The sequence below is a fragment of the Amphiura filiformis genome, chromosome 3 (assembly GCF_039555335.1).
Source record: "Amphiura filiformis chromosome 3, Afil_fr2py, whole genome shotgun sequence".
In the NCBI taxonomy this organism is placed as follows: Eukaryota; Metazoa; Echinodermata; class Ophiuroidea; order Amphilepidida; family Amphiuridae; genus Amphiura; species Amphiura filiformis.
This window is the reverse complement of record NC_092630.1, coordinates 60,864,926-60,968,045: the sequence shown is the minus strand read 5'-3', so window position 1 is coordinate 60,968,045 and position 103,120 is coordinate 60,864,926. Positions and strand designations below refer to the sequence as shown.

At 37.2% G+C, this 103,120-nt stretch overlaps 3 protein-coding genes and 1 pseudogene across 4 annotated transcripts; 3 read left to right on the top strand and 1 right to left on the bottom strand.

The window, feature by feature from the left end:
* Window positions 1-3,572: 3,572 nt before the first annotated feature.
* Window positions 3,573-48,523, top strand: LOC140148873 (ras-related protein Rab-13-like). 2 transcript variants are annotated; one of them, XM_072170966.1, is made up of 6 exons: window positions 3,573-3,839; window positions 40,509-40,960; window positions 43,637-43,836; window positions 44,240-44,329; window positions 44,874-44,984; window positions 45,819-48,523. In XM_072170966.1, the coding sequence occupies exons 2-6, from the start codon at window positions 40,828-40,830 to the stop codon at window positions 45,915-45,917; spliced, it is 633 nt and encodes a 210-aa protein (XP_072027067.1). In that variant the 5' UTR covers window positions 3,573-3,839; window positions 40,509-40,827; the 3' UTR covers window positions 45,918-48,523. The 2 variants fall into 2 exon arrangements, with proteins under 2 accessions (XP_072027067.1, XP_072027069.1); XM_072170968.1 differs by lacking the exon at window positions 3,573-3,839 and adding an exon at window positions 39,814-39,926.
* A 5,846-nt stretch (window positions 48,524-54,369) lies between these two features.
* On the bottom strand, window positions 54,370-81,995 carry LOC140148952 (regucalcin-like; annotated as a pseudogene).
* Window positions 62,523-72,269, top strand: LOC140148875 (proline-rich transmembrane protein 1-like). The gene is made up of 4 exons (XM_072170969.1): window positions 62,523-62,825; window positions 70,730-70,815; window positions 71,076-71,207; window positions 71,989-72,269. The coding sequence occupies exons 1-4, from the start codon at window positions 62,816-62,818 to the stop codon at window positions 72,160-72,162; spliced, it is 402 nt and encodes a 133-aa protein (XP_072027070.1). The 5' UTR covers window positions 62,523-62,815; the 3' UTR covers window positions 72,163-72,269.
* A 1,502-nt stretch (window positions 81,996-83,497) lies between the features above and the next one.
* Window positions 83,498-95,714, top strand: LOC140148872 (ATP synthase subunit gamma, mitochondrial-like). The gene is made up of 8 exons (XM_072170965.1): window positions 83,498-83,587; window positions 89,389-89,426; window positions 90,060-90,191; window positions 90,531-90,738; window positions 91,427-91,570; window positions 92,222-92,286; window positions 92,869-93,024; window positions 93,953-95,714. Exons 2-8 carry the CDS (start codon window positions 89,408-89,410, stop codon window positions 94,051-94,053), a joined length of 825 nt encoding a protein of 274 aa, XP_072027066.1. The 5' UTR covers window positions 83,498-83,587; window positions 89,389-89,407; the 3' UTR covers window positions 94,054-95,714.
* The last annotated feature ends 7,406 nt before the right edge of the window (window positions 95,715-103,120 follow it).

Below are 103,120 nucleotides of genomic sequence, written 5' to 3'. Positions count from 1 at the left end.
CAAAACTTTGGCGAGCCTTTTGAAATTTACCCCCCGGCTCATAATTATTGCACAGCCCCTTTGTGAATGTATCACAATTGCAAAATTAAGATACATATTTGGATTATGTACCTCGCGCCAATCGATCCGTGTTCAACGTATAAGTGACGTAAATTTTATTGCTTAAGCATAGAAATGGGTAACCCTGAAAATAGGGACCCAACATTCATGGTTTTTCTTATAACTTTAAAACTATTAGGTGTGTGACCCCAGGTTTTTTTTAAATTTTATTTTATTGTAGGGGCCTATTTCTTATTTTTTCTCATTCATTTAACACCCCATAGGGATCAAACTACGACCCACATTGACCCACCATACCATGACACACTGGCCTTGACCAGCCATATTTTATAACACCTCTTGACCCACCATGACATCCCTTGACCCTCCTGAACCCCCTTATCGTGGGCACTTGAGAACCAAGAACCCAAAATCATAATGACAGATATTGTCTGTTTCCAGGCCGGTTGATATAAATCCCCATTTATATTGGTAAATTTGATCAATAACTGATATTTTCAAATTGGCGTATAAGTGATGAATATATTTTATTGCTTAACATGCTTAAGGGATCTAGAATGAGCGTTTATGGCGTTTCGACAGTATTTTTTGTGGGACATGAGAGCACCTCAGACGTATCGAATTGCATTCTGAATACGAAGCATGTCTTTCTGATATCAAATAATTTTCATTTTTGAAATTCACGATATAATACAAATTTTATGACAAATTATTAAAATTTGATATTTTTCAAATTTTTGATATATAACAGTCCTCGAAATAAATTTTATAAATCTAATGATATATTCTTAAAGTGTATGTAGCTGGCAGGAAAAGCCGACGATCAATTGAAAATTTTGACCTTTTATATTGATGATATGGATTGTTTTCCCAAAAAGACCTATTTTTTGTGTGTGTGTGTTTTGGGAAAAAAATCCATATCTTCAATACGAAAGGTCAAAATTTTCAATTGATCGTCGGCTTTTTCATCCCACCTACATACACTTTAAGTATAAATCATCAGATTTATAAAGTTTACTTCAAGTACTGTTAAATATCAAAATATCAATTTGTAATTATTTGCCATAAAATGTGTATTACATTGCGAATTTAAAAAAAAAATCAAAATTATTTGATATCAGAAGGACATTCTTCGTATTTAGAATGCAATTCGATATGTCTGATGTGCTCTAATGTCCCACAATAAATACTGTCCAAACGTTCATACCCCTTCCCTTAAGCATTTGAGAAATGGGTAACCCTGAAACCCCCGGATTTTTTTCAAAATTATTATTATTGTATAGGCCTACCTTATTATTTTTTCTCATTCATTTGGAACCATCCTGGGGGTCATGCTAGACACCATTGACCCATCATAAAACCCTCATATTTGACCCACCATGACACTCCTTGATGAACCATGATACCCCCCTTGACCAACATTACAACCCTTGACCAACCATATTAGCCCTTGACCCACCATGATAGCACATGACCCCATGACACTCTTTGATGAACCATGATACCCCTTGACCCACCATGACACCCATTGACTCACCGTGACACCACATGATGACCCACCATGACACCCCTTGACCTACCCTGACGCCCCTTATCTCACATGACACCGTTTCTCATGCATGATCCGTATATGCCCCGGGTATATGCCTACCCCATGACCCACCCTGACATCTCATGACACCCCTTGACCCACCCGTCTTCCCCTTGACCCATCACGACACCCTTTGCGTGTCATTGCAAGTAATTATTACGTGTATCTCGGTTTTGAAATAAGTGGACGCCAGGGGCATGGGCTAATTGAACTGACCATGTGTATCAGTTATTGATAAAATTCCCTTAAACATTAAAAGGGAAGGCTTATGCAACAATATGCAATAAAATATACGTCACTACGACAATTTAAAATAGGCCTATGAAAGTTATCGGATCAAATGCCTTTATAAACATGACAAAGGAGACGTGTCTGTCATTTTAATTTTGGATCCATGGTTCTCAAGTGCCACGATAAGGGGGCTGGAGGTCAAGTGGTATACGTAGGTAATGGGGTGTCATGAAGGGGTGTCATGAAGGGGTCAGTGTCATTGAGTTTAAATGGGTCAATATCATGGTGAGTCATGTGGTATCATGGTGGGTCAAGTGGGTCATGGCGAGGAATTATACTGTAAATAGGAGCTAATAGGCCTATACCAGGGTCTAGATTGAATCTCTTATTCTCTTTGCTGGGGGGCAGCAAAGAGATTACCTCTTTGCTGGTACCAGGGTCTAGGTTCACATTTTAGTATAGTGCCATCTATTGAATGCAGTCAAATGCCATTATATTTAGCGTCGTGTGGTGCTTTATCGATTTGAGACTGGTACTTTTTTTCGAGGTTTAAAAAAAATGTTTTCAAATCCGAAAACCGGTTTCTGGAATCGAAAAAATAGGTCATTGATCCCCGGCATTGATCAGTTGGTTCATGAAAACCATGGTCGAGAAACTGGGTTTCCAAATTCGAAAAATCGATTTGAGAATGAGAAACACATTTGAGTATTTGACAAAATACCATCTACAGACTCAAAATGTATCCACCGGATGGCCATGCATGGGGTGACTTCGGTCAATTTTCAGAGTTTTTTTTAAATCACTGCTTCCCAACCAAAAATATACTTCCAATTGTTATTTATGACAATTATTATAAAACGCTTTGTGTGCAATTAAGCCATTATAATTATGCAAGATATGTTGCATTCGATAACTTTCATTGTCACTAGGCCTAATCATCGAATTATATAAAACTCTTTATGACCATTTTACTATTGAACACTTTAATTTTAACATCAGTTTAATAAACATTTATTTATTTATTTATTTATTTATTAGACTTCATCACTGGTAGGCCTACTGGTACATAGGATATAATTATTGCACATCAAAAATTTGACAAATGTAAATATAAAAGCTTTTTTTAAAAAAACATGTTAAAAGACCAGTGAATAGGCTGGGATAAACAGGTGTAACTTCACCTCTAGAACCATCCCACCTAGGAAATACCTAAATAATTTGGAAAAAAGAATGGAATGCCAGAGGCAAGATCGACCTTAAATGGGCCTGCAATTGGGGCACCGGCAAGTAGAAAACCAAGTGCGGGTATCAGAAGGAACAAATTTTGAATAAAATTGAGACTTCAAAAAATCCAGAGCTTGATATTTGAAAGAAATGGAATTGGATAATCTGGTTGAGGCAGCTGGTTCCACTAGCTGGTTCAAACATCAGTATGCTATAATTTTGAGTTCAACGGAATGCATTCATCATGATTAAATAATAATAACATATTTTTAAAATCAAAATTCGACTATGGCATAGTCTAGTTTGAGCCTATACCGTACTGCCGCCGACCGGGACTGCCGAAGCCTCGTGGTTCAGCTATGGTGCGGTAACCGCTCTAGTTTACTAAATGAATGATTTATTAAACGCTGCATGGTGCATGATGTAGTGAACTGTAAAATCCAGCATGCTCAATCGCCCGTGATTTCATTCGGGATTTTAGAGTGTATGCATTCTTGGTTTTATATGTCACATGGGTATTGACCTGTGCCTGCTCCGTGTATTTAAACTCAATTACACTAACAATACGCACATAGAGAGCAAAGCTCGACAGCAAACTCCATACCACTTTCATGACTTTCATTACATAATTTATACCGACTTCTAGTTGTGTTGAGACAGGGGATCTTACATCGAGTCTGGCGTATCACAGGCATGACATGACATGGTAGAGTGTGCGATGACTTCCGAATAGGTAGGTTTCAATATAATAATAGTTGTATACTATAGGCCTACCTACTCTGAGCTGACAAGCTTATAAGCTTATTATACTTCTGTAGATAGTAAGATTCTGTAGTCAAAGAAGGACGCGTTAAGGGGTACTCGGGGGGGGTACTACACCCTGGCCAATTCTGTGCCTATTTTTGCATTTTTCTCACAAATTAGGCCTATAGCACATTGGTGACAAGTAAGATCTGCATATTATAGGGGCAAGGACTACAACTACTGTACTGAAAATTCAGCAACTCAATGCAAGTAGTTATTGATTTATTGATCAAATATTGGTTTTCCTCATTTTTGACTGTAACTCCACAACTGTTGTCTGTGCTGAAATAAAATTTCCAGTGCAGTAGTTGTAGTCCTTGCCCCTATAATATACATATCTTACTTGTCCCCAATGCGCTATAATTTTTTGAGAAAAATGCAAAAATAGGCATTAAAATTGGACAGGGTGTAGTACCCTTAAATTTACTATCAATAGGCCTATCTTTATACTAGTGCCGTACTATTACGCTGACTTTCGTATTCGGCGAGGAGGACGATTTCGACCTCCTGGTTTGTTTACAAACAGAGAGGTAAAAAAAAACCGTTCCGCTTGTCCAAACACTCAAGTATCAGAAGGATGGTCCACAATAGCGTGATTCACGTAACCTGAATAGGGATTAAAAAGCTGTCACGTAGAACCATGTGCTTCTATTGTCCAATTTGCCATCAAGATTTCACATGGAAACAGTTCAGACCCAGTACAAGATCATGTCAGAAATTAATATTTTGTTCTGGGTCTGATTATTCGGACTATCTTTATACTACATGTAGCACGATTTAATCCAGGGTCTGATTTATTCCAAGTCGTTATTGCTTCAAGTATTTATTTGGTAAAATGATGCTCCTTATTTATTCCAAGTCGGTTAATATTTGGTAAAGTGATGGTTGCTCATTACTGAAGTCGTCATTTGGTAAAGTGATGCTTTAGTATTAAATTCTATAAGCCAAAGTGGTACATTTTATTTATTATAAGGGACCGTTCACAAACACTTGTTAGGGGGCCTGATGCAAAAAGGGCCCTTAAAAGTTTTGACCCTCCTAAAAGAGGGGGGAGGAGCTGAAAAAATGACAACAAATTTTGCTGGGAAAATTGAGTTTATGCTTCTCTTTGGGGTTGTCCCGTAATTTTCATGTCAAAAAGGGGAGCCCTGACATTTTTGAGATCTGAAAAGATGGAGCCCCGAAAAATGTTTACAATGATTTTTTTTTGCATCAGTCCCCACCCTAACAAGTGTTTGTGAACGGCCCCTAAGTCGTAAATGTGTAAGGTGATGGTCCTTGCTCATTTCTAAATCGTTATTTGGTAAAGTGATGTTTTTTGCTAATTTCTAAGTAGTTATTTGGTAAAGTGATGGTCCTTGCTCATTTCTAAATCGTTATTTGGTAAAGTGATGGCCCTTGCTCATTTCTAAGTCGTTATTTGGTAAAGTGATGGTCTTTGCTCATTTCGAAGTAGTTATTTGGTAAAGTGATGGGCCTTGCTCATTTCTAAGTCATTATTTTGTAAAATGATGGTCCTTGCTCATTTCAAAGTCGTTATTTGGTAAAGTGATGGTCCTTACTCAATTCTAAGTCATTATTTGGTAAAGTGATGGTCCTTGCTCATTTCTAAGTCGTTACTTGGTGAAATGATGGTGAGATGGTCCTTGCTCATTTCGAAGTAGTTATTTGGTAAAGTGATGGTCCTTGCTCATTTCTAAGTCATTATTTTGTAAAGTGATGGTCCTTGCTCATTTCTAAGTCGTTATTTGGTAAAGTGATGGTCCTTGCTCATTTCTAAGTCGTTACTTGGTAAAGTGATGGTCCTTGCTCATTTCTAAGTCGTTACTTGGTAAAGTGATGGTCCTTGCTCATTTCTAAGTCATTATTTTGTAAAGTGATGGTCCTTGCTCATTTCTAAGTCGTTACCTGGTAAAGTGATGGTCCTTGCTCATTTCTAAGTCGTTATTTTGTAAAGTGATGGTCCTTGCTCATTTCTAAGTCGTTATTTGGTAAAGTGATGGCCCTTGCTCATTTCTAAGTCGTTACTTGGTAAAGTGATGGTCCTTGCTCATTTCTAAGTCGTTACTTGGTAAAGTGATGGTCCTTGCTCATTTCTAAGTCGTTATTTGGTAAAGTGATGGCCCTTGCTCATTTCTAAGTCGTTACTTGGTAAAGTGATGGTCCTTGCTCATTTCTAAGTCGTTACTTGGTAAAGTGATGGTCCTTGCTCATTTCTAAGTCATTATTTTGTAAAGTGATGGTCCTTGCTCATTTCTAAGTCGTTACCTGGTAAAGTGATGGTCCTTGCTCATTTCTAAGTCGTTATTTGGTAAAGTGATGGTCATTGCTCATTTCTAAGTCGTTAGTTGGTAAAGTGATGGCCCTTGCTCATTTCTAAGTAGTTATTTGGCAAAGTGATGGTTCTTGTTCATTTCTAAGTCGTTATTTGGTAAAGTGATGGTCCTTGCTCATTTCTAAATCGTTATTTGGTAAAGTGATGGCCCTTGCTCATTTCTAAGTCGTTATTTGGTAAAGTGATGGTCTTTGCTCATTTCGAAGTAGTTATTTGGTAAAGTGATGGGCCTTGCTCATTTCTAAGTCATTATTTTGTAAAATGATGGTCCTTGCTCATTTCAAAGTCGTTATTTGGTAAAGTGATGGTCCTTACTCAATTCTAAGTCATTATTTGGTAAAGTGATGGTCCTTGCTCATTTCTAAGTCGTTACTTGGTGAAATGATGGTGAGATGGTCCTTGCTCATTTCGAAGTAGTTATTTGGTAAAGTGATGGTCCTTGCTCATTTCTAAGTCATTATTTTGTAAAGTGATGGTCCTTGCTCATTTCTAAGTCGTTATTTGGTAAAGTGATGGTCCTTGCTCATTTCTAAGTCGTTACTTGGTAAAGTGATGGTCCTTGCTCATTTCTAAGTCGTTACTTGGTAAAGTGATGGTCCTTGCTCATTTCTAAGTCATTATTTTGTAAAGTGATGGTCCTTGCTCATTTCTAAGTCGTTACCTGGTAAAGTGATGGTCCTTGCTCATTTCTAAGTCGTTATTTGGTAAAGTGATGGTCATTGCTCATTTCTAAGTCGTTAGTTGGTAAAGTGATGGCCCTTGCTCATTTCTAAGTAGTTATTTGGCAAAGTGATGGTTCTTGTTCATTTCTAAGTCGTTATTTGATAAAGTGATGGTCCTTGCTCATTTCTAAGCTAAGTCGTTATTTGGTAAAGTGATGGTCCTTGCTCATTTCTAAATCGTTATTTGGTAAAGTGATGGTCCTTGCACATTTCTAAGTCGTTATTTTGTAAAGTGATGGTCCGTACTCATTTCCAAGTCGTTATTTGGTAAAGTGATGGTCCTTGCTCATTTCTGAGTCGTTATTAATTTGGTAAAGTGATGGTCCTTGCTCATTTCTAAGCTAAGTCGTTACTTGGTAAAGTGACTGTCCTTGCTCATTTCTAAGTCGTTATTTTGTAAAGTGATGGTCCTTGCTCATTTCCAAGTCGTTATTTGGTAAAGTGATGGTCCTTGCTCATTTGCAAGTCGTTATTTGGTAAAGTGGTGGTCCTTGCTCATTTCTAAGTCGTTACTTGGTAAAGTGATGGTCCTTGTTCATTTCTAAGTCGTTATTTTGTAAAGCGATGGTCCTTGCTCATTTCTAAGTCATTATTTTGTAAAGTGATGGTCCTTGCTCATTTCTAAGTCGTTACTTGGTAAAGTGATGGTCCTTGCTCATTTCTAAGTCGTTATTTGGTAAAGTGATGGTCCTTGCTCATTTCTAAGTCGTTAGTTGGTAAAGTGATGGTCCTTGCTCATTTCTAAGTAGTTATTTGGTAAAGTGATGGTTCTTGCTCATTTCTAAGTCGTTATTTGGTAAAGTGATGGTCCTTGCTCATTTCTAAGTCGTTACTTGGTGAAATGATGGTGAGATGGTCCTTGCTCATTTCGAAGTAGTTATTTGGTAAAGTGATGGTCCTTGCTCATTTCTAAGTCATTATTTTGTAAAGTGATGGTCCTTGCTCATTTCTATGTCGTTATTTGGTAAAGTGATGGTCCTTGCTCATTTCTAAGTCGTTACTTGGTAAAGTGATGGTCCTGGCTCATTTCTAAGTCGTTACTTGGTAAAGTGATGGTCCTTGCTCATTTCTAAGTCATTATTTTGTAAAGTGATGGTCCTTGCTCATTTCTAAGTCGTTACCTGGTAAAGTGATGGTCCTTGCTCATTTCTAAGTCGTTATTTTGTAAAGTGATGGTCCTTGCTCATTTCTAAGTCGTTATTTGGTAAAGTGACGGCCCTTGCTCATTTCTAAGTCGTTACTTGGTAAAGTGATGGTCCTTGCTCATTTCTAAGTCGTTACTTGGTAAAGTGATGGTCCTTGCTCATTTCTAAGTCATTATTTTGTAAAGTGATGGTCCTTGCTCATTTCTAAGTCGTTACCTGGTAAAGTGATGGTCCTTGCTCATTTCTAAGTCGTTATTTGGTAAAGTGATGGTCATTGCTCATTTCTAAGTCGTTAGTTGGTAAAGTGATGGCCCTTGCTCATTTCTAAGTAGTTATTTGGCAAAGTGATGGTTCTTGTTCATTTCTAAGTCGTTATTTGGTAAAGTGATGGTCCTTGCTCATTTCTAAATCGTTATTTGGTAAAGTGATGGCCCTTGCTCATTTCTAAGTCGTTATTTGGTAAAGTGATGGTCTTTGCTCATTTCGAAGTAGTTATTTGGTAAAGTGATGGGCCTTGCTCATTTCTAAGTCATTATTTTGTAAAATGATGGTCCTTGCTCATTTCAAAGTCGTTATTTGGTAAAGTGATGGTCCTTACTCAATTCTAAGTCATTATTTGGTAAAGTGATGGTCCTTGCTCATTTCTAAGTCGTTACTTGGTGAAATGATGGTGAGATGGTCCTTGCTCATTTCGAAGTAGTTATTTGGTAAAGTGATGGTCCTTGCTCATTTCTAAGTCATTATTTTGTAAAGTGATGGTCCTTGCTCATTTCTAAGTCGTTATTTGGTAAAGTGATGGTCCTTGCTCATTTCTAAGTCGTTACTTGGTAAAGTGATGGTCCTTGCTCATTTCTAAGTCGTTACTTGGTAAAGTGATGGTCCTTGCTCATTTCTAAGTCATTATTTTGTAAAGTGATGGTCCTTGCTCATTTCTAAGTCGTTACCTGGTAAAGTGATGGTCCTTGCTCATTTCTAAGTCGTTATTTGGTAAAGTGATGGTCATTGCTCATTTCTAAGTCGTTAGTTGGTAAAGTGATGGCCCTTGCTCATTTCTAAGTAGTTATTTGGCAAAGTGATGGTTCTTGTTCATTTCTAAGTCGTTATTTGATAAAGTGATGGTCCTTGCTCATTTCTAAGCTAAGTCGTTATTTGGTAAAGTGATGGTCCTTGCTCATTTCTAAATCGTTATTTGGTAAAGTGATGGTCCTTGCACATTTCTAAGTCGTTATTTTGTAAAGTGATGGTCCGTACTCATTTCCAAGTCGTTATTTGGTAAAGTGATGGTCCTTGCTCATTTCTGAGTCGTTATTAATTTGGTAAAGTGATGGTCCTTGCTCATTTCTAAGCTAAGTCGTTACTTGGTAAAGTGACTGTCCTTGCTCATTTCTAAGTCGTTATTTTGTAAAGTGATGGTCCTTGCTCATTTCCAAGTCGTTATTTGGTAAAGTGATGGTCCTTGCTCATTTCCAAGTCGTTATTTGGTAAAGTGGTGGTCCTTGCTCATTTCTAAGTCGTTACTTGGTAAAGTGATGGTCCTTGTTCATTTCTAAGTCGTTATTTTGTAAAGCGATGGTCCTTGCTCATTTCTAAGTCGTTATTTTGTAAAGTGATGGTCCTTGCTCATTTCTAAGTCGTTACTTGGTAAAGTGATGGTCCTTGCTCATTTCTAAGTCGTTATTTGGTAAAGTGATGGTCCTTGCTCATTTCTAAGTCGTTAGTTGGTAAAGTGATGGTCCTTGCTCATTTCTAAGTAGTTATTTGGTAAAGTGATGGTTCTTGCTCATTTCTAAGTCGTTATTTGGTAAAGTGATGGTCCTTGCTCATTTCTAAGTCGTTACTTGGTGAAATGATGGTGAGATGGTCCTTGCTCATTTCGAAGTAGTTATTTGGTAAAGTGATGGTCCTTGCTCATTTCTAAGTCATTATTTTGTAAAGTGATGGTCCTTGCTCATTTCTAAGTCGTTATTTGGTAAAGTGGTGGTCCTTGCTCATTTCTAAGTCGTTACTTGGTAAAGTGATGGTCCTTGCTCATTTCTAAGTCGTTACTTGGTAAAGTGATGGTCCTTGCTCATTTCTAAGTCATTATTTTGTAAAGTGATGGTCCTTGCTCATTTCTAAGTCGTTACCTGGTAAAGTGATGGTCCTTGCTCATTTCTAAGTCGTTATTTGGTAAAGTGATGGTCATTGCTCATTTCTAAGTCGTTAGTTGGTAAAGTGATGGCCCTTGCTCATTTCTAAGTAGTTATTTGGCAAAGTGATGGTTCTTGTTCATTTCTAAGTCGTTATTTTATAAAGTGATGGTCCTTGCTCATTTCTAAGCTAAGTCGTTATTTGGTAAAGTGATGGTCCTTGCTCATTTCTAAATCGTTATTTGGTAAAGTGATGGTCCTTGCACATTTCTAAGTCGTTATTTTGTAAAGTGATGGTCCGTGCTCATTTCCAAGTCGTTATTTGGTAAAGTGATGGTCCTTGCTCATTTCTGAGTCGTTATTTGGTAAAGTGACGGTCCTTGCTCATTTCTAAGCTAAGTCGTTACTTGGTAAAGTGACTGTCCTTGCTCATTTCTAAGTCGTTATTTTGTAAAGTGATGGTCCTTGCTCATTTCCAAGTCGTTATTTGGTAAAGTGATGGTCCTTGCTCATTTCAAGTCGTTATTTGGTAAAGTGGTGGTCCTTGCTCATTTCTAAGTCGTTACTTGGTAAAGTGATGGTCCTTGTTCATTTCTAAGTCGTTATTTTGTAAAGCGATGGTCCTTGCTCATTTCTAAGTCATTATTTTGTAAAGTGATGGTCCTTGCTCATTTCTAAGTCGTTACTTGGTAAAGTGATGGTCCTTGCTCATTTCTAAGTCGTTATTTGGTAAAGTGATGGTCCTTGCTCATTTCTAAGTCGTTAGTTGGTAAAGTGATGGTCCTTGCTCATTTCTAAGTAGTTATTTGGTAAAGTGATGGTTCTTGCTCATTTCTAAGTCGTTATTTGGTAAAGTGATGGTCCTTGCTCATTTCTAAGCTAAGTCGTTACTTGGTAAAGTGACTGTCCTTGCTCATTTCTAAGTCGTTATTTTGTAAAGTGATGGTCCTTGCTCATTTCTAAGTCGTTATTTGGTAAAGTGATGGTCCTTGCTCATTTCTAAGTCGTTATTTGGTAAAGTGATGGTCCTTACTCATTTCTAAGTCGTTAGTTGGTAAAGTGATGGCCCTTGCTCATTTCTAAGTAGTTATTTGGCAAAGTGATGGTTTTTGTTCATTTCTAAGTCGTTATTTGATAAAGTGATGGTCCTTGCTCATTTCTAAGCTAAGTCGTTATTTGGTAAAGTGATGGTCCTTGCTCATTTCTAAATCGTTATTTGGTAAAGTGATGGTCCTTGCACATTTCTAAGTCGTTATTTTGTAAAGTGATGGTCCGTGCTCATTTCCAAGTCGTTATTTGGTAAAGTGATGGTCCTTGCTCATTTCTGAGTCGTTATTTGGTAAAGTGATGGTCCTTGCTCATTTCTAAGTCGTTAGTTGGTAAAGTGATGGTCCTTGCTCATTTCTAAGTCGTTAGTTTTGGTAAAGTGATGGTCCTTGCTCATTTCCAAGTCGTTATTTGGTAAAGTGGTGGTCCTTGCTCATTTCTAAGTCGTTACTTGGTAAAGTGATGGTCCTTGTTCATTTCTAAGTCGTTATTTTGTAAAGCGATGGTCCTTGCTCATTTCTAAGTCATTATTTTGTAAAGTGATGGTCCTTGCTCATTTCTAAGTCGTTACTTGGTAAAGTGATGGTCCTTGCTCATTTCTAAGTCGTTATTTGGTAAAGTGATGCTCCTTGCTCATTTCTAAGTCGTTAGTTGGTAAAGTGATGGTCCTTGCTCATTTCTAAGTAGTTATTTGGTAAAGTGATGGTTCTTGCTCATTTCTAAGTCGTTATTTGGTAAAGTGATGGTCCTTGCTCATTTCTAAGCTAAGTCGTTACTTGGTAAAGTGACTGTCCTTGCTCATTTCTAAGTCGTTATTTGGTAAAGTGATGGTCCTTGCTCATTAATTTTCTGAGTCGTTATTTGGTAAAGTGATGGTCCTTGCTCATTTCTAAGTCGTTAGTTGGTAAAGTGATGGTCCTTGCTCATTTCTAAGTCGTTATTTTGTAAAGTGATGGTCCTTGCTCATTTCCAAGTCGTTATTTGGTAAAGTGATGGTCCTTGCTCATTTCCAAGTCGTTATTTGGTAAAGTGGTGGTCCTTGCTCATTTCTAAGTCGTTACTTGGTAAAGTGATGGTCCTTGCTCATTTCTAAGTCGTTATTTGGTAAAGTGATGGTCCTTGCTCATTTCTAAGTCGTTATTTGGTAAAGTGATGGTCCTTACTCATTTCTAAGTCGTTAGTTGGTAAAGTGATGGCCCTTGCTCATTTCTAAGTAGTTATTTGGCAAAGTGATGGTTTTGTTCATTTCTAAGTCGTTATTTGATAAAGTGATGGTCCTTGCTCATTTCTAAGCTAAGTCGTTATTTGGTAAAGTGATGGTCCTTGCTCATTTCTAAATCGTTATTTGGTAAAGTGATGGTCCTTGCACATTTCTAAGTCGTTATTTTGTAAAGTGATGGTCCGTGCTCATTTCCAAGTCGTTATTTGGTAAAGTGATGGTCCTTGCTCATTTCTGAGTCGTTATTTGGTAAAGTGATGGTCCTTGCTCATTTCTAAGTCGTTAGTTGGTAAAGTGATGGTCCTTGCTCATTTCTAAGTCGTTATTTTGTAAAGTGATGGTCCTTGCTCATTTCCAAGTCGTTATTTGGTAAAGTGATGGTCCTTGCTCATTTCCAAGTCGTTATTTGGTAAAGTGGTGGTCCTTGCTCATTTCTAAGTCGTTACTTGGTAAAGTGATGGTCCTTGTTCATTTCTAAGTCGTTATTTTGTAAAGCGATGGTCCTTGCTCATTTCTAAGTCATTATTTTGTAAAGTGATGGTCCTTGCTCATTTCTAAGTCGTTACTTGGTAAAGTGATGGTCCTTGCTCATTTCTAAGTCGTTATTTGGTAAAGTGATGGTCCTTGCTCATTTCTAAGTCGTTAGTTGGTAAAGTGATGGTCCTTGCTCATTTCTAAGTAGTTATTTGGTAAAGTGATGGTTCTTGCTCATTTCTAAGTCGTTATTTGGTAAAGTGATGGTCCTTGCTCATTTCTAAGCTAAGTCGTTACTTGGTAAAGTGACTGTCCTTGCTCATTTCTAAGTCGTTATTTGGTAAAGTGATGGTCCTTGCTCATTAATTTTCTGAGTCGTTATTTGGTAAAGTGATGGTCCTTGCTCATTTCTAAGTCGTTAGTTGGTAAAGTGATGGTCCTTGCTCATTTCTAAGTCGTTATTTTGTAAAGTGATGGTCCTTGCTCATTTCCAAGTCGTTATTTGGTAAAGTGATGGTCCTTGCGCATTTCCAAGTCGTTATTTGGTAAAGTGGTGGTCCTTGCTCATTTCTAAGTCGTTACTTGGTAAAGTGATGGTCCTTGCTCATTTCTAAGTCGTTATTTGGTAAAGTGATGGTCCTTGCTCTTTTCCGAGTCGTTATTTGGTAAAGTGGTGGTCCTTGCTCATTTCTAAGTCGTTACTTGGTAAAGTGATGGTCCTTGTTCATTTCTAAGTCGTTATTTTGTAAAGCGATGGTCCTTGCTCATTTCTAAGTCATTATTTTGTAAAGTGATGGTCCTTGCTCATTTCTAAGTCGTTACTTGGTAAAGTGATGGTCCTTGCTCATTTCTAAGTCGTTATTTGGTAAAGTGATGGTCCTTGCTCATTTCTAAGTCGTTAGTTGGTAAAGTGATGGTCCTTGCTCATTTCTAAGTAGTTATTTGGTAAAGTGATGGTTCTTGCTCATTTCTAAGTCGTTATTTGGTAAAGTGATGGTCCTTGCTCATTTCTAAGCTAAGTCGTTACTTGGTAAAGTGACTGTCCTTGCTCATTTCTAAGTCGTTATTTTGTAAAGTGATGGTCCTTGCTCATTTCCAAGTCGTTATTTGGTAAAGTGATGGTCCTTGCTCATTTCTAAGTCGTTATTTGGTAAAGTGATGGTCCTTGCTCATTTCCAAGTCGTTATTTGGTAAAGTGATGGTCCTTGCACATTTCTAAGTCGTTATTTTGTAAAGTGATGGTCCTTGCTCATTTCTAAGTCGTTACTTGGTAAAGTGATGGTCCTTGCTCATTTCTATGTCGTTATTTTGTAAAGTGATGGTCCTTGCTCATTTCCAAGTCGTTATTTGGTAAAGTGATGGTCCTTGCTCATTTCTAAGTAGTTATTTGGTAAAGTGATGGTTCTTGCTCATTTCTAAGTCGTTATTTGGTAAAGTGATGGTCCTTGCTCATTTCTAAGCTAAGTCGTTACTTGGTAAAGTGACTGTCCTTGCTCATTTCTAAGTCGTTATTTTGTAAAGTGATGGTCCTTGCTCATTTCCAAGTCGTTATTTGGTAAAGTGATGGTCCTTGCTCATTTCTAAGTCGTTATTTGGTAAAGTGATGGTCCTTGCTCATTTCCAAGTCGTTATTTGGTAAATGATGGTCCTTGCACATTTCTAAGTCGTTATTTTGTAAAGTGATGGTCCGTGCTCATTTCCAAGTCGTTATTTGGTAAAGTGATGGTCCTTGCTCATTAATTTTCTGAGTCGTTATTTGGTAAAGTGATGGTCCTTGCTCATTTCTAAGTCGTTAGTTGGTAAAGTGATGGTCCTTGCTCATTTCTAAGTCGTTATTTTGTAAAGTGATGGTCCTTGCTCATTTCCAAGTCGTTATTTGGTAAAGTGATGGTCCTTGCTCATTTCAAGTCGTTATTTGGTAAAGTGGTGGTCCTTGCTCATTTCTAAGTCGTTACTTGGTAAAGTGATGGTCCTTGCTCATTTCTAAGTCGTTATTTGGTAAAGTGATGGTCCTTGCTCATTTCCAAGTCGTTATTTGGTAAAGTGGTGGTCCTTGCTCATTTCTAAGTCGTTACTTGGTAAAGTGATGGTCCTTGTTCATTTCTAAGTCGTTATTTTTTAAAGCGATGGTCCTTGCTCATTTCTAAGTCATTATTTTGTAAAGTGATGGTCCTTGCTCATTTCTAAGTCGTTACTTGGTAAAGTGATGGTCCTTGCTCATTTCTAAGTCGTTATTTGGTAAAGTGATGGTCCTTGCTCATTTCTAAGTCGTTAGTTGGTAAAGTGATGGTCCTTGCTCATTTCTAAGTAGTTATTTGGTAAAGTGATGGTTCTTGCTCATTTCTAAGTCGTTATTTGGTAAAGTGATGGTCCTTGCTCATTTCTAAGCTAAGTCGTTACTTGGTAAAGTGACTGTCCTTGCTCATTTCTAAGTCGTTATTTTGTAAAGTGATGGTCCTTGCTCATTTCCAAGTCGTTATTTGGTAAAGTGATGGTCCTTGCTCATTTCTAAGTCGTTATTTGGTAAAGTGATGGTCCTTGCTCATTTCTAAGTAGTTATTTGGTAAAGTGATGGTTCTTGCTCATTTCTAAGTCGTTATTTGGTAAAGTGATGGTCCTTGCTCATTTCTAAGCTAAGTCGTTACTTGGTAAAGTGACTGTCCTTGCTCATTTCTAAGTCGTTATTTTGTAAAGTGATGGTCCTTGCTCATTTCCAAGTCGTTATTTGGTAAAGTGATGGTCCTTGCTCATTTCTAAGTCGTTATTTGGTAAAGTGATGGTCCTTGCTCATTTCCAAGTCGTTATTTGGTAAATGATGGTCCTTGCACATTTCTAAGTCGTTATTTTGTAAAGTGATGGTCCGTGCTCATTTCCAAGTCGTTATTTGGTAAAGTGATGGTCCTTGCTCATTAATTTTCTGAGTCGTTATTTGGTAAAGTGATGGTCCTTGCTCATTTCTAAGTCGTTAGTTGGTAAAGTGATGGTCCTTGCTCATTTCTAAGTCGTTATTTTGTAAAGTGATGGTCCTTGCTCATTTCCAAGTCGTTATTTGGTAAAGTGATGGTCCTTGCTCATTTCAAGTCGTTATTTGGTAAAGTGGTGGTCCTTGCTCATTTCTAAGTCGTTACTTGGTAAAGTGATGGTCCTTGCTCATTTCCAAGTCGTTATTTGGTAAAGTGATGGTCCTTGCTCATTTCCAAGTCGTTATTTGGTAAAGTGGTGGTCCTTGCTCATTTCTAAGTCGTTACTTGGTAAAGTGATGGTCCTTGTTCATTTCTAAGTCGTTATTTTGTAAAGCGATGGTCCTTGCTCATTTCTAAGTCATTATTTTGTAAAGTGATGGTCCTTGCTCATTTCTAAGTCGTTAGTTGGTAAAGTGATGGTCCTTGCTCATTTCTAAGTAGTTATTTGGTAAAGTGATGGTTCTTGCTCATTTCTAAGTCGTTATTTGGTAAAGTGATGGTCCTTGCTCATTTCTAAGCTAAGTCGTTACTTGGTAAAGTGACTGTCCTTGCTCATTTCTAAGTCGTTATTTTGTAAAGTGATGGTCCTTGCTCATTTCCAAGTCGTTATTTGGTAAAGTGATGGTCCTTGCTCATTTCTAAGTCGTTATTTGGTAAAGTGATGGTCCTTGCTCATTTCTAAGTAGTTATTTGGTAAAGTGATGGTTCTTGCTCATTTCTAAGTCGTTATTTGGTAAAGTGATGGTCCTTGCTCATTTCTAAGCTAAGTCGTTACTTGGTAAAGTGACTGTCCTTGCTCATTTCTAAGTCGTTATTTTGTAAAGTGATGGTCCTTGCTCATTTCCAAGTCGTTATTTGGTAAAGTGATGGTCCTTGCTCATTTCTAAGTCGTTATTTGGTAAAGTGATGGTCCTTGCTCATTTCCAAGTCGTTATTTGGTAAATGATGGTCCTTGCACATTTCTAAGTCGTTATTTTGTAAAGTGATGGTCCGTGCTCATTTCCAAGTCGTTATTTGGTAAAGTGATGGTCCTTGCTCATTAATTTTCTGAGTCGTTATTTGGTAAAGTGATGGTCCTTGCTCATTTCTAAGTCGTTAGTTGGTAAAGTGATGGTCCTTGCTCATTTCTAAGTCGTTATTTTGTAAAGTGATGGTCCTTGCTCATTTCCAAGTCGTTATTTGGTAAAGTGATGGTCCTTGCTCATTTCCAAGTCGTTATTTGGTAAAGTGGTGGTCCTTGCTCATTTCTAAGTCGTTACTTGGTAAAGTGATGGTCCTTGCTCATTTCCAAGTCGTTATTTGGTAAAGTGATGGTCCTTGCTCATTTCCAAGTCGTTATTTGGTAAAGTGGTGGTCCTTGCTCATTTCTAAGTCGTTACTTGGTAAAGTGATGGTCCTTGTTCATTTCTAAGTCGTTATTTTGTAAAGCGATGGTCCTTGCTCATTTCTAAGTCATTATTTTGTAAAGTGATGGTCCTTGCTCATTTCTAAGTCGTTACTTGGTAAAGTGATGGTCCTTGCTCATTTCTAAGTCGTTATTTGGTAAAGTGATGGTCCTTGCTCATTTCTAAGTCGTTAGTTGGTAAAGTGATGGTCCTTGCTCATTTCTAAGTAGTTATTTGGTAAAGTGATGGTTCTTGCTCATTTCTAAGTCGTTATTTGGTAAAGTGATGGTCCTTGCTCATTTCTAAGCTAAGTCGTTACTTGGTAAAGTGACTGTCCTTGCTCATTTCTAAGTCGTTATTTTGTAAAGTGATGGTCCTTGCTCATTTCCAAGTCGTTATTTGGTAAAGTGATGGTCCTTGCTCATTTCTAAGTCGTTATTTGGTAAAGTGATGGTCCTTGCTCATTTCCAAGTCGTTATTTGGTAAAGTGATGGTCCTTGCACATTTCTAAGTCGTTATTTTGTAAAGTGATGGTCCTTGCTCATTTCTAAGTCGTTACTTGGTAAAGTGATGGTCCTTGCTCATTTCTATGTCGTTATTTTGTAAAGTGATGGTCCTTGCTCATTTCTAAGTCGTTATTTGGTAAAGTGATGGTCCTTGCTCATTTCTAAGTAGTTATTTGGTAAAGTGATGGTTCTTGCTCATTTCTAAGTCGTTATTTGGTAAAGTGATGGTCCTTGCTCATTTCTAAGCTAAGTCGTTACTTGGTAAAGTGACTGTCCTTGCTCATTTCTAAGTCGTTAGTTGGTAAAGTGATGGTCCTTGCTCATTTCTAAGTAGTTATTTGGTAAAGTGATGGTTCTTGCTCATTTCTAAGTCGTTATTTGGTAAAGTGATGGTCCTTGCTCATTTCTAAGCTAAGTCGTTACTTGGTAAAGTGACTGTCCTTGCTCATTTCTAAGTCGTTATTTTGTAAAGTGATGGTCCTTGCTCATTTCCAAGTCGTTATTTGGTAAAGTGATGGTCCTTGCTCATTTCCAAGTCGTTAGTTGGTAAAGTGATGGTCCTTGCTCATTTCTAAGTAGTTATTTGGTAAAGTGATGGTTCTTGCTCATTTCTAAGTCGTTATTTGGTAAAGTGATGGTCCTTGCTCATTTCTAAGCTAAGTCGTTACTTGGTAAAGTGACTGTCCTTGCTCATTTCTAAGTCGTTATTTTGTAAAGTGATGGTCCTTGCTCATTTCCAAGTCGTTATTTGGTAAAGTGATGGTCCTTGCTCATTTCTAAGTCGTTATTTGGTAAAGTGATGGTCCTTGCTCATTTCAAGTCGTTATTTGGTAAATGATGGTCCTTGCACATTTCTAAGTCGTTATTTTGTAAAGTGATGGTCCGTGCTCATTTCCAAGTCGTTATTTGGTAAAGTGATGGTCCTTGCTCATTAATTTTCTGAGTCGTTATTTGGTAAAGTGATGGTCCTTGCTCATTTCTAAGTCGTTAGTTGGTAAAGTGATGGTCCTTGCTCATTTCTAAGTCGTTATTTTGTAAAGTGATGGTCCTTGCTCATTTCCAAGTCGTTATTTGGTAAAGTGATGGTCCTTGCTCATTTCTAAGTCGTTATTTGGTAAAGTGGTGGTCCTTGCTCATTTCTAAGTCGTTACTTGGTAAAGTGATGGTCCTTGCTCATTTCTAAGTCGTTATTTGGTAAAGTGATGGTCCTTGCTCATTTCCAAGTCGTTATTTGGTAAAGTGGTGGTCCTTGCTCATTTCTAAGTCGTTACTTGGTAAAGTGATGGTCCTTGTTCATTTCTAAGTCGTTATTTTGTAAAGCGATGGTCCTTGCTCATTTCTAAGTCATTATTTTGTAAAGTGATGGTCCTTGCTCATTTCTAAGTCGTTACTTGGTAAAGTGATGGTCCTTGCTCATTTCTAAGTCGTTATTTGGTAAAGTGATGGTCCTTGCTCATTTCTAAGTCGTTAGTTGGTAAAGTGATGGTCCTTGCTCATTTCTAAGTAGTTATTTGGTAAAGTGATGGTTCTTGCTCATTTCTAAGTCGTTATTTGGTAAAGTGATGGTCCTTGCTCATTTCTAAGCTAAGTCGTTACTTGGTAAAGTGAATGTCCTTGCTCATTTCTAAGTCGTTATTTTGTAAAGTGATGGTCCTTGCTCATTTCCAAGTCGTTATTTGGTAAAGTGATGGTCCTTGCTCATTTCTAAGTCGTTATTTGGTAAAGTGATGGTCCTTGCTCATTTCCAAGTCGTTATTTGGTAAAGTGATGGTCCTTGCACATTTCTAAGTCGTTATTTTGTAAAGTGATGGTCCTTGCTCATTTCTAAGTCGTTACTTGGTAAAGTGATGGTCCTTGCTCATTTCTATGTCGTTATTTTGTAAAGTGATGGTCCTTGCTCATTTCCAAGTCGTTATTTGGTAAAGTGATGGTCCTTGCTCATTTCTAAGTAGTTATTTGGTAAAGTGATGGTTCTTGCTCATTTCTAAGTCGTTATTTGGTAAAGTGATGGTCCTTGCTCATTTCTAAGCTAAGTCGTTACTTGGTAAAGTGACTGTCCTTGCTCATTTCTAAGTCGTTATTTGGTAAAGTGATGGTCCTTGCTCATTTCCAAGTCGTTATTTGGTAAATGATGGTCCTTGCACATTTCTAAGTCGTTATTTTGTAAAGTGATGGTCCGTGCTCATTTCCAAGTCGTTATTTGGTAAAGTGATGGTCCTTGCTCATTAATTTTCTGAGTCGTTATTTGGTAAAGTGATGGTCCTTGCTCATTTCTAAGTCGTTAGTTGGTAAAGTGATGGTCCTTGCTCATTTCTAAGTCGTTATTTTGTAAAGTGATGGTCCTTGCTCATTTCCAAGTCGTTATTTGGTAAAGTGATGGTCCTTGCTCATTTCCAAGTCGTTATTTGGTAAAGTGGTGGTCCTTGCTCATTTCTAAGTCGTTACTTGGTAAAGTGATGGTCCTTGCTCATTTCCAAGTCGTTATTTGGTAAAGTGATGGTCCTTGCTCATTTCAAGTCGTTATTTGGTAAAGTGGTGGTCCTTGCTCATTTCTAAGTCGTTACTTGGTAAAGTGATGGTCCTTGTTCATTTCTAAGTCGTTATTTTGTAAAGCGATGGTCCTTGCTCATTTCTAAGTCATTATTTTGTAAAGTGATGGTCCTTGCTCATTTCTAAGTCGTTACTTGGTAAAGTGATGGTCCTTGCTCATTTCTAAGTCGTTATTTGGTAAAGTGATGGTCCTTGCTCATTTCTAAGTCGTTAGTTGGTAAAGTGATGGTCCTTGCTCATTTCTAAGTAGTTATTTGGTAAAGTGATGGTTCTTGCTCATTTCTAAGTCGTTATTTGGTAAAGTGATGGTCCTTGCTCATTTCTAAGCTAAGTCGTTACTTGGTAAAGTGACTGTCCTTGCTCATTTCTAATTCGTTATTTTGTAAAGTGATGGTCCTTGCTCATTTCCAAGTCGTTATTTGGTAAAGTGATGGTCCTTGCTCATTTCTAAGTCGTTATTTAGTAAAGTGATGGTCCTTGCTCATTTCCAAGTCGTTATTTGGTAAAGTGATGGTCCTTGCACATTTCTAAGTCGTTATTTTGTAAAGTGGTGGTCCTTGCTCATTTCTAAGTCGTTACTTGGTAAAGTGATGGTCCTTGCTCATTTCTAAGTCGTTATTTGGTAAAGTGATGGTCCTTGCTCATTTCCAAGTCGTTATTTGGTAAAGTGGTGGTCCTTGCTCATTTCTAAGTCGTTACTTGGTAAAGTGATGGTCCTTGTTCATTTCTAAGTCGTTATTTTGTAAAGCGATGGTCCTTGCTCATTTCTAAGTCATTATTTTGTAAAGTGATGGTCCTTGCTCATTTCTAAGTCGTTACTTGGTAAAGTGATGGTCCTTGCTCATTTCTAAGTCGTTATTTGGTAAAGTGATGGTCCTTGCTCATTTCTAAGTCGTTAGTTGGTAAAGTGATGGTCCTTGCTCATTTCTAAGTAGTTATTTGGTAAAGTGATGGTTCTTGCTCATTTCTAAGTCGTTATTTGGTAAAGTGATGGTCCTTGCTCATTTCTAAGCTAAGTCGTTACTTGGTAAAGTGACTGTCCTTGCTCATTTCTAAGTCGTTATTTTGTAAAGTGATGGTCCTTGCTCATTTCCAAGTCGTTATTTGGTAAAGTGATGGTCCTTGCTCATTTCTAAGTCGTTATTTAGTAAAGTGATGGTCCTTGCTCATTTCCAAGTCGTTATTTGGTAAAGTGATGGTCCTTGCACATTTCTAAGTCGTTATTTTGTAAAGTGATGGTCCTTGCTCATTTCTAAGTCGTTACTTGGTAAAGTGATGGTCCTTGCTCATTTCTATGTCGTTATTTTGTAAAGTGATGGTCCTTGCTCATTTCCAAGTCGTTATTTGGTAAAGTGATGGTCCTTGCTCATTTCTAAGTCGTTATTTGGTAAAGTGATGGTCCTTGCTCATTTCCAAGTCGTTATTTGGTAAAGTGATGGTCCTTGCACATTTCTAAGTCGTTATTTTGTAAAGTGATGGTCCTTGCTCATTTCTAAGTCGTTACTTGGTAAAGTGATGGTCCTTGCTCATTTCTAAGTCGTTATTTTGTAAAGTGATGGTCCTTGCTCATTTCCAAGTCGTTATTTGGTAAAGTGATGGTCCTTGCTCATTTCTAAGTAGTTATTTGGTAAAGTGATGGTTCTTGCTCATTTCTAAGTCGTTATTTGGTAAAGTGATGGTCCTTGCTCATTTCTAAGCTAAGTCGTTACTTGGTAAAGTGACTGTCCTTGCTCATTTCTAAGTCGTTATTTGGTAAAGTGATGGTCCTTGCTCATTTCCAAGTCGTTATTTGGTAAATGATGGTCCTTGCACATTTCTAAGTCGTTATTTTGTAAAGTGATGGTCCGTGCTCATTTCCAAGTCGTTATTTGGTAAAGTGATGGTCCTTGCTCATTAATTTTCTGAGTCGTTATTTGGTAAAGTGATGGTCCTTGCTCATTTCTAAGTCGTTAGTTGGTAAAGTGATGGTCCTTGCTCATTTCTAAGTCGTTATTTTGTAAAGTGATGGTCCTTGCTCATTTCCAAGTCGTTATTTGGTAAAGTGATGGTCCTTGCTCATTTCCAAGTCGTTATTTGGTAAAGTGGTGGTCCTTGCTCATTTCTAAGTCGTTACTTGGTAAAGTGATGGTCCTTGCTCATTTCCAAGTCGTTATTTGGTAAAGTGATGGTCCTTGCTCATTTCCAAGTCGTTATTTGGTAAAGTGGTGGTCCTTGCTCATTTCTAAGTCGTTACTTGGTAAAGTGATGGTCCTTGTTCATTTCTAAGTCGTTATTTTGTAAAGCGATGGTCCTTGCTCATTTCTAAGTCATTATTTTGTAAAGTGATGGTCCTTGCTCATTTCTAAGTCGTTACTTGGTAAAGTGATGGTCCTTGCTCATTTCTAAGTCGTTATTTGGTAAAGTGATGGTCCTTGCTCATTTCTAAGTCGTTAGTTGGTAAAGTGATGGTCCTTGCTCATTTCTAAGTAGTTATTTGGTAAAGTGATGGTTCTTGCTCATTTCTAAGTCGTTATTTGGTAAAGTGATGGTCCTTGCTCATTTCTAAGCTAAGTCGTTACTTGGTAAAGTGACTGTCCTTGCTCATTTCTAATTCGTTATTTTGTAAAGTGATGGTCCTTGCTCATTTCCAAGTCGTTATTTGGTAAAGTGATGGTCCTTGCTCATTTCTAAGTCGTTATTTAGTAAAGTGATGGTCCTTGCTCATTTCTAAGTCGTTATTTGGTAAAGTGATGGTCCTTGCACATTTCTAAGTCGTTATTTTGTAAAGTGGTGGTCCTTGCTCATTTCTAAGTCGTTACTTGGTAAAGTGATGGTCCTTGCTCATTTCCAAGTCGTTATTTGGTAAAGTGATGGTCCTTGTCCGTTATTTGGTAAAGTGGTGGTCCTTGCTCATTTCTAAGTCGTTACTTGGTAAAGTGATGGTCCTTGTTCATTTCTAAGTCGTTATTTTGTAAAGCGATGGTCCTTGCTCATTTCTAAGTCATTATTTTGTAAAGTGATGGTCCTTGCTCATTTCTAAGTCGTTACTTGGTAAAGTGATGGTCCTTGCTCATTTCTAAGTCGTTATTTGGTAAAGTGATGGTCCTTGCTCATTTCTAAGTCGTTAGTTGGTAAAGTGATGGTCCTTGCTCATTTCTAAGTAGTTATTTGGTAAAGTGATGGTTCTTGCTCATTTCTAAGTCGTTATTTGGTAAAGTGATGGTCCTTGCTCATTTCTAAGCTAAGTCGTTACTTGGTAAAGTGACTGTCCTTGCTCATTTCTAAGTCGTTATTTTGTAAAGTGATGGTCCTTGCTCATTTCCAAGTCGTTATTTGGTAAAGTGATGGTCCTTGCTCATTTCTAAGTCGTTATTTAGTAAAGTGATGGTCCTTGCTCATTTCCAAGTCGTTATTTGGTAAAGTGATGGTCCTTGCACATTTCTAAGTCGTTATTTTGTAAAGTGATGGTCCTTGCTCATTTCTAAGTCGTTACTTGGTAAAGTGATGGTCCTTGCTCATTTCTTGTCGTTATTTTGTAAAGTGATGGTCCTTGCTCATTTCCAAGTCGTTATTTGGTAAAGTGATGGTCCTTGCTCATTTCTAAGTCGTTATTTGGTAAAGTGATGGTCCTTGCTCATTTCTAAGTCGTTATTTTGTAAAGTGATGGTCCTTGCTCATTTCCAAGTCGTTATTTGGTAAAGTGATGGTCCTTGCTCATTTCTAAGTCGTTAGTTGGTAAAGTGATGGTCCTTGCTCATTTCTAAGTCGTTACTTGGTAAAGTGATGGTCCTTGCTCATTTCCAAGTCGTTATTTGGTAAAGTGATGGTCCTTACTCATTTATAAAGTTGTTATTTGGTAAAGTGATGGTCCTTGCTCATTTCTAAATCGGTATTTTGTAAAGTGATGGTCATTATTTGGGAATGTGGTAGTCCTTGCTCATTTAGGGAGTGTTCATAAATACTTTGGTGGGGGGACTGGGCACTGGAAATTTTCAGAGTCGAAACCTTTTAGACCCCCCCCCCTTCATCATGCAAAACATTTTTGACCTCCCCTTCTATAAGGAGTCAAACTTTTATGGTGCCCTCTTTTGAAGACCTAAAACTTTTGACCCCCCCCCATAATGGCCCCCCCCCCCCCAAGTATTTATGAACACTTCCTAAGTCGTTATTTGGTAAAGTGATGGTCCTTGCTCATTTCTAAATCGTTATTTGGTTGGGTAGGGTTAGGATTAGAATTAGGGTTAGGATTAGGGTTATGAATAGGCCTAGGTTTAGGATTAGCATCACGGTTGTTTGATGTATATAGAATTGGCTTCATTATTAACTAAATGCAAACTATAGATGGCGCTATTTATCCGATATCATAATCTTTATTTACAAGGGGTAGGTGATTAATACTGCCATTAAAACAGCTGGAATAGGTGAAACAAGCAACAAGGAAATTTTATAAACATATTTTATCAAACAATAAAAGGGGTTGTTTGTATTAAAGGTAATTTCCAGTAACTAAATAGCGCCACAAATTTTGTCATTAATAGATACATTTTATATCCGATAAAAAGCTATAAAAATGTTATAAAAGTGAACAAAAAGGAAAATTAAAGTTGAGAATGACTCAAAGGTAGCTGTATACATTAGCATGATATCACATTTAGCTGTTCAGGCCTAAAATTTGGTTGTACATGTTTTGCTTGAAAAACTAATAAATGATCCCATCAAACAACAATGACATAAAATCACCCCCGCCCCCACACACACACACACCCACACACAGCCACAAAGATCACCGATGAAGACATCTCCCAAATACTTCACCCACATGTCTAATTTTACTTGAAAACGCAACAACCTCAACTTTAAACACAACTGAAAACTGCAACAAAATTCATTTACACTCCTCCACCTCTTGAATTCTCTACATATTTGATGACTTCTAGTTGGCTCTACTCTCTACTATCTGTCCTCCAGTCCTGATCGCTCCCGTATGCACCACAGGCCCCTCTCACACTCCCCCATAGGATCTGGATACCCCGCCCCACGGCTCCAACCCCAGTCCTCTACACAATGTCAATCTGCTCGCTCTGACACCCTTAGTTTCCCACCAGTAACACCTTGAATACGGACACTGCCTCCTGGCAGCTCAACCAACACCAAGGCCCGCCGGAATGCTCACCACGCACCCAAACAAACTCTCCAGGCTTGACACGAGTACTTGGCTGCATTGGTCGTGCACCGGCATCCACTCCACGTAGGTCATGAAAAGTCCCTGCAACTGCAACTCCCCGTTCCATCAGGTAATTCTGCACAGTATCATACATCCCGACCCAGTGTCTTTGACCAGTCTATAATATCGAATTGATTAATTCGTATTAAACAATTCATTGATGTTAGCACTGGGTAGTAGCCATTACTGCCTGTAGACAGGAAGTCTAGAAAGTTGACCTCAACGCTGTAGGTGGTCTTCCTGTACTTTTGAATGGGACAGCAGTAACCTTGGGCATGTTTTAGACCAAAATTTTGGATTTTTCAGATTTTTTTCTAAGTTTATGAGAGCATAACAAGACTATCCGTCGATGTATTTTTATTTCCGTCGGTGGATATTTTTAAAATTAAGTTTTTCATAACATATTAAAAAGGCAGAGACCCCTGATGTATAATAAATTAGCTAGGTAAGTTTTGAGTAACCTTGATGAAAATTATCAAAAAAGTGCCTATTCAATTGTGTGGGTACGGTCCATCACCTGTCACTTGGTAGTCTTGTAACATGTCTAATGGCGCTGCCCATGGCCACTCGATGAATTGTTTAATTCGAATTAATCAATTCGATATTATAGACTGTTGACCATAACTCGTCCAGCACTTCCTCCTGCAGTTCCTCCGGCAACACAACCACCTCACCGACCTGCCATCATCGCTCTCCTGACCAACACACCTTCCTTCACACTTAATATGTCCCACTGCTTCATATACGCCCGTGTCGCAGAAAAAAATCTCGCCACTACTCCCCACACTGGTTTACTACACTCCATTTTCCATCTTAACACAGGCCCAACGACTCCATCTCGTAATTGCATACGCTCTCCAAAGTAACTCCTCGCACACCTTCTTCTCCAGTACTGCCCCCTCTTTTTCTCTCTGCACATTCCCTTCCATCCTCCCAACTGCCTCCTTCTCCCTCAATCGCCCATCACCTCGTACACCTCCTTTGCTGCTCTGATTCTCTCCAACTACTTCAGTCGTGTCCTCCATGCTCTTCTGTACTCGCTGCCCCTCAATAGGCCCTACTCTGACACTACTATCCCCCTCTACGGCCAAAAGCCGACACACACTTTTGTCTCACATATACTCCTGCTGACACTGACCCCCTTGGTGGTCTATCAGTTGTCTGAGGGGCCCGTGGTCTTTTGGATTCTACCTCCTTTAGAGCAGTATCCCGCATCATCCTCTGAACTGCTTTCAGTGAGTTGTCTATCGTGTCCATTTTCGCTTCCATCGCTGCCACCTTATTATCTGCCACCGCCTCCGCTCCCGCAACATGGCTATAATCCAGTTTACCGCAGCCCCTCGACTTCTCTATTTTCAAGAATGACTCTACTTCCTCAGCTATGCACACGGATCTTCTAACGTATCCGGCCTACCTCGAAACAACTCCGTACGTAGTTCCTGATCACTTACCGCGTTTTGAAAATGGCGCCTCGCAAAATGGCGCCCCTCCAGTTTCGCTGTCAACCTCTTTATCTCATGCCCTAATAGTGAGGGAGAGAGAGCTCTGGGAAGGCTGTCTGCTGGAATTAATTCCTCAATCGACAATTTTTGCACTGGTAGACGTGGCTGCAATTATTCTATCACATATCCAAAATCGACCAAAATCCACCATGGGCAAAAAAATCTACAGGCATTTGAAAATCACTATTTTACAGCAAAAATATACAAATCACGAACGTTTCCGACTTTTGAGCCGCATTTACGCAAACATGGTTAACGCGTCTACGCTTACTGTTTTGTAATTGCGTTCGCGCAACAAGTGAGCGTGTTGGCTTGCATACTGCGCAAACCAGAGCGTCACGAACACATCACACGCACGAAGTCGGTGTCTAATTGATCGCCACCTTGTGCAATAATAATTTGTCGCTCGGATGAAATAGTGGAGTATCACAAAATGGCCATTTTGAGATAGGCCCTAATCGCGTTTGAAGTTCTTGCAACTTTTATCTGTTCGTCATACATGAATTAAGATGTCCCCATTTGTTGAATAGATATGAAAGAATAAATATTTAGGCCCTAGGTAATACATTTGATGTATAAAATACTTTGATGTCGTTCACCAATTAATTAAACCTATGGGCCTAATTGGTACATATAGGCCAGACTATATATCAGACATTGCAAGAAGCCTACAACGGAAATTAATAGTTATCTAGACCTGTACAATAATTATGAGCCCTGGAGGAGGGTGTAATTGGGAGGGGGGGACAAGATCATATAAGGTTTGCATATTGGGATCCCAAAAAGTTGGCATGTGCAAGGGGCCGGGGGCAAAGGTTTGCGGGCCGAGAGGGGAGGCAAGCGATTTTTGACAGGCCGAGAGGGGAGAGTAAGTGATGGGGTTTTTTTTTTTTGGGGGGGCGGGGCACAACTTGTAAATGTACCGACGGAAATATTTTTTTGCCGACGGAAGTTGTTATTTGTTGACCCAAAAATTTTTGCATGGTTTGAAAAAGTGAAGAGCAAAAAAATAAAAAAATAAATAAATAAAAGGATAATAAAATGGATAATAGGCGGTATTCTCCCCTTTTTTCTGGCACTCTGGGTAAAAAATAATCTATTGTTAACCCAGTTTTTTTTACCAACGCCTTCCGTCTACCGACGGCCTTACATCATAAACCGACGGCCATGACGAACGGCGGCAGGGGGGCACACCGCCACAAACCATTTGGTCCGATGGTTTAGGCCTACTAATTAAATGAGTTATAACTGGTTGGTATAAAAGCCTATTATGCAATTATTTTGCTAATGCAGTATAGATTTATCGTGTTTTTATTTTCCTAATATATGTAACTGACGGCCTAATAATATAGGACTATAGGCCTACGTCATTGCATACCTGCTGGCACACGCTTTTACACATGTGATATCGCGGGAGCCTATTAAGCGCTTCACAGACTGCGAGTAGGCCTATTAGACGTACAATATTGTATGCAGCATATCTACGTTATTTAATCTATTGCCATTCTATTTCCAGTAATGTTTAAGTTCTAACGAATGTTTGATGACGAAAAATCGATAATATGTTACATATAACATCTAGTAGAAATATATTATCGATTTTACGTCATCAAACATTCGTTAGAACTTAAACATTACTGGAAATAGAATGGCAATAGATTAAATAACGTAGATATGTTGCATACAATATTTTACGTACAATAAAAAGTCTGAATACTGCTTTAGGCCCTATTATATAGATTTGATTGAAATGTTATCGCTCCATGAAATTGAGTCACTGACAATCGATGGCGGATTATCATTAGAAGGGGGGCACACCACCATTACGCTTCCCAATGAAATACGTGCGAAAAAGCCTCTCGGAAATCTCTTCTAATTATTTCCCTGCAATAGATAGAGCAATGAAACTGGGCATGGTTATGGGATGATCCTTAAGCTTTGATATATTTTCTTTTGCACATAGATCGCCAATGGCAGTTTTTTGCAAATTTGACATTTTGATTTTTTTTCCGACATGGCATAACTGGGCATTAACAGCAGAGACAAATACCGTAAAACCCCGTCTACAAGGATATACCCAAGAAACGCCCTCAATAAAATTGGTTGCTTGTTGTATTTGGAGTTTGAGCAAATATATACTGGCACTGGGTGGCTATGCATTCCATCTAAGTATGTTGTAACACCAATCAATTGTATTGACATAATAACGACTGTTTCGTATATCAGGATCGTATAGCTCAATTGATAGAGCGTCAGACTTTGGAACTGAAGACATGCTGAAGAGAGCATGGTCCGGGCACCGGTTCCGTTTTTTTCATTCTCGTTTAATTTTAACTTTTTGACATGTTCTTTTATCTTTCTTCAAATCTACCTTTCTACTTTTAATTTTAGGTGCGTTTTTTTTTTTTTAATAGTTTTTTAGTAATTTTGTGGTTTTATAGAAACTAGTAAAAGCATTTATTCTAAATAATAGCGAAACCCACGGTTAGACAGATGTGTTGTAACTACTTGTCTGTCCTTGTCTTGCAATAAAACCTATGTTGCACCTTTGTGCCATCCCAATTCTTGAGGTAGGGTGCGTTTTTGGCTTAAGCACGATTTTGTTTCTACTTGAAATGAAATCAAAATAAATATTGTTCTGTTGCCACAATTGCAGTTTTTTCAATAAAAAAAAATAGATGAGGAATTATAATTATTCCATATTTGAATCTATTGTCCCATCAAGAATAGAGTGTCTTCAAAAACTTCAATCAATTCATCTGACAAAGGAAACTATTCTGGTCATTCAATTTTGTTTCGCTTGCACCTGTTATATCACAGGCGTTGGTAGAGAATGCACACTTCTCTTGTCTTCACCGAAGTAGTGATGTAAACACTAACATGATTAATTACCATAGCTAGCAATGGACATACACTATTTTTGTTCCACTTGAACCCATACTATAGGCTATTCGCTGTCGATGTGACGTAATTAATCGGATTAACTACCATAGCAATTGATGAATACAATTTCGAATATATAGCCCTGCACTTCATCGTTCACGTGGCACCTATGCATTAAACCATAGTTGTCAAAGAAATGCTAATCACTCGCCATGTAAGATTAGTATTTATGAAAAGAGTGGTATTCAATCTATGTTTGGTGACATACGCGGGTGATTAGTGCAATCTGCTTGATGGTAGTTATTGCGATTATTACGTCACTTCGACAGCGAATTGTAGTATAGACGAATCCAACAAGCCAAGTGATGGTCAGAATTTATTCGGCCATTATACGCTGGTGAAGTTGCGTAATTAATCGGATTAATTACCATAGCAATAGGTGAAAACAATTTTGAACATATCGCGCTGCGCTACAAGCAGGTTACACTCATCACCTGTACTGTGTATGTCTGCAATCATAGATTGAATACAATACTGGTCTTTTCAAAGATCTTACAGGTGCAGCATGATATGGTTCAATGAAGAGGTACCGCCTGAACGTATCAGCATGGAAGAAAGAGATGAGAAGGAACCACAACGACTTCGATCGGCCAAGTTTTAATCCGCTTATCCATTGCCGCATGAAAAGAAAAGCTATCAATGGTACTTACTTTCATGTATGATCCATTTACCGCGATCGATGCTTGGCGAAATCATTACTGGAAAAAAACTATAACAAACCCATCCAAGAACAAACAAACGCTACCCAGAAGTACGATTATGGAATTTCACTGATGCTCTGAACATGTATAGTAGCTTTGTTTTGGGATCTACAGTCAAACTGTTTTCTTGATCGTGTTGTGTAGAAAATGTCCTTTAACACATCGAAAAGGTCATCAAAATCGGCCGTTTATTTGCTGAGTTTCATCTTTAGCAAATAAGGTAAGATTTTGGTGACTTTTTCGATGAAAAATAGATGCAAAATGTTCTTAAATAATGCACAATGTTCCGGTTGAGTCCGGTACATGAAACCTGTTTAATTTAATAGTTTATATGTGTATAATCGTAACTAGCTAACTCGTTTCAGTGCCAAAGACTGCCAACTCTGAGAAAAAAGTCATCAAAGTTCGGGAAAATTGGGCGAAATGGAAGAAAAAGATGTAGGCCATCAATGACCGATGATCACGTCACCAGAGAAAATCCTATAGAGTGCTTGCACGGAAGGTCATTAGTTCAAATCATCCTTCAGACACGCTCCAGAAGACATGCAAATACATAGAGTACAATACCAATCACCTATTTAACGCGGGGTATTGATCAAAGTAAATCCTCATGAATAACAATGTCAATTAAATGTCGGTAAAGGGAGTGGACAAAGTGAATGTGTTCGTTGTGGTTCCTTCTTATCTCTTTCTTCCATGGTATCAGTGTATAACGCGGTATATTCAAAAATTGTTTTCACCTATTGCTATGGTAGTTAATCCGATTATTACGTAACTTCGCCAGCGTATTGGAATAAAACAGGAGGATGTGAGTTCATAAGGGCAATGTCGGGGATAGGTCACAATCGATGTGGAGAGATGAGAGGTCCGACCAACAGCCATAGCGATTCAACTAATTCCAGCGGACGGTCTGTGGCTAGTAAGGAATCGTCTTTGACCACATGCGCAGATCTGTCTCGTCAGGAAGATATTTAATATCCCGAATTTATAATAGGCCTATGCCTACCAGTTCCATCGTATAACCGATCTGCTAGAGAATATTTGTTACCATGTTTAATAAATTCGTATTTATCGTATAATAAAATGTAGCCAAATGTATATTATGTGTCACACGGTTTTCTGCTGAACCACTAGCAGGCTATGTTACCACATCTATGACAATGACAAAGGTGAATTTTGATGATTTTTACAATCGTCCGGATGAGCAAATCACTGAATGGGTCTTTAGTTCCCTCCTCTCCTTATCCTGCCAATATTATATGAATCAAAGAAAAATAAAGAAAAAATAAAATTAAACAAGAAAAAAAAGACAAATAATAAAAGAAAAACAATAGAATAAATTAAACTAAATATGAAAAAAAAATGATCACGAAAGGAGTCTTTAGAAAATGCAAGAAAATATAAATGAAATGTTTGAACAATATTTTGTTTATAAAAGTTTGTGTGACCGTGATGAGGCTCGAACTCACCATCTTCCGATCTAAAGAACCAAAGTCTTATGCCTTGCCAAGTGAGCTATGCTCGTGAGATGCGAAATAAAGATAAAATAATACATTGTATACCTGCTTGTGTCGGTAAATGATTTGCTCAAATTCCATAATGATATAATATTGTGGAGGGCGCTAGCGTGAAATATGCTATCATCACAGTCGCTTCTATTCCTTATAGACGGGTTTCTACGGTAAATCATTTAGAAGCTGCTGACGAAGATGCACCCAGAAAGCGATTAAGCTCCCTGCTAAAGCTGGCCCTCGATCTAATGACTGGAATTTGGACAGGTAGAGAATTCCATAATTGGGCTGTAGATGGTAGAAATGATCTTTCATGGCTGACAAGGTTTGATCCTGGGACTTCCACTGTTAGGTTATATAACTTTAATAGATTTTTTTTACAAGGTTGAAGTAAAAACGTTTAGATTCTTATGATTGACAAATCCATTTTCTACTCTAGGCCTACTTCTCCTAGACTTTCACCATCTGGGCACTTCATGCTTCACGAGGGAAAATGTGGTCAATCGGGACACACCGTATGTATGGCCTATAGGTATAGGCCTACGCCCGGGGGCCTACGATCAAAGAACCAAACATCATGGAAGGTTTTGTGATCACATATAGGCCTACCTCTCAGAACAACAAAAATAACTAAGCCCTTGTCTTTTTTTCCCAGACATTAGGCCTATAGATTATTATATACGCTAAAACAGCCCTAAGTTTATTTGTATTTGCACCAATTTTGCGATCATTCATAAGAGATAAAAAGCAACTCTTCCTCTTTTTTGTTTTTAAAAACCTGGACTATAGAGCCGAGGACGAGAGACATGGTTTTTGGTGTTGTTGTTTTTTTTTTTTTTTTTTTTTGTTTTTTTTTTGTTTTTTTAATAATAGGCCTAGACCTAGTGGGCTATTATAGCAGGCAGCGTAGGGGCATAATATAATTATTTAGACTTATACTAAATACGACACCTTTGAAGTATCTTGAAAGCAGTTATGCTGAAGATCCCAATTAATAATCCGCATTTCATTGGCAAACAGACATGAACAGTCCGCCGTCAATGAATGGCAAAATATGCAATTAATGATGCGAACCGTGTGTGCGGAAGGATAATTATAATAAAATGTGAGTTAGCGCGGAAAACGGTGTATGCGTAATATACGCAATTTGACGCTCATGTATCAGCGCGTAATGCCGTCGCGATAGCCGATGCGACCACGCTTCGCAAAAGTATTTTCTATTTACCTCTTCGGAATTAAACTTGCTCAAAGTTAGAATAAGTGCAATTTTCTAAGGCTTGTAATTTTTTTTGCCCAAAGTAGATTTTAGTCGATTTTTGTTATACAATACTACAATATATTCTACACCCGCTGGTACAAAAATCGTCGATTGAGGAATTAATTCTACCTAAACTGCTTTCACTCCCTGACTATAAGGCAGCTAAGGTCTTCCCCGGTAACTGTTCCCGTCTGGATAATTTTTGGAACTCTCCCTAGGCCCAAACTCTTTCTGCAATAGAGCCACTAAATATTTATAGGATATCTCTCTCGCATATACATCATTGACACTCAAAACCGCTAGGACATCATCCTTACAACACGTAACCAGTTGGTACTTGGCAGCCTCTTCTGTCCACTGGTTGTATTCCTTACATGCCTCAATGTGGATGATAAAGTCTTTCCATTGGGATCCCCCACCAAATTCCAACGGACTCTTCTCATTCCTCGCCTCGACTCCACGATCGCTAGACTCATCCTCGTCACCGTGGACAGAAGGAGAACATTGGTCCTCCACCAACCTGTTCTCTCCCCAATTTGATCTTCCAATTCTCTCAGTCCCCGCTCCCTTTCCTTCAACTTTGCCTCCCATTTCTTTAAATCTGTCTGCCTCTCTCTGAACACTTGCTCACAGGTTTTCTTCTCAGTCTCAAACTTTGTGCGTCGCCTCTCGGCTTTAGCCGCCTCACTACTTAATTCGACAGCCCTCCCTTCTAGTTCTTTAACCCTCTATCGTATTCTGCCTTCTGACTATTCAAATGCTTTAACTCCCTACTCTTCTTCTCCTCCCACACTTGCACTCCTCCTTCCCACTCCTCTCTCTTACGCTCCCACAAATTCTCAAATTCAGTAATTTCACGCTCCTCCTTTTCTTTTAACTCTTGCACAACTTTCTCCTTTACTTGTGCTTCTGCTTCAGCCTTAACCTGCCTATCATCATGTATCTCTGCTATCCTCTCTCTTAATTTCTCTTTATTCTCTTCCTTTTTAGCTTCTATTTCTTGTTTTTCGGTGCACTTAATTCTATGTCTCAAAAGTAGCTTGTCGCTCCTCCAGCTTAGCTATTTCTAGCTTTCTTTCAATCTCTCATGCCCTCTCTCTTTCTTCTATATCTCAGCTTCCCTATCGGACAAAGCACTAATTCTCCTACCTACAACCCGGGAAATTAATAGTTGGCACACATGCACTAAACAATGGAAATGCGAGCCCTATTAAAATTGGGGAGGCGAGGAAAACATGCATACAATATATGTGTTGTACAGACTCCCCCCTATATCTCATCCTTCCCCACTCCCCATCATTCAATGTTGGAGGGTCTCATGGACCTGTTGACAACATGGCTTGGTCCAACATTGAATTGGGGGGAGCGGGGGCAGAGATATACCAAAAGACAGGCAAACTGTGCCAACCTTTTTTCCTGGGTTGTCCGAGTCAAATCCTAAATATTGCATCTGTTTTCCGTTTTTACTCAATAACTTTGCAACGGAATGTTGAATTATCTTCATATTTCACACAAAAACATATAAGTGATAGGGCTTTAGGATAAATAAAAAAAAATGAAAAAATGTATTTGTTTCTTTAGGGAGTGGTCATTAAAAACATCGCTAATGCGTGATTTTGCGTCTTGGCTTGGGTCTGAATTACGCGAAAACTGACAAAAAAAGAAAGAATGATTTTTAAATGCAGTATTACATCGAATTGCTTCTAATTCAAATGATAAATAAAAAGAACTGAATGAGCAATTTTCAATTAGCTATTATTACATCAAATTAATGTAATTGCACCCGTATCATAGATAGGGCAATTTTATGTATGTTTATATAAAAACATCATCAGTGCGGAAATTACGATGATATTTGTACAGTGCCGTAAAATATAGGTAGACATACAGAAAAAAGACGGACATTGGCTTATGACAAATATAATATGATGAAGAATATTGTAAAATAAAAATGAAAAGAAATCTAAATACATTCAGGGGCTCGAACCCGTGTTCCACTGCGCCTGAGGCAGATGCCGTATCAATTGCGCCACAGGCTGTGTAACCTCAAAGAGCTTAAACTATAATATAATGCTATTCAAGATGCATGTATATAAATATACGCTCTACGTACGGTATACAGTCCAAAAAATTACTTTTTTACGGCATTTGTTTCATTAACTGAATATTTATCATATAGCAGGTGTTGGCTGACATTGTGCTTCACATTTAGTTCAGTTTTGTCCGGGATAAAGACTACAGGACAAAATCGGACAGTATACACGTCTTTAAACAGTAAAGAATTTTAATATAATATTACTTTCTTTTTATTTATACAAACGTGTACATCGTTCGTTTTTTGTCCCCATTTAAAAAAATCATTACAGCCAAAACTGTGGTTCAATGGATACGGCATCTGCCACAGGCGCATTGGAACACGGGTTCGAGCCCTGAATATATTTAGATTTCTTTTTTTCTTTCTTTTGTTATTATTTTACAATATCCTTCATCATATTATATTCATCATTCAATTAATTTTTGCCAATGTCCGTCCTTCTTTTTTTCTGTATTTCTACCTTTATTTTACGGCACTGTACAAATATCACCATAATTGCGGCACCGAGTTGTTTGTCAAAATGGAAACTCGGATGGCTTTCAAAACAGAGCATCACGTGTCCACGGCCATGATGCTTGAACTAAAAAAGTTTGAAATTGCCAATCACAATGCCTAATATGGCCATTATATACCATGAGAGATTTTTCAATTCAGAAAAAAATATTTGAACCGTTTTTTACGAAAAATGTGAATTTTAAGGTGTTACAATCCAAACCGGAAACAAGTTTCGTTCCTTAAGGTTGCATGAGATATGATGTGCATATAAATGGTAAAAAAATTATGCTTTTATAGCACTTAGGAGAAAGTCATATTTTCAAATTACTGCAGATATACAGTTTTGTTGGTTGCGTAGGCCTATACATTTTTAAACATTGAATATTAAAAAAGGATTTATTGATTATCGATAATCGATAATAATTGATTATCGATAATATTTTTGATTAATTTTACTTTTTGCATATTGAAACGAATATGGGGATTAATCCATGAACATTTGGTGGCCATATGCTTAATGCTTTATATTTTATAAGCCAAAATATGAAATTAGATGCATTTTTGGAAGAATTATCATAGCTTTAAACTACGAAAATAATCGGCAATCATATAATATTCTTTTGACTTATTCCTTATTTCACAATATTTTTTATCAATATGAACTTTACATATTGATATGAATGTGAGGATTACTCCCTGAAAATTTGGTGCTCATACCTTTTATGGTTTTAGTTTATAAACCAAAATATGAAGTTAGATGCATATTTTGGACGAGTTATCATAGCTTTAAACTTCGAAAATAATCGGCAATTATATAATATTCGTTTGACTTATACCTTATTTCACAATATTTTTTGTTTATATTAATTTCATATATTGATATGAATGTGAGGATTATTTCCTGAAAATTTGGTGGCCATACCTTTAACGGTTTTTATTTTACAAGCCAAAATATGAAATTAGATGCATATTTTTGGAATTGATTCGGACAACCCAGGAAATTAATAGTTGGCACACATGCACTAAACAATGGAAATGCGAGCCCTATTAAAATTGGGGAGGCGAGGAAAACATGCATACAATATATGTGTTGTACAGACTCCCCTATATCTCATCCTTCCCCACTCCCCATCATTCAATGTTGGAGGGTCTCATGGACCTGTTGACAACATGGCTTGGTCCAACATTGAATTGGGGGAGCGGGGGCAGAGATATACCAAAAGACAGGCAAACTGTGCCAACCTTTTTTTCCTGGGTTGTAGCTCCCATTCCCGTCTATCGCTCTGTATGTTGAGAACGTACATATCTTTCTCCAAGGCCGGTCGTCGCTCTTCCAATTCACTAACTTCATGTTTCCTTTCACTTTCCCATGCCCACTCTCTTTCTTCGAACTCAGCCTTCCGGACAGACAGAGCACGCTCCCTTTTTTCGATCTCGGCCTAGCCTTCTTGTCAGACAGGGCACTCTCCCTCTCACTGGTCTTATTTTGTTCCCATGTCCTCGCTTCTATATCAAAGGTAGCTCGTATCTTCTTCAATTCAGCCACTTCACGTGCCCTCTCAACTGCCCATGTCCTCTCTCTTTCTTCGATCCGGGCCTTCCTTTCAGCCAGGCTCATCTCCCAGGTTTCCGCCTGCGAGTCAAAGACAGCTCGTCGCTCCTCCAATTCACTAACTTCACATTTCCTTTCAACTTCCCATGCCCTCTCTCTCTCTTTCTTCGAACTCAGCCTTCTGATCACCTCTCATCCAACTCTCTCCTCCGTTGCTGGTTATACACCATCTGTTCATAAACCTCCCTTTTCTCCTCTACGTTCCTCTTCTCCCACAATACCACATCCATCCTATGCCCTCTCTTCATCGCATTCAACATCTCTCATTTAATATTGATTTTCTCCTCTGCCTCCCTCACCACATTAGCAAGGTTCTTCTCCATTTGTTTTCTTATCACATCCCTAACATGATAACATCCTCAATCTGCCCCCATTGCACCGAAAACTGGTATTCAACCTCACCACCCATGTCATAAATACACTCACATCCAATCCAAATTCATCAGGGTCAGCTGCACTCACAGCCACCTTAGTACTGCCAGGGCCATCACTGTCAGCGTTTTTCTATTGAACATACGGTAAAATAAAGAATCATTCCGGTTAGAGATTTAAAATCGGAATATTCCTGCTCACCGTGATTTTCAACTGCGTTAAATACCGGGTAAATACCCGATGCCGCTGATGTCATTTGTATATTTGCCGGTTGTCATCCCCCCACATCGTGATTAAACCTGTCAGTTTCAGTACTCCACTGTGACGAACCGGAATACGGAGGATGTGGTTTTCTATTGACGAAAGCCGGCTCTCCACTCCGGAAAAAATCCCAAGTTTTAGAAGGATAAATGCCGGCGAAATAGCGGAGAAAATTTAGCCGGCATTCGCGGCCAAATACCGGAGGACGGCATTTTCTACTGGTTATCTTTAATCCCCAAACCGGATAACCGGCTTTTTACTCTCTGTCTTATTATCACCCTCTATCTCCCCTGTCTCTCCTACTTTACTCAACTTCAAAATGCCCACTCCTATGCCCTCTGAAAGATATATGGCACTATCCTCCCCATCACTGCGTTCCAAATAACACCCAAAGTCATCCTCTAATCCTGGTGGCATCTCTTCACAGAACCCCACCTTTTGAAGCTGCCTTGCAAACAGAAGTGCACCACGTCGTTCTCTCAGTTATCCTCAACAATATTTTATTCACTTAACTCCAGACTATAACATACAGGATTCAGTCACACCCCTATTTAATTACTCTGGCATCCCACTTCTACCTCTGTATAACACTACACAGCTAGCACCCTCCCTCACCTGTAGCCAAGGGCGGGAATGACGTGCGGTCACAAGCCCCCCGGATGTCAACACGGGTTTCCTTCCCTACACACCGCGCATGGGCAGAAGCGGCCAATAGGCAGCCCATTTAATATATGACGTAATGCAGAAATGAAATTTAAAGGGATGCTACGCGATCTGGGTAGGAAAAGTAAAAGGGGATACCTAAAAATGATATTATGTGTTGGCTTGATTTACCAATACCGTGTCACACAGATACCATAGTGGTGGAGTTTGGTGAGAAGAATGTTGTGATGGTATCAAAGGCCTTGGAGAGATTCTGCAGTTACTGTAGTCATTTATTGCGCTGTTGATCCCCGGAACATGTGCCTTTTGTCCTCATTTACTTTACTATTTACAAGTCCCGTTATTCGATCGCGAATGCTAATGTTAAAAGTTGAAAACTATTGTTTGTCCATGTTGTCGATTCCTTTAAGCTCCTTTACTCGGATTTAGTTCACTGTCGTCTATAATAATAACACCATGGTGAAAATAGTTAAACCCTTAACGCCACCATTCCACATTCCGTATATTTTGTTAATAAGCACCCGGAAATGTAAAATAGTGGCGCTTTGGGAAGAACTTAAAACATCAGACATGTTGTCGCATTTCCCGGGAGTCTTTCTCGTTGTGTAGCTGGCAGTGTTTGTCAAGTTGAAGAGTAAAAATTATGGTTGTCTGTTAGGATGTGGTAACATGTGTCAACTTCATACAGCTCCAGTATACGGTGACCAAACTTTTGTTTGTTGATAAAGGTCTAATCATTTTGGCGCATGGCGGAAACACCTCTTACGTTTTGTGTCATTTCAATGACTCCCACGTTAACAGTAGTACAAATGTTATTGCAAATAGTGTTTAGTTCAGGACTTATAGGACATTCTATACAAGGAAAGTAATATTCAGTCATATTTCTGAGCAGAAATGGATGAAAACATTATGTACGTTCCATTATGTAAGTACTCTTTGCACCCGGGTTTGCACCCTCTTTGATTGGACTGGACCGTTCTGCATGTTCTGTGTGGAATTAACGTGCTTGAATCTAACAAGCAAGTTGCTGAATCTGGAAAGCTATTGTGGCTTTTGTTGTGGAGACTGAAGTGAAAGAAACATGATAAATAAAGACCTCAGAAATAAAGATAACTCCGAACATATCAAGTGAATAAAAAACCTTCTACCCAATGAGTCAGAGTTTGGAATGAAATCTTTTTATCAGTGTGGTTATTGGGTTATAAGGGAGAAACTGAGGTATAATAAAGATGAACATACTCTTTACAGGATTGTCCCGGATCTGTTAAACGTAAGGAAATAGCTACAATGCAATTGCATGGGAATGCTGCCTATAGCATAGGAAAATGTCTTCGTTACGCACATGTATGCAGCACACCTCTAGTATTATAAAACGATATAAATATTATCTTATCAGTCCTAGAGTGTAAACATCAAAGTACGACCGCGTCAAGGTAACATTATGTTCAATCTTCCAAACCTGATAGCTTACTCAAATTGTACTCCTTTTCTATGTCTTGTATCTTAGCGATTCAGATTTATGTGGAAAGTAGCTGAACATCTGCAGAGTTACGCGCAATTCAGAAGACACTACAGGCATGGCAGCTCTTCAATGTTGAAACTGAAGCATTCGTTGGTTTATCTGGTCCTGAGTCACACACACCACAATGAGGTCACTTCGTAAACCGGCATAATCTGCACACCGATCTGCACACCGTAGTCTACCTATATGATATACAGCCATTCAGATAGAGAAGATACGAATATATTAATTATTGAGTTCATGTCACACTGAATGTTGAACTACTATACCTGAGAACATTTTATAGTCGAACCTATTACCAGATATGGATGACGAAATTGAAAGATTTGACCAGCCTCTCAAGGTGTTACTTGTCGGAGGCTCCAGTGTTGGTAAGACGTGTATATTGAGGCGGTTCGTTGAAGGAGAGTTTCCCAACAAGTGCAAGGCCACTTTAGGTAAGCTTGCCCATTTTATAAAATAAAAAAGCAGTACCTGCTTTAATTACTATCATGCGGATACTTCATTTTATTTTGGATCAGAGTTGTTCAAAAAGATGCAATCATATCTGTCTCACAAACAAAATGTATAGTATTTCACTGAATGCCAAACTGGAGTCAGGGTGGCTCAAAAAGCAGAGTCCGGCCACTCTCTGCGACTCTATGTCTACAATGACTCCATATTGGGAGTCATCTGATTCCCTTGAAGAGTCATAATTCATTGACTCCGCTAAAGAGTCACTGTTGATGACTCTACACAGGAGTCATTTGACTCCCAATATGGAGTCATTTTGGAGAGTCAGTGCTAGTTTCCTCCACTTTGAGAGTCACTTGACTCCATTCAGGCTATCATTGATTAACTATCAAAGGCTTACTTTATATGTTCTCGTATAGATGCTGTAGGCCCCTACTTAGGAAGCTGGCGACGGGTTAGTCTTCCGGGTCATAGTTAATTGTGCTTCGTTATTTGTTTTCAGAACTGCGTTTTTGGAGAGCTGACCTGATGAGGTCAAACAGAAAAGACATGGAAAAAAAGGGCATCGTCTTCTATACATGTTCATGGTCATGCCTCTTTTGTAAACCCTTTTGGTGTCTCTTTTGAACATGTCGACGCGACACAATTCTTTCGTTCGCCTCAATATCGGTAGTGACGTAGGTGCGTATTTTGCTGGTCGCAACACGTGCGTCAAGTTAATTGCGCAGAGCGTACATGTCAGTGTACAGTGCGGTTTGTCTGCCCAATCGTCAAAAAGCACTGGTGGAACGACACTACCGAAATAGAGGCGAATCAAAGAATATAAAAACAATGTGCGGAGTGCGGACGTTTTAGTCTTTTTTTTCCAGTAGTCCTGGTAGTGTGCCACATTAAACTGCAGGCCTACAATGCAAAATTATCAGGAGCCCTGACAATATTTTTATCTCAGTTGATATTATATAATACGGAAGCATTCGTCATTGGAACCAACCCAGGAGATTATGTACATAATATAGTTCAATTTATCGTCAAATCGCTGGGCGTTAAAGAATTGGCTTGAAAAGAAATCAGCCGTCTGTTTTTTTACAGTTGACGTTTTTCATGAACGTCACTTCGTACGTGGACGCGATAAGTGAACGCGTGTGGTGCCATAGAGGCCTACGTGGTGTCGCCATAAACGTAAACTGTAGTCCATTTGGCTTCCTCGAGAGAGTGACGTCAGTGCATGCGCCGTGTGCGTAGTATTGAATCACGCGAGTTGACTCAAGGAATTGGCGTATTTACACGCGCCATCAAAGGCGGTACATCTGTAAACGTGCGTAGTAACAGCGACTAAGTACTGACGTCACTCTGTCGAGGAAGCCAAATGGACTATAATAATCGTACTCTTAAGTGACATCAAATCGACGTTACGCGTTAATGAATGCGACCGCGCAGAAGAGTTTATCCTTTCAAGTGTGTTCTAAAAACACTCTATAAATGCTACAACGTTTAGGCTACACCATGAAACTATAATACAATTACTGTCTACATCGAGAAACACAGAGAACAACATTAATGTTTTAATGACCTTTGGCTTAAATTGCGTTCACGTTCGCTCACATAGGTCATAATCTGTTACCAACGCACTATTTTCAACAAATTCAAATATTAATAATTGTAAATTATGTAGGTCATCGACGAACTTCTGTTGTCTGAGAGTGAACTGCTGTTGCTAGAAGGTAATAGTAATCTGACCAATGCGGTGGGTCGTTTTATGTGCTTCAGAAGGAACGATGAAACTCATTGGTCAAAAATCAATCAGACTCTGAAGCGACGCGGAGACATAAGTTTACAACAAGCTCGCCACTTCAATTTGGAAGTTATTGAACTGTTTAGCGTCGATTTATCAGTGTACAAACATTTATACTAATATACAAACCAAGATATATTCTAATTAAACATTGCCGTGTTTTTGTGACTATAGGTGATCTTTGATCTCCGCAAATAATCATGACACTTTGTGCATAGTGCCCCGGCCCGAGTCATCCCAAATAATTGATATACAGATCCGTAATTGATGAATTACAAATAAACATTCCAACTAAAACTAGAAAATAAACAAATATAGCTCATTCTGAAGACTGAGGCATCATCATCATCAGTCGGCTGCGGAGCAGGCGACTACTAGCTTTCTCCAACTGTTGCGATCTTGGGCTGCGAAAACATTTTGTTTGGCTGCAGCATCCCTTCAGTCTTGGGCGTGAGCTAGTATAAATGATTGTCCACACAGCAAACACAAAACGTTTTCGACATTATTATTCGTAAAAGGTTAGAAAATGTTGCCAGAAAACGTCCAAAGGGTATATTACAGAAAGGGTATTTAACGTTTTCATAACATTCAAAAACATTTTTATAACTTACTGCAACAATTCTAACATATTGTTATTAAAGTGCTGACAAAATATTTGGCTAAAAATATTTGCAAAAAAATTTTACGATGACATTTTGTCATCTTGAAATATGCTGTTGTTGCGTGTTTTCATGCAAAACATTTATATAACCAGACATTTATTGTTATTAAAACGTTTTTACCAAAACCCAAAATAATATACCTATTTAAACGCCCTAGGACGTTTATACGTCTAAGATGTAAAATTATGATGTGAACTATTTTCCAGGTCTGGACTTCAAAATTAAAAGCATGAAGATCGGGCAGCAAATAGTGAAGATGCAATTATGGGATACATCAGGACAGGAGAGGTTTCGATCCATGACGCAAGCTTATTACCGTGGAGCCAGCGGCATCATGCTGGTATATGATGTCACCGAAGAAAACACACTAACCACATTACCAGACTGGTTAGGGGATATCACAAATGTAAGACACTTGTTATATACTATATCCTGTATGGAAGTTGAGACAAATATCTGAAAATTACAACTCAAATTTGTGAAAATATGATCAAAAGTAGCACACATAATATTTTTTATAAAGTAAAACATTTTTATAGGCCTAGGCCTACTCCCAACTTATTTCCTTTATTAACTGCGTTGTCTTGTCCCCTCCATCTCTTAGTCTCTCGTTTTTTGTTTTGTTTTGTTTTTATTTCTCATGTGCATTCTTTCTTCTTTCAAACTGGCACTGACAGTGCACATTGGTGTTTTTTTTAACTTTAAAAGTTATATTACACATGCGATACAAACGTATACCTTTATGTCAGTGACATAAGATAACAGCTGATAACCTTAAATAAATGCTTCTCACCTTCATACACACACAGTATGCTCCAGAGGATGTGGAAGTCGTATTATTAGCCAATAAATCAGATGTAGGAGAACAACGGGTAGTAAGCAAAGAAGCGGGAGAAGAAGTAAGTAGAAACTCTTCTGAAAAAAATGATAAACATTATCACTATCGACCACAAGATCCTCATCCCAATGGCATAGTCCAATAACCTCAATTACATAATTATAGAGCAAGAGTATGAGTTTTTTGCACCCATCAAATCTTCAAAGGTCATTCAATGAATGTACAAAAGTATTGGAGTTTAAGAACTGTTCCCCTGATAGATGAGCATGTTTTGGATCCTAGTGTAAAGGCGGTATCGATTCAGGCAAATCAGTAAAAATATTATTTTAGGAATGGCTTCACAGTGAAGGATGAGTCCATGAAACAGGTGTTTTTCAAAAACAAAAACCGTTTCATCACCTTTATATAACCCGACATTAAATGTTTTCACCTTTATACGTCAAATTGGACAATGTCACCAAACGTATGAGTGTACTTGGAAACACACCAAAATTACAAAATGCAACGAACGTATCAAAAGTAAATGTGATTTTGAATGAAGAAAAATGGTTTCCCAATCTTTTTATATTAATAAAAATTAACATACTTTGCTTTGTGGTTTTCAGTTTGCTAAAGAACACGGTTTGAAATTCTTCGAAACTAGTGCAGTTGAAAACATTAATATTACAGAAGCATTCACAGCAATGGCAGAATTACTAGCAAAGAAAGCTAAATTAGTAAGTATACACAGAAAACTCTTCATCGTTATTTTACTAGATATATTTACCAATACATAGAAATTATCGAATGTAGTGACCAATATTGTTACTTAAAAAAGGCAAAAAGCTGTTATTTTGAAGAGAAAAAACTCTCTGCAAAGACGAACACAATAGTGCTTTGACTCAATACACATGACCATATTTATACGGAAACGTGCCGCAAACATGGGTCACATATTCGGCAATAGTGCAGGTATATTATAGGTGGGTTTTTTCCCCTTCAAAATATTCACAATTTTCTCGGACAAATAGGCCTAGCCCATTTGCCTCATTGTAGACACAATTTTCGTAATGGCCAAACTTAACAAGCAAAGGTTTTTCAAAATCTTTAAGGGGCATTTCGTGATCCACAGCCTCATTCTCCCACTTTCTATCACAAAAAACGTTGAGATTTTTTACCACTGGAAACTTCTGGCTACAAAATGTTTAGGTACAAAATAAATTGTGCAGATTAATTCGTTTAGCAAAAATATTGTCAAATTTGTATTTCGTTCTGGTGTACCAGAACGAAAAGCAGTGTAATGTTAAGATGATGCAGATCATGCAATCCTGAAAGGATGATCAGGATATGGTAAAACGACATTACTGGCAAAATTGTAAAACCACAAAACCCATCTGGAGCAGCGTAATAGGCCTAACATAATCATGCATAACTCGCATATGACATTGCTGGCAAAATCGTAAAACCACAAATTATTATTATATTATTAAGTCCCTGGTAATTTACCATGAAGGGCTGAAAAGAACACGATTTCATCATATTTATCTTGTTAATGTTTTTTTTCTTTGCAGAAAGAAACGCCAGATAATGTTAACGTAACAGCACCGAACGGCAAAAGTAGTTACGAGGTCTCTCAGCAGGCGGAGAAGAAATCAGGCTGCGGCTGTTGAAACACTTTTATTTTGCCATATGCAATGCAATATTCCAAGAAGATAGGTGCAGGCCTACGTACTAGTATGACGGTATATGTATGCGTATGCATTAAAAAATTGTGTATGAAATGTGTTATTTCAACACTGACAGAAAGCTGAAAATCTTGAAGCAAAGGGACGAGCTTCACTCACCGCCATTAATCATCATAATCGCGGCATCTTTTTAACCCGGATTCAAAAAGTCTATAATGTAACATTGACGTTACAACAGCATGCATTTCTTTACATTTTGAAATGGTTGTTTCTGCAGCTGCGTGTGTAAAATTAACTGCTAAATGCTTCTGCAGATGTAACATTTTTTAACTCAATCGGAAGCCTGTAGAGAGTTATTAAATATGCATCTATCTGAATATTGGATAGCCTACATCATTAGTGTTCATGATATTCATGATATTCGACAGAATATATAAATGACTGACGGATTGTTTAAAATTCGATCAGGCCGGTCCTTGTAGAAACTGTATGACTAAATTTGAAAATGTACGCGAAAATATGGAGTATCCATGAAAATAAACACAACACTCTGAAAATCGAACATTCAAAGAGTGCATGATAGATGTGGGCAAAAGGTATATTTTGTGCCTTGTTAAATTACGCTATAGGATCTATCTATATCTTTGTAAAATTAGGCCCAACTTTAAGGGATCCGATAACAACGTTTGTACAGTATTTTTGTGGGACCCGAGAGCACACCAGGCACATGCATTCTGAATACGAGGAATGTCCTTCTGATATCAAAATGTTAAAGGTGTTTAAGTTTGGGAAAAATGCATATATCTTCAATACGAAAAGTTCAAAATAATGGACGGCTTTTTCTCCCGGCTGCATACACTACAAATCATTAGATTTATAAAGTTTACTTCGAGAAACTATTTTAATGTTTAAAAATATCAAAAATATCAATATTTAAAATTTTGCCAAAAAATTTGTATTATATCGCGAATTTCAAATATTCTAAATTATTTGATATCAGAAGGACATTCCCGGTCCCGCGTATTCAGAATGCAATTTGGACGGTGTGTCTGATGTGCTCCTGGGTCCCACAAATATACTGTGTAAACGTTGGTATCCAAATTCAAAATTTACTTATAATTATTGTGTAAATCTGGTGAAAGATTTACTAAGTTACTGTTTTTCTATATAATTCCTCGATTAATATTTTACACTATAAAGATAGGCAAAAGAAAATTCACACTCGTTTGATGAACATACTCAACAATTTTGGAAGCGTAACCTGTTGTTGTTTTTAAATTTGCAAAATTTTGATTTGCATCCATTTTCAATCAGTCGCTGAAATCTCAACATTTTGAGTTATTTCTCGGGTGAGGTATTTAAACTGCAGAACTGGGCCTCAAACTCGGCGAGGCAACAATTCTCCAAAACTTAGTTTGCGCAAGTCAGAATTCGGACCATGCACATGCACACGGCAAAAACAGTGTTAACATGTTTAGAAACTTAACGTATCAAATTCCTGAAATCAATGTTCAATGGCTAAACAATATCCATCAATACTCTAAACATGACAATTAGTGGGTTTTTAGCGGGTTCGCCGTCGGACAAGTTTACTTCTGACTTCTTCAGGACAAAGTACCTAAGAATGAGACATGTAGACCGCCCCATGCCTACTGATGGCTCTGAAAAGAGCCGTTCACTGAAGACTGCCCCTTGTCAACAGAGAACAAGCAGATCTCGACTATCTGCTAATTTTAAAGGTTTTGGTGGCTCTGAAAAGAGCTGTTCACTGAAGACTGCCTCTTGTCTACAGATAACAAGCAGACCTCGCCTATCTGCTAAATTTAAAGGTTTGGTGGCTCTGAAAAGAGCCGTTCACTGAAGACTGCCCCTTATCAACAGAAAACAAGCAGACCTCGCCTATCTGCTAAAATGTTTAAATGCTAAACACTGTTTTTGGTATGTTATGATGATCACTTAATTCTCGCAAGATAAGTTTGTGATAATCTGTTTTGATTCGCGCAAAGTGCGATGAAATAGAGTCCCTATAGAATCAAAATCAACCAGCCAATCAAGCAAGTGCGTGCATTCTTTTTGTCCCATCTTTAGTGACAGAAAATATATATTTGTTAATTTTATATAACATTTTGTACTTATATAAAATAATAAAGACTTTTCTATGCAATATACACGATATATGCTTAATAATTTTGTATAATTCGGCTCATCTGCATGATGCAAATAATTATTTGACACACAAGTTAAATATACATGTAGCGTTGGGCGATTTCTTTGCGGGCCAACAAAAGTGGCACAGTCACTTTGCCCGAAGGTACAGCTGTTATTGTACTCGGGTTACGGTACACTCGTTATAGTCCGACACGCCGGTAGTCCGAAAATAAAAAAACACTGCGCTAGTCCGAAAAAAAGCATGCGCTAGCGCGACATGAATTTATGTTTAGGTAGACTAGCGACGTGTCGGATAGCGGAGTGCAATTCAGATTCGTACTAGCGGCGCGCCGGACTAGCGGGTGCGCCCCACCATGTCAAATATAAATGTAAGTTGGTAACACCAATGAAACTAACTCGCCGATAAAACTCGCTCAATTATAGTTTTTATTGAAAATTGTAGTTTTGCAGACGACTTGGAAATTTCGAATTTTCTAATCTTAAACAAGTTTTCTTCAAACAGATTTGATTGTGACGTCAGTTAGGCGTAGTGATAAGCCTTTATCCCGGGACCACATTACAACTTGTATATCCGCGTATCATTCGGACGGAGCTCCTTAAGGGTACGTGACGTATCTTGGCAATTTTTGGTCGGACCTTTGCATATCAGGACGATAACAGGGATTCTGTCAACACCGGGATCAATAATCATTATGTGTATAACCCTGGAATGCTTTAATACCCGGATGCAGGAACCCGGTCCAGGAGGCAGAAATTAATCAATAGCCAATAAATTGTTCCGTCCAGCTCGGCTCGGTTGTGCGATATTTTGAAAATTCACTGTTTCACGATCTTAGCGGCCTTTTTAGCGCTCATGCTCCAGTAAAATATCATGACGTATCATTAATAACGCCGTATGATAATGTAAGGATTTGGTACAAATAGGTCCAACTTTCTTGAACATTTTCGAACTATTTGGAAGTTTCGATCACGTCGGCAGTAGCGGATGGGATTCACGTCGTCGTCATATTGTAAGGTATGTAGATCCAGAGAACATGGAGTAAATGCTTGGTAGATACTATACCACTCAGTCCATGCCTATTTTTTACTCGAAAATCCTGCAGACTTTGTCAGTATATGCATGAAGTTATCAGTGAAATTATAAACTCTCGATTTTATTAATTCTTGGCCGACTCAGAGAAAACTCAAATTGATTTGGTTTAATTTGAGAGAGTAGGCTATAGTCATGCTTAATTTCTACTACTGGTACACATTCCTGAAGGAGCTAACACTCGTCGATGAGTCCTATATCATTTATACTTAAAATATTAGTCGTCTTTTGCATTCGTGGAAAACGACGTTGGCATCCAGAATAAGATGAAAAATTAAAATATCTATAGATTTTGCAGGCTATCTTGCATTGAAAACTGAATTTAGTTTGACCTCGCCAATATCAAAGGCTCATTAGTTCGATTATATTGATTGGCGAAATGTTTGCTCAAAAGTATGGAAATGAAAAGTACAATAGTTTTGCATTTTATCTGTATTGATTAATAAAACGTCGGAAGGATTTATTAAGTGGGAAAAAAAAACACGCGGCACGATCAGCTTTTTTTTTTCAGGGGGGGGGTAAAGATGAAAAAGTTTCCCGGTTGCATCAATCATTTTGGCCCCGTATCATCGGTGGGTGTTACTAGAATTATCTGGGTTTTTAAAAGAGAGAAGGTGCATATATAAAGTCTTTGAGCTTCCAAAACATGAAAAAGTGCTTTAATTTAATAACAATAACTTAGGCCTAGGCTATATGCCATGATAAAACGCCCGCACAAATTGTGTATTTTACGCTATTTTGGTCCATGATCTGGGTTAAAGGGCTTTTTGGGACAATGTGCGGGCGAAGCGAGAATTTTTATTGCATTTAACACTATTTTGGCATATGATCGGGATGAATTTTGTTGGAAAACGGGTTTTAATTTTTTGTCGGAGGGGCTTTTTTTCTCTTTCATTTTTTGACGGGGTGATATCTTGTTTTTTGCTCCTAATCATGCAGCGTGCATGATTATCCATGTAGTAACCCCTTGGGGTAATTTGCTGAGAGGTGTCCTATACTATAGCGTCGGTATACCGTCATATGTCATGTATGTAGTTTCCCACTGACCTGCTGATGGGGTCATCGGACCCTCGACAGTCATTGGCCTACGCTACGGTCTACCATCAATTCCAATCAAATGTGTTGGATTGAAAAATAATTAAAATTGTTTCTCCTTTCTCTTTTCTGAAGGAAAAATCTCCTGCCACCTTCGATGCAAAGAAATTGGGAACGTTGGACAGTACTTCTTCAAAGTTGATGGACACAGACGTTGGCTAATGCTATCCATTTTGTCGACTGGATACCGGATAATAATTCATCATGCCGCAACATTTACCATTAGATAGCCTTCTAAAATCAAATTCCCTCTTATCTCCAAAACTTAACGTTTACTTACCGAATGAAAAGGCGAAAACTTCTCAAGAAGAAACTTTATCGACAGCAACAGCAACAACATCAGCAACTGCATCAAGTCACCACCAACTTGAAAATGACAACTCTGTTACCAAGACCATAGACATACCACCTAGACCTATTACTGCCCATCCTTTACCACAGCGGGAGGTGAAGCCCCGTATCCAAGGTGATATTGACGGATTGACGGGGTTACTAGGCGCGGAGAAATATCGCATACATGTTTGACGCGCTCGTTTGCGTGATTACTGCGCCGTTATCGCCGCGTCAAATGCAACATGTTCCATAGACGCGAACATGTCTGCTTGTTTGCGTCCGGGTATGCGTCCTTGTCAAATTCGTTGCTAAGCAGTGTCGGCTTCACTACGCGAGTCAAAGTCATTGGTCTAGGTTCTCGTTTGTCTGGGACCAAGACCACGTATTCCTACCTAGGAACGAATGCGTCGCGAACGACGCGTTTCGCAAAATACGCGTACGGACAGGACAATGCGTCAAATAACGCAAAACTTGCCACCTCGTCGTCCGGCATGTCCGGAGGCAGCCTTGGTGAAATGGATGGACTACCTGGCACTGAAATGAGGAAAAACTCTAAATTTCTATCAACTTATTCAAGGAATCTTGCCGAGACTGAAACGAAACGGGATAATTCGTGGTGGTCAACCAAATGATGTTTATATAATGTTTGTAATAAGACGCTGAATATTTGCAATGATGGATAGCACCATTATTTGAACGCTGAGCAATGAATTGTTACACCGAATTATTTTGAACTCGGGCACTGAACAATCAAATGGCTAGTTTATCAGCTTTTATCTGAAAGTGTGTGTGTGGAGTTTTATGTATTACATTTTCATAGCTTACTCGTAGTGTACAGCTTGCTCTTTCTATATAATATGAAATTCAAACTGCACGAATCGCTGATCTATAAAACTTGCTGTCGCCGTCGTGACATGACGTCAACTATAAAGGGTGGATTCAGGGGGCACACCCGTAATGCTCAGATCACTTACAAAATATAACTAAAATGTACAACAAAAATGCAAAATTTTACATTAAAGTGTTCAACATAAAAGGTTGACCAGGATATGGTAAAACAGCATTACTATATAGTAAAAGTATTAAACATGAAAGGTTGACCAGGATATGGCATTGGTAGCAAAAGTATTAAACATGAAAGGCTGACCAGAATATGGTAAAACGACATTACAAGCAAAAGTATTAAACATGAAAGGCTGACCAGGATATGGTAAAACGGCATTACAAGCAAAAGTATTAAACATGAAAGGTTGACATATGGTGAAACGACATTACTAGCAAAAGTATTAAACATGAAAGGTTGACCAGGATATGGTAAAACGACATTACTAGCAGAAGTATTAAAACGACTTTACTAGCACTAGCAGATTAGTGTTCAACATGAAATATTGACTAGGATATTAAGCAGACATGTTAAACACGAAAGGTCGATCGGTAGGATAATTGTGTGGTAATGCGACATAACTAGCAAAACTATTGTATATCTACAGATCACTGCATAATCAAGCAACTTGGTTTTATCAAATTGTTGAACTTTATATGTTCCAAGAAGAAATAAGATCTTTAAATGACTTTCTTGGTCTTTAATTATCCCACCAGAAGGGTTCAGGCCTTTTGCTAGTCATGTCGTTTTACCATTATTCTGGTCGACCCATTTAATATATGCTATAGTAATGTCGTCTGACCATATCCGAGGCAGCCTTTCGTGTTAAATACTTTTGCTATAGCAAAATAGTTTTACCATATCCTGAGCAGTCTGTTATGTTTAATACTTTGGCTAGCAATGTTGTTTTATCATGCCTTGGTCAATCTCTGCTACTATGTCGTTTTACAACATCCTGGTCAACCTTTTGTTAATTGCATCGTTTTACCATATCCTGGTCAACCGTTCATGTTCAATAATTTTGCCTATAATGACGTTCAACATATCCTGGTCAACCTTTCACCTTCAATACTGTAATTAGTAATGTCGTTTTACCGTATCTTGGTCAACCGTTCATGTTTAATACTTTTGCACCATATCCTGGTCAACCTTTCATGTTTAATATTTTTGCTTGTAATGTCGTTTTACCATATCCTGGTCAACCGTTCATGTTTAATATTTTTGCTGGTAATGTCGTTTTACCATATCTTGGTCAACCGTTCATGTTTAATATTTTTGCTTGTAATGTAGTTTTACCATATCCTGGTCAACCTTTCATGTTTAATACTTTTGCTTGTGATGTTGTTTTACCGTTGTCTTGGTCAACCTTTCATGTTTAATACTTTTTCTTGTAATGTTGTTTTACCATATCCTGCTCAATCGCTCAGGTCAAAATTTTTGCTTGTAATGCCGTTTAACATACACTCTTAATTTCAAGGATTTAAAATAAATCCCAAGAGATTGTGATTAGGGGCCAATCAAGTATTAGATTTAAAATTAATCTTATAGATTTAAAATTAAATCTTTAAAAGTTAAAATTGATATCTATGAGATTAATTTTAAATCTAAAATTGATTGGTCCCTAATTGCGACCTTATTTTTAAATTCTTGGAATTTTAGAGTGTATAATGGTCAACTGTTCACCTTTAATGCTTTTGTTAGTTACGTCGTTTTACCATATCCTGGTCAACCGTTCATGTTAGTTTTGCTAGTAATGCCGTTTAACATATTCCGGTCATGCCGGTCAACATTTCACCTTACTTTTGCTATAGTAATGTCATTTTACCATATCCTGGTCAACCTTTCACGTTTAATACTTTTGTAAATATTGTCGTTTCACCATATCCTGGTCAATCGTTCATGTTTAAAGCTTTTGCTAGTAATGTTGTTTTACCATATCCAGGTCAACCTTTCACCTTTGATACTTATTGCTAGTAATCATGAGCCTCTTCGAAGTATGATGTACACAAAAAGAGGGCAGTCTTCAATGTGGGTAAAACACGGCAAATTCAAACGACTTTACCCACTTCGTGCAGCGCCATCCTATTGTGTCCGCCATATCTCGAAAAGGCTAATGGGAATGTCCTTTCACCATTATGTCATGAACATAACTTGCTTAATTATACTTACGAAGCAGCAAGAAAACGTTATAACTGCAAAGAGTGTCTTCATGTGCAAATAAAATGTACAAAGTTGGTCAATGTTTATGTCAAACTCGTTTATTTATTGAAGTTTTCAAGTATTACAATTTATTTGAAAGTGTTCTATGGTACCAGCTACGTAGCAATCACTCCTTAAATATTCATTAGCAAAATACAATGTGATTATAAAAGAAATAAAACCCAGTTTTGACAACAATTTTTACATTTCCCAAAATCATTTCAAACTTTTATTTACGCGTTTTAAACGTAAGTGGGGAAAAAATCTAAGAAAAAGTCGCATGATGGCACGTTTACCAGACTTTGTAAATAAAATATACAAAAATCCATTTTATCCACAGGTAACTGAATGTAAATCGAAGTGTTTTTAGCCTTCCAAGCAAAAATAAAACCCACTTTTATACCGAGGGCTTAGAGCAAGAACTAGCTATGTCCACAATTACATGTTAGGCCTAGGCCTACTCATTTCGGCATTCTAAATGAAATATATCTCGAGCGTTAAATTTTACTGGGGTAATGAGAAAAATATGAGCTTTCTTCTGATACCAAAATCATATATTGTTTTAATAGCAGGCCTCAATCTAAGATAGAAAACAGAACATAAAAAATCGGACTATGCCTCTTTAAAATACATTAGGTTAATTGGGTTTTATTTTTTCAAACCAGATTTGTATAATTTTATGATGTTTACATAAATGTTCCAACTTACACATCATCCAAATTCATTGTGACTGTAGGAACATAGCGCAATTTTGAATTAATATCTTATTTTAGTAATGTCTTCTATAGGGGCGTATGGATTTCAACTAGAATAGCCCCCAGCAAACACAAAAGCGTGCTGTAAACGCGTTTGGGTTTTGGTCAAAGTATTTTAATAACGTTTAAATGTCGGCTTATAAAGGTCATGAAAATATAAAAAACACTATTATACGCAACATATAGAAATGTTGTCTAACTGTTATTGCAAAATATATTTTGGAGCTTTTTTGCAAACGTTTTCACAAAATATTTTATCAACACTTTATAAAATTATATTTTTCAAGAATGTTTTGTGAATGTTATTAAAACATACCCTTTATACTATGCGACATTTAAACGTTTTGTGTTTGCTGGGCTAGATAATATTGAGTCAGAGCTGGAGCGGAGAGCACTGTGAAGCTGTTCATATCATAAGGTAAGTTTATACAGAACTGTTTTTGTGGGGGTGAAGGAATTTTGCATGCATTACCAAATTGTGAAATTTTATGAGAAATACTACTAAATACACAACTAGCCGCCGTATGTGTTCACCGTGGCACCCCTCACACCTAAGCCTGTTACTTTAAACAGAGAACCCGCCAATGGTTGACATTTCATGTCTTCTTTGCTGATTTCGTAACTCGAACTCGTTACGTATAACTCATCAAGATTAGGACCTCCAAAGCAACACGATGTAATGTTTTTTGGCGGGAAAATGAACCGTCTGCAATTTCTTTCCTGAGAATAAACAAAACAATATGAAATAACGTTATTTAGGGTGCCCACATTTTGCGCTCTGAAAATCAAATTGTTGCCCGGGAAATTGGGATGTCTAATAAAATTATGGTCTATTTCCAAGACCTAGACCGTATAGGCTATGCATGTCGAAAATTTCATGTAAATGAAAATTAGCGATTTTTGCTTTTCCAAAACTGTTTCTTTATCGCATTATAGGCTTTATTAGCTTAGGCCCTATGAGCATGATCTTAACACATCGTTTTTAATTTTAAAAAACAACGAACAAAAAAAACACAATACAAAAACAAACAAACAAAACAAAACAAAAATGTGCATGAGACAATAGTTATATAAAACAGAAGCTTTTTGCATTTAATCAGTGTTACTTTTAGATAAAAATAAGGAAATCATTCAAATCAAATCATAGAAAAGTAATCAAACTGCCCAGTTACCTGTGTTTGGGTTATATCTATTGATACGAGATGCAGAATATATAGCAATCCATACCATGCCCTCTTCATCTATACTCATCCCATCTGCCGCACCTTCTTCCTCGGGAATGTCAATAAGACGACGGCGATTACCTGAAACATACAACACAAATCAATTATAATACCATTGTTCTATTATTAACCTTTAATGTGTATTGATCTACGAAGCATTGTAATCTTTGTCCACTTGTCGGCCTTACCATGCGTTGGTTAACATTTCGTGTTGTTACTTTTGCTAGTAATGTCGTTTTATCACATGCTTGTTAACCTTTCATAAAATCCTTTTGCTAGTAATGTCGTTTTACCATATTCCGGTCAACCTTTCATGTTTAGGGACCGTTCACAAACACTTGTTAGGGGGGCCTGATGCAAAACAAATTTATCGCGAAAATTTTCCGGCCCCCCCCTTTACAGACCTCAAAAATTTCAGGCCCCTCCTTTTTGAAATGAAAATTATGGGTCAACCCCATAGAAAAGCATATAAACTCAATTTTCCCAGGAAAATTTGTGGTCATTTTTTTCAGCCCCCCCCTTAGGAGGGTCATAAAATTTCAGCCCCCCCTTTGCATCAAGCCCCCTAACAAGTGTTTGTGAACGGTCCCTTAATACTTCTTACTTGTAATGCCACTTTACCATAACCTGGTCAACCTTCCTGGTGTACAACTTTTGCTTGTAATGTCGTTTCACCATATCCTGGTCAACCTTTCATGTTACATTTGCTTGTAATGACGTTTTACCATATCCTGGTCAACCTTTTACTATCACTAGTAATGTCGATTTGCCATATCTCGGTTAACTTTTTACTATTACTAGTAAGTTTACTAGTAAGTAAGTAAAACTAACAAGTTTTTAAACTTGTTTTTAAAGTATTAAAATACTTTTGCTAGTAATGTCGTTTTACCATATCTCGGTTAACATTTTTCATGTTTAATACGTTTGGTAGTAATGCCGTTTTACCATATCCCTGTCAATCTTTCATGCTTAATACTTTTAATACTTTTGCTAGTAATGTCGTTTTACCATATCCTGGTCAACCTTTTACTATTACTAGTAATGTCGTTTTGCCCTATCTCGCTTAACTTTTTCCGGTTTAATATGTTTGGTAGTAATCCTTTCAAGTTTAATACTTTTGCTAGTAATGTTGTTTTACCATAATCCTGGTCAATCTTTCATGTTTAATAAATCATGTAAATTGTGCTATCAACTTCATGTTACCATATCTGGTCAACACTTCATGTTTAATACTTTTTCTAGTAATGTCGTTTTACCATATCCTGGTCAACCTTTCATGTTTAATACTTTTGCTAATATTGTCGTTTTACCATATACAACCGCTCAAGTTCAATAAATCACGTAAATTGTGTTACCAAAGTCGCTTTACCATATCCCGACCAACCTTTCATGTTTAAAACTTTTGCTAGCAATGCCGTTTTACCACATCCCGACCAATCTTTCATGTTTAATACTTTTGCTAGTAATGTTGTAATGTTGTTTTAGCATATCCTGGTCAACATTTCACGTTTAATACTGTTGCTATGTCGTTTTACCATATCCCGATCAACCTTTCATGTTTAATATTTTTGCTTGTAATGTCGTTTTACCATATCCCAATCAACCTTTTATTTATTTTTATTCAATAATTTTGCCTGTAATTTCGTTTTACCATATCCTGGTCAATCTTTCATGTTTAATAAACGTAAATTGTGCTATCAATGTCGTGTTACCACATCCCTACCAACTTTTCATGTTTAATACTTTTTCTAACAATGTTGTTTTACATATCCTGGTCAACCTTTTATGTTTAATACTTTTGCTAGTAATGTCGTTTTACCATATCCTGATCAACCTTTCATGTTTAATACTGTTGCTTGTAATGTCGTTTTACCATATCCTGATCAACCTTTCATGTTTAATACTTGTGCTAGTAATGTCGTTTTACCATATCCTGGTCAACCTTTTACTATTACTAGTAATGTCGTTTTGCCCTATCTCGCTTAACTTTTTCCTGTTTAATATGTTTGGTAGTAATCCTTTCAAGTTTAATACTTTTTGTTTTACCATATCCTGGTCAATCTTTCATGTTTAATAAATCAATGTAAATTGTGCTATCAACTTCATGTTACCATATGTGGTCAACACTTCATGTTTAATACTTTTTCTAGTAATGTCGTTTTACCATATCCTGTTCAACCTTTCATGTTTAATACTTTGCTAATATTGTCGTTTTACCATATACAACCGCTCAAGTTCAATAAATCACGTAAATTGTGTTACCAAAGTCGCTTTACCATATCCCGACCAACCTTTCATGTTTAAAATTTTTGCTAGCAATGCCGTTTTACCACATCCCGACCAATCTTTCATGTTTAATACTTTTGCTAGTAATGTTGTTTTAGCATATCCTGGTCAACATTTCACGTTTAATACTGTTGCTATGTCGTTTTACCATATCCCGATCAACCTTTCATGTTTAATATTTTTGCTTGTAATGTCGTTTTACCATATCCCAATCAACCTTTTATTTATTTTTATTCAATAATTTTGCCTGTAATTTCGTTTTACCATATCCTGGTCAATCTTTCATGTTTAATAAACGTAAATTGTGCTATCAATGTCGTGTTACCACATCCCTACCAACTTTTCATGTTTAATACTTTTCTAACAATGTTGTTTTACATATCCTGGTCAACCTTTTATGTTTAATACTTTTGCTAGTAATGTCGTTTTACCATATCCTGATCAACCTTTCATGTTTAATACTGTTGCTTGTAATGTCGTTTTACCATATCCTGATCAACCTTTCATGTTTAATACTTGTGCTAGTAATGTCGTTTTACCATATCCTGATCAACCTTTCATGTTTAATACTGTTGCTTGTAATGTCGTTTTACCATATCCTGGTCAACCTTTCATGTTTAATACTTGTGCTAGTAATGTCGTTTTACCATATCCTGGTCAACCTTTTACTATTACTAGTAATGTCGTTTTGCCCTATCTCGCTTAACTTTTTCCTGTTTAATATGTTTGGTAGTAATCCTTTCAAGTTTAATACTTTTTGTTTTACCATATCCTGGTCAATCTTTCATGTTTAATAAATCAATGTAAATTGTGCTATCAACTTCATGTTACCATATGTGGTCAACACTTCATGTTTAATACTTTTTCTAGTAATGTCGTTTTACCATATCCTGTTCAACCTTTCATGTTTAATACTTTGCTAATATTGTCGTTTTACCATATACAACCGCTCAAGTTCAATAAATCACGTAAATTGTGTTACCAAAGTCGCTTTACCATATCCCGACCAACCTTTCATGTTTAAAATTTTTGCTAGCAATGCCGTTTTACCACATCCCGACCAATCTTTCATGTTTAATACTTTTGCTAGTAATGTTGTTTTAGCATATCCTGGTCAACATTTCACGTTTAATACTGTTGCTATGTCGTTTTACCATATCCCGATCAACCTTTCATGTTTAATATTTTTGCTTGTAATGTCGTTTTACCATATCCCAATCAACCTTTTATTTATTTTTATTCAATAATTTTGCCTGTAATTTCGTTTTACCATATCCTGGTCAATCTTTCATGTTTAATAAACGTAAATTGTGCTATCAATGTCGTGTTACCACATCCCTACCAACTTTTCATGTTTAATACTTTTGCTAACAATGTTGTTTTACATATCCTGGTCAACCTTTTATGTTTAATACTTTGCTAGTAATGTCGTTTTACCATATCCTGGTCAACCTTTCATGTTTAATACTTGTGCTAGTAATGTCGTTTTACCATATCCTGATCAACCTTTCATGTTTAATACTGTTGCTTGTAATGTCGTTTTACCATATCCTGATTAACCTTTCATGTTTAATACTTGTGCTAGTAATATCGTTTTACCATATCCTGATCAACCTTTCATGTTTAATACTGTTGCTTGTAATGTCGTTTTACCATATCCTGGTCAACCTTTCATGTTTAATACTTGTGCTAGTAATGTCGTTTTACCATATCCTGGTCAACCTTTCATGTTTAATACTGTTGCTTGTAATGTGGTTTTACCATATCCTGGTCAACCTTTCATGTTTAATACTTGTGCTAGTAATGTCGTTTTACCATATCCTGGTCAACCTTTCATGTTTAATACTTTTGCTAGTAATGTCGTTTTACCATATCCTGGTCAACCTTTCATGTTTAATACTTTTGCTAGTAATGTCGTTTTACCATATCCTGGTCAACCTTTCATGTTTAATACTGTTGCTAGTAATGTCGTTTTACCATATCCTGGTAAACCTTTCATGTTTAATACTTGTGCTAGTAATGTCGTTTTACCATATCCTGGTCAACCTTTCATGTTTAATACTTGTGCTAGTAATGTCGTTTTACCATATCCTGGTCAACCTTTCATGTTTAATACTTTTGCTAGTAATGTCGTTTTACCATATCCTGGTCAACCTTTCATGTTTAATACTTGTGCTAGTAATGTCGTTTTACCATATCCTGGTCAACCTTTCATGTTTAATACTTGTGCTAGTAATGTCGTTTTACCATATCCTGGTCAACCTTTCATGTTTAATACTTTTGCTAGTAATGTCGTTTTACCATATCCTGATCAACCTTTCATGTTTAATACTGTTGCTTGTAATGTCGTTTTACCATATCCTTATTAACCTTTCATGTTTAATACTTGTGCTAGTAATATCGTTTTACCATATCCTGATCAACCTTTCATGTTTAATACTGTTGCTTGTAATGTCGTTTTACCATATCCTGGTCAACCTTTCATGTTTAATACTTGTGCTAGTAATGTCGTTTTACCATATCCTGGTCAACCTTTCATGTTTAATACTTTTGCTAGTAATGTCGTTTTACCATATCCTGGTCAACCTTTCATGTTTAATACTTTTGCTAGTAATGTCGTTTTACCATATCCTGGTCAACCTTTCATGTTTAATACTGTTGCTAGTAATGTCGTTTTACCATATCCTGGTCAACCTTTCATTTATTTATTTATTTATTTACAACATGTTTACCCAGGGTAGCCCGATTCAGCCGAAGCTGGTCTAACACGGGGCCCTGCAAAATACATAAAAGGAATATAATTATAGAGAATTACAAAGAATATAATTATACAATTTACAACTCAAGCATTATTAAAATGATTTTATTAGACATTTCATGTTTAATACTTGTGCTAGTAATGTCGTTTTACCATATCCTGGTCAACCTTTCATGTTTAATACTTGTGCTAGTAATGTCGTTTTACCATATCCAGGTCAACCTTTCATGTTTAATACTTTTGCTAGTAATGTCGTTTTACCATATCCTGGTCAACCTTTCATGTTTAATACTTTTGCTACTAATGTCGTTTTACCATATGCTGGTCAACCTTTCATGTTTAATACTGTTGCTAGTATAAGTAGTGTCGTTCTACCCTGAGACGAATATACCTATTTGCGGACGTGGACCGATATATTAATTTGAACGAAATGTATATGGACAAAACAACATGGGACCAACTGTATTTGAACAATTTGAACAAAATGTAATATACACCCAATCTCAGAGGCACACGTTAAGTCTGGTAACAAATCTGCCATGTCAGCCCGCACTGTAAAAAGCATTGCATGCTATGGACATAATTAATTCTGAGTATATCCACTATGCATGAACAATTCAATATTTACTATGAGTAAACGTTTACTCCGAAAGTTTAACAAACTGTGTTAAAGTTCAACCTTGCTTTAATTTTGCTCAACGCTCAATTTTTTTCTCCGAGTTGTAACTTTTTGATATCAATACTTAAAACATTATTCAAAGCCTAGTATGCGAGTTGAGGCTCATGCTTTTTAGTAGCCGCTGTCGTATCCCTCACGAACTTAGCGAGCGCGGATCCGTCTGCCCGGATGGATGGCCGAGCGCGAAGCGCGATGTACGCTATAGACCTTTTTCCCTCTTTCCCATCATGCACTATTCCAGGGGGGTATGAGCGTCGCAAAATACATCATCTCCCCGGGGGAGTACAGAGTTATGTTCATTACATTCTGAATACGGACATTTCGACTGGTGCCTTCATCACAAAAAAAGGAATCCCCGATAATGATGATAATGGCGCCACGATCACTAATACCTTTCGGGGCAAAAACAACATTTCTATGCCTTATGGACATGGTGTCCTCACCCAGAAAAGTTTCCTGCTATTGAAACCTAACTTTGTATACATTTTATAGACCTAATGGTGAAAAACTAATGACGGGACACGCAGTGATATTTTGTCGGCGTCCGTTTCACTTTTTTTTCGGAGATGAAAATAAGACGTAAACATAAATCTCTTACACAGATGTTCTGCGTCGCTCCGTAACTGCATCACTCGTGTATTCAATAATTGCATAATTAGTAACATCGATGGCCTTTACGATAATCCGCATATATGGAATCAGTATGCCCATATTAAGACAAAATAATTGCAAAGGCCTGGCAAAGACCATCGGATGCACACGATCTATGAGGTTAATGAGCTACGTCATACCCCCCTGGAATAGTGCATTGTGGGATAGAGGGAAAAAGGTCTATACCTCCATATACCTATTTCCATGCATGCTCCATACTAAAGCATCATAGTCCGAAAGTAGCTCAAACCCATGTAGAGCATAATAATTATGTTATTTTATCAAATTTATGCAACCTACTAATTGTTATATTTGTTATTACTAATAGAAAACACCGGGTGGATCACTTAAAAGTATTATTGTACCTTTCCCTTATGTGTACATGACCATGATGACGTTGGTGTGTATAATATTCTATTATGTTTGACCAGTCGGCGCGGCGTAACTTTTTGCCACCAATGCATAATTGTACCGTTGAACTGTAAGGATTGTACGCTATATTACTTTCAAGTTCATCACGTTTACAGTATTAGTTGCTACTTTGATTTTATTGTTTTCAAACCAATCTCGATAAAATTGATCTTGAAAGTTGAATGATTATTATTTTACATAATCATAATACAGTCTTTCGTGACAAAGCTATGAATTGAGATCGTTATAATCTTGGTCCTGCGCAAATTGGAATTCCTTTCCGGAAAATCGGGGCAGTAAAAGTCAGCAATAACAGTTCTTTTGTTCAGATTGACAACCCACACGAACATCATGGATACAGGTAGGTGCAATGAATAATATACTAAGATAAGGTTTTATATAGGCTACTGAAACGGAGAGCCAAAATGCGATTTCAGATTTTTGGCCTGTTTTTAAGCTTACCTCCTGTGTGTTTGTCCATTGCAGAGATACGAAAATTTAGCTCTTGTCAAATTCATATTTAGAGAAAAGTCACGATGCTCACGTGTTCGTGGTAGTTTTTGATCGTTATTATACATTTTAAAATGATTGCATGGCTCTGCACAAGGTATATTTTTGTAAATATTTGGATTTGTTTACCTGCCGATCGTCAGTTTTTGCCGTGGGTTGAAAATACGGCAGAGAAAATTTGTCATAAAGTGCGTGCGAAATTGGCCTCAAATTTCACTATTTCCGCTAGTATTGTACTGAGATCTTATAATATTGTGTAAATAATTTTGTCAGGAAAACAATAAGGTATTACATACCGTCTACGAGTAAATATTGAGGACAAAATTCAGGTTTTTCATGTGTTGTTTCAAAGAATTTTAAATTTGTCATTTTGAAACTTCCCGGCCATCAATCGTCTGAACGTAAACAAGTTTTTCCTAAAATTGTAAATTTCCTTAAAAACGACTTTTATTGATCAAACTTTGGATTATTTAAGATGTAATTGTTTAAGAATGTAGAATTTTAAGATATTTTTGAGTATTTTAATGCTAAACATGGTCAAAAAGGGGTCATCAGTTTGATTCCTGATTTAAAAACACTTTAGCAATTGTTCTAGTTATTAAATTGTTGATTTCGTCATGTTCAAATCTTTTCGAAAGTGAGCGCCTGACGCGGAGTGACTGCGCGATATCCATAGTAACGGAGCTTACGCTTTGAACGCAGCCGCCAAAAGGTTCCATGAACGCGTTCAGGAGAGTATATAAAGGCCGTGCACGACGCAAATTAATCAGATTGCTTGGTGGACAATAGTCCACCCAAACCTTCACTCAGTTTGAAGGTAAGCACTGCCAACCAAAGCAAATACGCCCTACTCTGGAGCTCAGATTGAGCTAGGGGCAGCTTGGCTACCACAATAGTGGCACTGGCAACACCAGGGTGGTTATGCCCTCCGGTGCAGCCCTGCTCCGGTGATTTGGCCTAGCGCCTGTGCCTAATTTGGGGCAAGTGACTTGCCACACACATGCACAAGTCCAATGGAAATTATGCACTGTATTTTGTGTGCATTCATTGTTGCATAGCAAGTTCGTATTTGGTGTACAGGCATGGATACTCTGCAGTATAGGCCTACCAGGCCTTGGCCTAGCCTACGACTATGTCATGTGATGAGAGATTCTGTTGATTAAATTGTATTTTTATGCTTCTCGATTATTCAAGCAGATAGTATATGTACTTTTCGGCAGCATTTATTGGTAATTTATTTGGATTTAAAAGAGAAATAAGGAAATATCGTCATGATCATCAACAGAGATTGTGTATTTACCAGTGTTTACTTGTATTTATGAATTGTGATGTGATAAGACAAATATGAAAGCAAAATAACAATACATGATATAACAAAAGAAGCAAATATAAAACAGAATTGTCAAGTCTCATTTTTTACCTGTTATATACTTCTCATTTCTTGCATCACTGATTCAACATATATATCTTGGGGAGAATTCTAGTCTTTGATACTACGCTACCACTTGTATGTTTAGAAGGCTAGTCTTCTCCATCAGTCGCTTACGAAAGTATAGGGGCAAGCTCGGTCCCGTTACAACTGGTGTCTGGCGGTAGGATAAATCAAAATTTTTACAGATTTTGGCTCACGATTTATTATGGCAGCGACTGAAGATAGTGTTGATACTTCTCCAACCGATACCAGCTCAGAAATATTAGCTGGTGATGAATTTAATGTTCATGAAAGTGATGAGTCAACGAGAAGTAGGCCTAAACATTCTAGCAATGACACTCAGCCTGGAGTAAAAATAAAGCCTCAAACTTACGATGGGACCACTTCCTGGTCAGACTATTTGATGCAATTCGAAATTGTTGCTGAATGGAATAAATGGAATGATTATACCAAAGCCATTTGTTTAGCAACTAGTCTAAGAGGTGTTGCTCAGAGTGTACTGGGATATTTGGATCCGACTGAACGGCGTGATTACCACTCACTTGTGGCCTGTTTGAACCTGAGGTTTGGAACCGAAAATCAGGAAGAGCTATTCTGGGTGAAGCTCAATAACAGAGTAAGGCACCCAAAAGAGTCATTGCCTGACCTAGCTCACAACATCAGGAAGTTAGTCAAGCTAGCTTTACCAACAATACCAAGTCCCTTCTCACATGAGATAGCAAAGAAATACTTCATAGGTGCTATCAGAGAAAGTGAATTACGGTTAAACATCCTGCGTGCAAAACCTGTTACTTTTGATGATGCAATTAAGATTGCAGTGGAAACTGAAGCTTTTTACAAAGCTGAAAAGTACAGGCATCAATATGATACATCTGGAGATAGTGCAGATGGAATTGCTGAATTTGTAGATGTGAAAAGAACACTGGGAGATCATCGAGAAAGCACCGGAAGTCTCCTCATCACAAATGCGAGCCAGGAGAAGGTTAGCTTTCTTAAAGATCCAGAAAAAGTTAACCAGGCCGCATGCTCCCTTAATTGGGAAAGACTGTGATGGTCTACCCTGCCAGATGGCATGCTCAAGCAGTTTCAAGAAGAAAGGGAGAAAGACACGAAAGTCTCCATCATCTAGAAGGCGAGCCAGGAGACGATTAGCTGTAAGGAGACAGTTAACTGGTGGTCAGGACACTCCCTTGATAAATGGGGAAGACTGCCAACTAGCAGGTATCCCGAGTGATCAGACGGTGTTAGTTGACCGTATAGGCGTAGGTGAATGGAATTCATCTGGTCAATACGCCGACACTCTGAGAAAGTTGTCATCTCAGATGAGTCTTTGGAAGAGGTCAGCTATGTTACTTGATGACGGTCATGATGGTATAGGTACACGATCGGGCCTATGCACCAACTCATTGGCACCAGGAGACTTGCCATCATCAGAATGATTCTGGAAGAGTGACCAGTTATCATGCAAATAATGCAATGATTGTCTGATGGTATATAATTTGTAAATAGCTGTACGAGGACAATTCAAGGAGAAAGCTATCGTGTTTATGGGATAATGATATGCGGAAAAGCCCTCGCCGTATAGTCATCACTGATCCTTGTGGTGTATGAAGTCCGGAAAAGGGCTCACCGACGTCTTGCACTGCATACTGATAACTCCTTGCCGCTAAAATATGAAATTACTGTTTTATGAAGATGAAGTCAGGTATAGGCCTTGCCGACATCATCATCATATAAACGTGTTTTATAGCGGATTGTCTACTCTACATGTAGACCCTGCAACCAGTATATAAAAATTGTTTTCATTATTGTTATTATGTAATTATAATAACTCAACTTTGGGAGGAACAGCCTCCAAATAAAAGAACTTCATGAATGAAATTTTATTTCAGCCAAAACGTGATTAGAAGTTTGATATGACTTTACTGACTGCAGCGGTATTGTCATGCCAATCTTTTGACCAAGTTTTGTCTCTGGGAAATTCTTGTTCTTTTAAAAAAGAGCAATATTCTGGATTTCTTAATTTAGATAAAGTGAAAGACACCTCACTTTATTTCGACACAACTATTCTTACAATCGTTTGGAATGATGGATATGGGGACATCACCATGCAAAATATGGACAGTGTTGACTGTTGACTATCGGGCACTCATGTTGTTTTACATGAGATTTCATGCCTTAATTCTGAATTGAATGTCAGATTTTGAAGATTACGAAGACAGATGAAGCAAAACAGAATGGAGATGGAGATAGCTACAGCTAAATAACAGACATCAAAGCCTACAATAATGGTTGCTTCATTGAATAGCCATTAGATCTATACGTGCTATCTACTGAAGATAGCGAAGTTTCGTCGTATACGGCATGTGCTCTTAAGAAGATTAACGAATGAAAATCAACTAGATCTCATCATCTGTGTTCTTTCTGATACTGTTGAGGCATCACCACGGGCCGGTTATGCAGATCTTATGATTTTGGAACTCTGGTTGGTGCGACGGTGACTCACTGATTGCAGTCATGATGTTTTCAGAGCAATGTCAGGCTATGTAGGCGCATTGGTAACAGAAAATCAAGTTTCGCTCTTGGGTGGATTGCCAACTGAGAAAGTCTACATGGACTTAATAGAACTCAGGTGCAAGAATGAATGGTAAAAGAGATATTTGACTAGTCAATGGTTATTCTTTACCAGGTCAAATGTTTTATTGGATGATGTATGGTTTCTTTACACCTTGCATAATTGATGTAAGGGCGGCGCAGTCAACATTTCCTCTCATGATCGACGGTGAACCAATCTGGCAGTTTCTCATGAGAGTTGCGAAAGAGGTATGATAATGTAGATTCTCAGATGTTGAAGATATCGAACTGAAGACAAGGTCCATCAGAAGAAAGGACGCTGAGGAATATAAAACTTTTATAATATCTGAACTTAAATAAATTGATCGTTAGTTGTTGGAAAAATGTAAAATGTTAAACTGATGTTTTGTGTAACTTGATGCAGAGACAGGTTTCTGTTCATTAGCTCGAAAGTCTGGTATTGTTCATTTGAAAATGAAATTGATGGAAATGTGCACCAAGGTGAATTAAATGGTTCTTGTAAATTAATATTTTATTGGTGAAGAAGAGTATGCATAAAAAGCAGATGCTTAAATGATTAATATGCCAGAGATACTGTGAAAGAATTGTATAAAACTTGTAAACATAATAATATAATTTGCATGTGAAATAGAGTTGCTTTTATAATGTATAGTTGTAAATCGGCCAAATAGCCAATTAATTTTGGAAAACATTTTGGAGGTCACAAGGTCACGACAATGTTATTGTCACAGTCTGTCACCAAACACTGATTGAGTGAATTTACCTATGTTACTGCTAAAAGTTTTGTGAAGGAAATGCTCTGATTTTTTATTGTAATTAAGTTAAATGATTATACATGTTACATTTCGGGACGAAATAGTCTCGAAGAGGGGGTAGTGAAACGGAGAGCCAAAATGCGATTTCAGATTTTTGGCCTGTTTTTAAGCTTACCTCCTGTGTGTTTGTCCATTGCAGAGATACGAAAATTTAGCTCTTGTCAAATTCATATTTAGAGAAAAGTCACGATGCTCACGTGTTCGTGGTAGTTTTTGATCGTTATTATACATTTTAAAATGATTGCATGGCTCTGCACAAGGTATATTTTTGTAAATATTTGGATTTGTTTACCTGCCGATCGTCAGTTTTTGCCGTGGGTTGAAAATACGGCAGAGAAAATTTGTCATAAAGTGCGTGCGAAATTGGCCTCAAATTTCACTATTTCCGCTAGTATTGTACTGAGATCTTATAATATTGTGTAAATAATTTTGTCAGGAAAACAATAAGGTATTACATACCGTCTACGAGTAAATATTGAGGACAAAATTCAGGTTTTTCATGTGTTGTTTCAAAGAATTTTAAATTTGTCATTTTGAAACTTCCCGGCCATCAATCGTCTGAACGTAAACAAGTTTTTCCTAAAAATTGTAAATTTCCTTAAAAACGACTTTTGTTGATCAAACTTTGGATTATTTAAGATGTAATTGTTTAAGAATGTAGAATTTTAAGATATTTTTGAGTATTTTAATGTTTTACATGGTCAAAAAGGGGGTCATCAGTTTGATTCCTGATTTAAAAACACTTTAGCAATTGTTCTAGTTATTAAATTGTTGATTTCGTCATGTTCAAATCTTTTCGAAAGTGAGCGCCTGACGCGGAGTGACTGCGCGATATCCATAGTAACGGAGCTTACGCTTTGAACGCAGCCGCCAAAAGGTTCCATGAACGCGTTCAGGAGAGTATATAAAGGCCGTGCACGACGCAAATTAATCAGATTGCTTGGTGGACAATAGTCCACCCAAACCTTCACTCAGTTTGAAGGTAAGCACTGCCAACCAAAGCAAATACGCCCTACTCTGGAGCTCAGATTGAGCTAGGGGCAGCTTGGCTACCACAATAGTGGCACTGGCAACACCAGGGTGGTTATGCACTCCGGTGCAGCCCTGCTCCGGTGATTTGGCCTAGCGCCTGTGCCTAATTTGGGGCAAGTGACTTGCCACACACATGCACAAGTCCAATGGAAATTATGCACTGTATTTTGTGTGCATTCATTGTTGCATAGCAAGTTCGTATTTGGTGTACAGGCATGGATACTCTGCAGTATAGGCCTACCAGGCCTTGGCCTAGCCTACGACTATGTCATGTGATGAGAGATTCTGTTGATTAAATTGTATTTTTATGCTTCTCGATTATTCAAGCAGATAGTATATGTACTTTTCGGCAGCATTTATTGGTAATTTATTTGGATTTAAAAGAGAAATAAGGAAATATCGTCATGATCATCAACAGAGATTGTGTATTTACCAGTGTTTACTTGTATTTATGAATTGTGATGTGATAAGACAAATATGAAAGCAAAATAACAATACATGATATAACAAAAGAAGCAAATATAAAACAGAATTGTCAAGTCTCATTTTTTTACCTGTTATATACTTCTCATTTCTTGCATCACTGATTCAACATATATATCTTGGGGAGAATTCTAGTCTTTGATACTACGCTACCACTTGTATGTTTAGAAGGCTAGTCTTCTCCATCAGTCGCTTACGAAAGTATAGGGGCAAGCTCGGTCCCGTTACACTACTTATGACTTGAGAGTAACCTATACTATAGTTTAGAAAATATCAGTTATTATTGAAATAGCTTGAAATTATATAGTCGATTGTGTTCGTAGTGCTCATTTCATTGAGTTAAAAGTAAGTACATAGGATATATAACACTTGGAAGCATGTTTGTTTAAAAAATAAATACTTTCTTGATTTTGAGAGATCGTTCGCTGTTTGTATTGAAAACATAATATGAGCAACATTTTTCATTACTCATGTTTATAAATGAATTCTATAGTATTTAGGTCTTCTTGCAGGACCTCCCATTTTGACGATTTTCATATAGTGCTTTTGATCACTTATTCCAGTGAAAGTAAATGTATTCATATTGGTCCCTGTTGTTTTTGAAGGTTGACACTCTATGGGCCATTGAAGGACGGTAGCCAGGATTTTAGTGTGAGGGGCAAAGACAAATTCTTGTCCCCATTTGTCAATTATTTTTGTCCCATATTTAGTCATTTTAAGGACACTTTACTCTTTGCCGTCCCCATTTTATCCCTAATAATTTTATGTGGGGAGCACTTTTCCCCCACCCGGCTCCCCCTGGCTGCACGCGGCCCCTTTGGCCAATTAATTGGGAAAATTTGGCTATGGGGCTATGAACCTACTTCTTTGTTTAAACGGTCGCTCCGTGTGGTGACACGCTTGGGTCCTGATGGGACCAGGCTCAAACAAAATGCTCAAGCCAGGCTAAAAGCCTATATAAGCATGCTGGCCTTTATGGAAAGAGAAGTGAGAAACAGATTTGAGTGACAAAGATCAAGGAAAAGAAGGCCACTCCCAACAATCAAGTTAACAATTTTACTGTCAGCCTTTGGGTCAAGAGAAAGAGAAGGAAGTGCTTAATCCAATTCATCTCAATGCCACCGAGGCTTGACTTCTATCATTGTCTAAGCCTACATTATTGTGTTGTTTGTTAACCCCTCTGGTTGTTTTGTGTTTTACTTGTTTTTCCACATCAAGTTGCCAATCCACACTCTTGATTTTCAGTTTTAAAAGTGGTTTTTTGAATGGTTCTAAAAGGAGTTAAAAAGTGTAACACTTCCACAAGTACACGCAAAGGCGTTCTTTAAAAGTTTTAAAGAACACTTTTGGTTCCAAGCCCTAATATTATTTACAGAATTTCTCATTATCTTGGCACAGGTTATTATTCACAAAACCAAGGATATTATTCATCACAGCCAAAAAACCAAGGATACCCACAGCAAAGCTATCCAATGTACCCCCCGGTAAGTGGCCGTATATGGCAAGCCATCTGGCGCAGAACATGTAGCCTGCTACGCGCAGCTTCTTTCAAGTAGTGGTGTATATAGCAAGGACTTTTTCAGTGGGAGCAAAAAGGGAGGGGCGGCAAGCTCACGTGACATCATGGAGGTAACATGGCTTACTGGAGGACTTCTTTCCTATTTTTAAAATTTTCTTTTGTTGCAGACAATAATTGCCAGACAATAACGGTCATTAATGATTCTTGATATCATTTAAATTCCAGGGTGCACCTGGTTCTCAAAATATGATGAGAAATCCACAAGGCCCCCCAGAGGACTACCTGATGTTTGCTATATTCACTACTGTCTGCTGTTGTCTTCCCCTTGGCATCGTTGCTATAATTAAATCGTTGGACGTAAGTCAACTTTGTCAGTGGTGACGAACGGGATATTGGTTCTGTTATTTCAATACCATACCAATTCCCGTTGGTTACCACTAGAGTAACAATACATCTGTTGGTCATCTTAGATGGTTTGAATTTATTGAAGGCTTTGCTTTAGATGGAGCAATCATATAAAGGAAAACGTTACAACAGCCTAATGTCATACAAAACCTGCTTCACTTCAACAAACAATATTAAGTGCTGCTCTTTACAAAGAGAAAATAGGGCAGATAAGGACTAATCAAAAAGTCTTTTTTAAGATGTGCAAACACGTGCAGAATTTGTGAGAATTAAAAAGACTAAAGGAGGGGTGTATGCTAATCTGGCAGTAGGGAGAACTTTTAAACTATTTGATTGTTTGTGGTGAACCAAATTTTGATCTTGATTTGGTTCTGCGGATAGGCCTGTCTACAGACATCTAGACCGCTATTGACTAATGGAGGGGGCGGGAGGGTTTCAAACTTTCCACTTGTATTATGCTTATCTGGCATTCGGGAGAGAACTTTTGACTGTATGTGGTGAATCAAATTTTGATCTTGATTTGGTTCTGCGGATATCTACAGAATTCTGGAACGGTATATTAGTATTATATCTATATATACCCGCATTGTCATGTCCGTAGGTGACACTCAAAATGTACTATCATGCAGACCGGGCATGCAGAACCTCTGCTGCCATTTACAGAACTGAAGTTATAAAAGTTAGCTGAAAAACTTTTGCAACGATCCTTCTTTGTATGTTTATTCATTTTCAGGTTCGTAACAGATTCATGGCTGGAGACCTAGCAGGAGCACACGAAGCAGCACAATCGTCAAAACGGTGGTCAATTGCCGCAATCGTAGTGGGAATAATCTTCAATATCTTAGTACCTATCATTGTGCTTGTGGTATATTATACTGTGCTAAGGTCGGCGATTCCGTATTACTAGATACATGTATCAGGTGGGATGAAAAGCCGACGATCAATTGAAAATTTTGACCTTTCGTATTGAAGATATGGATTTGTTTTCCCAAAACACCAAAAAACATTAGGTCTTTTTGGGAAAAAATCCATATCTTCAATATGAAAGGTCAAAATTTTCAATTGATCGTCGGCTTTTCCTCCCAGCTACATACACTTTAGAATATATCATTAGATTTATAAAATTTACTTCGAGGATTATATCAAAATGTGAAAAATATCAAATTTTAATAATTTGTCATAAAATTTGTATTATATTGTGAATTTCAAAAAATTTTAATTATTTGATATCAGAAAGACATTGTTCGTATTCAGAATGCAATTCGATATGTCTGATGTGCTCTCATGTCCCACAAAAAATACTGACGAAACGCTCATTCCCGATCCCTTAAGAGACAGTTATTGTAAAAAAAAAAACTTGTAAATCAAGCGTTTTTGCCCATTTTCCCCGAAAATAGATTGAATGGCGACTGATTTTAACTTTTATTCTCTGTTTAGGTCAAAATAAAGGATAACAATTGCGCTATTTAATCTAAAAAAACAAGATAATATTTATTGATTCAAAAAACGTAGGTCTGTATTATTCTGGAATCGTAAGTATAGGCCTTCGCATAGTATTTTACAATCGTGTAAAAAACAAACAAACAAACAAACAAACAAACAAAAAACAACAGTAATTTGAAAAATTGAAGGCGTCCTCCTCAGCAATAGTTACAATAACTACATGGCAGCTAATTAGTTAAAACTATTGTTTTAAGTAATTACTTTTCAAGTTCTACAGAAGAAATAAATTGTAAATATTATTTTTATATTGTTTTCTTGTATTATCTATATTTGTAAGCCTATGCCATATGTTTATATTTTGATGTTATTTAAAAATTGTATTTTTATTACTATATCGATCATAACCCGGTTTTGGGTGGTCTTTGTATAAAGCGTGACTTTACTAAGGATTAAACTAAAACAAATCTAAACTATTAATATCAGCAATTGTATATGATGTTACTTTGCAATAATAAAGTGTCAGATACACGTTGATATATACTTGAGTAATAAACAAACAAAAAATGCGTATTCTTTGGTTATTTCATGTTTCCAAATCCTGGTCAGACTTTCACGTATTAAACATAAAGATTGACTAGGTAAAACAACATGACTAGCAAAGGTAATAAACATGAGCGGTGGACCAGGATATGGTAAACGACATTACCGATAAAAGTAATGAACACGAACAAAGCACAAGGAATCAACATGAGATGCTTACCAGGATATGGTAAAACTACAATAAAACAAGAGTATTAAACATGAAAGGTGGACCAGGATATGGTAAAACTACAATAAGACAAGAGTATTAAACATGAAAGGTTGACCAGGATATGGTAAAACTACAATAAAACAAGAGTATTAAACATGAAAGGTGGACCAGGATATGGTAAAACTACAATAATAACAAGAGTATTAAACATGAAAGGTTGACCAGATATGGTAAAACTACAATAAAACAAGAGTATTAAACATGAAAGGTGGACCAGGATATGGTAAAACTACAATAATAACAAGAGTATTAAACATGAAAGGTTGACCAGATATGGTAAAACTACAATAAAACAAGAGTATTAAACATGAAAGGTTGACCAGATATGGTAAAACTACAATAAAACAAGAGTATTAAACATGAAAGGTGGACCAGGATATGGTAAAACTACAATAATAACAAGAGTATTAAACATGAAAGGTTGACCAGATATGGTAAAACTACAATAAAACAAGAGTATTAAACATGAAAGGTGGACCAGGATATGGTAAAACGACATTACTAGCAAAAGTATTAAACATGAAAGGTGGACCAGGATATGGTAAAACTACAATAATAACAAGAGTATTAAACATGAAAGGTTGACCAGATATGGTAAAACTACAATAAAACAAGAGTATTAAACATGAAAGGTGGACCAGGATATGGTAAAACGACATTACTAGCAAAAGTATTAAACATGAAAGGTGGACCAGGATATGGTAAAACTACAATAATAACAAGAGTATTAAACATGAAAGATTGACCAGGATATGGTAAAACTACAATAATAACAAAAGTATTAAACATGAAAGGTGGACCAGGATATGGTAAAACGACATTACTAGCCAAAGGAATGAACATGAAATGTTAACCAGGATATGGTACCTACAATGATAACAAAAGTATTAAACAGAAAAGGTTATGTGAAACAACATTACTTGCAAAAGTAATAGCAAAAGTATTAAATATGAAAGGTTGACCAGGATTATGGTAAAACAACATTACTAGTAAAAGGAATAAGCATGAAAGGTTCATCAGGACATGGTAAAACGACATTGTTAGCAAAACTATTAAACATGAAAGGTTGACCAGGATATGGTAAAACGACATTACTAGCAAAAGGAATAAGCATGAAAGGTTCATCAGGACATGGTAAAACGACATTGTTAGCAAAAGTATTAAACATGAAAGGTTGACCGGGATATGGTAAAACGACATTACTAGGACAAGTACTAAACATGAACGGTTGACCCGGATATGGTAAAACGACATTACTGGCAAAGGTGATTGAACACGAAGGGTATACCATGCAGGATATGGTAAAACGACATTACTAGCCAAAGGAATGAACATGAAATGTTAAGCAGGATATGGTAACTACAATGATACCAAAAGTATTAAACAGAAAAGGTTATGTGAAACAACATTACTTGCAAAAGTAATAAACATGAAAGGTTATGGTAAAACAACATTACTAACAAAAATATTAGACATGAAAGGTTGACCAGGATATGGTAAAACGACATTACTAGCAAAAGTATTAAACATGAACGGTTCATCAGCACATGGTAAAACGACATTGTTAGCAAAAGTATTAAACATGAAAGGTTGACCGGGATATGGTAAAACGACATTACTAGCAAAAGGAATCAACATAAAATATTAAACAGGATACGGTAAAACTACAGTAATATACAAAAGTATTAAACAGAAAAGGTTGACCAGGTTATGTGAAACAACATTACTAGCAAAAGTAATAAACATGAAAGGTTGACCAGAATATGGTAAAACTACAGTAATAACAAATGTATTAAATAGAAAAACAACAAGTAATAAACACGAACGGGGGACCAGGATATGGTAAAACGACATTACTAACAAAAATATTAGACATGAAAGGTTGACCAGGATATGGTCAAATGATATTACTAGCAAAAGTGTTAAACATGAAAGGTTGTCCATGATACTGGTAAAACGACATTAATAGCAAAAGTATTAAAACTTTAAAGGTGGTCCTGAATATGGTAAAATGACATTTCTGGCAAAATTGTTAGACATCAAAGGTGATATATTTTGCTATTAATGTCGTTTTACCATATCCTGGTCAACCTTTCATTATTAACAATTAGCTAGTAATGATTTAATACCATATCCTGGTCTCAACGTTGAATTTAACTAAATATCGCATTAGCAAATTAAATAATTTTGCTAGTAATGTCGTTTTACCATATCCTGGTCAACCTTTCATAATTAACAATTAGCTAGTAATGATGTTATACCATATCCTGGTCTCAACGTTGAATTTAACTAAATATCGCATTAGCAAATTAAATAATTTTGCTAGTAATGTCGTTTTACCATATCCTGGTCAACCTTTCATTTTTAACAATTTTGCTAGTAATGATGTTATACCATATCGTGGTCTCAACGTTGAATTTAACTAAATATCGCATTAGCAAATTAAATAATTTTGCTAGTAATGTCGTTTTACCTATCCTAGTCAAACGTTCATGTTTAATACTTTTGTTATTAATGACGTTTTACCATATCCTGGTCAACCGTTCATGTTAAATCATTTTGCTAGTAATGTCGTTTTACCATATCCCGGTCAACCAATCATGTTTAATAAATTGTGCTATTAATGTCGTTTTATCATATCCTGGTCAACGGTGAATTTCTTTAACAATTTTACTAGTAGTAGTAATGTCGCTGTACAAAATTAAATTAAATAATTTTGCTAGTAATGTCGTTTCTCCATATCCCGGTCAACCTTTCATGTTTAATACTTTTGCTTGTAATGTCGTTTCTCCATATCCCGGTCAACCTTTCATGTTTAACAATTTTGGGAGTAATGTCGTTTTACCATATCCTGGTCAACCTTTCATGTTTAATACTTTTGCTAGTAATGTCGTTTTACCATATCCTGGTCAACCATTCAAGTATAATAATTTTGCTTGTAATGTCGTTTTACCATATCCTGGTCAACCTTTCATGTTAAATAATTTTGCTTGTAATTTCATTTTACTATGTTCAATAAATCACGTGAATTGTGCTATCAAATTCATGTTGCCATATCCTGATCTACCTTTAAGTTTAATAATTTTGCTAGAAGTTTCATTTTACCATATCCTGGTAAACCTTCCATGTTAAATAATTTTGCTAGTAATGTCGTTTTACCATGTCATGTTCAACCTTTCATAATAAATAATTTTGTTAGTAATGCTGTTTTACCATATTCTGTCCAACCTTTTATGTTTAATAAATTGTGCTATTAAGATTGTTTTACCATAATCCTGGTCAACCTTTCATGTTAGATAATTTTACTAGTAATTGTCGGTTTACCATATCCTGGTCAACCTTTCATGTTTAATAATTTTGCTAATAACGTCGTTTTACCATATCCCGGTCAACCTTCCATGTTTAACAGTTTTGTTAGTAGTGTTGTTTTACCTATTATACTGGTCAACTCTTCATGTTAAATAATTTTGCTAGTAATGTCGTTTTACCATATCCCGGTCAACCTTTCATGTTTAATACTTTTGCTTGTAATGTCGTTTTACCATATGCCGGTCAACCTTTCATGTTTAATACTTTTGCTTGTAATGTCGTTTTACCATATCCCGGTCAACCTTTCATGTTTAATAATTTGCTAGTAATGTCGTTTTACCATATCCCGGTCAACCTTCCATGTTTAACAGTTTTGTTAGTAATGTCGTTTTATCATAATTATCCTGGTCAACCTTTAATTTTTAACAATTTTGTTAGTAATGTCGTTTTACCATATCCTGGTCAACCTTCCATGTTTAACAGTTGTGTTAGTAATGTCGTTTTATCATATCCCGGTCAACTTTTAATGTTTAACAGTTTTGTTAGTAGTGTTGTTTTACCATATCCTGGTCAACCGTTTATGTTGCTTGTAATTTCGTTTTACTATGTTAAATAAATCATGTAAATTGTGCTATCAAATTCATGTTGCCATATCCTGTTATTTCATGTTAAATAATTTTGCTGGTAATGGTGTTTTACAATAATGCTGATCAACCTTTTAAGTTTAATAATTTTGCTAGTAATATCGTTTTACCATGTCCTGTTCAACCTTTCATAAAAATAATTTTGTTAGTAATGTCGTTTTACCATATCCCGGTCAACCTTTCATGTTTAACAATTTTGTTATTAGTGTTGTTTGACCATATTCTGGTCAACTTTTCATGTTTAATACTTTTGTTAATAATGTCGTTTTACCATATCCTGGTCAACCTTTCACGTTAAATAATTTTCCTAGTAATGTCGTTTTATCATATCCCGGTCAACCTTCGATGTTTAACAATTTTGATAGTAATGTCGTTTTATCATAATTATCCTGGTCAACCTTTAATTTTTAAAAATTTTGTTAGTAATGTCGTTTTACCATATCTGGACAACTTTTCATGTTTAATAATTTGCTAGTAACATCATTTTACCATATCCTGGTCAAAATTGCATTTTTTAATACGGTACTTAATTACCGTGTCCCGTTCTAACTTTTATCTCTAATACTTTTCCTAATATGTAATCCATCACCGAATGTTAAATGTTGTTTTATCATATTATAATCAATCTTTGCTGGTAATATAGTTGAATATAAAGTAAACCCAATATAGTCACTTCAATATATATTATCGTCAAACCTGATATATAGACAATCACCTTAAGGGATCCGGAATGAGCGTTTTGGGCGTTTCGACAGTATTTTTTGTGGGACATGAGAGCACATCAGACATATCGAATTGCATTCTGAATACGAAAAATGTCTTTCTGAAATCAAATAATTTTCATTTTATGAAATTCACGGTATAATACAAATTTTATGACAAATTATTAAAAGTTGATATTTTTCACATTTTTGATATAAAACAGTCCTCGAAGTAAATTTTATAAATTTAATGATATATTCTTAAAGTGTATGTAGCTGGGAGGAAAAGCCGACGATCAATTGAAAATGTTGACCTTTCATATTGAAGATATGGCTTTTTTTTCCCAAAAAGACCTAATTTTTATTGGTGTTTATCTTCAATACGAAAGGTCAAAATTATTTCAATTGATCGTCGGCTTTTCATCCCACCTACATACACTTTAAGTACATATCATCAGATTTATAAAGTTTACTTTGAGTACTGTTAAATATTAAAAATATCAATTTTCAATGATTTGCCATAAAATGTGTATTACATTGCGAATTTCAAAAAAATCAAAATTATTTGATATCAGAAGGACATTCTTCGTATTATTACGTCCCACAATAAATCATAAAACAATGATCATGCACGAATCACGTGGTTTTATTTGAAGCAAACTCATATTGATCATAAAAGCGAATAAAAACAGCCGGCTATCAACACGCGATATTCAAAATTCGCGCATATTACTAGTACGTCATTGTACTGGACAATTTTGGCGCCCGAGAATTTTGAATATCGTGTGTTGAGAGACGGCTGTATTAATTTATGGTCAATATGAGTTTGTTTCAAATGAAACCACCTGATTCGTGCTTGGTAATCAATATTCTATCAAGGCATAATGTTGTGATTGCCGAAGACATCCTTTAAATATAAAAAAAAACTTACTTATTTTCCCCGTGTTGATATCGTAATCGAAGGCATCCAAGCCATGTGCCAGGGAATCAATGTAGTACATGATGGTGCGGTCATGGTTCCATGCCATACCATTGGATATGCCCAGTTTTTCAACATGTTTTGTCACAGATTTATCTGGGTGAAGACAATAGAGAGATCCTGTAGGAGGTCTCCGTCCTGTTTTGGGGTCATCTTTGCCTGTGGTTCCTGTGGATGGGAGACGAGAGGAACACTGATGATGTTACAGATACCATAGTCTTTAATGTGAACATTCTAAGTTGAAACATGGAAATTCGTACATAAATAGTTGGGAAACGTACACTGTTAATGTATTGTCCCACTTTTTCATTTAAAGTTATACTTTGTCGTTTTTACTACATCAATGAAGTCACATATTCATGTAATTTGTGTATATATATCACCACATGGTGTGCAGCTTACCTGCCCAAAAACGCCCTGCTGGATCACATTTACCATCATTCGTGATATTATCAGGAAAATCAGTGTCTAGTTCTTGAATGTTCTGCAGAGTTCCAGTGCGCCAATCTAAGAATGCATATCGGCGACGACCACCTATTACAAGATTGCCAGATTTCGACGTCACTACGCAGCCAACAGGTTCTCCTGCAGGTAAAACAAATGATTATCCTCACATATGAGATTTATGAACACATCATCAAAAACGCAGGTCTATAAATAAAACATTGTACGCATGTTAACATGGACGCTCCCCCACACTCCCACGCATGTACTGAATTACACAAACATACTGTCAGCCGCACACCAACCCTCCCACCCCTTACACACTCCCAAAGTCCACCCACCCCTTCAAACACTCAAACATCCCCACGCACACATACCACACTAACCACTCTCCTACATACACCCTCCCCCCGCACGCGCACATACCATAACGTGGCAGAAACAATGTCCCGTGGCTCACTTGGGGGCACTTGACACACTTGACCATACGGGTACATGCTTTCTCGGAAAGACCCCTGTTTTTGGACCACGCAGCTTCAAAAGACGCCTGATTTTTTTTGGCACGTCAAAAAAGGGGGGAGGGGGTGGGCGGCAAAGATTTTTGGCACGGCCAAAGCGGGGAGGCAAGCGATTTTTGGCAGACCCCCCCCCCCCCCAGGGGCGTAGCAAGCGGGGGACAGGGTGGACGAAGTCCATGGGGCCCAAGGGTTCAGGGGCCCCGAGCACAAAAGCGAAAATTAAGGGCTGATAATGAAGAGTAGGGCCGGATTTACCATTGGGCCAGATGGGCCCGGGTCCAGGGCCCCCAAAATAACAGCATGTTTTTTGGCCAAAATAGGTCAAAATTGTATAAAAAAATCCGCGGTTCGCGCGCATTCAAATAGCAGCATTCATGTTGATCTGGGGCTAAAATAGCCTGATATTGAATTTGTTTGCGTGCTTTGCGCGCAAATGTCCGACGTAACATCGGAACAAAATATGTTAGTCCCCCTCTATATTAAACGTAAACCAAAACTTGGCCACTGACTTGATTGAGTGCACATGCTTTCCTCGGCTTATGAGTTCGGGGCCTCCAAATTTTGTCCTGGTTCAAGGGCCCCATAGGGTAAATCCCGCACAGCGTCAACACCCTATGTTATAAATATTCATACATGTCCATACTCGTACTCCGTTGGTGAAATCAATATTCTATTATTGACATAGAAAAAGAAAGTTTACATATGCATTGTGATATACACGTGTGATCGAATATTATAATACAAGCACCTGGATTTTAGGTGAATGGGCTAAATGTGTTCCTTTATATAATTGTAATTCTCAAAATTAAATATAGCCTATCATAATTTTAACTTACGATTTAAAAATCGTTACGCCAAAAATGCAGTAAAAATGTATCCAGAGCAAACAGCAATGGCCGCTAATTAGTGTATTTAATTTCAAGTTAGTGTATTTAAAAAACAAAACCTGGGTTTACCTGAAATTTAATCGAATTTCCTTGTAATAGCAACACCATATGGGATACTAGAGCATGCGCAAATCGTATATAACGTGTAGAATAGAACTTGGCGGTATCTCATATGATAGGTGTACTATGCTTAGCCTGGGTCGCTCGGCCTATCTCGAACAAAATCGCCATGCGTAGCTATTGAAAAACGAGAGGATTCGCCGTACTATCACGGCAATTTTTGACACGAAGATATAGGGATGATGACGCTGTGTCCCGCCCTGGTTAAAAGGACGCGTACTGTTCCTTGTCCATGGGCCCCTGATGCTCTTGCTACGCCCCTGAGACCACCCCGGGGGTACACATGGCGACACCAGGATCGGGGGGCATGGGGGGAAAAGTGAATTTGGGGTGGGGCAAAATCGGCAAATTTTGCGCAAAAATACCGCAAAAAATGGACATTTACGTAATTTTTGGGGTTTGCCTCAAAAGCGGGGGGGAAGGGGGAACTGGTTGGACAAGAAAATATTGGGGGATGCCACCTTGCCCCCCCGCCCCGTAGCGCCACCACTGCAAATTATTGCACAGCCCCTCAGTATAACTTGGCACAACTGAATAATGCCTTTATCTAGCAACCTTCTCATTGTGTTTTGGCTTAAAACCTTTTTGACAGTTGTTATTAATAATTACTTCATAATATTTGGTGAAGCATAACAAAATAAAAATGTGATCGAAATCGTATATCATGAATTAAGCATGATTTTACATTGTATTGTTGCCTGAACGAACTGAAATTACTGAATGTCCTTACCAACTGCAACCTTCTCATTTGTATCCGTGGCGGGATTATATCGGTAGACAGCGTCCCCAAAAACGTCCACATAAAATAACGTCTGAGTTGCAGGGTCCCAATGGGGACCTTCCATCAACCCACCCGCATTTGGAACAACAGTAGAAACAGACATTGTAAACTTGATCAAATGTCAGTATTCTCGTGAAGATACTTCTTTGTTAATAAAATCACGACTCATAAAAATTATTTATCAACATGACCTGCATGGTCGTATTTGTTTAACAGAGTCCAACTCATTTCAGACTAGCTAGGCGAAGAACAAGTATGGCTTGGTGTATTAAGGGACTGTGCAATAATTATGACTCCCTGGTAAAATGTCCAAACGGCGTGCCAAAAAATTGAATTGAAAAAAATAAAATTGAGGCTTATTTCCATTGGGGTCCTTAAAGGGCAGGTCTATTGCAAAAACAACATCATATCATTGGAAAGCTATGAGGACAATGAAAATTACTCATTTTTTGAGAAAATAAGACGTTTAAAATTGATATTCCGCAAAAACCAACTTAAGCGGCGAGTTCCTTCGAACGAGACAGATTTGGCCTAGAAAAAAGGAGACGTCATGAAATGAGATGTACCCGCTTTGAGAAAAGGGGCTATAAACGCTCTCAATGGACAGAACATATAGGCCTACTGTTGTTCACAGAAAAAAAAAACCCTCCAAATTAAGTATTACAAATTTAATAGTTTTTAAACATATGGATAAAATCAGCCGCTGCTTTTTTTTTTTTATATATTAGTAAATTGTGATATTTAATACAATTCATATGTAGGCCTATATCAATATCATGAGAAATATTAGGCCTAAAAAATAAATACATAATTTGATCTTAGAATTTCATCTGAGACTATAGCATATAAACCGTGCTAAGTCCACAAACTCATGTATCTGATTTCCCTGTATATTGCACTGCTATAGTTATTATTTCAGTTGGATGAAATATTACAAAGCAAACGCATATTAACAATACTGTGTGGCTTTGTCCCGAAATGAGAACAATAGTCTGCATATGCAGCATTGTTATGGTATAAATGATAGTACAACTCATTGTTGTTAATGTCAAACTTGTCAAAGTCATTGTGATTGTATGATGAGAGCATGATATAGTGTCCGCTTCATTTACCTACGTCATCAGCCAAACGGGGGAAGAACACGTACGAGGCTGAACTTTCAGGAGAAATACGCATGAAAAATTGCAACAAGTGTGACTTGTAATGTAATAATTATTCTCTTCGAATAGAGATAAACTTGTTTTTGCAATTGACCTGACCATTAAAGAAAAAAGAAATGGGGAAACAAGCAGATCAGGCTTGATATTGTGTAATCAATATTGGATCTGCCTGGCCTTGTGCCATATGTTATAAATAAATTTAAAAAAATAAAAAAATAACCAAAAAAATAAATAAATAACTCGAACTCCCAAACCCAAATTATTGCACATAAAAAATAAATAAATAACACCCAAATCCCATATTGCACATAAATTACGACCAAAGGGGAAAAGATCAAACCCCACCAATGTCTGTTTAAATGAAAGAACTCTGCTCAGTTCTGAGCAAGTACAGCAAATTTGTATTCATCCATTTTTATGTTTCTTAAATTTCGTTTACCGACTGGAAACGGAGACTAAGAAAGTTTAGCGCATGCGCGATGCCTCACCTCTGCTGGTCTGCAGCGTGAAAAAGTTGTATTGGAGGTCAGATACGGTAAGAAAATGATTGAATTTAATGCCAGTTTGTTGGGATTTTGACAATAATAATACACATTGGCATTCTTAACGATATAAAGTTTGGGGATTTCAATATTTTGGTTTGTTAGTGCAATTTAAAACAAGTAAACACAAGCCTTACATTTGGCCCTATCCCCGTAACTTGCGTAGCCGTAAGTGCAAAATTCGTCACCTTGAATCGTCTCTTCACATGACCCATACCGCGGAAACATGGCATGTTGCATCAGGGAATCGACGCGAAGTCAGGTACCGCGTGAACAAACTCAAAAATAGCGCAAACAGCGTGAGCATACACAAAAGAAACTTCGCGCGGCGTCGGCTGAATTCGAGTACGCTCAGCCTAGGCTAGCTTAGATTAGTAGACTAGGGCACATAGTTCGCAACACAAACTTAAATAACGGGCAAAACAGACACATCATTTATCGGTATGACATTTTCGTATTACGTATTGGTGCTGCCCTATCTAAGTTTGCACTGAACATGCTGAAGTGCCATCTCAGTTTTGGTGCGCCGATGTGGATCATGTGTTAATGAATTTTTATTTATTCTGGATAAAGGAGTATTAATTACAATTACAAGCATAAGAGTTTAGACAAGAAGTACAAGAAGCTGTGTAATTAATATTATGACAAACATGCAACTATTTAAGCTACAGGAGCCTTGTATTTTTTAGTGCAACGTTGCACTAGCTTTTTGTATACACTTCATCCCATACCGTTGTGCAGAGCTATATGTGGGAAATACTACCAATACAAGATACAACAGAACAGGCGTTTCCATCAGTGAAAAATAAACAAGAAATGGAATCCAATGTTAACATATATCTGCACAAGTGACTGATAGCCTATCTTTAGTATTGATGCTTTCAGGCTTTAAATGATAGCAAGAAATGGAAATCGCCCCAAAGGAAAGATTTTAATCGTGAAATTGATCGCCACATCTTATGGATTCACATTATCCTCCGGCGGAACTGTCAATTACAACGTCTACTAGTGGACTGGTGTTTAAATCCACTCTCATCAAACTAATCAAAACTGTAAACTACAATTTTATCGGAAAAATCAAAAGAAGAAATACTAAATATTGCTTAGTTTTAATGATGCTTACCGATCGAGTCGCCTTGATAGTGTATTTCCGATCATTTTGCAACGTGGTTGAAAAATATTTCCAAGACGCGAGTATCGCCATTAAGCATGGCCCGGTAACCTGAATAAAATTTCACGCAATCGATCGTCCAATCCTAGTTCACCTGAGTGATCACGTGGTTTGCCGAATGAAGCCGAATGAACGGTATCGGTGTCGGAACAAGGATTGTTACTTGTAAACAAATCGTTTCGCCGGCACGTTTCAAGAAATTACATTTACGATCTTTTGATAATTAGTTAGGGATCGTTTTATTTAAACCTCTGGCATGAGAAATTGAGAATGTGGGTTAAAGATAAGCCACTCTGTGTTCTCATTTTGCAACTAAAACAGGCTTCTCATAAAGCTTAAATTTGTGGGCCATTATGCTGACCATCCATGGATTTGAAACATGGCGGACATACCAAGCACCCTCACTACGTTCGGGTCTGTGAGGGTGCTCGACCAGGCATAGTGCAGAGCTACTATGGTATGGGTTCCTCGTACTAGAGGGCACAGGCATGGAAAATTCCAATCTGTGTATTAATAATCTAAGACATGACCATTCACTCGGTCGGACATCCGGGAACATTGTCCCCTTCGTCCCCTTTGCACAAGCGCGCGCATAGCAACCAGCTCGAGAAAGGGGAACTACACATGCGCTGCACATGCGAACACTAGTTTTACAAGGCTATTTCCCCTTTGTGACGTCAGCCCGACCAAGTCTGTACATGTCGAATTTTCTGTTTTGTAATTCTGGTTCACAATGTGTATAATCTAACTAGCACCATCTTAAACTTTGATTTAATCAAACTCAAAGTCTAATCAGATTAGTTCATTCCCTAAACAATGCTAAACTGAATGTATTTTGTAGTGTAGGTATGTCATGTGTGGCTGTGCATATCCCCCGATTTATTTACTCGCAGCGTCACAGCGACTTCGTCATGCTACAGACTACAGTGAATGTGAGACTAAAGTCTAAACTATTAACTAGTCGAGCCTAACTTGTAATGCCAGTCTGTCAGTGAAAAAAATAACATGTAGGGCCTATACATATCGTCCGGACTTTTTCAAAAATCAGTGGTGGAGGTCCTTATTTGTTATTATGAATAAAAAAATTATGTTATTTTTTTACCATTCATTTCTGTGACAATTTCAAAGTGTTTGTCAACACATCATAAAATCGGGGTGGCCCCTAATATTTTTGTTATTTCCCCAAAGCCGTACCCCTAGCTTGAAGAAAGTGTTTGCAATGTGTCTATAATAAATGAAATTAAAACCAACATGTCTTTTCATCACAACAATTTTAGAAACAAAGTACATGTAAGGAAGCAAATAACAAAAATATTTGAAAATCTCCAAAATTAATCAAATTAAGTATTTCTTGGCCAAACTGGAACACTATGAACGCTAGTGGCTCCGTGATAAACACACGCGAATATAGCGTGGTACAGAAAAAAGTAGATGCGCCTTACACTGCGTACACACTTAGTACACTACATAGACACAACGCGCATGTTCCACTTCCAGTTTGGCCAAGAAATACTTAATAGTATAGAAAAATTATATAATTTGTGTACATCGTGGAACATACTCTTTGCGTGGCTGTGCGTAGTAAGCTGTTGTACGCAGATAACCTCGCAAATATGGACGCGTAGAGTAGCGTTGTGCGCTTGTGTATTAGCATGATTAGTCGCGGAGTAACAAGCGTAGTTGAATGTTCCACGATGTACACGAATTACATAATTCTTCTATAGTGTTGACTATGAATGTTGTGTAATTTGACATTGACATTGTATTTATGACCGTGAGGTCCGTGATGTTGCAAATTCTGCAACATTTTAGCTTTTTCTTTCATTTTCAGCCCATTTTGAGCATATTTCAGTGCTTTTCCTCTTTTTTCAATAGAGGTCACTCACACCCCTGAGCTTACAACACGTACGGCGCACAGATCATTCATAAATTCCACTCAGCAACAGCAGATCACTTCAGCAGCCAATCAGAGACACAGTGCGTCCAATGCAGTTAATACACGATGTATGCTAAAAATAAGCGCTCGTCAAAGGTTTACTGCAATTGATTAAAGGCCATGGAATTAACTAAAGTACCGGTAGTAGATTTGCGTCCAGAACTTTTTGAAATCACATGCATGCGGCTTTTTTTTCATTAATTCATTTCTATTCTACTATAATCAAATTAAGTATTTCTTGGCCAAACTGGGACATGCATGTTGCGTCCATGTAATGTACTAAGCGTGTACGTAGTGTAAGGCGCATGTATATACTTTCTTCTGTACCGCGCTATTTTCGTGTGTGTTTATCGCGGAGCCACTAGCATTCAGTGTTCCAGTTTGGCCAAGAAATACTTAATTTGATTATAGGGCGCACAAACGAACTACCCCCATTCATGCCATTGAATCATTAAATTTTTTAGGCAAAGGCTGTTTTTACGATTATGCAGCGAACCATGATTGTTGAAGCTATTTCACATGTTCAAAAAACTCCAGAGAAAGAATGCAGCCATATACTGAGCTTTGAAATATATTTTGTTGATTTTGAATGATTAATGCCATAAGTCGTATAAAATTGTAAGGTCAAATTCCAAAAACCAAAACAAAACATTGCGTCCCAGATATTTCCTGACTTTATGCAATTTCATTATTCAGTGTCTTCATTATTTGTTTTGAGATCTTCTCCAAACATAAAATGACCATTCCATCTTTTTACAAAAATGTGTTATGTAAAACAAATTAAGCTAAACACAGCATTATGAGATTTATGTTTTATATTTCTCTGCCCAACCACACCCGTAGCCTAGCGGTAAAGAACTGGCTTCATAAACAACAAAGTAACAGATCGCTGGTTCGACTCCCAGTGAAGCAGCAGATTTTCTTACCATTTTCATGCATGATTGCATTCCGAAATGAGTCACTTGTGGGTAAATCATGTATAGGTACCCTACTTTAGAGAGATCTATGGGCCACTGCTAGAACACAGTATTATGCTGAGGCTGTGATGTCCACTTGTTCAGCATGTCCACTTCTGAATATTGTCCCATTTCACTGAGTTAGTCAATGGTGCCAACTGGTTATGTTCAGTGTGGTCACGTCACACAAGTTTCCGGTGTGACGTGTCCAGAACATCAATACAATCTTGGAAGACACCGATAAATTCCAGGATGGCCTGCCAATTTTAAGCTTCCTATATATCTATTGCACATATAAACATACGAAGTCACAAACTTACAAACTTCAATATGCACTTCAAATAAACCAGGCCAGCTGTTAATCATTACCGATCCTTCAGAACGTTTTACTCTTGCGGCTGTTTGATGTAAAATGCAACTTCGATATCTCCATTTTCCCTATCGAAACGTCATGTATTGTTTACCATTTTGGCCAGAAATGTGCAAGGTATTGTGTTTATGGACACTTTTTACATACAGGTACGTTTGATCGTGATAGGGTATAGATTCGATAGCTGTACAAATTGTACAAAATATCAATTTAATACAGACCTAAAATTATGTACACAAATATTTTGGTCCACACATTGTGGTTGTTCGAGATGAACCAACTGGTGCTTCAGATTCGCATGATCAGAATGGCGAATTTTGAAGCTTGCACAGGGTTACCAATTTGTAACTACGGATTTTCCAGAGCAAAAAACATCAAACAAATTTGAATTTTTGCACTCAAAACTACAACATATTTTTGGGACAACTGAAATGTTTTGTGGACAGGCAGAATTTATGCTTTTTAGTTGTATTTTGGACAAAAGTAAGTACAGACAGGGTATCAAATATTGCTTACAGGTGTATGTGATGCAGAAAAGCCTAGGGTTCAACCCTTAACAGGGTACTACACCCCTGCCCAATTTTGTGCCTATTTTTGCATTTTTCTCAAAAATTATAGCGCATTGGTCACAAGTAAGATAAGTATATTATAGGGGCAAGGACTACAACTACTGCATTGGAAATTTTATTTCAGCACAGACAACAGTTGTGGTATTACAGTCAAAAATGAGGGAAAACCCAATATTTGATCAATAAATCAATAACTACCTTGCCTTGAGTTCAGTGCAGTAGTTGTAGTCCTTGCCCCTATAATATACATATCTTACTTGTCATCAATGCGCTATAATTTTTGAGAAATTGCAAAAATAGGCACAAAATTGGCCAGAGGTGTAGTACACCTAAAGCCAAGAATTTACCGCGATGCGGAAAAACAGCGAAAATCACGGAATTCGGAGATAAAGCGGAAAACGCATTTCTGAGAAAAAAATATAAAAAAATAAGCAAAAATGACCTGGAAAAAGGAAAAAAATACAATTGAAAAGAAATAAATAAAATACTAAATGAAATGGCTCTTCAAAATTCATCAAAATAAAGTAAAATCCGTCATAGATTTACCGTACAACGCCCCATTGCAGCCATGATACCCAATTACCCATCCCAACTTTGCAAATCGCAATGATCGTCACAAGATTCTTGTGAAATTTTATTATGTCAGAAATGTGCTAAAATTACAAAGCGGAGAAAAGCGGAATTTAGCATTTGTAACGCAGAAAATTCTTGGCTTTAAGTACACCCTTAACCACATATATCTTAATTAAGATTTTATCTGATTGATTAATGTTTTTCTCCTTTTCCTTACAGATCGTGAGATTGTTTAATCATGGCAACCCTGAAGCTAAGTAAGTGTTCTTTGAATCAAATACAATGTACATATATGCAGATGGTGTACAACTGTACATGATTCAATTAGACATTGAACAAAATAACGTCTGTTGTGTACTCTTAAATGGTAAATTCATATAAATGGTAAATTCATATTGGATTGCTTCTGCGGAAACATATACATTTCATACTTTGTCTTTGCTAGAGTGGCAAGTTTTCTGTTTTCTAATAAGATCAAATTCTGTTTTTCTAAAAAATCACTTCGATTCGCAAAATCATGGGCCTGAACAATTACAAGAATACAAACATACAATAAAGCACACTTGTTTGTTCTACTAGTATATGTTGCAAGTTTTTTGGCTTTGAGACATTGAGTAGGCAAATATGTAAACTTAACTTAGCTTTATTCATGGTGACTGGAATGATATTATTGTAAATATTAAGAAAGACAGAGATTTGGCAAATAATGTGGTTCCAAATAACTTTGTCTCAAGCCCGGGTCTCAAGTTGGCATAGTTTTGTTAGCTAAGTAACAGTGACTTATGAAATTGCACAGACAGTATGACGTCTTATATGTGTATAAATATAACTTTCTGGAGATAGAACTCTTGTTTAAACTCCAAACTTGTTTTCACCATTGTCATTTACAGTTCAGACGCGGCTGAAGTCCGTCAAGAACATCCAGAAGATCACCAAGTCCATGAAAATGATAGCAGCTGCTAGGTATGCCAAGGCTGAGAAAGATCTGAGACCAGCTAGGTCATACGGTGCAGGTGCAACAGGTAAGTTTGCATGACATTGAGAGACCCAATCAAACATTTTTAGGCTGAAATGCTATTACCAGTTTAAAAAAAAGGGTGTGGTATACAATGGTCCTCCATGCTGGTTGTAGTGGTGTAAAGACAGATTAATTTTTATTACCACCAGGTGTTCTACAGAATGAAGCCCTCTTGTGTTCCTTCTGCCAGTGACATATAGTTTGTAGGGCTATTTTGTGAAATGGAGTGGGTTGGGGGCAATTTGCCATTATGTATTTTTAGCCCTGCATGATATAATAACTTACCACATTTTATATTTCCAATCGCTAATTATATAACAAGTTGTACTATCTACCTCTGCAGCGTTGTACGACAGAGCAGAGATAGAATCGGACTTAAGCAAACCAAATCATTTAATCATCGCTGTGTCTAGTGATCGTGGTCTATGCGGAGGTATTCACTCTACCGTCACCAAAGCCATCAAAGCCAGCTTGAATGAGGAGAAGGCGAAGGAAAGGAACAATAAAGTGGTCGTCATAGGGGATAAAGTTAGGGACAGTTGGCTAGGTAAGTCTGGCTTTTTGAAATTGAAAACAAAACCAGTTGATTGGATATATTTACTGTTGTATTTGAGGCTGTTAAATGCCAATGCATCGAAAGGTATGCATGCAGAATCGCGGCTCATTCCTGGTTTGAGAGTTCTTTGTTCAGGCCATGAGTAAATCATGAGTGATTATAAACACGAGACAGGTGAGCGTTTTTATGGTTTGTGCGATGATGCAAAGCAATTACGTGACCACTAATATGTGTTTAAGTGTTTTATCATAAGGACCTATTGACTGCTCACATTAGCATGTATGTTTTACAACCGTGATTTCCTCAGTCACACACTACTAAACAGAGGGATTTTGGCTAGGTGATGCCTCAAAGCAATGTCAAGACGTCTAAATGAGCAAAATTATATCCTGTGAAATAAAGTGATGTGATTGAGACTGGCAGATAAAGAGCAGCATTTACCAGATTGTCCTTGAAGAGTATTCGCATAACATAAAGTGACAACGATTCTGGTTATCTCCAATTGCATGGGAACCAGTAGAAATTTAAGATTCTTAATATTTCTTTAAAAGCGAATTGACTAGAACCTTTTTATTTTGAACCAAGGGCCTTAATCCTCAAACTATATAAATATCTGTTTTTGGTTTCAATTTCTAAATCTGTGTGTTAAACAACACTTCCGTGTTTTATATTACCCTGTGCAGAACACATCCTAAGAATATATTGTTCCACATTAAGGAAGTTGGCCGAAAACCACCCAATTTTACGGAAGCATCACTTATATCTTCAGCCATCATGAACGAGGGTTTTGAATTTGATACGGCAGAGATTTTCTACAACAAATTCAAGTGAGTATATTTGTCCGATTGAAAGGATTGTCTATCGTCCACTGTTGGTCCGCAACAGCTTTGTTTGGAAATAAAGAAAACCAGAAATGTGCAATAATAGTCAGCTATTCCAGTTGAAATACATAATCCCCAGACATGACCTTTCTCGTCCACACAGGGAGTGTGGATTTCAAATAGGGTTACCTGAATGGGTGACTCCATTTGAAAACAACACCTCCTGTGTGGGAGATTAAGGCCATGTCTACCATAGGGAGTGTGTGTAGAATACCCCATTAAGACAGGGAGTGGGGAGAAGAAGACATTGTATTTTTCAACAGCTTGTAATAAACTGCTGCAATTTGTAAATAACAACAAAAAAGAGTAATTTTGATGAGCTTTTAAAAAAAATGTTCCTTCTCAGGACTAGTGGTTGAAACTTAGTCAAGAAGTCTGAAAATAAAAAAGTTTGGAAATAATTCTCATACTGGAACTTAACTTTGTGCAAATTCACTATATTGCATCTGGGAACCCCCAGCTTTTATCAGGCGAATGGGAAGGAGGTTTATGTAACGAGACTTGCCTGACTTACAGTTGATGTAACTGTGGGCTGCATTGGTTTGTGTATGATATTTGTTAATGTTTGTTGATGATAATTGATATATTATCTTGTAGGTCAGTGGTATCATACCAGTTAACCAGTCAACCTGTTCTCCCATTTGACGCCCTATCTGGCTCAGGTAAGTAACACCAACAAAAATAAATGTCCTAATTCTTCAGAGTTCCGGTTTACCCGATGGTGATCACATTAAGTGCATAGAAGAGGCAAAGTCTCTATTCCTCTCTTCACCCCCTATGACCAATGGGTCAACCATCTTATTGTCATCACTTGTGTGTTGATGCTAGTATACGCTCACATAACTCTGAACAATTGGGAAATTTAGTTTATTGTGCCTTTCACTGTATCGATCGGCTTTGAATGGCAAACATGTTCATCACTTCCATATTTGTGCAGATATGCCCATGTGAGTCACATCACACAAAATTTAATGCTGTGACTCACTGCAAAAAGTACTGATGCTGCTGCTTTGTTGATACAATAAACACTATGGACGTGGAGATCATGAATGTGTTTGTTTCGACATTCGCTTGGTGGAGGAGCAATATTTGCTTGTTGGGAGGAGGTATGGCATTTGAAAAAGGTTGGAAACAGAACTTCACATTGATCGCTTTGTTTTGCTCTGTGCACATTAATTAACAATGATTTTTTGCACCAGATTATCAACATTACTGTATTGTTCTCTTATCGTTATATTATGTAGATAAAATAACAGTGTACGACGATGTGGATGCAGATATTTTACGCAACTACACAGAGTTCCAGCTGGCTAGTATCCTTTACTATTGTATAATGGAGAGCGCATGTAGTGAACAGAGTGCCAGAATGACAGCTATGGATGCAGCATCAAAGAATGCAGGTATGTAGATATGAGCCATGACCCACACTCGCCCCACCCTTTATGTTTTAAGACCGAAATCTCATGTGGTAGTGAAAAGCTAGATTAAGCAGGTTTTTCTAGAAATTTGTTTAGCATAATTAAATATAAAGGTAGTAGAGTATGGGGCAGTGGTTTTGAGCGCCCTCAGTTGGTGCGCAAGCTTCCCTGAATCTCTGGCTTCAATATGGCGGATTACTAAAAGTTGAGATAGTAACCAGATATCTGGCAACCCACCTTAGTGTTGTGAAAGGGCAACACTCCTGGATATAGTGATCTTATTCTGATGGGTACCAAAACTGTAGCACTATGCAATCAAGTTTTTCTAGAATCAACTTTTAGCAAATTGATTCTTGTAAATTCTAGTGAATTTGTCAGTCGACGTATACCATATTTCGTCTTGGCGAGTCGGTGACGTAAACATGATGTTTCGCACATGCATCTATGCAGTACCTTTAAACATGTGCGTATGTACATCAGCACTTAGAGCAAACATGCAAGATTTGAAGCTGCACACAATGAAATGGGCACTGTGTCACCAAGGTGGAAAATAGTATAAACATTTTGATTTCTTTATCCCCTACTTTGGTACGTCCATTCAGAAATTACACTATTCCAGTTGAAATCCATACACCCCCTGTGGAAACATGATGTTAATCTCCCACACAGGGGATGTAGATTTCAAATGAGTTACCCATTCATGAAACCCTATTTGACATTCACACTCCCTGTGTGGGAGATTAAGGTCATGTTTTCCATAGGGGGTATATTTTGTATGGATTGCAACTGGAATAGTCCATTAAATTAACAAAGGTTGATCTCATTTTAGACATGAAAGGACACCAGTACAGAGTTGTTTTCTTTCTTTGTTAACACATACATTTTTTTTATTTCTGTGTCCGTATTGCAGGTGAAATGATTGACAAGCTGACACTTCAATTCAACCGTACCAGACAGGCCGTCATCACCAGGGAATTGATTGAAATTATTTCCGGTGCTGCCGCTTTGTAATGATAGTGTTCTACAGTGTGTATAAAAAATACTAGGATTTCCCTATCCCATATATGTGTGGGTTGTGTGCATGTATCCCATCAATAATATAGATGATGAAAAAATGTATTGATTTGATTTTCTCAGCAGTGCCGTGCAATGACCAAACAAAAACTTTGTTTTGCAAACAAAAACAATTAAGAGGATGGGAACTTAGGGACAAAATCGAAACTCGACTGGCGGTCAGCTGCCGGTTCTGGGCAGTTTCGCCTGGTTGCTATTGTTCTAAACAATGGAAACCGTGCGGAACTGGACAGAACTGGCGGTTTTGACTCGCGGTTTTGACCGCTGGTCAAGTTTTGATTTCATCCCTTACGTCATGAAAGATAAGTTACATCGCACCCACTGAAGCAATTTGTGGCTGCTGTGCATGGCTAGAGTTTGGTTGTGATTTAGGAAATTAATTTTAACTCTTGATATTCCCTGATACATTACAAGAATGGCAAGATGCTTGTCAAATTCTTTTGCAGAAGCAAAATGAAAATGATTCACTCCCAGTCAGGGTTTCTGTTAGGTCCAACATTTGTTGGGTCCAGTTGAACCCTTGATCCCAAAGAAATTGTTTTGGATTTTTGGACTTAAATTTTAGTTTCAAATTATGGGGTCCAGCACTCCAGGACCCCACAATCTCAATTTTACTGTGCAAAAACACCCCAAAACTTGGTCTAATGGAAACCCTGCTCCCAATGCAGAACCAAATTTTACCTATGTTTACCATATTTCCCAACCGAACTGTTTCAAAACGGTTTGCGGATGGCCAGTTCTGTTCTCGTAATGTTCTGTTCATTTGCTCTGTTTGATTTGCAATTGACCAATGAAGTATTTGAAGTTCACAACCCATTTCAAGAGAGATTATATAAATATTTAGGCAAAATGAATCTTGGTATAATTATGAAGTAAGTTGGTAAGTTGACCACTCTACGTTCAGGGACCATAGTGTGAACGAGATATAGTATTATGTTCGGGAGTAATACACAATATTTGGAAAGTTTTCAATGCTGCGTAGCCATGAATCGAACTAAATGCGAGCATAAGCTCAGTATGTGCAAGATCTGCCATGGCTCAATGATCATGGTACGATTGTAAGTGCCCATAATATTGTTCTTGAAATCTTCAAATCCCATTGTAACTTTTGTGCTGGGTTTAGATTTAGGATAGTATTGGACATTTGACTGCCCTTCCCATGTAAAAATGCAATATACACTTCACTTTGGAGCCTCCCAAATACTGTAACAAATAAGAAATGTTTCTTATAAAAGTTTCTTACAACAAGGCCAGGGTGTTTTGGTGTTACGTAGGATTACTGAAAAGGATTTTGTATTAATCTCAAATTAATTAATGTTTCAAATTGGTTAAAGCTATTCTTGCAAGAATGGTATAGATTCAGTTGCAGCTGCAGATTTGTATCCGAAACGTAAATGTTTTGTGGTATGCAAAATACAGAATGAATATCTGTACAATTCAGCCAGCAAGTATCTGTACCATTCTGCAGGAACTGTAGCTATTCTGAACATCAATTTTAACTTTGAACTTTCACCTTTGTCCTCTGAATGTGAGATGACTTCATGAATTGAAATAAATAGAATGACAACCAGCTTATGTTGGTTGTCTATTATTGAAAATATGTGTCTTTGTAGTGATTTGTGTAAAGAATAGTCAAATGTGGACTGTTTTGGTGTAGTGTTTGTAATAGAAGGCTGATAGAAAACGAGATACCATTATTTTTACATGGAACAACTTGGTGTTCTGCTTCATTGTTCCATGTAAAGTAATGATATCTCCTGTGTTCTCTCGGGCTGGGTCTCATACAATACTTAAATTCTAAATACACATTTAGCCCATATCATTAGTAACTTTGTTTGTTCCATAACAAAAGCTGACCCTCCCTCCTTACACCACTTATGAAAATGTTTCAAAGGATATATATAGGTATATTAGGTCATTCTTGGCCAAGTTGGAATACCCTGTATGCTTGTAGCTCCGCGATTAATGTGCGTATCACACAATCCGAAGGTTGCATGCACCTTGCACTGCGTACACGCTTGGTATGCTACATAGACACAATGGGTACATTCTAGCTTGGCCAATAATTACCCAATTTACCTATAGGCAAGTTCATAGTTTCATCAATCCTTTGGTGACAACACTTAATTTCTGATAACAAAAGCTGGTGGGAAATACTAGAGAAATAACTACAGATATGATTAGTCAGATTGTTAACTGATTAACAAAGTTTATTTTACTGTTGCAGAATTTTGCATGGGTTCAGATAAGCACCGATCTACAACCATTTATACAATATAAACAACTACAATCATTCACAGTTATCATTAGTCAAACATGGCACTGGCGGCACTTGATGTGATCATATACAATACAGTGTAATAACTACTAAAACATGACATGAAATACTAAATATTATTTAGTGTGTTACTGAGTTATATAATACTGGCCTATCATGAAAAAAGGGTACAAGTACAACTGAAATATTTTTGTTGAAAATTAGTTCTCAGCTTAGATGGTTTCAGGCAGTTGGTATCCACTTAACCTCACAAACACATCAATTTCAACTTACAGTGTTTTGAGACATTCCAACTGTTGAGTTGATGTTCTCTGCCTGAAGACACCTGTATTGGCAATGTTATGTCCTTTATGAAAGGGGACAGAATTGAATAGAGTGCAGCACAATGAGCACATAATGTCTGATTGTCTCCATTCACAAAGGATATACCACTGACTATACAGGTTTCTTCAAACAAAGAACAGCAACTCAACAATTTGTCTCGAAACCACCAACTTGTGACTTTACGCTCATTTCATGGGAGTAGACACAAATACAGGCGCAGTGTAGTGGATGAAGGATTAAAATCCAAACCAATCCAAATTGATGTGCATGTAAAAGCCAATGCAAATCAAGAAGGAAGTTTGTTCATTACGACAAAATCTTCAATATGTCAGTTGTGGCCTTCTGCCATGGTAGGGAATACACATCACTTGACTGGCACTTTTTAAACAAAGATATATATCACATGTATATTGTAGGCACCTTTCAAATTTTATCTCTCTTGGTCCTTCAAGCGGCTCTTTGGTCCACATGTCCATTTGCTTTTTAGTATTAGAACAATGCATAAAGTGATATTGCTCCAAGTTAGTATGCACACACTTGACATAGAAGCTCGGGGCCAAATTCTTTTTACATTATCCCAAATTTACATCATACAGCTATGATGAGCGTAACTATGAAGGTAGCAGCTACTTTTAAATCCATGTAAATCTATGACACCTCAGAAGCCGTCTTAATAAGTATTTGTATATGCTAAGTGGCCTTGGTCACGGGTACGGTATACAGTAATTGCACAAAATGACCATGCTGCACAATGAGGGTTGTTAGGAGAATTTGGCCCCTGATATTTGGCTATTCCAATTGAAATCCATACACCCTCTATGGAAGATATGACCTTAATCTTTCACCCAGGGAGTGTGAAATTCAAATGGATTCCATTTGAAATCTACACTCCCTGTATGGAAGATTAAGGTCATGTCTTCCATAGAGGGTGTATGGATTTGGAATAGCCCCTTGTCGATCTATGCAATGCACAAGTCTATAAACTAATACACATTAAAGATTGTGTTCAAGAGTGAGTAAGTGCAATCTGGCCCATCATGTTTAATACCTATACTACAACAGAACTGAAATACATTTGTTAATATGGAGTGTCCCAGAATAAAAGCAAAGAATTATGTGATTTGATCACACTTTACGCATCTTAGGAAAGCAAGTCAAATTTTGATGAGGAATTCTGTTTTGATTTTCTTGTTGTTTTTGTTACAAGTTGTTTTTGTTTTTATTTATGACAAGCATATCTTATTTAAATGCATACATTACGAGAGTTTCTCATTTATTTTCCATAGTGTATAAGATAAATCTGACTTGCTTTCACAATGACAAATCCAAATCAAGCTGCATTTGATATCAATCAATATATAAATTCTAGTTTATTGGTTAATTGCAATTTAACATTTTTACCATCGGCCTTGCTGTGGACAATAAAACACACCTTTTAAGTGTTTGACAGTTTTTACCGTCCCATTGCAGAGAAGAGACAGCTTCTTTGCATGATTTGTGCAACCAATACCTCTTAAGACTCACCAATTTAGTTACGATGAAGTCCATTATTGGAAATATGGAGTTGTGCCACAGTTAAACTAACTTTCGTGTTGTGATGAATACGAGCATTGAATATTCTTGAAAAGTAATATAAAACAAAGTAATATTAAGTTATTAACTTTTTAAAATTTGTGCAATGGTATAGACGAATCCAATTTTACGCATTCCTACTCCTCAATGGCAGCCATAGCCATGACGGGGACTCAGCTATCTCACCTAAAATGTGAAATGATGCGGCCTTGAAGGGTATTGCTTGACTTGGCTCGTTGGATTCATCTATATAGAAATATAATCACTCTGAAAGATGTGCAACCCTGTTTTACAGCTTGTAATGGAACAACCCATCTTTCATCTCATGATTATATTTCAAGCATCACACAATATAAATATTTTGCAGTAAACCTTTGATGAGAGCGTATTTTAAGTGTACATCACATATTTATACTGCGTTGAAACCCACTTGTCTCTGATTGGCTGAGGTGATCTGCTGTTGTCGAGTGGAGATTTATGAATGAACTTTGCGCTGTACACATTGTTTAGTTCTGACTTTGCAACATCACGGTAGTACATGCTCTTCAAAGGTTTACTGCAAAATATTTTAAAAGCATTAATGTTTTCATCACACACATGTAGTTCAACTGTTATTGATAAGCAAAATCTTATTTTGTAAATGAACTATTGGATAGTGCTTTACAGTGTTGAGAACCAATCTGGTCAGTCTGATCAAAAACCAGCAATTTATAATTGATCTATAAAGTACCTTTAAAGGAGTATTTTGTGATCCTAGCATTCTCTTTTATGACATTTTTTCAGTAGATATCCATGAAAAAAGCTTATTCCCAAGTTATGCATGATTATGTGTATTATACTGCTCCATAGACAATGTGTTGTAATTTCGTTCTGGTATACCAGAACGAAATTCAAATTTCATGATATCTTTGCCAAACAAATTTATCTGCAAGAAATTTTTTGTACATAAACATCATGTAGCCAGAGGTTTCCAGTGATATAAAAATCTCAACTTTTTTTGAGAAAAGTGGGGGGATGATGCTGTGGATCACGAAATGCCCTTTTAAATAGTAAAGACCCTGTATATATTTCTGAGGTGCATCTCAAACATAAATTCTGTTATTGCTGTTGGAAATGCGAGCAAATATAAATGCATCAACCTGTAAGAAAAATGGACACGTCCGAAAGCACTCTGTGTAGTACGCGCCCATACACAATGCACTTCTGGCATTTTTCTAACATTTGCTCTGATTGGTTCTCACTACCTATGAATGTATGAATCTAATATGACGGTGTTACAGGAAGACTATTGGGCTATTCCAGTTGAAATCCATACACCCCTGTGGAAGACATGACCTTAACCTCCCACACATGGGGGTGTAGAATTCAAGTGGAGTCACCCATTCAGGTAACCTTATTTGAAATTCACACTCCATGTCATGTCTTCCATAGGGGGTGTATTGATTTCAACTCCAAAAGTCCATTCTGAGTCCAGGCTCCTTGATTGAATGCACAAAGCCATACTGGATAAGTGAGTTGCAGCTACAGAGACATTTGGAAATTTGGTTATTTTCACAATTGCCAAATCCTGCCCTATATTTCATATACAGGGTGTCCCAGAAAAAATTACCGGACGAATGAATTTGGACGTAAGTCGAGAAATAGATAACAGAATTCAAAAATCTAAACATCAATATGTAGCCCATCTAATTCTGCATCTTATGCGCTAATTTTACTGGAATCAGTTGACTGACTGCGACAAAATGAGCGATTACATAACGCATGCGTCAATTCACTTCATTCCAAGTTTGAATAAAAGATCATTCAACACCGTATGCGCACTAGTTAATGGATCGGCTTCATATTTTGTTCGGTGAAATCCTTTTCGTTTTGTTTAACAATCTGTTTCTTGCAAAACATTTAATTAGGTTTTGTTCAAATTTGAAAACCTGCACGATATTGAAAATAAAAGCTTGCATGTAAGATGATGCTCGGTACTTGTAAATATCTTTTTTCGTTAATGTTAATATAAATGTTGCATAAAGAATTATTGCATAAAGAATTCCAGCTGGCTTTTCACACACATGAATGTTTTTGAATATTTCCAAGATATTGTAATGCAAAGTTTAAATCTTTTAAAACTTCAACATTAATGTTGCATGGTATCAAAAATCACACGTAAAGCTGTAAGCATTTGATCATTGTAATTCTTGGCTCAAATGCTATTTGGAAAGTTAAAATATAACATATTTGCACGACCTTAAGAATTAAAGTTGAAAAGCTTCCAATATTGCAGAAATCAAAGTTTTCTCGGACAAACTTATTTATCTTCAGTGAAAGCATGAATTACATTACACCGTCGGGTTATAAAATAGATAATGTGGACTAAATTGAATGAGATACACAAACTTTAGGAAGCGGTGAGCGAGTATGAAAAAGCGCCTGTTGATCACAAACTTGGAATGAACTGCAATGATGCGCGCATCATGTAATCGTTAATTTCTTCGCAACCAATCAACCGAATCAAATACAATTTTCGTATGTGATGCACAATAAAATAGGCTATGCGCTACATTTTCAACATTTTGATTCTGATGTCTATTTCTCGACTTACGTTCAATTTTATTCAATCGGTAATTTTTTATGGGACACCCTGTACATTATTGCATATTTTTGAGGCGTTAATTTTGTGGTTAGAACTCCATTCGCAAAAATAAGACTCTCACGAAAATTCACACTTACACATTACTTGTCAAAGATCAGTTACACATTAAGGTCCATTCATACTATGCCGCAATTGCTTTGAGGTACGGTGCATTACCGCACTGCATCTTACTGCAAAATACTGCATTGCGGTATCGCAATAAAGTTAAATACATTCTAACTTGACAAGTTGAGTTGAGTTGCAGCAAAAAGTAATCGATATGTTGGCAACGCACCACACAGCACTTGCAGTGCAGTATGAACGAACCTTTACACAAATGCAACACAACACTAATACACAACACAACATACAATCTGATGTATTTGAATATAATTCATTTTAAGTTCTCTATTTAAGGCATCAAGGTAAAATACATCCGTTTCTTAGTTAATATTATAGTCAATCAAAACAGCTGAAATAGTGCTGAAATATATTTATACACACAATATAAACAATACTATCAAATTTATAATACTTTATGTACATCTTTGGACAAAAAACAAGAGTACATTTTCACAACAATAGCTGCATTCATTCAGGAGGGATGAAATCAAAATTTGACCGGCGCTCAAGCTATCCTGTTCGGTCCGGTTTCCATTGTTTAGAACAATAGAAACTGGATGGAATATGCGGTCGACTGCCGGTTGAGTTTGGATTTCATTCCTTATTATTTTAGAAAACTAACCTCAGTCATATAAAACCTACTTGAAATGAGTTATTATATAGTAAGAATTGTGTGCATCATATTAATATCATAACTTTTGTCAATTTATTACAGGGATTAAATCATGTTTTTAATATGTTACTTTTAGTCTGTTCATGGATCTTTTGTTTTTCTTTTTCCAAAGACAAAATTGTTGTTGATGATTTTTCATACAAACACAAAATTGTGATTTTACAATCAAAAATTTGCTTCACAAAGGTAGCATAAAAAGCAGAGAAAACAGACCTAGCTTTTTAAGGGTTGGCCCATTAAGGTCTCTTTCTTTGCATTTTAAAGGCCCATTAAATCTTTACTTTTACGGCCCCCTAAGACCCTAACTCATGAAAGACTTCAAATTAAATTGGAAAAAGAGCTATTATTTTTAACCCTGTTAGTCATATATTTCGGCTAAAACATAGACCAATCATTTTTTTCCTTACTGACCAGCAGTAAACCATCAACAAATTTTGCATAAATACCATGCAGCATAACTTTATTCCAATAACTTGCTTCCAAATGGAAAACACTTTCACTGTTTGCATATTGTGGTAATTTATGTTTCAATTTATAATGTATAAAAAAAATGAAACCTTATATTTGATACAATATCTGTTATTGAATCATAAATTCACAGTAATTTACCATCACTAGACACATTTGTGTACATCCATATCAAAACGATGCACTTGTCAGCTGCTACAAGAATAAATACCAGACTCATCTCAAGTGGACATCACTTCAAATCATCCCCAGGTCACATGGTTTAGGAATATGTTCTCTGGATTTCTAAATCAAGTGACTTCAGTATGATTTAAGGTGACCTCCAATTGAGATGAGTCTGGTATTTATTTCTAGCTATTATATAAAATGAGACACATGTAGCAGCCGACAAATGCATCGTTTTGATATGGATGTACACATTTACTATGAGAAATTAGCCAAACATAATGAGTCTGGGAATTATTTGTTCTAAATCAAATACTCATCACACTTTGAGATCATGTATGTGATTTTAGTATGAAGCTACTGATAAGATTGTCTCCAATTTGAATTCTTACAAACAGCTGCTCAATCCCCATTGCCTAAATAGCCAACTTATCAATTTCTCATAATTATTTGATGAGAATGATTATTAATTTTCACCAATACAAAAACGTAACTCTCTCATCACAATCTTATCAAACTATAATGACAATTTGTTTAGGAAAAACAATTCTCAAACTTCATAATTTCTTATATTTTACTGGATATTTTCTCACAGAAAATGTGCCAAATGAATTTTAATCTACTTCTCTCATCAAACTATCATCATCGTATGTGCCAATAAGGCGATGAAAAAACCCAACCCTGTTCTACGGGTCCGACCGTCCCATAATTTGCATTTTGGAGATATTTTCTTAGAATTTTGCCAAAATCATGTAAAATCAGCCGTTTTTGGCCCTTT

Bases quoted from the DNA above. Each gene is read 5' to 3' on its own strand.
- LOC140148873 (XM_072170966.1), top strand. From the start codon at position 40,828: ATGGATGACGAAATTGAAAGATTTGACCAGCCTCTCAAGGTGTTACTT. The intron at 44,330-44,873 runs GTAAGTAGAAAC...TGTGGTTTTCAG, and splicing joins GCAAAGAAGCGGGAGAAGAA to TTTGCTAAAGAACACGGTTT. The intron at 44,985-45,818 runs GTAAGTATACAC...TTTTCTTTGCAG, and splicing joins TAGCAAAGAAAGCTAAATTA to AAAGAAACGCCAGATAATGT.
- LOC140148875 (XM_072170969.1), top strand. The intron at 70,816-71,075 runs GTAAGTGGCCGT...TTTAAATTCCAG, and splicing joins GCTATCCAATGTACCCCCCG to GGTGCACCTGGTTCTCAAAA. The intron at 71,208-71,988 runs GTAAGTCAACTT...ATTCATTTTCAG, and splicing joins CTATAATTAAATCGTTGGAC to GTTCGTAACAGATTCATGGC.
- LOC140148872 (XM_072170965.1), top strand. The intron at 90,192-90,530 runs GTAAGTTTGCAT...CTACCTCTGCAG, and splicing joins ATACGGTGCAGGTGCAACAG to CGTTGTACGACAGAGCAGAG. The intron at 91,571-92,221 runs GTGAGTATATTT...ATTATCTTGTAG, and splicing joins ATTTTCTACAACAAATTCAA to GTCAGTGGTATCATACCAGT.